Below are 144,179 nucleotides of genomic sequence, written 5' to 3'. Positions count from 1 at the left end.
GTGGTGTTTTCTGAGAATACTTTAATCTTAACTTAGGTTCATATATAACATGTCTGCCTCTCTGTAACCAATATTTTTAGGTATATTTTTGAGTCTTTGTGATTTGTGTTTTTGTGTGTGTGTGCGTGTGTGTGTGTGTGTGTGTGTGTCCTTGTGGCTGTGTGATTTTTCCCTTCTTCACTGGATTGCAAACTTCCCAATAGATTATATCAGATTTTCTATTGTAATACCCCATAGTTTCTATTACTTCTTTCCAAAATCTGGTTGACCTACTCCATAAATGGGGTGGAAACAGAACAGCAGAGTTAGGAACATGGCATGGGGAGGTGTTAAGATAGTGTTGTAGGGGAGAAAGAAAATGTATTTTTCATTTTTTACTACCAAGGTAGGAAAACAAAATGGAGGTCTTAATACTAGAATTTTAGTCAAATACATTTTCTTGCTTGAATATAAATGTTAATCATGCTTTGTGTGTTAGTTCTTTCTTGGTATATTTAGATGTTGACAAGTCCTAATTCATTCTTCATATTCTTTGCTATGACAAGCAACAAGCAAATTCAAGATGGGTGCTTTCTGCTTAATTCATTATAATAAAAGATGATCTGTCCAAGTCCCAAAATTGAAACCCTGGCGACTATATGCAAATAATTTAACAGAGATGTTAAATGAAACTATATAAAAGGAAAAGAAAAGTATATTTCTCTATTTTAACCTCAGGCTGGGACCAACCTGAGGTAGTTAGAATGATTTTCAGAAGAATGATCACAGAAAAATGTAGACAAGGCCATACTTTATTTTTGAGTGTTTATCTAATAAAACTTTAACTAAAGTGTCTGAGATGTAGAATATCTTATCCAAAAGAACTCTCTATTCAGGTTTAATGGGTTTAACATGGAAATATGCTAAGCAGAGACTCTGAATCACTCTTAGGGTAGGAGCCTAAGGAATTTGACTCAAAACTCCCAGAAGGATCGCACAATCAGAATAGGACAAGACTAGAATCAAGATACTCTGACTCTTACTGCCTTTCCCATGATATTGAGTTGCAGTAAATTGATGTTAAATATGAGTAGGTTTCTTACCTTTTGGTTCCACATTAGAAAATTTGGTATAAGTACTGTGCGCTAACCGATTGTGCCACTGGAAAAAATGGGCAGAAAACATGAATAGACACTTCTCTAAAGAAGACATCCAGATGGCCAACAGGCACATGAGAAGATGCTCAACGTCACTCCTCATCAGGGAAATACAAATCAAAACCACAATGAGATACCACCTCATGCCAGTCAGAGTGGCTAAAATGAACAAATCAGGAGACTATAGATGCTGGCAAGGATGTGGAGAAACGGGAACCCTCATGCACTGTTGGTGGGAATGCAAACTGGTGCAGCCACTCTGGAAAACAGTGTGGAGGGTCCTCAAAAAATTAAAAATAGACCTACCCTATGACCCAGTGGTAGCACTGCTAGGAATTTACCCAAGGGATACAGGAGTACTGATGCATAGTACTAATGCACTTGTACTCCAATGTTTATAGTAGCACTCTCAACAATAGCCAAATTATGGAAAGAGCCTAAATGTCCATCAACTGATGAATGGATAAAGAAGTTGTGGTTTATATACACAATGGAATACTACGTGGCAATGAGAAAGAATGAAATATGGCCTTTTGTAGCGACGTGGATGGAACTGGAGAGTGTGATGCTAAGTGAAATAAGTCATACAGAGAAAGACAGATACCATATGTTTTCACTCTTATGTGGATCCTGAGAAACTTAACAGAAGACCATGGGGTAGGGGAAGAAAAAAAAAAGGTTAGGGAGAGAGCCAAAGCATAAGAGACTCTTAAGAACTGAGAACAAACTGAGGGTTGATGGGGAGTGGGAGGGAGGGGAGGGTGGGTGATGGGTATTGAGGAGGGCACCTGTTGGGATGAGCACTGGGTGTTGTATGGAAACCAATTTGATAATAAATTTAATATTAAAAAATAAATTTGACTTACAAGTTAAAAAAGAAAGAAAATTTGGTATATACCCTGAATCACAACTGTATGTTTAATGAAAAGAGGATAATTTAGCTCTTATTACATGTTGTCTACACTCACTGTATGCTATTCCATGGAGCCACTAGGTTACTAGCTGGCATATGAACAATTTTGAATATGACAACTTTATGTCATTTTGTTACCACAAAGGAATAACTTACAGAATGGATTTTAAAACAATTGAACAAACAAGTGAACAAAATTCATACCCATAACCATAGCAATCATTCAGCAAATACTTTTGAATGTAATCTTAAATTCTATAGTTTATACTTCTCACTATGATGATACTCTCAGTTTTGAGATGATTATGTCTTAGAATCTAACCTTGAAAGGGTTACCTGCTCCAATCTTTTCCTCCAAGTATGAAGAATAAGATCAATTTCTTAATCTGAAATAGATCTGTTGCTGGGGATGATGGCAAAGATAGTTCTTATAAACTAGTGGGCAGTAACAATAGTATTCCATTTTGAAACATCTACCATCTGGAGTTCAGCATATTTTGTCTTTTTATTTCTGATCCAATAGGTCCTATTGTTTTAAAAGGTCTCATGATGGATGCCTGGGTGGCTCAATTGGTTGAGCATCTGACTTCGGCTCAGGTCATGATCTCATGGTTTGTGGGTTTGAGCCCCACATAAGCCTTTGTGCTGACAGCTGAGAGCCTGGAGCCTGCTTTGGATTCTGTGTCTCCCACTTTCCACCTCTCTTCCACTTACACTCTGTCTCTCAAAAATCAATTTTTAAAAAAAGGTCCCATGAATCTCCTTCCTGTTGCTGTATTTTTAAAATAATTTAAAATTTTCCTAATGCATGCATTTTAGTTTTCTTTCTCATATTGTTTTTGCACTTATATGGCACATTTATAGCTATTATAAACCAGACCAATGTGACTGGTCAACACTTCATAATAAGGAAACATCTAAATAATCAGAAAATGTAGATATTAGAAATAAAAAGAAAACTGGGCACCATGTTATTCATGTTCTCAAATAAGAAATTTACATATTTTGTCTATATAAATAAATTAAGATATAAAAATAACTTTCAGGCAATTATGAATAAGCCAGGAGGAATTTGTTGCCAGTTATTATCTAAAGAAAATCTATTTCTTTACTACTAAAATGAAGAGAATTTTTTCTAATTCTTTGCAAAAGTTTTATTGACCTAGTAGATTTCATGTATGTTTTATATACTTGGAGAGTCTTATAAGCCACTAGTGTTGTCTGATGATTTGTTGGCAAAACTTCTACTGACTTCAACAGTGCAGCAAGATATGCTACATATTCTTCTTTAGAACATGAGCCACAGAAGGATAAAATAGGGCAGTGTATTATTTCATATTTATTACCCCCATAGGTATGGTGTGTTGCAATGCAGACAGAACACTTGACTACTATTGGACAGATCAGAACACCTGAAGGAGAATTTTACTTCTCAGTTCTCTACCTGTTGATGTTGCAAATAGAAAGTCTCAAATACTGAGTTTGCTTGTGAGTGTGTGTGAATGTGTGTGTGTGTGTGTGTGTATGTGAAGCCTACTATAAAAATATCTCAAATTTATCATTGAAATAAAATTTGTAATTTTAAAGCTTGAAAATTCTATGAAGTGCAAAAAACTATGATTAGAAAAGTAGTTTAAGCTCTTATCAAATTTTATATTTTTAATATATTAAATAAATATTTTCTAATTAAAAAATTAATGTTATTTAAAATATTTTTTGCTATTCAAAAATTTATTTTTTGTTTTCATTTTATTTCCAGTTAGTTAACATACAGTGTTATGTTAGTTTTAAGTGTACAATATAGTGATTTAGCAATTCTACACATCACCCAGTGTGCACCACATGTGTACTCCTCAATCTTTACCAACTACTTAACCCATCCCCTCACCTACCTCCCCTTGATAACCATCAGTTTGTTTGCTATAATTAAGTCAGAATGCAATCAAGATGGCAGAACAGCATGGAGTCCCTCAGCTTTTCTTGTCCCTGAAACACATCTAGATCAGCACCAAACCATTTTGCACACCTAGGAAATTGACCTGAGGATTAACACAACAATATGAATAACTTAAGCCACAGAACTCAGAAGATAGGTACATGGTGTGTAGAGGTGAACTGGGGAAGAGAAAAGTCATGGAGGGTAGGGAGTTGTTTCTCTGGAGAAAGGACAGAAAAGGGGGGAGAATGCCATACATCAGGAGAGCACAGGAAAAATACTCCCCCAAAAGTAGCTGGAGATAGAGAGAGTGAAAACACTGGCAGGGCACTGAACAAGAAATCTGTTCTCCAAAACCACTGACAGGAAAAAAGGAGAGGGTTTCAATACCATCTGGATTCTATAAACAATAGAGTGGAGTCTAAAGTTTTGGAGCTCAGTGCTTTGCAGTGAGGAAGTAGAGCAAATCCCCAGGAGCAGGGAGCATGGTCTGAGAGGTTCATGTGCCACACAGGGAGAAGCAGTTGCCCTGCTTGGAGTGCATTTGGTGGGGGCCATATGGTCTCCTCACAGGCAACGGTCCCAGTGGACCCAGAAGAGCAGCCATGTTTGCTGGTATTAGGACAAAAACGCCACAGTGTGATGAAACCTAGCACTGGCTGTGTGTTGTGATTTGCCATAATCTCTGAACCTCTGCAACTGAAAAATAACATGTATGCTTTCCAGTGCAAGCTGGCACCTGGCCATTGCTCAACAATACCCTCACCCAGAGATTTGGCATGGGTCCAAGCCACAGGGGTCTCTGAAGTACAATGTTTTGAAACACAACCCCATCTGAGATAAAACTCTGGAGGAAGGTACCACCTGGCAGGCAGATGGCTTGGACATGGACAGGGTAGAGGTGGGGAATGAACAGAGTCCTGAGACAAAGGAGGGGTGTTTGAGAGTGTGAACTTCCTGTGCCAGAGACTAGGGAGCTTGGTGAAGCTGTTTCCACCTCTCCCACAAGCATATGCACCCAGACTGCATGCATGCCACAGTGATTCACCCCAGTAAGCTAAGCAACACCACCTAGTGGAGAAGGAGCTGTTACACCAAGTGCCACCCAACTGTGCCTTCAAGCACATCCCCTAGAAGACCAGCAAAAGTCCCTCCACCTGGTAGTGTACAGACTATAGAGTGCATCATAGTTTCAATTCTAGGGGAAACTGGATATAAATTCGTTCAGGTTTCATTCTGGTTGTTGGTTCATTCGTTAGATCTTTTTTTTTTTTTCTTTGTTTTTGGTTTTTTTTTTTTTTGTAATTGTTTTCTTTTTTTTTTTTTACTTTCTTTTCCTTTTCTTGGATGCAGAAAGAAAACAATTATTTTTATTTTCTTTTCTTAATTTTTAATTTTTAAATCTTTTATTATTTTACTTAGTTTTTAATGTTTTTTAAATTTTTATTCTTTTTCTTTTTCTTTATTTCATTCTTTCTATTCTCTTATATCATTTCTTTTTAATTTTCTTCTTAAACTTTTTTATTTTTCTTTTCTTTCCCTGTTTTATCTATTTTATCAAGCTTCTTTCAACAAGCATACCAAAACAGATCTAGATATAGCTTCCTTTATTGAATTTTTGCTTTGTTTTTAATTTTAATTTTTTATTTTATTAATTTCCTCCAAAATGACAAAATGAAGGAATTCACTCCAGAAGAAAGAACAGGGAGAAATGACAGTCTGGGCTTAATCAACACAGATATAAGCAAGATGTCTGAACTAGAATTTAGAACCATGATAATAAGAATACTATCTGGGGTTGAAAAAACCATAGAATCCCTTTCTGCGGAGATAAAAGATTAAAATCTAGTTAGGATGAAATTGAAAATGCTATAACTGAGATGCAGTCTCAAATGGATGCCAAAGCAGCAAGGATGGACAAAGCAGAGCAGCAAACCAGCGATGTAGGAAACAAAATTATGGAGAAAAATGGAGCAGAACAAAAGAAAACAAAGGGAAAAGAGCATGATACAAGACTTAGAGAACTCAGTGACTTATTTAAAAGGAATAACATCTGAATTATAGGAGTTCCAGGAGATGAAGAGAGAGAAAAACAGGCAGAAGGTTTATGGGACCAAATTATAGCAGAAAAAATTCTTAATCTGGGTAAGGACACAGACATCAAATCCGAGAAGCACAGAGAACTCCCATTAGATTCAACAAAAACCGACCATCACAAATGCATATCATGGTCAAATTCACAAAATACACTGACAAGGGAAGAATTATGAAAGCAGCAAGGGAAAAAAGTCCTTAATCTACAAGGGAAGACAGATCAGGTTCACAACAGACCTATCCACAGAAACTTGGCAGGCCGGGAAGGCGTGGCAGGATATATTCAATGTGCCAAATTAGAAAAATATGCAGCCAAGAATTCTTTGTCCAGCAAAGCTGTCATTCAAAATAGAAGGAGAGATAAAGAGTTTCCCAGTCAAACAAAAACTGAAGGAGTTTGTGACCACCAAACCAGCCCTGCAAGAAATTTTAAGGGGACTCCGTGAATAGAGGAACAATGAAACAAAACAAAAAGATCAAAAGCAACAAAGACTAGAAAGGACCAGAGAACACCACCAACTCTTGAGGCATCACAATTACACTAAAAACGAATCTTTCGCTACTCACTCCAAATGTCAATGGACTAAACCATCCAATCAAAAGACATAGGGTATCAGAATAGATAAGAAAACAAGACCTATCTCTATGCTGCTTACAAGAGACTCATTTTAGACCTAAACACACACCTGCAGATTGAAAGTAAGGGGATGGGGACCATCTATCATGCTAATGGTTGCCAAAAGAAAGCTGGAGTAGCCATATTCATATAAGACAAACTATATTTTAAAAAACAAAGACTGTCACAAGAGATGAGAAAGGGCAGTATATCATAATTAAGGGGTCTATCTACCAAAAGACCTAACAATTTTAAACATTTATGCCCCCAACCTGAAAACACTCAAATATACAACACTCAAATATAAAAAGTTAATCACAAAGAAACCCATTGATAATAATACCATAAAAGTAGGGTACATCAACACCTCACAGCAACGGACAGATCATATAAGCAGAAAATCAACAAGGCAACAATGGCTTTGAATGACACACTGGACTGGATGGACCTAACAGATCTATTCAGAACATTTCATCCTAAAGCAACAGAAGACACATTCTTCTCGAGTGCACATGGAACACTATCCATAACAGATCACATTCTGGGACACAAATCAGCCCTCAGCAAGTACAAAACGACTGACATCATACCATGCATATTTTCAGACCACAACACTATGAAACTTGAAATCAACCGCAAGGAAAAATTTGGAAAGACCATGAACACTTGGAGGTTAAGGAACATCATACTAAAGAATGAATGGGTTAACCAAGAAATTAAAGAGGAAATTAAAAAGTACATGGAAGCCAATGAAAATGATAACACGACAGCCCAAAACATGTGGCATGCAGCAAAGGTAGTCATAAGAAGGAAGTAAATAGCAATCTATGCCTTCCTAAAGAAGGAAGAAGGGTCTCAAATACAAGACCCAACCTTATACCTAAAGGAGTTGAAAAACAACAGCAAATAAAGCCCCAAACCAGCAGAAGAAGGGAAATAAGAAAGATTAGAGCAGAAATAAATGACATGGAAATCAAAAAACCAGAAGAGATCAATGAAAGCAGGAGCTGGTTCTTTGAAAGAATTAACAAAATTGATAAATCCCTAGACAGATTGATCAAAAAGAAAAAGGAAAGGACCCAAATAAATAAAATCAAGAATGAAAGAGGAGAGATCACAACCAACACCACAGAAATAAAAACAATAATAAGAGAATATTATGACCAATTATATGCTAACAAATTTTACAGTCTGGAAGAAATGATCAAATTCCTAGAAACATATAAACTACCAAAACTGAAACAGCAAGAATTAAAAAATTTGGACACATAACCAGTAAAGAAATTAAATCAGTGATCAAAAATCTCCCAACAAACAAAAGTCCAGGGCTGGATAGCTTTCCAGGGGAATTCTACCAAACATGCAATGAAGAGTTAACACCTGTTCTTTTGAAGCTGTTCCAAAAAATATAAATGGAAGGAAAACTTCGAAACTCATTCTATGATGCCAGCATTACCTTAATTCAAAAACCAGACAAAGATCCCACTAAAAAGGAGAAGTACAGACCAATTTCTCTGACGAACATGGGTGCAAAAATTCTCAACAGGATACTAGCCAACCAGATCCAACAATATATTAAATAATTATTCACCATAATTAAGTGGGATTTATTCATGGGATGCAGGGCTGGTTCAATATCTGCAAATCAATCAATGTGATACATCACATTAAAAGAAAGGATAAGAACCACATGATCCTCTCAATAGATGCAGAGAAAGTATTTGACAAAATACAGCATCCTTTCTTGGAAAAAACCCTCAAGAAAATAGGTATAGAAGGATCACACCTCAAGATCATAAAGGCCATAAACAAATGAACCACCGCTAACATCATTTTCAATGGGGAAAAACTGAGAACTTTCCCCCTAAGGTCAGGAACACTACAAAGATGTCCCCTCACACCACTATTATTCAACACAATGTTGGTAAATCCTAGCCTCAGCAGTCAAACAACACAAAGAAACAAAAGGCATCCAAATCAGCAAGGAGGAAGTCAAACTTTCACTCTTTGCAGATGACATGATAATGTATGTAGAAAACCCAAACGACTCCACCAAAAAACTTCTAGAACTGATATGTGAATTTAGCAATGTCACAGGATATAAAACCAATGCACATAAATAGGTGACCTTTCTAAACACCAATAATGAAGCAGCAGAAAAAGAAATCAAGAAATACATCCCTATTACAATTGCACCAAAAATCATAAAATACCTAGGAATAAACCTAACCAAAGAGGTTAAAAATGCACTGAGAACTATAGAAAACTTATGAAAGAAACTGAAGAAGACGCACACACACACAAAAAAAAAATGGAAAAACATTCCATGCTCATGGATTGGAAGAACAAATATCTTTAAAATGTTGATACTCAAAGCAATATACATATTCAATGCAATCCCTATCAAAATAACACCAGCATTATTCACAGAGCTAGAAGAAACAATCTTAAATTTTTATGGAACCACAAAAGACCCCGAATAGTCAAAGCAATCCTGAAAAAGAAAAGCAGAGCTGGAGGAATCACAATTCCAGACTTCAAGATGTATTACAAAGCTATAATCATCCAGACAGTGTGGTACTAGCATGAAAACAGACACATAGATCAGTGGAACAGAATAGAGAACCAAGAAATAGACCCACAAATGTATGGCCAACTAATCTTTGTCAAAGCAGAGAGGATATCCAATGGAAAAAAGACAGTCTCTTCAGCAAATGGTGCTGAGAAAACTGCACAGTGACATGCAGAAGAATGAATCTGAACCACTTTCTTATGCTATACACAAAAATAAACTCAAAATGGATGAAAGACCTAAATGTAAGACAGGAAGCCATCAAAATCCTAGAGGAGAAAACAGGCAACAACCTCTTTGACCTTGGCCGCAGCAACTTCTTACTTGACATGTGTCCAGAGGCAAGGGAAACAAAAGCAAAAATGAACTATTGGGACCTCATCAAGATAAAAAGCTTCTGCATAGTGAAGAAAACCATCAGCAAAACTAAAAGGCAACTGACGGAATGGGAGAATATATTTTCAAATGACATATCAGATAAAAGGTTAGTATCCAAAACCTATAAAGAACTTATCAAACTCAATATCCAAAAAACAAATAACCCAGTAAAGAAATGGGCAAAAGACAACACTTCTCCAAAGAAGACATCCAGATGGCTAACAGACACATGAGAAAAATGCTCAACATCACTCACATCAGGGAATTACACATCAAAACCACAATGAGATACCACCTCACACCTGTCAGAATGGCTAAGATGAACAACTCAGGCAACAACAGATGTTGGTGAGGTTGCGGAGAAAGAGGAACCCTTTTGCACTGCTGGTGGGAATGAAATTGGGCAGCCAGTCTGGAAAACAATATGGGGTTCCTCAAAAAATTAAAAATAGAATTACCTTATTTGGTAAATACCAATACCTTTGGTATTTATCCAAAGGATACAGGAGTGTTGTTTCAAAGGAGCACATTCTCCCCAATGTTTATAGCAGCACTATCAACAATAGGCAAAGTATGGAAAGAGCCCAAATGCATAAAGAAGATGTCATGCACACACGCACACACACACACACACACACACACACACAGTGGAATATTACTCTTCAATCAAAATGAATGACAAATGAAATCTTGCCATTTGTAACAACATGGATGGAACTAGAGTGTATTATGCTAAGCAAATTAATCCAGTCAGAGAAAGACAAGTATCATATTATTTCATTCATATTGTGGATTTAGGATACAAAATGATGAACATAAGAGAAGGGAAGCAAAAATAAGATAACAGAGAGGGAGACAAATCATAAGAGACTCTTAAATGTGGAGAACAAACAGAGGGTTGCTTTAGGGGTGTTTGGTCGGGGGATGGACTGAATAGGCAAGGAGCATTAAGGAGGACACTTGTTGGGATGAGCACCAGGTGTTATAAGTAAGTGATGAATCACTAAATTCTATTCCTGAAATTGTTACATCATATGTTAACTAACTTGGATTTAAATAAAACCAATTTTTAAAAATATCTGTTTCTTGGTTTGTCTCTCTCTCTTCCCCCCCCCCCATTGCTCATATGTCTTGTTTCTTAAGAGTGAAGTAATACAGCTTTTGTCTTTCCCTGATTTATTTTGCTTAGCATTATACTCTCCAGTTCCATTCATCTCATTGCAAATGGCAAGATTTCATTCTTTCTTATGGCTAAGTAATATTCCATTGTGCATATATCCCACATCTTATTTATCTGTTTGTCAATCATTTGACAATTGGGCTGCTTCTATACTTTGGCTATCGTAAGAAATGTTGCTATAAACATAGGGGTGCATATCCCTTTGAATTAGTGTTTTTGTATTCTTTGGATAAATACCCAGTAGTGCAAGTGATAGATCATAGGGTAGTTATGTTTTTAACTTCTTGAGGAAACTCCATACTGGTTTCCACATTGACTATAACATTTTCCATTATTAAAATGCATAGAATCTACAAAGTATTATTAAAGCATACCTAGAAAAATAGTTTATTTAAAAATATAAACAGCCAAATAAATAGAAGGCCAAAAGATAATGTTTTGGTCTCCTAATCACAATGGTCTGAATAAGTTAGCTGAACTCTACAACACAGTGCCAAAGTAACCAAAATTCAGCATTTCTTCCCTGTGTGAGCTCATTTGTTTACACTCTAAAAGAAAAAATCCCTGTCTCCGGGTTATAGATTCCACCCTTCATAAAAGCCAGCTCATTCAAAACCAAATGTTAATATTCACAAGTAAGGGCTCAGTATAGGCATATCTCCTTACCTGGAATATAATTCAAAGTGCATGCTTTAGGGAATGGGGATTTAGTGATACCATCCTTATATGTGAAGAAGAGTATATACAACTTGATTAGTAAATGTTACATGTAACTTTCACTGTCTTTAACTTTACTGGTGTCTTTTTCTTATAGTGGAACATGAACTCTTTGCTGCCTACACTGAGGTATCCAGTAGCTCACAGAATAAGAAATAATTGCATTAACTAGGTATATAATGCAACCCACAATATATTCTCACATTTGAGTCTACCAAAAGGGGGAAATGACTCATCTCTTTTCTGTAAAACTCTTAAGGAATTATTATCCAAAGACAGAGCTCTGGATCTTATCACATAAGCACTAAATTGGTTATCACTGGGTTGGAAAAGTACTACAAAACCTTTTACTGTCACAGGAAGGAGACATGTTTACAGTTCTTGAAATGATTTTTTTTATTCTGAGAAGTGCTAGTGTTTCTATACCAGAAGCTACTTATAGAAATTAAAAGTCAACCACTTTTCCTAATTTCAAAGTGGCCACTAATGAGCCTAAATGACCAATATTGATGAACACCTGTTTGGAACACTCTATGATCAATATACATTGGATATATGTACAATTTACCTACACAATAGTCCCCCCCAATATCAACTGGGGATTCATTCTAAGACCCACAGTACTAAATACAGGTAGTAGTGAACCCCATATATCCTATGTTTTTTCCAATATATGCATACATATGATAAGGTTTAATTCATAAATTAGGCACAGGAAGAGATCAACAATAACTAATAATAAAATAGAACAATTATAACAATATACTATAATAAAAGTTATGTGAATATGGTCTCTCTCTCAAAATATCTCATTGTACTATACTCACACTTATTCTTGTGATGGTGTGAGATGATAAAATGTCTACCTAATAAGATGAAGTGAGGAGAATGACATAGGCATTGTCATGTAACCTTAGGCTACTATTGACCTCCGGATGATAGGTCAGAAGGAGGATCATCTGCTCTGGACCTTGCTTGACCATGGGTAACTGAAACTGTGGAAAGAGAAACCATGGATAAATAGGAGCTACTATAGTAAAAATCAGTTTTAGCAGAACTACAAAAATCAGGTCAGGATAGGAGTTGCCCAGGAAAATACCAACATGAAATATTACAATTTCATTAACTCATCAATCTCTTCTTGTTCTACCTATTGAAAAGTAGCATTTCTCTGCACTAAATATCAGAACATACCTAATACCCCTGAAGTGTTCAATACATAAAGAGACTATTGGCTTTTTTCAGAGTGAATTTTTGAGACTTGGTTTGCAAGAATAGCATGGCAGCTATTGAGGTTCTTAGTACAATAATGTGTCTTATTTAAGAGAATAAGTAATATGCTGACAATGGACTAGTAGTGCCTTACCAAATAACAAAACAGTCTTTAGAAGGTGTGGAATGTTTTTTGGGGGGGAGTGTTACCCACTTAGATGGCCCACATTCATATAATTTACTTTCTATTTATATTCAACAAACCCAATCCCATTCCGCTTCAGATTTCTGTAAGTCTTCCTATTGAAATTCAGCACTTTAAGCATTTTGACCTTTTCAAGAAAGCCAGCTTCATAGTGAATTGTGGTGCATTAGAAAGGTAAACACATTCAGTGCTTGTTATTCAATGGGTTTGGATTTAGAAAGTCATTGTCAATAGGTTAATCCTTTTGTACAGACAGGCTCTTTGGCTAAGAGGCATCTTATACAAATAAAGGTTTTACCAAAATGCTAATTTCTGAGTGTTTCTGTCAACTGTTGAAGACTAAATCTCAGCAGAGGCCTTAAAATTGGTTAATTCTAGTTTATATTCATTTCCCATCAGCAGAATTTCAAAAAGAACTTTAGTGTACATAAGTCTAGTCACAGGTTATTTGTAACCCAGCTCAAAAAATCATTAGAACTTTTGACTTTTATTCAGTCATCTACTTTTATGCAATTGTGTTTAATCAATAAAGGAGCTACCAACTTTGGGAGCTTGTTCAGGGATCACCAAAATAAAACGGAATCAGAATCCTGCCATTAATTTGGAATTCACAAGTTGTTCTGTGATACATGAAAATGGAAAATAAAAAACATACATGGACTTAAGTAAGGAAAGATTTTCTTCAAAAGACTGCTGCAATAGAGGCAGAGGGACTATTAAAATCAGGAGAATGTTCTGATCATAAGATCTGCAAACTTCTCAAAACTCAGGTAGTAAAGGACTTTTATTTTACAGGGAGGAGAAAACAAGACTAGAAAGAACCAAGATCCACAGTTGATCGGGGAAGGTTTTTCTATGTGGTCAGCCAATTTTCAGGAGAGGCTCTTAGGAGGGGAGAGTATTTTATGTGTCAACTCAGCTGGGCCATAGTGCCCAGCAATATGTTCAAATATTATTGTGAAGGCCTACTTAGAACAAAGACTGACCTCCAACAAGGAAAGAATTGTATCAGAAGGCCTTCAGTCTTGAACTATAGAAACAGCTCTTCCCTGGGTCTCCAGTCTGTTGGCTCATCCTCCATAATTGCATGAACCAATTCATTAAAATAAATCTCTTTATATGTGTGTGGGTATGTATATATATACACACATATATATATATGTATGTATATACATGTATGTATATATATACATGTATGTGTATATATGTATACATACACACACATATAAAGAGATACACAGGTATGTGTGTATACACACGCACACACACATTCCATTAACACTGTTTTTCTGGAAAACCCTACTACAAGAAGCTATTCCACATTCCAATGCTGGATCAAGCTGAGAGTAAGTCAAAGTTAAGGGTCCTATGGGAATGAGAGAAGATTAAATTTTGGTCAAGTTCACAAGCATGTTGTTCCCATTGATCAGTAAATTCAGCTAATCTTTTAAGAGGTAGAAAATGGGAATTTGGAGGATCTGTGCCAGGCCTTGTCCTAGGTAAACAATGGGGTTATCCAGAAGTCTTATCTAAGTATCTAAGCCACATTGGGAAATGTGGGTCCTTGTAGTAAATTCCTTCCTAGAAGACAAAGAATGAGAGGACTTGACTATCAGTCATTCTAGAGCACAAAGCTCTGGTGAATTCAACATTACTTCGAGCATTTAATATAAGTCTATATAAATAACCATTTTATAACTGATGCATAATTAGGTACTGTAAACCTACCAAGAAATATAGCATTTTCATTCATTTTATGTTATTTATTTAAAATATCATTGTTCTTGGGGTGCCTGGGTGGCTTAGTCGGTTAAGCATCCAACTCTTGGTTTCAGCTCAGGTCATGATCTCACAGTTTCATGAATTCAAGCTCCACACCAGGCTCCAAGCTGACAATGTGGAGCCTGCTTAGAATTCTCTGTCTCCCTCTCTCTGCCCCTCCCCCACTTGTGCTATCTCTGTGTCTCTCAAAATAAATAAATAAACTTAAAAAATCATTGTTCTTTAAAAAAATTCTATTGGATACAGTGTATTCTCATGAATACTGCATGTATTCCAAGAAACCTGGGTTTGAAACTTATATTTATTTACTGTTTAAATTTGAGCATGATTTTATAAAAATGGGGATCACTTAGTTCCTATCTCAGAATTTTTTGGCATTATATATAATCACATGCGAGTCTTGAGAAATAATAGGTGTTAAATAATAATGTTCTTTTCCATTTCATTCCTTACCCTTCCTTCCATGAGATAAGTTTACTGCACGACCAATATATTATGTAGATTAAACAAGAAGTAACATGTTTTAATGGTTTGAGATGAAAATTGACGGGGCTAAAAACCAGACTCTAAGCATTCTAGCTTCAAAGAAACAAACCCATGAAGGAAACTACTGAGACTATAAAATAGATGTGGCCTAAATATTACAATAACAATAATAGGTTTATTATCATTCATCATCATTCTTCAGTACTATAAAATGAATGAACCTTGAAAGCATTATTCTCAGTAAAAGAAGCCAGGTACAAGGCCATATGAAATATTCAGAATAAATTAATCCATAGAGAAAGAAAGTATGTTAGTAGGTTCCCAGGAATAGAGAGAAGGGAAAATGGGTAGGCTATTAATAATGGGGAGTGACTGGTAATAGGTGCAATGTTTCTATTCAGAGTGATGAAAATGCTCTGAAAGTAGATAATGTCTATGGTTGCACCACTTTATTAATATACTAAAACCCACAAAATTGCACTCATTAAAAATGGTGAATTTTATGTTATATTAATTATATCTAGATTAAAGGTGCTATTAAAAATAAAAGAGAGGGGCGCCTGGGTGGCTCAGTTGGTTAAGGGTCTGACTTCAGCTCAGGTCATGATCTCGCGGTCCCTGAGTTCGAGCCCCGCGTCGGGCTCTGTGCTGACAGCTCAGAGCCTGGAGCTTGTTTCAGATTCTGTGTCTCCCTCTCTCTCTGACCCTACCCCGTTCATGCTCTGTCTCTGTCTCAAAAATAAATAAATGTTAAAAAAAATTATAAAAAAAAATAAAAGAGAAATAAATAATTTTTAAAAAATGAGAGAGGGGTACCTGGGTGGTGGTTCAGTCAGTTAAGCATCCAACTTCAGCTCAGGTCACGATCTCACAGTCTGTGAGTTCAAGCCCTGTGTTAGGCTCTGTGCTGACAGCTCAGAGCCTGGAGCCTGCTTCAGATTCTGTGTCTCCCTCTCTCTCTCTTTCCCTCCCCTGCTCACAAATGAGAGAATTCTCTCACAAATGAGAGAATTCATCACCAGTAGACCTGCATTTCAAGGAAGGTTAAAGGGATTTTTTAAGGAAGAAGGATATGATATTAGATTAAAAAACAACAACACTGAACCTACTTAATAAAACAGAGTACCAAAATAGAATGAAGATACAAAAAAATTAATATTTTCTGAATTAATTAGAACATAACTGTTTGTCCAAAGCAAAGGTAGTAGCAATATATTCTGTGTTTGTAGCATAAGTGAAAGTGAAATATATAACAGAAAACAGCACAAAAAATGAGAGTGAGGAATCAGATACACAATTTGAAAGGCTCTTACACTATGTGTGAAAATATGTTACCTAAAAATAGAGTTAAACTAAACATGCATATTGTAAACCCTAAAGTATCACAAAATTATTTTTGATATGTATAATTAATGTCAATAAAGAAGATAAAATAGTCACAAAATGCTAAATTAAATCAAATGCAAGCAGAAGAGTAAGAAAAAATAATAACACATGGAATAGATAAAAATAATAGCTAGCAAGATGGTATATTTTTATTCACTCATGTTAAAAATTACATTAAATGTCAATGGTATAAACACATTAGTTAAAAGACAACGGTTGCCAGGGGTGCCGGGATGGCTCAGTCAGTTAAGTGTCTGACTCTTTTTTTTTTTTTTTTTTTAATTTTTTTTTTTCAACGTTTATTTTTTTATTTTTGGGACAGAGAGAGACAGAGCATGAACGGGGGAGGGACAGAGAGAGAGAGAGAGACACAGAATCGGAAACAGGCCCCAGGCTCCGAGCCATCAGCCCAGAGCCCGACGCGGGGCTCGAACTCACGGACCGTGAAATCGTGACCTGGCTGAAGTCTGAGATCGTGACCTGGCTGAAGTCGGATGCTTAACCGACTGCGCCACCCAGGCGCCCCAAGTGTCTGACTCTTGATTTCAGTTCAGGGCATGAACTCACAGTTCATGAGATTGAGTCCCATGTCAGACTCTGCACTAACAGCATGGAGTCTTCTTGGGATTCTCTCTCTCCTTCTCTCTCTGTCCCTCCCTTCTCTACACTTCTTCTTTCTCTCTCAACATAAACATAATAAATATTTTTTTTAAAAAAAGATAATTGTAGGACTGGATTAAAAAAGATCCAACTAAATGTTATCTAAAAGAAGCCCTCTTTACATATAAAGGCATAGATATGCAAAAATACAAATAGAATTATCCAAAATTAAACTAGAGTGGCTATATTTCTATTAGGCAATGTATGTTCAAAACAAGAAATATGATGAAAGATAAAGACAGGCAACACATAAGGATAAAAAGATCCAATTGTTCTATATAAGTATATGCCTAACAATGGAGATTCAAAATATATGAACTGAATAAAGAAAGAATAGTAATATAGAACTAAAATAAAGAGGAGACAAATCCATAGTCACAGCTGGAGACTTCAACATTCTTTTCTCAGTAGTCAGTTAAACAAAAGTAAATGTATAATCAGTAAGGATATAGAAGAACTAAATAATACCAACTACCAATCTGACTTAATTGATATATATTGAAAATTCAACCAAAAAACCCAGAAAAAATCCACATTATTTTCCTGTCGGATGGAAAACTCATTATGGTAAACCTTATTTGGGGCAATAAAATAAACTTGAACAAATATAAAACAATAGAAATCATGTAATATTTTGTTCTCAGACTATAAGAAAGTTAAACTAAAAATAAATAATAACTATATCTTGGAAATCCTCAAATATTGGAAAACTAAATAACATGTCTAAATAACATACAGGTCAAAAAAATTAATATCAAAAGAAATTTAAAATTTTTCTCAATTAAATGAAAATAAATTACAAAATGCCAAAATTACAGTAATGGAAACCATTAACAAAACAAAAAGGCAACTTACTAAATAGAAGATATTTGCAAATGATATATTCAATAAGGGTTCAATATCTAAAATATATAAAGAACTTATACAACTAAACACCAAATAAACTAATAATTTGATTTAAAAATGGGCAAGAGGACCTGAATAGACATTTTTCCAAAGAATACATACAAATGGCTAATAGACACATGGAAAAATGCTCACCATCACTAATCATCAAAGAAATGCAAATCAAAACCACCCTGATATATCACCTTGTACCTCTCAGAATGGCTAAAACCAAAAACACTAGAAATAACAAATGTTAATGAGGCAAGAAAGAAAGTCTCGTGCACTGTTGGTGGAAATGAAAATTGATGTAGGCACTGTGGAAAGCAGTCTGGAGGTTTTTTAATTAAAAACATTGTTCAAGGTAGTGACATAGGAAGATCTGAAACCACCTCATCCATGAACACACCAAATTACAGCTATTAATAGAACAATTCCTCATGAAAAATAACTGAGGCCTAACTAAACAGCTAGTGAACAACCAAAGATATAGAGAATGGCAAGAGAACAGCAAGACAGATGGAGACACAGTAGCAAAGGGAACCCCAATCTCCAACACTGCAAAGGGCACTGAGGAGGGATAGTACTGAAGGACAAGGAACAGATCCCTCTGTCCTTGGGCACAGAAAAAAATGCCACCATTTAAAAGAGCAACTAGCATATAAAAGAATCAACACTAGAGTTCTGTCAAATAGCAGAGTGGCTAGAAAGCTTTCTAGGTTAGGACAAGAAAATGACACAGTTTACATTACTACCCCACATTAAAAGTGTAGACCAAAGCAGGGTCTGGACACCATAACGGTCCTATCCAGTTGTCTCAGAGAACTTGTGAATACAAGGAACCCAATGTCCACACGCCTAAACCAGCCCTAATCCTACTGAGACACAGAAAAAGAAGCCACAGCTTAAACGGGCCAATGAGCTGTGGAAGTGCTCTCCTCTTCCACCTTAAAAGCAGAGACCAAAGCAGAGTCTGGACATCATAAGGGGCAAATTCAGACACCATAAATGGAGGGTACCAACACTGAAAGGGGTGGGCCCTGATGCTGTAACTAGTTGTTCTAGTCATCAAAGGAAGTTTGCAACCTCAGCAAGTCCAGGGTCCTCAAGCTCACACCGGCCCTAGCCAACACGGGGCATAGAAAAATAGTCATGGTTTGAAAGGGGCAAGGAGCTATGAGAATGTTCTTGCCCCTTCCATCTTAAAAGTTGAGACCAGAGTAGGGTCTGGCTCACAATTACCTGGCAACCTCAGCAAGCCAAGGGTCCATAAGCCCACACCAGCCACCTTGTGGTGCTGGTGCACAGAAAACAAGCTGTGGTTTGTGGGGTTTTTTGGTTTGTTGTATTTTTAATTTTTAATTTTTTTTTTACGTTTGAAAATTTGTTTTGGTTTCTATTTATTTTCCTTTTTGTTCTCTTCTTGTTCTCTCTTTCTTCTTTCTCCATTTTTCTTTTTAAAATTTTCTCTTTTCTTCTTTTATTATTTTCTTTGTTTTTCTTTTTGCTTTATTATTATTGTTTTCTTTATTATTTCCATAAAAAGCCATGGTTTAAAAGAGTAACTAGCATATACAGCCCCAGCTCCAGCCAGCCAGCAAAGTCACCAAGCACACACACTCTGCATAGGGGTCACCATAGAGAGGACCATTCCCTCAACTTTAGAAGAAGTCATTTTCCCTAATCCATAGAAACAAACACAGAAAGTCAAGCAAAATTGGAAGAGGAATTGCTCCAAAATAAAGAACAAGGAAAAAACTCAGAAAAAGAACTAAATAACAAAAAGAACTAAATGAAACAGAAACAAACAATATGCCTGAAAAAGAATTTAAAGTAACGATTATAAAGATATTCACTGGACTGGACAAAAACATGGAAGAACTAAGATATAAACAAAGAGATAGAAAATATTAAAAGTAACTAATCAGAGCTGAATAATACACTAACTGAAACAAAAAACACACTATAAGGGAAAGGAAGTTGATTAGAGAATGCAGAAGAATGTATCAGTGATCTGAAACACACAGTAATGGAAAGCACACAAGCTGAGCATCAAAAAGAAAAGAATTTTAAAAACTGAAGATAAAAAGATGTGTTGAACAACATTGAGCAGACAAACATTCACATTACAGGGGTCCCAGAAGAAGAGAGACAGAGGGGTGTGGAAAACTTACTTGAAGAAATAATAACTGAAAACTTCCCTAAACTAAAGAGGGAAATAGACATCGAAATTCAAGAATCAGAGAGTTCCAAACAAGATGAACCCAAGGAGGTCCACAGCATGGCTCATAATAATGAAAATGCCATTTTTTTGTGTCTTCTTCAATTTGTTTCATAAGCTTTCTATAGTTTTCAGTGTATAGATTTTTCACCTCTTTGGTAAGATTCCACGCTCCTGGATAGGAAGAACAAATATTGTTAAAATGTCGATACTACCCAAAGCAACCTACATATTCAATGCAATCCCTATCAAAGTAACACCAGCATTCTTCACATAGCTAGAACAAAGAATCCTAAAATTTGTATGGAACCAGGAAAGACCCGGAATAGCCAAAGCAATCTTGAAGAAGAAGACTAAAGCAGGAGGCATCACAATCCCAGACTTCAAGCTATACTACAAAACTGTAATCATCAAGACAGTAAGGTACTGGCACAAGAACAGACCTCAGATCAATGGAACAGAATAGAGAACCCAGAAACGGACCCACAAATGTATGGCCAAGTAATCTTTGACAAAGCAGGAAAGAATATCCAATGGAATAAAGACAGTCTCTTCAGCAAGTGGTGCTGGGAAAACTGGACAGCGACATGCAGAAGAATGAACCTGGACCACTTTATTACACCATACACAAAAATAAACTCAAATGGATGAAAGACCTCAATGTAAGACAGGAAGCCATCAAAATCCTCGAGGAGAAAGTAGGCAAAAACCTCTTTGAAGCTGCCGCAGCAGCTTCTTACTTGGCATGTGTCCAGAGGCAAAGGAAACAAAAGCAAAAATGAGCTACTGGGACCTCATCAAAATAAAAAGCTTCTGCACAGTGAAGGAAACAATCAGAAAACTAAAAGGCAACCAATGAAATGGGAGAAGATATTTGCCAACGACATATCAGATAAAAGGTTAGTATCCAAAATCTATAAAGAAGTTATCAAACTCAACACCCAAAAAATAATCCAGTGAAGAAATGGGCAAAAGACATGAAGAGACACTTCTCCAAGGAAGACATCCAGATGGCCAACCAACACATGAAAAAATTCTCTACATCACTCATCATCAGGGAAATACAAATCAAAACCACAATGAGATATCACCTTACACCTGTCAGAATGGCTAACATTAACAACTCAGGCAACAACAGATGTTGGCGAGGATGCAGAGAAAGAGGATCTCTTTTGCATTGTTGGTGGCAATGCAAGCTGGTGCAGCCACTCTGGAAAACAGTATAGAGGTTCCTCGAAAAACTAAAAATAGAACTACACTACGACCCAGTAATTGTACTACTAGGCATTTATCCACAGGATACAGGGGTGCTGTTTTGAAGGGACACACGCATCTCCATGTTTACAGCAGCACTAATCAATAATAGCCAAAGTATGGAAAGAGCCCAAATGTCCATTGATGGATGAATGGATAAAGTAGATGTAGTATATATATACATACAATGGAGTATTTACTCGGCAATCAAAAAGAATGAAATCTTCCCATTTGCAACTATGTGGATGGAACTGGAGGGTATGATGCTAAGTGAAATTGGTCAGTCAGAGAAAGACAAAAATCATATGACTTCACTCATATGAGGACTTCAAGAGACTAAACAGATGAACATAAGGGAAGGGAAACAAAAATAATGTAAAAACAGGGGGACAAAACGGAAGAGACTCATAAATATGGAGAACAAACTGAGGGTTGCTGGAGGGGTTGTTGGAGGGGGTATGGGCTAAATGGGTAAGGGGCATTAAGGAATCTACTCCTGAAATCATTGTTTCACTATACGCTAACTAATTTGGATGTAAATTTTAAAAAAGAAAAAAGAAAATTAAAAAAAAAGAAAATGCCAAAGATTAAAGATAAAGAGAGAATCTTAAAAGCAGCAAGAGAGAAACAAAAAATTACCTACAAGGGAAACTCTAAAAAGCTATTAGTTGAATTTTGAGCAGAAACTTTGCAAGCCTGAAGCGAATGGCATGATATATTCAAAGTGCTGAAAGGAAAAAAAAAACGCCTACAAACAAGAATATTCTACCCAGCAAGGTTATCATTCAGATTTGAAGGAGAGATAAAAAGGTCCCAGAAAGACAAAAAATAAAGGAGTTTATCACTACTAATCTAGCCTTATAAGAAATATTAAAGGGACTTCTTTAAGTGGAAAGAAAGTGCCATAATTAGGCATAAAAGTATAAATGAAAACACATAAAATAAGACAACATTTATCTAAAGTGCAGAGAAGGGAATAAAATGGGAAAAGAAGAGAAAATAAAAAGAAAGAAGAGGTTTATTTTTAAAGAATGTGTTTGAACTTCATTGACCATAAATTAATATGGACTCCTATTTACTTAAGATGTTATATATGAATCCTATGGTAACCACAAACACAAAACCTATGATATCTACAAAAAAATAAAACAAAGAAAGCCAAACACAACACTGCAGATATTCATTGATCACAGAAAAAAAGAGCAAGAGAAGAGGATAGTAACAAAGAACTACAAAAATAGCCAGAAAACAAAATTTTTAAGTGGCAATAAGTACATACTTATGAATAATTACTTTAAATATAAATGGTCTATATCCTTCATTCAAAAGACATAGAGTGGAAGAATGGATAAAAAAAAATCTACATTCTGCCTATAAGACCTCAGACCTAAAGATGCACACAGACTGAAAATGAAGGGATGGAATAACCTTCACCATGTGTATGTAAATGAAAAGAAAGCCTGGGTATCAGTGCTTTTATCAGACAAAATAGCCTTTATTTTTATTTATTTTTTAAAATATAATTTATTTTCAAGTTAGCTAACATACAGTGTATACAGTGTACTCTTGGCTTTGAGAGTAGATTCCCATGATTCATTGCTTACATACAACACCCAGTGCTCATCCCAACAAGTGCCCTCCTCAATGCCCATTACTCATTTCTCCCTCCCTCTAGCCCCTCCCATCAACTGTTTGTTCTCTGTATTTAAGAGTCTCTTACGGTTTGCCTCCCTCTGTTTGAAATTTTTTTCCCCTTCCCTTCCCCCACGGTCTTCTGTTAAGTTTCTCAAATTCCACATACAAGTGAAAATATACGATAACTGTCATCCTCTGACTGACTTATTTCACTTAGCATAATACCCTCCAGTTCCATCCATGTTGTTGCAAATGGCAAAATTTCATTCTTTATTATTGCCAAGTAGTATTCCATTGTATATATATGTATATATATATATATATATATATATATATATATATATATATACCGCATCTTTTTTATTCATTCATCAGTTGATGGACATTTGGGCTCTTAACATAATTTGGCTATTGTTGACAGTGCTACTATAGACATTGGGGTACATGCGCCCCTATGTATCACCACTCCTATATCCTTTGGATAAATTCCTAGTAGTGTTATTGATGGGTCGTGGGGTAGTTCTATTTTTAATTTTTTGAGGCACTTCCACACTGTTCTCCAGAGTGGCTGCACCAGTTTGCATTTCCACCAACAGTGCAAGAGCATTCCAATTTCTCCATATCCTCGCCAACATCTGTTGTTTCCTGAATTGTTAATTTTAGCCACTCTAACTGGTGTGAAGTGGTATCTCAATGTGGTTTTCATTTTTATTTCCCTGATGATGAGCAGTGTTGAGCATCTTTTCACGTGTCTGTTGGCCATCTGGATGTCTTCTTTGGAAAAGTGTCTATTCCTGTCTTCTGCCCATTTCTTCACTGGATTATTTCTTGTTCAGTGTTGAGTTTGGTAAGTTCTTTATAGATTTTGGATACTAAGCCTTTATCCAATATGTCATTTGCAAATATCTTCTCCCATTCTGTTGGTTGTCATTTAGGTTTTTTTCCCATGTTCTTTTAAATTTATATTTGAGATAGAGAGAGAGACAGAATGTGAGCAGGAAGGAGGCAGAGAGAAAGAGACACAGAATCTGAAGCAGGCTCCAGGCTCTGAGCTGTCAGCACAGAGCCTGATGCGGGGCTTGAACCCACAAACTGTGAGATCATGACATGAGCCAAAGTCGGATGCTTAACCAACTGAGCCAAGTAGGCAACCCTAGTTTTGATTGTTTACTTTGCTGTGCAGAAGCTTTTTTATCTTAATGAGGTCCACATGGTTCATTTTTGCTTTTATTTCCCTTGCCTTCGGAGACGTGTTGAGAAAGAAGTTGAGGCGGCTGAGGTCAAAGAGGTTGTTGCTTGTTTTCTCCTCTAGAGTTTTGATGGTTTTTTGTCTCACATTAGGTATTTCAACCATTTTGAGTTTATTTTTGTGTATGGTGTAAGAGTGTGGTCCAGGTTAATTCTTCTGCATGTTGCTGTCCAGTTCTCCCAGCACCACTTGCTACATAGAATTTTTTTTCCCCATTGGATACTCTGTCCTGCTTTGTCAAAGATTAGTTGCCCATATATTTGTGGGTCCAGTTCTGGGTTCTCTATTCTATTCCATTGGTCTATGTGTCCATTTTTGTGCCAATACCATACTGCCTTGATGATTATAGCTTTGTAACACATCTTGAAGTCCGGAATTGTGATGCCTCCAGCTTTGGTTTTCTTTTTCAATATTTCTTTGTCTATTCAGGGTCTTTTGTGGTTCCATACAAATTTTAGGATTGTTTCTTCTAGCTCCGAAGAGAATGCTGGTGCAATTTTGATTGGGACTGCATTGAATGTCTAGATTGCTTTGAGTAGTATCGACATTTTAACAATATGTGTTCTTCCAATCCATGAACATGGAATTTTTTTCCATTTCTTTGTGTCTTCTTCAATTTCTTTCATAATGTTTCTATAGTTTTCAGCATCCAGATCTTTTACTTCTTTGTTTAGGTTTATTCCCAGGTATTTCATGGTTAGTGTATAGAAATGCAACTGATTTCTGTACATTGATTTTATTATATCCTGTGACTTTGCTGAATTCAAGTATCAGTTCTAGCAATTTTTGGGTAGAGTCTTTCAGGTTTTCCATGTAAAGTATAATGTCATCTGAAAAAAGTGAAAGTTCGACTTTTTCTTTGCCAGTCTGGATGCCACTTATTTCCTTTTGTTGTCTGATTGCTGAGGTTAGGACTTCCAACACTATGTTAAACAACAGTGGTGAGAGTGGACATCCCTATCATGTTCCTGATCTCATGGGGAAAGCTCTCAGTTTTTCCCCATTGAGGATGATACTAGCTGTGGGTCTTTCATGTATGGGTTTTGATATTATGTTCCTTCTATCTGGACTTTCTTGAGGGTTTTTATTAAGAAATGGTGCTGGGGCGCCTGGGTGGCTCAGTTGGTTAAGCGGCCGACTTCGGCTCAGGTCACGATCTCGCGGTCCGTGAATTCGAGCCCCACGTCAGGCTCTGTGCTGACAGCTCAGAGCCTGGAGCCTGCTTCAGATTCTGTGTCTCCCTCTCTCTCTGCCCCTCCCCTGTTCATGCTCTGTCTCTCTCTGTCTCAAAAATAAATAAACGTTAAAAAAAAAAAAAGAAATGGTGCTGTATTTTGTCAAATGCTTTTTGTGCATCTATTGAAAGGATCATATGTTTCTTATCCTTTCTTTTATTAATGTGATGTATTACACTGATTGATTTGCAAATACTGAACCAGCCCTGCAGCCCAGGAATGAATCCCACTTGATCATGGTGAATAATTCTTTTATTATACTGCTGAATTTGATTTTCTAGTATGTTGTTAAGAATTTTTGCATCCATGTTCATAAGAGATATTGGTCTGTAATTCTCTTTGTTAGTGGGGGGTCTCTGTCTGGTTTTCAAATCAAGGTAATGCTGGCTTCATAGAATGAGTCCAGAAGCTTTCCTTCCAATTCTATTTTTTGAAACAGCTTGAGAAGAATAGGTATTAACTCTGTTTTAAATATCTGGTAGAATTCCCCTGGGAAGCCATCTGGTCCAGGACTCTAATTTGTTGAGAGAATTTTGATACCTGATTCAATTTCTCCACTGGTTATTTGTCTGTTCAAATTTCCTATTTCTTCCCATTTGAGTTTTGGTAGTGTGTGGGTATCTAGGAATTTGTCCATCTCTTCCAGATTGCCCAGTTTGTTGGCCTATAGTTTTTCATAGTATTCTCTAATAATTGTTCGCATTTCTGTGGTGTTGGTTTGATTTCTCCTCTTTCATTCATGATACTATCTATTTGGGTTCTCTCTCTTTTCTTTTTGAGACATAGTTAAGGGTTTATCAATTTTGTTTATTCTTTCAAAAAACCAGCTGTTTTTCATAAATCTGTTTTACTTTTTTTTGGATTCTATATTCTTTATTTCTGCTCTCATCTTATTATTTCTCTTCTTCTGCTGACTTTGGGGTTTCTTCGCTGCTCTGCCTCTAGTTCCTTTAGTTGTGGGTTAGGTTCTGTATTTGGGATTTTTCTTGTTACTTGAGGTAGGATGGAATTGCAATGTATTTTCTTCTCAGGACCGCCTTTGTTGCATCCCAAAGGGTTTGGACTGCCATGTTTTATTTTCATTTGCTTCCAAATCTATTATCCAGAATAGATCACGTTAGTCCATAAAATAAGCCTCAATAAATTTTAAAATATTGAAATCATACCGTGCATCTTTTCTGACCACAACAGTATGAAACTAAAAATAAATCACAAAAAAATGGGAAAAAATAATCACACAGAGACTAAATAACATGATACTGAACAACCAATGGGTCAATGAAGGGAATAGAAAATAAAAAAATACATGGAGACAAAAGAAAATGAAAACACAATGGTCCAAAATCTTTGGGACACAGCAGAAGTATATCTAAGAGGGAAGTATATTTCAATAGAGGCTTACCAAAGAAACAAAAAAAAAACCCTAGAGTAAACAATCTAACCTTACACCTAAAGGAACTAGAAAAAGAAGAATAAAGAAAACTCAAGGTAAGTAGAAGAAAGGAAACAATAATGATCACAATAGAAATAAATGACATAGAGACTTAAAAAACAATAGAAAAAAATTAAACCAAGAGCTGTTTTTTGAAAAGATAAACAAAATTGATAAACTGTTAGCCAGATCTGTCAAGAAAAAAAAAGAAAAGACCCAATAAATAAAATCAGAAATGACAGAGGAGAAGTAACAACTGACACCACAGTAATACAAAGGATTAAAAGAAAATGTTATGAAAAATTATGTGCCAACAAACTGTACAATCTAAAAGAAATGTATAAATTCCTATAAACATACAATCTTCCAAAACTGAATCAGAAAGAAATAGAAAATCTGAACAGACCAATTACAAGGAACTCAATTGACTCAGTACTCTAAAAACTACCAAACAATAAAAGTCCAAGACCAGATGGATTTACAATTCTACCAGGAATTTAAAGAAGAGTTAATATCATTTCTTTTCAAACTATTCCAAAAGATAGAAGAAGGGAAACTTCCAAATATATTCTACAAGGCAGCATTACCCTGATACCAAAACCAGACAAAGGCAACACAAAAAAGGAAACTACAGGCCAACATCCTTGATGAATATAGATACAAAAATCCTGAACAAAATATTAGCAAGCCACATACAAGAATATATTAAAAACAATATTCACCATGACCAGGTAGGATCTATTTTCAGGATGGAAGGATGGTTCAGTATTCACAAATCAATCAATGTCATACACCACATCAATAAAATGATGGACAAAAATCATATAATCATCTCAATAGATGCAGAAAAAGGATTTGACAAAGTACAACATCCATCCCTGATTAAAAAAAAAACCTTCAACAAAATGTGGCTAGAGGAAACACACCTCAAGATAATAAGGACCATCCATGAAAACCCCACAGCTAACATAATCAACAATATTGAAAAGCTGAAAGCTTTCCCTCTAAGGTCAGGAACAGGAACAGGACTCTTGCCACTTTTATTGAACATAGTTCTAGAAGTCCTAGCCACAAAAATCAGACAAGGAAAAGAAATAAAAGGCATCCATATTGCTAAAGATGTTAATCTGTCACTATTTTCAGATGACATGATACTATACATAGAAATTCCTAAAGATTATACCCAAAAACTACTAGAAGTAATAAAAAAATTCAGTAAAGTGGCAGGATACAAAATTAATACCAAAAATCAGTAGTGTTCTATACATTAACAATGATTTCACATTAGAGAAATTAAAATAATATCATTTATAATTGCATCAAAAATAATAAAGTACCTAGGAATAAATTTAACCAAAGAGGTGAAAAGATCTGTACTCTGAAATGTATAAAACACTGATAAAAGAAATTGAAGATGATACAAACTAATGGAAAGATATTCCATGCTCATGGATTAGAAGAATTAATATTGTCAAAATGCCCATATTACCCAAAGCAATCTACAGATACAATGAAATCCCTTTCAAAACACTAGTAGCACTTTTCACAAAACTAGAATAGTAGTAAAATTTGTGTAGAGCCACAGTATAACCCAAATAACGAAAGCAACCCTGATAAAGAAAACTGGAGGTATCACAATCCCATATTTCAAGATATACTTCAAAGTATATCAAAATAGTATTGTACTGGCACAAAAATACATAGATCAATGGAACAAGATAGAGAACCCAGAAATAAATTAATACCTATATGGTCAATTAATCCATGACAAAAAAGGCAAGAATATGCAGTGGGTAAAAGAGTCTTTCAAATAAATTGTGCTGGGAAAACTGGACAGGGACTGGACATAAAAGAATGAAATGGGACTGCTTTGTAACACTACACAAAAAATAAACTCAAAACGGATTAAAGATCTAAACACAAGACCTAAAACCATATTAATCATAGAAGAGAAAACAGGCAGTAATTCCTCTGACATTAGCCATAGAAACATTTTTCTAGATATGTCTCCTAAGGCAAAAGAAACCAAAGCAAAAATAAACTATTGGACTATGTCAAAATAAAAAGCTTTTGCACAGCAAAGGAAACCATCAAGAAAACAAAAAGACAACCTACTAAATAGGAGAAGGTATTTTCAATAGGAGAGGATATATCTGACAAAGGGTTAATATCAAAAATATATGAAAGGCTTATACAACTCAACACCAAAAAAACAATTGATTAAAATGGGCAGAAGACCTGAAAAAAAAATCTTTTTTTCCCAAAGAATACATACAGATGGCCAAAAGACACATTAAATGATGCTCAACAGCATAATCATCAGGAAAATGCTAATCAAAAGCACAATGAGCTATCACTTTACACCTGCTATAATGGCTGAAATTAAGAACAAAAGAAACCAGGGTTGGCAATGATGAGGAGAAAAAGGAACCCTCGTGAACTGTTGGTGGGAATGTAAATTGGTACAACTGTGGAAAACACTATGGAAGTTCTGCAAAAACTTAAAAATAGAAATACCATACAATTCCACCACTTGGCATTTACCCAGGGAAAACACTAACTCAAAAAGGTATATGCACCCCTATGTTTATTGCAGCATTATTTACAATAGCCAAGACACGGAAGAAATCCAAGTGTCAAAATACATATGGATAAGGAAAATATGGTGTATATATATATATATATATATATATATATATATGCAATGTAATATTATACAGCTGAAAAAAGTATGTAATCATGCCATCTGAGACAACATGGATGGGCCTAGACTAGGGTATTAAGCTAACTGAAATAAGTGAGTCCAAGAAAGACAAACATCATATGATTCTGCTCATAAATGGAGTCTTTTTTAAAAAATTTTTTAACATTTATTCATTTTTTGATAGACACAGAGCGTGAATGGGGAGGGGCAGAGAGAGAGGGAGACACAGAATCCAAAGCAGGCTCCAGGCTCCGAACTGACAGCATAGAGCCTGACGCAGGGCTCAAAGGCGCACGGGCCGTGAGATCATGACCTGAGCTGAAGTCGGACGCCCAACTGACTGAGCCTCCCAGGTGCCCCCATAAATGGAATCTTTAAAAAAATGAATGAACAAAAAGCAGAATCAAAACTATAAATACAGAGAACAAACATGGTTGTCAAAGGGAGGGTAATGGGGGGTTGGGCAAAAAGGGGTAAGGGGAGAGGGAGATACAGGCTTCTAATTATGGAATGAGTAAGTCACAGGAATAAAAGTGGAGCATAAGGAATACAGTTACTGATTTGTAATAGCGATGTAATGGGACAGATGGTATCTATACTTGTGGTGAACATAGCATAATGTATAAACTTGTCAAATCACTAAGTTGTACACCTAAAACTAATGTAACATTGTGTGTCAACTATAGATGTACAAAAAAATTAAAACCAGAATTACCATATGATCCAGTAATTCCACTACTAGGTATTTACCCAAAGAAAATTAAAACACTAATTTGAAAAGTTATATGAGCCATTATTTATTGTGTATTGCAGCATTATTTACAATAGCCAAGGTATGGAACCAACCTATGTCCATCCAAGCATGAGTGTATAAAGAAGATGTGGGGTGTGTGTGTGTGTGTGTGTGTGTGTGTGTGTGTACCTAGAAGGTATAATGCTAAATAAGAGAAAGACAAATACCATATGATTTTATTCATAAATGGAATCTAAAAAATGAATAAACAAAAAGAAGAATCTGAACTATAAATACAGACAACAAACTGATGGTTGCCAGTTGTATTAAAAAAATACAGCAGCCATTCTTTATAAAACACTTGCAGAAAACTAGAAATAGACAAACTTTTAAAATCTGATAAAGAGTAATATGGAAAACACTCACCTGTTTTCTTCAACACTCTACTCATTCCCAATACTTCTGGTACTTCTGGTCACAAAATGTGTGGGATTTTTTTCCAAATCAAGCAATTCTCCAACTCTCCAGCAGACACCAGCTGTGTTATCTACAATTTAACTCAACTCTGATGCTATTTATTTGGAGATAGCATCAGATCTCAGAGGTTAAGGGTTCAGTCTCAAAAGACTGCCTCCACTTCAAATGCCAATTACAAGTGCAGATTATCACCTGTGCTTCTGACCAACTGGCTATAAATCAGAAGTTCCCAGACCCTCCCCATCAGGTTCAATTAATTTGATAGAACAGCTTACAGAACTCAGGAAAACAATTTACTTTTTAGATTACTGGTTTATTACCAAGGATATTAAAGGATACAAATAACCAGCAAGATGAAGAGATACATAGGGTGAGGTCCAGAAGGGTATTGAGCACAGAGCTGCTGTCACCAGGGAGTTTGGGGTGCAGTGGGGTACTCTTGTTCACCTGCCTGGAAGTTCTCCAAATCATGTCCTTTTGGGTTTGTATGAAGGCTTTATTACCTAGAGAGTATTGATTAAATCATTAGTCACTGGTGATTAATATAACCTCTATCTATATCCCCCCTACACACACACACACACACACACACACACACACACACACACTCCACTCTCTGGAGATTTGAAGTTTCCACCCCTCTAACCACATGGTTGGTTTCTGTGGCAACCAGCACCCATTCTGAAGCTATGTAGGGGCTTCCAGCCACGAGTCATCTCATCAACATAAAACTCGGGTATGGTGTATCACACAGACCAAACTGAAAAATGTAAAACAATAACATTTATAAAAGAAATGATAGGAGAAAGTTTTGTGGGCTTAAGCTAAGCAAATATTTTTTGACATGACATGAAAAGCACAGTTCATAACAGAAAAAGATAAATTATAATTTAAATGTTTTTTAATGTTTATTTATTTTTGAGACAATGTGAGAGACAGAGTGCAAGCAGCGTAGGGGCAGACAGAGGTAGACACAGTGTCTGAAGCAGGCTCCAGTCTTTGAGCTGTCAGCCCAGAGCCCAACGTGGGTTTCGAACTCAGGAACCGCGAGATCATGACCTGAGCGAAAGTCGGATGCTTAACCGCCTGAGCCACTCAGGCGCCCCTAAATTATAATTTAAAAATGAAAAACGTTTGTTATATAAAATACATTGATAAGAAAATGAGGGGCACCTGGGTGGCTCAGTCGGTTGAGCATACAACTTCAGGTCGGGTCATGATCTCAAGGTTTGCGGGTTCAAGCCCCACATAGGGCTTTGCATTGACACGTGGAGCCTGCTTCGGATCCTCTGCCTTCTGTCTCTGCTCCTCCCCCACTTGCTCTCTCTTTCTCTCTCTCTCAAGAATAGACATTTAAAATGAATAAACAGACAAAATAAAACAAAAAAAGAAAATGAGAAAACAAGTCACAGACTGAGAGAAAATATTTGCAAATCACACATTTGACAAGTGACTTTTATCCAAAATATTTTTTAAAAACTTTCAAAACTCCACAATATAAAAGGAAGCTTAAAGACATGCACAATTTTTTTTAATTCTCAAATCCTCATAAACTTGCCCTGTTTTCCAAGGAGAAAGAGTGCCCTAGGGGTGATAGTATTTGTTGCCATTTTTGTCCACCATTTGAGACTTTTGTTCTGTAGGGGAAAGGATCTTGATGGTCTTCCCCCCTTTCCCACAGTGGTTATACTTTTGCTCCCCCTGGCATTTATAATGAGGAATGCTTTTTCAGAACTCTTGCTATTCTAAAACAGTTAGTTTCATGGAAATCAGTCTTGAAATGAGTGCATATTCCCCTGAACTGTGTGACATTATAGGGTTCCATATTCTGTTGCTAACCCAGACTTGGCCTTTACCAGTTTGATAACAATTTTAGTTGAAATCTTACTGGTGTCTGATTACGTATGCACCAGGTAAGAAAGTACTTGTGTCCTATCTTCTCTTGAAAATGCCTGAGTATTCTTAGATTTGGGGTTAATGAATTTCCAGTTTATCCAGTTTTTTGTTGGTGTTATAACAGTGTAAGTGGTATTCCTCCCATGTTTTTCCATTTTAAATACACACTAGACGTTCTAGATAGATATTAAATATATTTTTGTACATAATATCCTTAATTTTTTCAGTGCCAGATACTTTAAGTTTTTTTTTAATTACCCAGTGCTCATCATGACAAGTGATGTAGAGTGCCAGATACTTTACACATGTTATACCACTTTATCCACATAGCAAATCTGTAAGTTAGGACCTATCCCCGTTTTACAAGTGAGTTTATGAAGCTGAGAAAACAGATATGATTTGTTGGTACTGGTAGATACAGTAAATAGAAAAGACTAAAACAAGCCTAGTTCTGCTTGGTTCATGTCTGCTTTTTATTTTTCCTCCTCACTGTATTATATCACTTCTTTTCAGAAGTTCAGAGAATGTAATATCCAATATGCTCTATTCCTACTGGTAAAAAATCTAACATTTCTTAGAAATGACAGGAGGGATAAGAGGGATGCAGAGAACTAAGTAAGGACTCATCTGTGCTGGCAGTGCTGACTCGGGATGGGGGGATCGGAGTAGGAGTTTGACTTTTGACAGCTTTCTCTAGGTGTGCTGGCAGAAATAGGTCTTTGCAAATGAGAACTTTGCAACATAAAATTGATATGACCAATCACTTCACAGATGACTGCTTTCCCCCAAGAACAGGAGGCAGTTTGGATTAGTCACAAATTGGAGAGTGACAGAGCAATCATTACAGTGTCTAAGTCCAGCTGCTAAACCTGGAGAGGTTAAGGCCACATCAACATCTGCCAAGTACAGCTCCCTGTTTATAAATCTGTGTGATGATCTAGTCTTTTCCTTTCCCTTTAAATGAGGGACAGATTTACCATGGCCAAAATTGAAAACATATTGGCACATATGATTTAGAAACCTGGCAAAAAACCTGCTGCCCTTAAAGTAAATGCAAGTGTGTGTGTATTTTAAATAATTTGGGTGGCTCATGTCTTCCATTTATTAGCCTTGGCTTTACTATTGGACACTTCCATTAAAACAGCCTTTCAGTGGGACCTGCATTTACTCTTAATGAATTAAGGTCAATGAGATGATACGGGGAACAAATGTGGGTAAGTGGTTAAAGTAATAAGCAGAAGAGTTTGATAAATTCAGGAAACCTTACTTATTATCTGTGAAACTTTAGCAAATTACTTAAGCACTCTGTTTCTCTGGTTTCTGTAAATTGAAAATAATAATAGTAACCTACTTTATGGATTTAGAAAGTTAAAGAAATCAATACATGTAAAGAACTTTAAAGAGGCTGTAGAATATCAAGTACTATGCCAGTGTTAGCTTTTGTTGTTGTTGTTGTTGTTGTTGTTGTTATTAAATTTTATTTCAAAATAATGGGAACAGAGAGCGATCTCATAAAAATTTCATTTTCCAAAGATACTTTTAACAATTATATAGCAAACACTGGAGTAAAGATATGCTAGAAATGACCCTGTTGCTATAATCTAAAGATTGGATGATAAGGACAAGAGAGGTGGCACAAATGTTGAATGAAAGGGCAGAAACCAAAATAGATTTCATGGTGGGAAATGTACAGATCTTGATAGTGTGAAAGATGAGGGATAGTAGAATTGGGGAGGCTGGGAGATTGGTGGAGCCAATTGTTGTAGTGAGAAAATTAGTAAGGGGCTGACTGTTGGCAGGAGGTTGGGGGCATATTAAATTCGAGGTATCATTTAGATTCCAAAGAGAAATGTCATGTGGATGATTGAGAATGTGGGACAAAATAGAGGAAGAGAGATTAGCATTGGAGCTGTAGATCTAATAATTATATTTAGGTAGTTCCTGAAATCATGTATGTATCTCAATTTTTTTTATTTGATCACAATATCTTTTTCTCAACTTTTTTAAAAAAGCTTCCAAAACTGTACTTGTTCCAAAATACAGACTTGGACTTGAAAATGAGAATTTGAGGATGAATAAAGAATGCTGATTTACATAAAATTATTCAAACAACTGAGGAGAAAATGAGATGCATAACATAGGCATAATAAAATCAACAAGAACTGCCTGATAGTGTATTCTGATCTCTGAAACAATTGCCCAAATTATACTCCAATCTAGATATTGCCTGCACTTGAAAAAAGTAAACAATAATAAAGTACTCATTTTGAAATATTGTGTCATTCAACTAAAGTAAAACTATATTTGAAAAGTTAGAGTTGCAATATAGTATAAAATAATATTTTCTCATTCCTTAGAAAACTGGTCATTAATGCCAATCTCTGTAAATCTATAAAGATGTACTTTGTTTTGTGAAATAGATGAATTCCTGAAAAATTGTATGCAAATACATTATATCTTAAATGTATTGGAATGGTTAATATTTTATAAGAAAACTTTTATCTGATTAATTATAACCTAGTTTATCTGTGTAGCTAATTTGGAAATCTATTTGATTTAAAACATAGATTATTTTGTCTAAAATGAAGATAATTAATAATAGTGGGCTACTGGGTAATGTACAGAATTGTTGAGACATTATATTGTACACCTGAAACTAATATAACACTGTGTGTTAATTACACTTCAATAAAAATAAAGAAAAGGGAGATAATGGCATTAACTCTCCTAGGGTTCTTAAAATTAAAGGAAATGATGCCTACAAAGTCAGAGCATAGTGCCTGGAACACACAGAATATGTCTAATAAATGTTTAATACAGTGTTTAAACCATGATAGTTATTGTTTTTAAGTTAATCAAGCATTATTAAATGGAGTATATTTTCAAAAGCAAGAAAAAAAAGAATAGTGGGCTATTATATGTCTACTTTTGTCTGGGAAATATTTGTTTCTATGCCCACTACTAATACATAGGTGTGGGCTCCCAGAAGCCATTTATTGTACTTTGTGATTGCACACTCCTTATTATGTCTGAGCTAGATGTGGAAGCCTGATCACAGTTATTCAGATAAGAATATTTCCCCTAGAAATTTGGAATTAGGACTTAGTATTAGACTGTAGTGGGAAATGTATCATGTACATTAAGAGCTGAAGGGTTGCCATAGTTTACTGAATGGAAGGAAAAACCAAATCTCAACTGAATAAAGAAAAGAGAAAAAGAAAGAAAGAAAGAAAGAGAGAGAAAGAAAGAAAGAAAGAAAGAAGGAAAGAAAGAAAAGAAAGAGAGAAAGAGAGAGAGAAAGAGAGAAAGAAAGAGAGGGAGGGAGTGAGAGAAGGAGGAAGGAAGGAAGGGAGGAAGGGAGGAAGGGAGAAAGAAGTACAAAACAAATAAGTAGATGTAAACAGAGATGAGAGATGAAGAGATGAAGCCTTTTCAGTCTTTGTTTGGCTCCAGTCACCCTCTGGGGCCTGGTAAATATCTGCCCTTCAGCTCTGTGAGACAATTCCTTATCCTTAAACTTTATTCCTCTTTCTTTCCTTCCTTCCTTTCTTTCTTTCTTTCTTTCTTTCTTTCTTTCTTTCTTTCTTTTCTTTCCCTTTCTTTCTTTCTTTCTTTCTTCCTTTTTTCCTTCCTTCCTTTCTTTCTTTCTTTTCTTCTTTCCTTTTTTTTTTTTTTATTTGGTTTTTTTTTGCCTAATCTGCTTTGGTTTGGTTTTGCTACTTGCAACCAAAAGGTCTTACTGGAGTAACTGGTATTAAGATGCAACTGCCAAAACATGGAATTAGTTGAGCCAAAATTAGGTGAATCATAGTGAGGATTTATGCTCCTCATGATTCTCTAGATGGGGAGTTGGCCATCCATATAAAAAAACTAGGAAAACAGCTTTTTAGAATATTGTCTCTTCCCTCTTGGCATAAGACTAATTGTACCCCATGGGTAATATTCACTAGAAAATGGCTACAGATTTGAAGATAAGAAAATGTATTGGTTACTCCATGTAGTGTTCAATAAACTATAATGAGAAAGAGGACAGTCAAATCTAAGGTTGTGAAGTTAGAAACAGATGGTTGAAAGTGAGATTGTCTAACTTGAATCTCTGAAGTCTACGCTATAGAATATTTCACATGTAAATTACTATACTAAAATAGCCAATTTTTTAAATGTTTCCTCTTTTCTAAGAATAAGGTTGATGTATCACTTGGGAAATAGTGGTATTTTGGCAATTTCAATGGGCAAATCTAAGAGGAGCCAGAGATTTTAGAAAACTCAATTCCAACAGGTTTCTCCAGTACACTTTTCTTTGCACTCTTCAGAACTGATTCATTCTACCCAATGTTAGGTATGTTCCACTACTTAAGTTAAAATACAACATGGAGGCAAGATCACAATTCTGAGACAATTTAGAGTACAAAACCAATTAACTAAATCACTTATTCATTGCTTCATTTTAATTGAGGTGAAGAGCACTACCACTCAAGCTAAATTACTTGGATTCTTGGGGCGCCTGGGTGGCTCAGTCGGTTAAGCGTCTGACTTCAGCTCAGGTCATGATCTCACGGTCTGTGGGTTCTGTGCTGACAGCTCAGAGCCTGGAGCCTGCTTCAGATTCTGTGTCTCCCTCTCTCTCTGACCCTCCCCCATTCATGCTCTGTCTCTCTCTGTCTCAAAAATAAATAAACATTTAAAAAATTAAAAAAAAAATTACTTGGATTCTTTTCATGCATTCACTTCTTAGTTGTCTGATTTAAGGCAAATTGTTGACCGTATTTCTTAGTTTCATTGCCTTTAAAATTGAGCTAAAAACTGTATCAATCTCATTGTATTTTTGAGGAATAATACAGATACAAGGCTCCATGCAATGCATGGTATGTGGTAAGAACTCAACAAGTAATTATCATCACCATTCTCATCCAATAATTATTTCTATGTTCCTTCTTTTTGCTAGTCACTATCCTAGGTGCTAGGGACAAAATAATAAAAAGGCAGACAAGGTTCATATATTTAGAGAGTTTACATTGTAGTGGAAACAGGACAAGACCAAAAATAAATGAATAAAAATAAAAAATAATTCCAAATAGCATTAAATGTCATGAAGAAAATAAAAACAGGATACTGGGATAGAGAGTGGTGAGAGCGGGGTGAAAAGGTTCGATACAATGATCAGGGAAGTCCTCTCTGAGCTAAGATATGAATATGAAATAAGTTATGAAACAAGTTAGGGAAGTTTTTTGAGAGAAGATAGCAAATGAAAAACTCTGATTGGAGTTGGAAATAGTAAGGACTCAGTGTTTGAGATAAAGAAAAAAAAAAGGTCTTTACAGCTATAATGTTGTGAGTAAAAGGAAAAAGAGGGACCAGATGAATTTGGATATCATACAAGGACTTTAAGGCCATGCTGAAAGTGTGAATTTTTTTCTAAGTGCAATGGAAAATTATTTGAAGGGGTTTTAAAAGCAAAAAATTATTTTAGAGGAACTAACTTATATCTTGAGAAAAACATAAATGAGGTAATTCTGGATACCTAGCATAACACATCACTCATAATCAAGTTTTGATAGACTCTTGTTTCTGGAAAGATATGTAATGCAACAGACAGTTATCTTTGTCACTTATTATCAGTGTAGCCTTGGGAAAGTTACTTAACTTCTGCAATATAGTGTCTTCACTGATTCTGAAGCATTAGGAATAATCACACTGACATCAAACAGTGTTTGAGGATCAAATTTGATACTTTATTTACTCATTCAACAAATACTTACTGAGCCCTTACTATGTGGCAGGTACTACTCCAAGAGCTGAGGATATAGCACTGACTATAATGAATGGTTGGCTTTCATGGAGCTGACATTCAAATAGATGAAATAGATAATAAATACAAATAAATGTTTATAATACTATGAGCCATAAAGAGGAAAAAAGGGTGAGAGAGTAGAGAGGGATCAAGAAGAGTTTTTCTGAGAAGTTGACAGATCTCCTAGGCAGAGATCTGAATGAAAAGAGACTTTGAACAATGCAAATATCTGGGGGAGGGATTTCCATAAAGAACTACAATTTCAAAACTTTCAGATAGGACCCTGATTGGTATACTTAAAAGACATCAAAATCTGCATATTTTGAGGTCAAAGAATAAAAGGAAGAGTGGTACAGAAAAGCTCAGAGAGATAACATGAGGCCAAGATTATTTATATATGCGAATATAAGAACTTTGGAGAATGACATGATCAGAATTACTTTTTCACAATAACACTGGCTACTGGGTAGAGAATAGATTTTTTATACCTTAGGGTGATTTAGATGTCTAAACTCAATATTTAGACCCTTTGCTGTATAAAGTTATAACCATAAAAAGATGGCACAGAACTCAACTTCTGTGAATTAACAGAAACTGAAGCCTCTCCGTGCTGACTCGGGTATTTGGAAATGAGGTATCTGTAGCACAGCCTCCTCCACCTCCTCACAACATGGCTAAAAATTCTGGGGTCGCTTCCAAAGGCTGTAGTTAGTGTCAATCTGTTGCCAGAAGAGTCAAGAGGTAGCAAGACACCTTCTGCTCTAGAACAAGCTCTGAAATTTTCCTCTAGGAAGAGAGATCTCCAGCCAGAAAGCTGAGGCCTGGTTTTAATCTGAGAAGTCTGATTGGTTTGGTGGAGGGAAATGTAAAATCTTTAGACATGCAGAGATAAGAAAAGGGAGAAAAAACACACATCAAAAAAATATCAGAGAACTGAAGAAAGACCCACTAAAGATGAGCCTGTAAACTGAAAGTTCACAGCAGAGAGGAAAAACGTGTTATGAAAAATACTTAATAAGTGGGTGAATTCACTTATAAGGGTTTTCACAGTATAGAACAATTTTCCATAATGAATATTTAAATGAATATGTTTTAAAAGGAATAGAAGGGGTTTTCCTAACTGACAAACCACATAGACCAAAATTCTACATTTAACATCATGCCTAATAGTGAAGCTTGGAAGAGAATGCCCATGGATATCAGAAAATGACAAGAATTCCTGCTAACATCATTATTAAATATTTTAGTGGATAGTCTGGCTCACACATGGGAAAATAAAGAAGACATAATAATTGTAAGAATTAGAAAAACCTAATTGTTATTTGTAGTTGATCATTTTTTTACATTGTAAATCTAAGGGAATCTACAAATTTTTATAACTAATAAAAGGCTTAATCAAATTTGCTGAATACAAATCAACAAACAATAATCAACAGTACTATATATCAGTAATGACCAATTACACAATGTAATAGTAAAAAATAACCTATTTTATAATAACAGAAAAAAAAAACCAACCCAGAACTATGATATACTTAGACATGAATTTGGAAAGATTCTATATCATAAAGGTGTTAATTTCCCCAAATTGTTTTGTAAGTCTAATGCAGTTCCACTCAATATCCTAACAGGGCTTTTCATGTAGCTTTTGCCAAAGGCTGTAAATTTAAAAGAAGCCATTTTTATTAAAAAATGACTGAATGTAACCACAATAAGGATTCATGAAGCAGAGAATCAAATAGATGATATAGAAAATAAATTTATGGAAAATAAGGAGGCTGAAAAAGAGAGAGAAACAAAGCTATTAGATCACAAATATATCACAAATATAGGGAAATCTGTTATTCCATAAAGCACAATAATATCTGTATCATAGGAGTACCAGAACAAGAGTGTGGGAAAGGGAGAGAAGGTTATTTGAACAAATTATAGCTGAAAAATTCCCTAATCTGGGGAAGGAAACAGTTATTCAAATCCAAGATCCAAGAACTCTACTCAAAATCAACAAAAACAGGTCAATACCAAGGTGTATAATAGTGAAACTTAAAAAATACAAAGATAAATAGAGAATTCTGAAAGCAGCTAGGGACAAAAGGTCCTTAACCTACAAGGGTAGACACATAAGGTTAGTAGCAAATCTGTCCACTAAAACTCTGCAGGCCAGAAGGGAATGGCAGGAAATATTCAATGTACTGAATGGGAAAAATATGCATCCAAGAATTCTTTATCCAGAAAACCTGTCATTCAGAACAGAAGGAGAGATAGTTTCCAACACCAGCAAAAACTAAAGGAGTTCATGAACACTAAACCAGCTCTTCAAGAATTATTGATGGGGACACTTTGAGCAGGACAGAGTCCAAAAGCAATAAAGACTAGAAAGTAACTGACAAAATACAGGAACGGCAACTCTACAGGCGATAAAATGGCACTAAATTCATATCAATCAATAATGATTCTGGATGTAAATGGACTAAATGCTCCAATCAAAAGACACAGGGTATCAGAATGGATAAACAAACAAGAACAGTTGATATGCTGCTTACAAAAGACTCATTTTAGACACAAAGACATCTCCAGATCATAAGTAAAGGGGTGGATCACCATTTATTATGCTAATGGACATCAAGAGAAAGCTGGAATAGCCATACTGATATCAGACAAACTAGATTTTAAAACAAAGATGGTTGCTTGTTCTAGCTTCGAGAAGAATGCTGGTGCAATTTTGATTTGGATTGCATTGAATGTGTAGATCGCTTTGGGTAGTATTGACATTTTAACAATATTTATTCTTCCAATCCATGAGTACGGAATGTTTTCCCATTTCTTTGTATCCTCTTCAATTTCCTTCATAAGCTTTCCATAGTTTTCAGCATACAGATCTTTTACATCTTTGGTTAGGTTTATTCCTAGGTATTTTATGATTCTTGGTGCAATTGTGAATGGGATCAGTTTCTTTATTTGTCTTTCTGTTGCTTCATTATTAGTGTACAAGAGTGCAACTGAGTTCTGTACATTAATTCAAAAGACCCCGAATACCCAAAGTAATTTTGAAGAAGAAGACCAAAGCGGGAGGCATCACAATCACAGACTTTAGCCTCTATTACAAAGCTGTAATCATCAAGACAGTATGGTATTCGCACAAAAACAGACACATAGACCAATGGAATAGAATAAATACTCCAGAATTGGACCCACAAAAGTGTGGCCAACTAATCTTTGACAAAGCAGGAAAGAATATCCAATGGAAAAAAGACAGTCTTTGTAACAAAGGGTGCTGGGCGGCAACATGCAGAAGGATGAAACTAGACCACTTTCTTACACCATTCACAAAAGTAAACTCAAAATGGATAAAGGACTTGAACGTGAGATGGGAAACCATCAAAACCCTAGAGGAGAAAGCAGGAAAAAACCTCTCTGACCTCAGCCTCAGCAATTTCTTATTTGACACATCTCCAAAGGCAAGGGAATTAAAAGCAAAAATGAACTATTGGGACCTCATGAAGATAAAAAGCTTCTGCACTGCAAAAGAAACAATCCATAAAACTAAAAGGCAACCGACAGAATGGGAAAAGATATTTGCAAATGACATATCAGACAAAGGGCTAGTATCCAAAATCTATAAAGAACTCACCAAACTCCACACCCGAAAAACAAATAATCCAGTGAAGAAATGGGCAGAAGATATGAATAGACACTTCTCTAAAGAAGACATCCAGATGGCCAACAGGCACATGAAAAGATGCTCAAAGTCGCTCCTCATCATGGAAATACAAATCAAAACCACACTCAGATACCACCTCACGCCAGTCAGAGTGGCTAAAATGAACAAATCAGGAGCCTATAGATGCTGGCAAGGATGTGGAGAAACGGGAACCCTCTTGCACTGTTGGTGGGAATGCAAACTGGTGCAGCTGCTCTGGAAAACAGTGTGGAGGTTCCTCAAAAAATTAAAAATAGATCCACACTATGACCCAGGAATAGCACTGCTAGGCATTTACCCAAGGTATAAAGGAGTGCTGATGCATAGGGGCACTTATACCCCAATGTTAATAGCAGCACCTTCAACAATAGCCAAATTATGGAAAGAGCCTAAATGTCCATCAACTGATGAATGGATAAAGAAGTTGTGGTTTTTATATACAATGGAATACTACTTGGCAATGAGAAAGAATGAAATCTGGCCTTTTGTAGCAACATGGATGGAACTGGAGAGTGTTAGGCTAAGTGAAATAAGTCTTATAGAGTAAGACAGATACCGTATGTTTTCACTCTTATGTGGATTCTGAGAAACTTAACAGAAGACCATGGAGGAGGGGAAGGAAAAAAAAAGAGAGGTTGGGAGCCAAACCATAAGAGACTCTTAAAAACTGAGAATAAACTGAGGGTTGATGGGGGGTGGGAGGAAGGGAAAAGTTGGTGATGGGCATTGAGGAGGGCACCTGTTGGGATGAGCATTGGGTGTTGTATGGAAACGAATTTGACAATAAATTTCATATTAAAAATATATAAAAATATAAATAAATAAATAAATAAAAGAAAAGTCTCAAATACACAACCTAACCTTGGAAAAAGAATAGCAAATAAAGCCCCAAACCAGCATAAAATGGGGAATAATAAAGATTAAAGCAGAAACAAATGATATAGAAATAAAAAAAAACAGCAGAAAAGACCAACAAAACTCGGAAGCTGGTTCTTTGAAGGAATTAACAAAATTGATGCACCCCTAGCCAGACTTATCAAAAAGAAAAGACAAGGGACCCAAATAAATAAAATCATGCCTGAAAGAGGAGAAATCCCAACCAACACCACAGAAATACAAACAATTTTAAGAGAATATTATGAGCAATAATATACCAACAAATTGGGCAATTTGGAAGAAATGGATAAACTCCTGGAAACATAAAAACTACCAAAACTTAAAGAGGAAAAAGTAGAAAATTTGAACAGTCCCATAACCAAAAAAGAAATTGAATCAGTAGTCAAAAATCTCCCGAAACAACAGCCCGGGGCTAGATGGCTTCCCAAGGGAATTACACCAAACATTTATAGAAGAGTTAATACCTTTTCTTCTCAAAACTGTCCCAAAAAATAGAAATGGAAAGAAAACTTCAAAACTCATTCTATGAGGCCAGCATTACCTTGATTCCAAAACCAAAGACCCCACTACAGACCAGTAGCCGTGATGATCATGGATGCAAAACTTCTCAACAAGACACTAGGAAATTGAATCCAACAGTACATTAAAAGAATTATTCACCATGTTTAAGTGAGACTTATTCCTGGGCTGCAAGTCTGGCTCAATATCCACAAATCAATCTACATGATATACCACATTAATAAAAGAAAGGATAAAAATCATATGATTCTCTGAAGAGTTGCGAGAAAGCATTTGTCAAAATATAGCATCTTCTTGAAAACAAAAACCCTCAACAAAGTAGGGATAGCAAGGACATACCTCAACATCCTAAAGGCCATATATGAAAGACCCACAGCTAATATCATCCTCAATGAGGAAAAACTAAGAGCTTTTCCCTAAGGTCAGGAACATGACAGGGATGTCCACTGTCACCACTGTTGTTCAACATAGTACTAGAAGTCCTACCTCAGCAATCATACAACAAAAAAGAAATAAAAGGCATACAAATTGGCAAGGAAGAAGCCAAACTTTCAGTATTCACAAATGACATGAGACTTTATATGGAAAACCCAAAAGACTCCACAAAAAATTGCTAGAACTAATATAAGAATTCAACAAAGCCATGATATAAAATCAATGTACAGAAATCCATTGTTTCTATACATCAATAATGAAACAGCAGAAAGAGAAATCAAGGAATTGATCCCATTTATAACTGCACCAAAAACCATAAGATACCTAAAGAATAAACCTAACCAATGAGATAAAAGATCTGTACTCTCAAAAGTATAGAATACTTATGAAAGAATTTCAAGAAGACACAAAGAAATGGTAAAACACTCCATACTAAGGGATTGGAAGAACAAACATTATAAAAATGTCTATATTACCCAATACAATCTATACATTCAATGCAATCCCTAGCAAAAAACACCAGCATTTTTCACAGAGCTAGAAAAAACTATCCTAAAATTTGTATGGAACCAGAAAAGACCCTGAATAGCCAAAGTAATGTTGGAAAATAAAAGCAAGCTGGGAGGCATCACAATTTCAGACTTCACATTATATTACAAAACTGCAATCATCAAGATAGTGTGGTACCGGCACAAAAACAGACACACAGAACAGTGGAACAGAATAGAAAACCCAGAAATGGATCTACAACTATATGGTCAACTAATCTTCAACAAAGCAGGAAAAATATCCAATGTAAAAAGGACTGGCACGGGGCGCCTGGGTGGCACAGTCGGTTAAGCGTCCGACTTCAGCCAGGTCACGATCCCGCGGTCCGTGAGTTCGAGCCCCGCGTCAGGCTCTGGGCTGATGGCTCGGAGCCTGTTTCCGATTCTGTGTCTCCCTCTCTCTCTGCCCCTCCCCCATTCATGCGCTGTCTCTCTCTGTCCCAAAAATAAATAAAAAACGTTGAAAAAAAATTAAAAAAAAAAAAAAAAAAGGACTGGCTCTTGAACAAATGGGGTTGGGAAAAGTGGACAGGGACATGCTGAAGGATGAAACTGGATCGCTTTCTTACACCACACAAAAATAAATTCAAAATGGATGAAATACCTAAATATGAAACAGGAAGCTATTAAAGTCATAGAGAAGAACATACAGGCAGCAACCTCTATTAAAGTCATAGAGAACATAGGCAGCAACCTCTTGGCCTCAGCCAGAGCAACTTCTTACTGGACACATCTCCAGAGGCAAGGAAAACAAAAGCAACAATGAACTATTGGTACTTCATCAAGATAAAAACTTCTGCACAGCAAAGGAAACAATCAAGAAAACGAAAAGGCAACCTATGGAATTGGAGAAGATACTTTCTGATGACATATTGGATAAAGGGCTAGTATCCAAAATATAAAGAATTTATCAAACTCAACACTCAAAAAATAAATAATCCAGCTAGGAAATGGGCAGAAGCATGAACAGACACTTCTCCAAAGATGTCCAGATGGCGAACAGACACATGAAAAAATGGTCAACATAACTCATCATCAGGGAAATATAAATCAAAACCACAATGAGATACCACTTCACACCTGTCAGAATGGCTAAAATGAACTCAGGAAATAACAAATGTTGGTATGGATGCACAGAAAGGGGAACCCTCTTACACTGTTTGTGGGAATGCAAACTGGTGCAGCCACTCTGGAAAACAGTTTGCAGCTTCCTCAGAAAGTTAAAGACAAATCTACCCTATGACCCAGCAATTGCACTACTAGGTATTTACCCAAAGGATACAAAAATACTGATTTGAATGGGTACATGCACCCCAATGTTTATAGCAGCATTATCAACAATGGTCAAATCATGGAAGGAGCTCAAATGTCCATTGACTGATGAATGGAGGAAGAAGATGTGGCATATATATAATGGAGCATTACTCAGCTATGAAAAATAATCTTGCCTTTTGCAATGACATGGATGGAACTAGGGTGTATTATGCAAAGCAAAATAAATCAGAGGAAGAAAAATACCATATTATTTCACTCATATGTGGAATTTAAGAAACAAAACAGATGAACATAGGGAAATGGAAGGAAAAATAAGATAAAAACAGAGAAGATGGCAAACCATAAGAGACTTGTAAGTATAGAGAACAAACAAAGGGTTGCTGGACGGGAGGTGGCTGGGGGGATGGGCTAAATGGGTGATGGGCATTAAGGAGGGCATTTTTTGGGATGAGCACTGGATGTTATATGTAAGTGATGAATCACTAAATTGTACTCCTGAAACTAATAGTACACTATATGTTAACTAAGTTGAACATAAATAAAATCTTGCAAGAAAAAAACAAGTCATTTGTGAGGTGTGATTCAGTTAGCTCAGCCTTTGAAAAAAGGACATAGCCCTACAACTAGTACAGGGTATTAATTATACCTCATGGTATTTTTTCCATATGTACTTTTTGATATGTTAATTAAAGTCCTTGAATTTTAATATACTAATATTCCAATATTAAGAAAAACTCTCTTAGAAACATTAATTGAATTATGGGAAAAGCAAAATACCTATGGAACAAAAAAAGTTGTTATCTGTCAAAAAATGTTGGAAAAGATGCTTACCAAATAGATGTTCTAAGCAATAGAAAAACCTTAAGCAGATTTTTAAAATATAATCTACAGTATGTTGTTCTGGATGTTGAAGACTCTCACCTGCCTGAAGGCAGGGGGCTGGATATGATGAATTCTGGAGATTATTTACTAGTTCTAATCCTATCTTCCTAATCTCATGTTAATGTTAATATTCGGTCAGAAACGTCAAAAGTAAACTTCCCTGCTCATTTCTGCTTGCTGTCCTTTCACATAACTCTGTCCTGCTCTTGACTGGGGTCACCCTAAGCAACATGCCTGGATGAGTTTAGTGTATCACCTTTACCAATCTTGTCATTTTTAAATTTTCTGATGACTAAAAATTTTTATTTCTTCTCTCTGAATCAGGTCATGTAATAACAGGTATTTGTGGCTCTTATATTAATCAGTGCTATGCTATGTTATTAAAAGATAATGAAATGACATATTTTTATACCCAATGTAACCAATTTTTGCAATAGTTTCTACTTGGTGAGGTATAAATGTGAAACCACTTTATGCTTTTTCTCCATTCTCTGCCTGCACCTGAGCTATTTTGCATCTCCTTGTCCTGTCCTTTAATGACACCTTGAGTAGATTACACAACTCCCAGTCATGTGTGGTTATTAAAAGCTTAGTTTAGACTATAACTAATTCAAATTTTCCTCTCTCCTATTGCTAGCCAGGATTGTGTATATACAAATGAACCTGAAATTGGGAGGAATGTGTAGTCTGATGCTTTTCCTTTGTTATCTTGCTATCTTTTTCACCTTAAAGTGGTCAGCCTCCAGAAAACCTATTCCCACCTCCTCCCCTAGGTTCTGGCTCTTTAAATGTGTTGAAGGGTAGGATCAAGATAGATGATAGATTAGATAGATAGATAGATAGATAGATGATAGATAGATAGATAGATAAAGGAAGAACAGGCAGGTGTCTCTTATTTAAGTGGTCATTGATTACAGTCTTCTACATGTTGTTGCTGCTTCTCTGGCAAAAACTATATAGTCATTAGAGCTAGGATTATAGTGATACAAGGAGACATTCTACTGGGTGCAAAATTTAAAGAAAAACAAAATACTTAGTAATCAAAAATAAATAATGTTTTAATACAATTTTTCCTGAAAGTCAAAGTTAATGCAAAAATCTATGATGGAGAATGTATCACACAGGAAGGTTGGTCATCCTGATGAAGAGTTCAGTGAAACTGTGAAAACAGAGTGGCAATGACCATGTAGGGTAATTCTCAATGATATTGGTGAGGGAATTTTATTTCCAAAGAATGTGGGAGAATTCAAATATGTTCATTTACATATTAAAGGAAAGGATGACCCACAAATCCTGGAACATGTGGAGATATTTAGGTTGTATACATAATGCTCCAATGAACAACTTTTAGCTTCAGATAAATTATTTATTAAGAATTACTTCTTATCAGTGGAATTTCTGGGTTAAATGCTAGGAATGTTTTATGATTTGTTTTTAGAGGCATAATCTAGTGGAAAGAACTTGGCTGTTGGATTCAGATAGACTGGGTTTCAACTCCTGCTCCATCTTTGTTATCTTTGTGATTCTTGACAACTTACTAACCTCTTTTAGAATCAGTTTCTTTGTCGATAAAATAAATATAATTATTTCTACTTTATCCAATACTAGATAAATTTTGGAGAACCTGCCCCATGATTCCTTCACAGAGAATCTACTCTCTCCACAGTTTTTAGCTAAGCAGTTGGTGTGCCACATGGCCAAGCCTTATGACCATCCTTTTATTGAACCAAGAGTAAACATGGTTTATCCATAAGGTGGCTAATGTGTGCCTGATGGGGACTGCCTCAAGAAGAAATAAGTTTATCAGGATATCATGTTTAAGAAACTTGAATTAAGAGTAGAAATAAGCAATTAGTCATATAAAATTGACCTTTTTGGTATTTCTGTTAGCAAAAGAAGTAACAATTTGGGGAGCATTTTACAAATAAGCAAGGGAATATATAGAGACAGATACAGAGAGATATGTGTTGTGTGCATATACAAATATGTGTATATGTACATAGAGAGACAGAGATAGAGAGATACAACCACACAGACAGAGATTCAGAGAAATACTCATGTACAGACAGCCAGAGAGACATTTGGAGAAAAACAGACTCAGTGATCATATACAAAGAGATGACAGAGAAACAGACAGTCAGAGATGATTCATACATACAGAGTAACAGAAAGAGATACACAGACTCAAAGTGACACACAGAGAGAGAAACTAAAGGAGAGAAATAAATAAAAGACCCAGAGCAAAGAGCAACAGAAGGAGACAAAGGGAGAGGCAAACAGAGTGAAATATATAATAGAGACCTAAAGAGAAAGAGAGCGAAAACACATTCTCACCTAAAAACATAATGAGAGTGACGACATAGACAGAAAATGACAGACACAGAAAAAGAGAGAGAGACAAAAAAAAGAGATACAGACACAGAGAGATAGACACAGATACAGGACACAGAGACACTGACATAGATAGGCAAAAAGAACTGATGCTGACTCAGAGAGATGAGACATCCTGAAAAATCTAGAGATGGAAATGGGAAGAACATGAGTTCTGGTACTCACTTGATTCCTAGTCTCCCTGTCACTGGGTCAGTTCTCTTTTACTCAGTTACCATGGAGCTTTCATTGGTATTCCTCTTGATTTGCATTAGGTTGAGTTTTCTCTTCCTAGAATCCAAAGAGCCCTTGATAGCATGATAGACACAAAGCCTGATTTCATGCCAGTGCCCACTAGTACTGTGTTAACATTAGTCCCCATACTTCATGTGACTATGTTGCTTCATGAAATGCCCAACGAATTGACAGAGCAATCAGCAGTTAAGGAATATTGCAAAAATTATTTGAACTAGGACTGAAGAATGGTCACTTTCTCAAAAACCACCGAATACTAAAATTAATCAAACAGAAAGAAACAATACTATTTTTATCTGAAAGTGAGTAACCAAGCAAACAAGTATTAAGCGTTCTCATTCTCTTTTAAATCAGTTTAATCTCAATATCCAATTCCTACATGAGAATACACTTCTAAAGCAACCCTTCACTTCTTTTGCCTGCACTTCTCCCTTTCTCAGAATCCTTCCGCCCCTACATTTTTTCCCATCTTTACCCCTGACCTGTATCTGAGTGACAATTTACCAGTGGTGGTAAGGGTTCAGGATCAAAAACAGTAAAAGGGACACACACACACACACACACACACACACACACACACACACATTGCTCTTGCACTGTTGAAACTCAATGCCCTTATTGAAGTCTACTGCTTCAGAGAAGTCTTTTTTGACTTTAAGATTCCCTCACTCCCAGTCTGAGTTAAGCATGCCTTCATCTGTGCTACAACTATTGATGAACTTTTTACTAAATGGCACAAAATCTTTACGTGCCTATTTTCTCTACTAAACATATGAGTTTCCCAGGGGATCTGACAGTATCCTATTCTCCAATTTATCCATTATTATATGGCACAATGTTTGAAACACTATAGAAACGCAGTAAGTGCTTGAAAAATAAATAAGATGTTGGGGCCCCTGGGTGGCTCAGACGGTTAAGTGTCTGGCTTGGGCTCAGGTCATGGTCTCAGGGCCCATGAGTTCAAGCCCCCTGTCAGGCTCTGTGCTATTAGCACAGAGCCTGGAGCCTGCTTTGGATTCTGTCTCCCTCTCTCTTTGCCTGTCCCCTGCTCATGCTTTGTCTCTCTGTCTCTGTCTCTCTTTCTCAAAAATAAATAAACATTAAAAATTTTAAAAACAAAGTCTTCTCCAAATAAACTTGTACCCCTTTAAACTCCAAAAAATTTTAATTTTAAAATATTTATAAAATGAAAAGCTTGTAAAAATGTATTATATTCCTTTTTAATAAAGAAAATACTAAACACAAGGGACAATACATCACACTGCTCATACTGGATAAAGAGCGTGTGTTGTAGAAACAGCGAAATTGAGTTTAATTCCTTATTCTGATCACTTACTATCCATATGATCTTGATCAAGTTACTTAATAGCTCTAAAGTTCATTTTCCTCACCTGTAAAAAATGGAAATAAAAGGACTACACATATAATTAAAAAGTACTGTGAAATCAAAATGAGTCAATAAATTTAAAAAGCTTAGAAAAGTACTTGGAATATAGTAAGTGCTCAAAAAATATTAGCTATTATTATCTTCACCTTTTCCTTAAGATATCAGGAACTGACATAAGTATCTGTTTTATGCAATGCTTTAATAAAGTGATGCATTTAGAAGCTATTGGGATATGTAAGGATGTTTGCCCTTGTATTAAATTGATTCAGATTGCTGAGGTTTTAAAATCCTTATGTCTATCATTTTCCTGTTTTCTTTCTTGCTATCAGCTGCTACTTCTTGCTAATACCAATGTCTCGCCATAGCATTCCCACTACAATTTTTATATAAGATATTTAACATTCTATGGACTAGGAAAACACATTACTAAGCTTCTTAGAATAGTGTTTGAAGTAAGAAATAAGGGACTGTAAACAAAGTCTTAATCAAAGGAATTTTCATGTGAAAAAAAAGTATGTTATTGCATGGACATATTGATTTCTCAGATGCATTTTGTGCTTTCTTCCTGAATGTCAACAGGAAATACTCTAAGTTTGTGCATAATAGACTTCTGGGATAATCAAAGTAGTATCTCACTAATATGCCATCTGTAAAAAGATAATATGGCATAGTGGAAACAGCAAAGATAACACAGGTCTAGAACTAAATTTTTATTTTATTTTCCCACGTTAACTTGATCAATTTGTTTAGAATTACTGAGCCTCCCTTTCTTCACATTAAGAAAAAAACAGCCTTGAAAAAAAGAAGAAAAAAACAGTCCTAGAATAATAAGACCTATAGGATTAGAAATTGTCTGTGTAAATGTGGCAATAAACAATAGGGCTCAATACACAATAATTATTAAAGTTATCTTCTGTCCACCCATAATTTTCTTTAGATCGTCATCCAAATATTTAAATATTTTAACTTTTTATAACTTTATATTGAACTCCCTGAAATATTTCTATTTTGGTTTATAACAAATCTAAATATTTTACTGGATCAGTAATGCCTTGATAAAATGAATTATCTCAGTCTGCTTTTATTTTTTAATCTCCATTTTTAAAACAATGTTTAATATTAAAATTTTAAACCAGTATGTTTAAATTATTTACAGGTAGTTTCAGTAAAAGAATGAAAACTTTCATTTCTTTTGTTGTCTGCCTTGATTTGAATAATTTGAATGGTTCTGGCTTGTTAGCTAATACTCATCCACTATGTATTCTGCTGATGGCTTTCTTTGAACAGTTCTGTCTCCATCTGTCTCCAAATCTGTCTTGCATTTTTCAAATAAATATTAATAAATTATAGATGTTTTTGTTAAACAGACTGAATCTTAATAATGAAAGGAAATAAGATAGGAGAAAAGGAGAAGTATATAAAATGAATTCATCCCATGCTAATTAATATGACATCAATGGTTTATCTAATTTTTAGGAAAGCAGCAAGCATACAGTTTATGTAAGGAACATTTTTTTATTGCTTGATCTAGCTATTTTTCAATATTCATGTACAAATAGTGATATCTAATGTATATAGCAGGTTATAAATTCTAATTTAGATCACAACTTCCCATTCTTGGAGCGATAAACTACAATATTTATCATCATGTCATGTACAAGACACATTGGGCCATCTTTTTTTGATTCACTTCCAAATATAGTCTAAACTAAGGCAGAATTGTCACTTTTATTCCTCTTGAAGATATCTGAAAATTTAGAGGTGGGCAAGGGAGGGAATTGATATATTGTGACAGGATGGTTATCTCTGTCTGATTTATTACTCCTTAGTTTTGAGATGTCTACATTTTAAACTTCTCATTATTTGTCCTCTCAAATGAAATATATCTTTCAGATCTCCAGAACATATTTAAAATTAAATTTTATTATTTTAACATTTGAAAGTAGAATTTCTACTAGCTCAGATTCATGACTGATTTTGCTGTGTCACCTAAAATTTAATTATAAAGATGACACTTTAATCTAGTGAAACTGTTTTGGTTTATTATAAGTGAGGAACAAAAATGTCAACAGTCATATCAGAGCTCCAGAAATATTTTTGATTTTTTCCAACAGAATTAGTTCTATTAAATTGTAAATGTATGCAACAATAAACAATTGGTATTCGTGTAGCTATAAACATTCATAAGGTCAATGATACCTGACATTGTGGTTCCTTTTAAGGCACTTAATGACTTGTTGGATCATTAAACATCGTTTGCTCCCTGCTTTTCATGGCCCCTAGAGCTAGTCATTAACTCCATAGTAAGGAATGTGAACAATAGAATTATTGCCTAATTGTAGTTACAATCCATTCTCATCTGTTTAACTTGTATCTATATCACTAATACCAGAAAGTTTGTGATTTCTACTACTGTAGTGACTGATAGTTTCACTAAATGATTTTTAAATCATTGTTTTATAAGAGAAAATTGTTACATATATAAATTGGATACACAGAATTTCATTTTTCAATTTTCTGGAAGATAACCAAAATAGAATAATCCATATAAAAAATGACAATTTAAAACTGACACTTGAACAGTACTGAGAAAAATTAAAGTGGAAATCTATATTTGAAATAAATTTTGCTTTCTGATTATTAATTAGCTTAGTTTATATATACTCACTTTTTAAACTGAACTATGATTTACATATATCATATTAGTTTCAGGTGAATAACATAGTGAATCAATAATCCCATACATTAGGCAATGCTCACCACAATAAGTATAGTCACCATCTGTCACCATACAATATTATTACAATATTATTGACTATATTCCCTATGCAATACTTTTCATCCCTGTGACTTATTTATTTTATAACTGAGCTTGTACCTCTTAATCTGCTTCACCTATGTTGCCCATTCGCATAGCCCCCCCACCCTTCTGGGAACCACCAGTAATGGTTTCACTTACATGTGGACTCCAAAAAACAAAAGAAATAAACAAACAAAAATTACTGATTTTTTCTTCTTACCCAATGAATAAATATGTGATATATGAGTATATATTCTATCATTTTAATGGTGAAATATTTTAATGTGTATTTTTAAAGTAAAAATGTATACTATTTTAATTTAATATATTTTTTAGATGCAGAAGTCCTACACAAAATATTAGCAAACTGAACCCAACAACACATTAAAAAAATCATTCACCACGATTAAGTGGAATTTACTTCAGGGATACAAAGGAGGTTCAATGTTTTCAAATCAATCAACATGATATATCACATTAACAAGAGAAAGGATAGGAGTTCAGATGGCAGAGCAGCACGGAGAATTTGAACTTGTCTCCTCCCAGAAATGTAGCCAGATCATCACCAAACCAATTTGAACACCTATGATACTGATTTGAGGATTAACACAACAATCTGCATAACATGAGCCACAGTATTCAGCAGGAATTCATTCCAAAAGAGAGTAGGAAGAAATGACAGTCAGGGGCTTAATCAAAACAGATATAAGCAAGATGTCTGAACTAGAATTTAGAATGACGATAACAAGACTACTAGTCAGGGTTGAAAAGAGCATAGAATCCCTTTCTGCAGAGATAAAAGAAATAAAATCTAATCAGGATGAAATTAAGAAAGCTATAACTGAGATGCAATCTTGAATGGATACCACAGAGGCAAGGATGGATGAAGCAGAGCAGTAAATCAGTGATTTGAAGATAAAATTATGGAGAATAATGAAGCAGAATAAAAGAGGCAAAAGAGCATGATACAAGACTTAGAAACACAGTGACTTATTAAAAATGAATAACATCTAAATCATAGGAGTCCCAGAAGATGGAGAGAGAAAAATGGGCAGAAGGTTTATGGGAGCAAATTATAGTGGAAAAGTTTCCTAATCTGGGGAAGGACACAGACACCAAAATCCAAGAAGCACAGATAAATCCCATTGGATTCAACAAAAGCCGACCATAAAGCAGGCATATCATAGTAAAATTCACAAAATACACTGACAAGGTAAGAATTATGAATGCAGCAAGGGGAAAAAGTCCTTAACCTACAAGGGAAGACAGATTGGGTTCACAGTAGACCTATACAAAGAAATGGGGAAGGCCAGAGAGGAGTGGCAGGATACATTCAATGTGCTGAATTGTAAAAGTATGCAGCCAAGAATTCTTTATCCAGCAAGGCTGTAATTCAAAGTAGAAGGAGAGATAAAGAATTTCCCAGACAAACAGAAACTAAAGGAGTTCGTGACCAATAAACCAGCCCTGCAAGAAATTTTAAGGGAAAACCTTTGAGCAGAGAAAAGACAAAACAAACAAACAAACAAAAAAATACCAAAAGCAACAAACACTATAAATCACCAGAAACACCAACTCTACAGGCAAAACAATGGTGCTAAATTCATATTTTGCAGTACTCACTCTAAATGTCAATGGACTAAAAGCTCCAATGAAAAGACACAGGGTATCAGAATGGATAAGAAAACAAAACCTCTCTATATGCTACCTACAAGAGACTCATCTAAGACCTAAAGACACCTGCAGATTGAAAGTAAGGGGATAGAAAACCATATAGCATGTTAATGGTCATAAAAGAAAGCTGGAGCATCCATACTTATATCAGTGAAACTAGATTTTAAAACAAAGACTGTAACAAGAGATGAAAAAAGGCAGTATATCATAATTAAGGGGTCTATCCACCAAGATATCTACAATGGTAAATATTTCTGTCCCCATAGAGAAGCACCCAAATATATAAATCAATTAATCACAAACATAAAGAAAAGCATTGATAATACCATAATAGTAGGGGAATTCAACACCCCACTTACAACAATGGACAGATCATCTAAGTAGAAAAATAACAAGGCAACGATGGCTTTGAATGACACTGTACCAGATGGACTTAACAGATATATTCAGAACCTTTCATGCTTTAGCAGCATAATACACATTCTCGAGGTACATGGAACATTCTCCAGAATAGATCACATACTGGGACACAAATCAGCTCTCAACAAGTACAAAAAGATTGAGATCATACCTTGCATATTTTCAGAACACAACACAATGGAACTTGAAATCAACCACAAGAAAAAAATTTGGAAAGACCATGAATATTGGAGATTAAAGAACATCCTACTAAAGAATGAATGGGTTAACCAAGAAATGAAAGAGGAAATTAAAAAGTACATGAAAGCCCATGAAAATGAATACAATACTGCCCAAAACCTCTGGGATGTAGCAAAGGCAGGCATAAGAAGGAAGTATCTAGGAATACAGGCCTTCCTAAAGGAGGCCTACCCTTACACATAAAAGACCTGGAAAAAAAAACAGCAAATAAAGCCCCAAACCAGCAGAAGAAGTGAAATAATAAAGATTAGACCAGATATCAGTGATACAGAAATCGAAAAAACAGTACAACAAATCAATGAAACCAGTAGCTGGTTCTTAGAATTAACAAAATTGATAAACCCCTAGCCAGTATGATCAAAAGAAAAAAGGTAAGGACCCAAATAAATAAAATAATGAATGAAAGAGAAGCGATCACAACCAACACCACTGAAATACAAACAATAATAATAAGACAATATTATGAGCAATTACATGCCAACAAGTTATGCAATCTGGAAGAAATGACAAAATCCCTAAAAATATATAAACTACCAAAACTGAAACAAAAAGAAATAGAAAATTTGAACAGATACATAACCAATAAATAAACCAAATCAATAATCAAAAATCTCCCAACAAACAAAAGTCCAGGGTCAGATGGCTTTCCAGGGGAATTCTACCAAACATGTAGAGAAGAGTTAACACCCATTCTTTTGAAGCTGTCAAAAATATACAAATGGAAGGAGAACTTCAAAACTCATTCTATGAGGCCAGCATTACCTTGATTCCAAAACCAGACAAAGACCCCACTAAAAAGGAGAACTACAGACCAATTTCCCTGATAAACATGGTGCAAAATCTCAACAGGATACTAGCAAACCAGATCCAACAATACATTAAAAGAACTATTCACCACAATCAAGTGGGATTTATTTCTGGGATGCAGTGCTGGTTCAAAATCAGCAAATCAATCAATGGGATGCATTGCATTAATAAAAGAAAGGATAAGAACCACATGATCCTCTCAATAGATGCAGAGAAAGCATTTGAGAAAATATAGCATCATTTCTTGATAAAAACCCTCAAGAAGTTAAGGATAGAAGGATCATACTTCAAGATTATAAATGCCATATATGAAAGTCCCACCACTAATATCATTGTCAATGGGGAAAATCTGAGAGCTTTTCCACTAAGGTCAGGAACACGACAAGGATGTCCACTCTCACCACTGTTATTCAACACTGTTGGAAGTCCTGGCCTCAGCTCAGAAAACAGAAAATAATATAAGGCATCCAAAACAGCAAGCAAGGAGGAAGTCAAACTTTCACTCTTTGCAGACGACATGATAATATATGTGGAAAATCCAAAAGACTCCAAAAAATTTCTACAACTGATATGTGAATTCAGCAACATTGTAGGATGTAAACTCAATGTTCAGAAATCAGCTGCTTTCCTGTACACCAATAATAAAGTACCAGAAAGAGAAATCAAGGAATTGATCCTATTTACAACTGCACCAAAAAACATAAAATACAGAGGAATAAACCTAACCAAAGAGGTGAAAAATCTTTACACTGAAAACTATAGAAGCTTATGAAAGAAATTAAGAAGACACAAAAAAATGGAAAAACATTCCACGCTCATGGATTGGAAGAACAAATATTGTTAAAATGTCAATACTATCCAAAGCAATCTACACATTCAATGCAATCTGTATCAAAATAACACCAACCTTTCCACAGATCTAGAAAAAGCTATCCTATAATTTGTATGGAACCAGAGAAAACACCAAATAGCTAAAGTGGTCCTGAAAAAAAAAACCCAAAGCTGGAGGCATCACAATTCCAGACTTCAAGCTGTATTACAAAGTTGTAATCACCAAGACAGTATGGTACTGGCACAAAAACAGACACACAGATCGATGGAACAGAATAGAGAACCCAGGAATGGACCCACAAATGTATGGCCAACTAACCTTTCACAAAGCAAGAAAGAATATCCAATGGGGAAAAAAAAGTCTCTTCAGCAAATGGTGTTGGGAAAACTGGATAGGGACATACAAAAGAATTAAACTGGACCACTTTCTTATACCATACACAAAAATAAACTCAAAATGAATGAAAGACCTAGATGTAAGACAGGAAGCCATCAAAATCCTACAGGAGAAAACAGGCAACAACCTCTTTGACCTTGGCGACAGCAACTTCTTACTTGACATGTTTCCATAGGCAAAGGAAACAAAAGCAAATATGAACTATTGTGACCTCATCAAGATAAAAAGCTTCTGCACAGGAAGGAAACAACCAGCAAAGCTTAAGGCAACCAACGGAATGGGAGAAGATATTTGCAAATGACATATCAGATAAAGGGTAGTATCTAAAATATATAAAGAACTTATCAAACTCAACACCCAAAAAACAATAAACCAGTGAAGAAATGGGCAAAAGACATGAAGAGACAATTCTCTGAAAAAGACATGCAGATGGCTAACAGACACATGAAAAAATGCTCAACATCACTCATCATCAGGGAAATGTACATCAAAACCACAATGAAATACTACCTCACATCTGCCAAAATTGCTAAAATGAACAACTCAAGGAACAACAGATGTTGGCAAGGATGCAGAGAAAGAGGAAATTTTTGCACTGGTGGTTGTCATGTAAACTGGTGCAGCCACTCTGGAAAACAGTTGGAGGTTCCTCAAAAATTTAAAAATAGAACTACTCTATGACCCAGCAATTGCACTGGTAGTTATTTATCTAAAGGATACAGGAGTGCTGATTCTAAGGGGCACATGCACCCAATGTTTATAGCAGCAGTATCAACAATAGCCAAAGTATGGAGAGTCCAAATGTCCATCAACTTATGAATGGATAACAAAGATATATGTGTGTGTGTATAACACACACACACAATGGAATATTACTTGGTGATCAAAAAGAATGAAATCTTGCCATTTGCAACAATGTGGATGGAACTAGAGTGTATTATGCTAAGTGACATAGGTCAATCAGAGGGGTGCCTGGGTGGCTCAGTCAGCTAAGCATCTGACTTCAGCTCAGGTCATAATCTCATTGCTCATGAGTTCGAGCCCCACATCGGGCTCTTTGCTGTCAGCGCAGAGCCCGCTTTGGTTCCTGTCTCCCTCTCTCTCTGCTCCTCCCCAGTTTATGCTTTCTCTCTGTCTCAAAAATAAATACAAAACATCCAAAAAAATTTTTAAAGAAACAAGGCAGTCAGAGAAAGACAAATATCACATAATTTCACTTGTGAAATTTAAGATACAAAACATGAACATAAGGGAAGGGAAGAAAAAATAAGATAAAACAGAGAGGGAGACAACCTATAAGAGACTCTCACATGCAGAGAACAAACAGGGTTGCTGGTAGGGTGCTGGGTGGGGGGAAGGGCTTAAGGGATGAGGTGCATTAAGGAGGACACTTGATGGGATGAGCACTGGGTGTTATATGTAAGTGATGAATCATTAAATTCTATTCCTGAAATTAAAATAATTTTAAATAAATAAAATTTATTTTTTTTAATTTTTTTTAACCTTTATTTATTTTTGAGACAGAGAGAGACAGAGCATGAACGGGAGAGGGTCAGAGAGAGGGAGACACAGAATCCGAAACAGGCTCCAGGCTCTGAGCTGTCAGCACAGAGCTCGACGCGGGGCTCGAACTCACGGACCGCGAGATCATGACCTGAGCCGAAGTCGGACGCTTAACCGACTGAGCCACCCAGGCGCCCCTTAAATAAATAAAATTTTAAAAAAACAAGAGAAAGGATAAAAACCTGATGATCATCTCAAGATATGCAGAAAAGCATTTGACAAAGTACAACACCCATTCATGATAAAAAGTCTCAACAAAGCCTTTGACAAAGTGCAATATCCATTTATGGCAAAATCTCTCAAAGTAGTTTTAGAGGGAACACACCTCAACATAATAAAGGCCATATGTGATAAAACCACAGCTAACATCATACTCAATGGTGAAAAACTGAGAGCTTTTCCTCTAAGGTGAGGAACAAGACAAAAGAGTTCCACTCTCACCAGTTTTATTCCACATAGTCCTAGAAGCAGCAATCAGACAAGGAAAAGAAATAAAAAGCATCCAAATTGGTAAGAAAGAAGTAAAATTTTCACTATCTGCAGTTGACATGATACTATATACATAAAACCCTAAAGACTCCATCAAAAAACTATTAGAACTGATTAATTCAGTAAAGTCACAGGATACAAAACTAATATACAGAAGTCTGTTGCATTTCTATACATTCATAATGTATTAGCAGAAAGAGAAATTAAGAAAATAATCTCATTTACAATTGTACCAAACAGAATAAAATACCAAGAAATAAACAAGGAAATGAAAGGCCTGTACTCCAAAAACTATAAAATATTGATTAAAAAATAGAAGATGACACAAACAAATGGAACTCATATTCATGGATTGGAAGAATCAATATTGTTTAAATGTCTATGCTACCCAAAACAATCTATAGACTCAGTGCAATCCCTATCAAAATACCAACAGCATTTTTTCACAGAACTAGAACAAATAATCCTAAAACTTGTATGGAACTACAAATGACCCCAAATAGCGAAAGCAATCTTGAAACAGAAGACAAAACTGGGGGTTATCAAAAACACAGATTTCAAGATATACTTCTGAGCTATAGTAACCAAAACTTTGTATGGTACTGGCACAAAAACAGACACATAGATCAATAGAACAGAATAGATAGTTCAGAAATAAGGCCATGCTTACAGGGCCAATTAATCTATGACAAAGAAGGACAAAGTACACAGTGTAGAAATGACAGTCTCCTGAACAAATGGTACTGGGAAAACTGGATAGCTATATGGAAAAGGATGAAACTGAACCACTTCCTTTCACTATACTCAAAAATAAACTCAAATTAATTAAAGGTCTAAATATGAGATCTGAAACCTTAAAACTCCTAGAAGAAAACATAGGCTGTAATCTCTTTGAAATCAGCCATAAAAGCATTTTTCTAGATATGCCTCCTCAGGTAAGGGAAACAAAAACAAAACTAAACTATTGGGACTACACCAAAATAAAGAGTTTTTGCACAATGAAGTAAACCATCAACAAAACAAAAAGCAACCTACTGAATGAGAGAAGATATTTGCAAATAATATATTGGATAAAAGGTTAATATATGAAATACATAAAGGCCTTATACATATCACTGAAAACATCCCATTAAAAAATGAGCAAAAGACCTTAATAGGAATTTTTTCAAAGAAGACATACAGATGGTCAACAGACACTTGAAAAGATGCTCAACATCACTAATCACCAGGGAAAAGCAACTTAAAACCACAATGAGATACCACTTTACACCTGTTAAAATAGCTGAGGTCAAAAACACAAGAAATAACAAGTGTTGGTAAGGATGCAGAGAAAAAGGAACCCTCATGCACCATTGGTAGGAATGCAAATTGATGCAGCCACCGTGGAAAACAGTATGGAGGTTCCTCAAAAAATTAAAAATAGAATATCCATATGATCCAGTAATTCCACTAATGGGTATTTACCCAAAGGAATTGAAAGAATATATATATATATGTATATGTATATATATATGTATATGTATATATATATATGTATATGTATATGTACATATACATATATATGTATATGCATATATATGTACATATACACATATATATAGATATATATACATATATACATAAATATAGATATATATTGAAAGAATATATATATGTATATATACATATAGATTGAAAGAATTTATATATATTGAAAGAATATATATATGTATATATACATACACACACACACACACACACACACACAAACACACAGACAATGGAATATTATTCAGCCAAAAAAAGAATGAAATGTTGCCATTTGAGACAACATGGATGGACATAGAGGGTATAATGCTAAGTGAAATAAACAGACACAGATAAATGCCATATCATTTCACTCATATGTGGAATTTAAGAAAGAAAACAAATGAACAAAGAAAAAGGAAACAAAGAAACAAATAAAAAACAGACCCTTAAATACTGGTGGTTGCCAGTGTTGACAGTATAACACTATCAATTATACTTTAATAAAAACTTAAAAATTTAAAAATATTTAATTAAAAAAAAACTAATTTGAAGTTCAGATAAATAACCTGGGACATACATGAAAATTAAAAAAAAACAATGAGTATGCCATTGGGAATAAAGCAAACACAAATCCTCAAATTTGTAGAACTTACATTCTGGAAGTGGGAAACAGATAATTAGAGCATAAATATGCAAAATGTATAGGAATTCAGATGTTGATGTGTGCTATAGAGAATAATAAAGCAAACAGTTGACAGAGTCCACGGTGGAGAATTGAAATGAAAACCAACATAGATAAGGAAAGCTTTAATAAGAAGACACATTTGAACAAACACCTGAAGGAGATGAGGTAGCTACATATACATTTTGCTGTATTGCAGAAAGAGGGAAAGGGAAGGGCAAAGGCCTTGTGACAGGAGTATACCAGGTATGTTCAAGGAGCAAGACATTGGCTGGTATGCCTGAATTAGAGTGAATGAGAGAAAGAATAATAGGAGATGATGTCAGAAAGTTAAAAAGAGTCAGATGGGGCATGGCTTTGTTTTCCATTATTATGGAAACCATTAAAGTGTTCTCAGAACAGAAATGACATGATCAGGCTACTAAGACTATGAATGGGAAACGTAGTAGTAGCAAGGCTAAGATACTATTATAATAATTAAGATGAGGAATAATGAGGGGTTGGATAAGTTTTGGCAAAGTAGATATAGAGAGATGTTGTTCAATTATGATATATTTGGAAGAAAAATTAAGAGGATGTCCAAATATTTGTAAAATACGGGATAAAAAAGGAGACCAGTCAAAGATGACTATAAGGTTTTCTACTTAAGCAATTATAGAAGTGAAGTTATTATTTACTAAGGAGAAGCAGATTTGGGGATGAGGAATATTTAGAGTTGGGTTTTAAATAAATTACATTTGCAATGCCTAATAGATATCAAATTGGATATTTGCCTCCTCAGGGAGGCAGTTGTGTATATGATTTTGGAGATCAAGTTTAGAAATACAGAAAGGACTTATATCCTGAGACTGGATGAGATTACTGAGAGAGTGAGTATAAATGGAAATAGTATAAATAGTATAAATAGAAAAGTGAAATATTCCAAGAACTAAACTCAAAACCACTCCAAAGTTTAGAGGCCAGAGAGTAGAGAAGGAACCAGCAAAGTAAATTAGAAGGAACAATAGCTAAGGTAGGAAGAAAACCAAAAGAATATTTCCCCAGAAGCCAAGTGAAGAATGTGTTTCAAGGGGAAGGGAATTAATAATAAATTGTGTCAAATAGATATGTCAAGACAGATGAGGACTGAGAATCAAGAAATGGATTCAATACAATGGAGGTTATAGGTGACTTTGGTAAGAGGCATATCAGTGGAATGATAGGGGATTCATTGGAGTGGGATCCAGAATGAAATGAGAGGAATTGAAGACAGTAAGTGACATTCTCTTTTTTTTAAAGAGTTTTGTTGTCAAGAGGAAGAACAAAATGCCATGGCAGCTGAAGGGTATCAAAGGATGTGGTGCATAAAAAAAAGTTTTAGTTTTTGTTTTTTCCCAAGATAAAAGGATATCTCTGAGTTTGACAGAGATAATACTTTACAAAGGAGAAATTTATAATGTGGGAGCAACTTTGCAAAAATTGCTGAAAACTTGTCTTTGAACTTGCTAGAGGGAACAGGATATAACGAACAAATAGTTTAGTTTTTTTTTTCTAGAAACATAATTCATCTATAGAAGGGAAGACATCTGGGTACAGATGCTGGTACAGGCAGATGGGCAGATATGGTGATGGGAGCTTCTGGAAAGTCATTTCTGATTGTTTCTACTTTCTCGGTGAAATTGGAAGAAAGATTGTCACCTGATAATGAGGAAGAAGTGATAGAGACCTGTGAATAGAGGGCAGGTGTGAAATAGTCATTTTGGTGAGTAAGAAGGTGAATGAATGCAACCTGTCCTGACAAATAAAAAAAAAATGGAGAATCTTGGCCCACATTTCCATGTCACAATATGACTTTCAATTGCACACTCATGTGTGGGAAGGGGGGGCTGAACAAACATTCACAAGAAGTAACTAAATTTCAAGTGATGGCAATGATGACAAGGCATGCTGCTATTATTGAGCATCTACTATATACAAAACATTTTACATACATAAACTCTAATTCCCACAACAACCCTGCCAAGTTCATAAGTATTAATATCCTACGTTCACAGAAAAAGACCCCAACTTTAGAGAAGGTAATTTAGTTGAGATTCCACAACTAAGAGCATCACATTATCACTTAAACTCTGATCTGTTTCTTTTGAAAGAGTATTTGAAAGTGATCACCCTAGTTCAGTGGCTTTTAGCCTTTTTTTCTGTTCCAAGACATCTGAGAAATAGATATTCTCATAAGTAACAGTGGAACTGTGTGTTTCCATCAGTAATAAGGAAGAACTTTGAGCAAGACTGTCCAAGGGAAGCATAGTTTGAAAAAAGAAATGATAATTTCGAAATGGTTAGAGATCTCTCAGTACAAAAGAAATATGTCTCTCACCTTCAGTCTCTTTTGTTCAAACTCATTCTCCTTAACTGGCAAATTTAATGTAAATCTACTTCTCTGAATATATTTTCAACTTGTAAAGCCTTCTCATTTAATTGTGCCACTATTTTTTGTTAGAGTTTTCAAGTACTTATATAAATATGTCATGTTTGATATAAAATATTAAAATAAGCTCAATAATAAATGTAAATCTCCTTGCCTAAGTGAATGCATACCAAAGTATGATGAGAAAGTGCAGAAATTGAACAGTCCTTAATCAGTGACAATTGAGGACTGTGGAAAATGGGACAGATGCTTAAAGACTAGGAATGACACTTTACCAAAACTCCAAGAATGTCTCATGACATTGACATTGATCGTCAACAATATTCTGTATTATTAATATAAGGAAGCAAAATCACTTAGAAAAATAAATGGAGACTCTTGAAGCCAACACTATTTACTAAAACTGTCATACTAGATTATTATTTCCTGACTGGTTGCTCAAAGAAACAGAGTACATTTCTTCAAAATAAATTTCACGAGACTCTTCAGGTTATCTTTATGAAAAGATTGAGAAGTATACACTTTATGGTAGTACAAATAGGTGAAAAATAAATGTTTACATAACTGCTACTCAAAGGGTATAGGTTGATTTGGGCAACTGGCCAGGGATAGGGGGCTTATGCTTTACCTTATGGAGTAAGGAACATCTATATATGTGATTTGGAATTCTTCCCTGAGGAAAATTTGTCATTTCATCCCTGCTTATTTATTTATTTATTTATTTATTTATTAAATAATTTATTTTATTAGTGCCAACCTGAATTATAAATGGCAGCTCAGAAGTATAGTTGTTTTTAGATGCAGAAGAGGAGTTAGAAGTAAGAATGTTGCTATAGTCAGTTTTTTCCTGCATTGTAAGTAATAAATCATGTTGCTATCACCACAATCCCTACATCAGGATGCAAGTTGACTTCTACCTTATATATTTATTTCTACTGTGGAAATATTATTATGCATCTGATAAAGATTATAACTTAACATTCTATTTTATTTTAAATAAACATTTATAAAGCAAAAAGTAAAATACTGCCATCCAATAAGAGAATAAACATTACCAGGGTGCCTGGGTGGCTCAGTCGGTTAAGTGTCCGTCTTTGGCTCGGGTCATGATCTCACACTGTGGGTTCGAGCCCTGCATTGGGCTCTGTGCTGACAGCTCTGCCTTTCAAAAATGAATAAACATTAAAAAAAATTTAAAGAAAGAGAATAAACATTACCTAAAAATAGGTACAGAACATTAATCAAAACAATTTGTTAGATCAACACATCTCAATAATTTTAAATACAAGTTATACAGTATATGTTTGCTGATCACAGAAACATTAAATTAGGAATTAATACATGGAAGATATCTGGAAATTTATAAAATATTTATAAATTAAACAACACATTTGAAGTAAACCATAGGTCAAAAAGGAATTCATAAAGGAAATTAGAAAAAGTTTCAAACTGAATTAAAATGAAAATAAAACATATCAAAATTTATAGATATGCAGATAATACAATAGAATGCAGATAATACAATACTTAGCAAGAAACTCATAGCTTTATTTTTTTATATATGAAGTTTATTGTCAAATTGGTTTCCATACAACACCCAGTGCTCATCCCAAAAGGTGCCCTCCTCAATACCCATCACCCACCCTCCCCTCCCTCCCACCCCCCCATCAACCCTCAGTTAGAAGAAACTCATAGCTTTAAATGCTCATATATTTTTAAAAGTCTAAAAGCAGTGATCTAAATTATCATCTCAGAAAGACAAATATAATTAAAACAGCAAGCTACCCTAAGTAAGGAGAAGGAGGGAAATAAATTTAAGAATGGTAACCAGTGAAAGAGAAAAGAGAGAAACAATAGAGAAAAATTAATAAAACCAAAACCTGGTTCTTTGAAAATATAAACAAACTAATAAGCTTCCAACTAATTGATTAAGACTCAAATTAGAAATATGAGAAACAAAAGAGAGATCATTATTATTAATCATACACAATTTAAAAGAAAAGACATAAGAATTTATGAAAATAAATTTGTAAACTTAGATGAAAGGAACACACTTCTTGAAAGAGTTAAATCACTAAAATTGACACAAAAATTAGAACATGAATAACCTTATATTCATCAAAGAAACTGAATTTGTAATTTATAACATTCTTAATAACAAAATTCAATGCCCCTGGGAATGCAAGCTGGTGCAGCCACTCTGGAAAACAGTATGGAAGTTCCTCAAAAAAGTAAAAATAGAACTACCCTATGACCCAGCAATTGCACTACTAGGCATTTATCCAAGGGATACAGTGTGCTGTTTCAAAGGGACACAGGCATCCATCCCCATGTTTATAGCAGCACTAATCAACAATAGCCAAAGTGTGGAAAAAGCCCAAATGTCCATCAATGGATGAACGGATAAAGAAGATGTGGTATATATATACAATGGAGTATTACTCGGCAATCAAAAAGAATGAAATCTTGCCATTTGCAACTACATGGATGGAACTGGAGGGTATTATGCTAAGTGAAATTAGTCAGAGAAAGACAAAAATAATATGACTTCACTCATATGAGGACTTTAAGAGACAAAACAGATGAACATAAGGGAAGGGAAACAAAAAGCATATAAAAACAGGGAGGGGGACAAAACAGAAGAGACTCCTAAATATGGAGAACAAACTGAGGGTTACGGAAGGGATTGTGGGAGGGGGGATGGGCTAAATCGGTAAGGGGCACTAAGGAATGTACTCCTGAAATCATTGTTGCACTATATGCTAACTAAATTGGATGTAAATTTTAAAAAGTAAAAAATAAAATTTAAATAAATAAATAAATAAATATTCAATGCCCAGACTGTTTCACAGGTATTCTTTCAAATAATTAAAGAAGAAATAATACAAAGCCCACAGTTTTTTCTCAAAAAGTATAAGATAAAAGAACTCTTCTCAACTCACTTTCAGAGTTCAATATTGTCTTTATGCCAAAGCCAGACAACATTATAAGAAAATTACACAGCAGGGGCGCCTGGGTGGCTCAGTCAGTTAACTGTCAGACTTCGGCTAAGGTCATGATCTCACAGTTCATGAGTTCAAGCTCCTCGTCGAGCTCTGTGCTGACAGCTCAGAGCCTGGAGCCTGCTTCAGATTTTGTAACTTCATCTGCCCTTCCCCAACTCATGCTCTGTCTGTCTGTCTTTCTCTCAAAAATAAACATTAACAAAAATTAAATAATAAAGAAAATTACAGACCAATACTCCTGATGAGCACATACGCAAAAATCATTAACAAAATATTAGCAAATCAAACACAAAAAAGATATTAGACAATACATTCTGACCAAGTGGATTTATCCTAGAGATGCAAGTTTGACTAACACTCAAAAATATATCAGTATTGTTCTCCATACTAATATAATAAAGGGAAAACACCCCAGAGAATCATTACAACTTAACAAAAGATGTGCAAGATAAAGATTATTGTTACACTGAAAACTGAGATATTGCTGGATAAATGAAAGAAAACCTAAATAAATTTACAGATACACCATGCTCATGGATTGGAAGACTCAGCATTAAGATAGATGTCAATTCCCCCTAAGCTTATATGTAGATTTGATGCAATTCTAACTAATATCTCAGTAGTCTTTTTCATAGAAACTGACAAGTTGATTCTAAAATTTATATGGAAATGCAAAGGATGTTAAAACAATTGTGAAAATAAAGAAAAAAAATGAAGGAATTGTTCTACCTCTTTCTTAGTATTTTTCTATCACAATCAAAAGAGTGATATATTGGGGCGCCTGGGTGGCGCAGTCGGTTAAGCGTCCGACTTCAGCCAGGTCACGATCTCGCGGTCCGTGAGTTCGAGCCCCGCGTCAGGCTCTGGGCTGATGGCTCGGAGCCTGGAGCCTGTTTCCGATTCTGTGTCTCCCTCTCTCTCTGCCCCTCCCCCGTTCATGCTCTGTCTCTCTCTGTCCCAAAAATAAATTAAAAACGTTGAAAAAAAAAATTTAAAAGAGTGATATATTGCTGCAAAAACAGATCTACAGATCAATTAATCAGAATAAACAGTCCAGAAATAGACCTTCACATTTATGGCCAATTGGTTTTCAACAAAAATGTCAAGATAATTCAATAGGGAAAGCTTTTCAAAAACTGGTGTTAGAACAACTGGATATCCATGTGGGAAAAAAATGAACTTGATCATTACCTTATATACCCAAAAAGAAATTTGAAATGGATCATAAACCCAAATGTATAAGTAAATCTATAAAAACATTTGGAGGGACGCCTGGGTGGCTCAGTCGCTGAGCATCCGACTTGGACTCAGATAATGATCTCATGGCTTGTGGGTTAGAGTCCACGTCAGGCTTTGTGCTGACAGCTCAGAGCCTGGAGCCTGCTTCGGATTCTGTGTCTATCTGTCCCTCTCGCACTTGCACTCTGTCTCTCTCTCTCTCTCTCAAAGTAAATAAACATAATAACAATTTTTTTTTTAATTTGGAGAAATGAGAAGAAAATTTTTGTGAATTCAAGTCAGGCAAAGGTTTATGAGATAGGGCACAAATGTCACAAATTATAAAAGAAAAACAAAATTTGATTTCAACAAAATTTAAAACGAAATTTGATTTCAACAAAATTTAAAATGTCTGCTTTTAGAAAGACACAATTAGGAAAATGAAAAGCAGGTTAGAACTTAGAAAAATATTCCCAATGCATATATCAGATAAAGAGTTTGTATCAAGAGTATATAATTATAACTCACCCAATATGACAAATAGATGAAAAACAACTCCCATTAAAAACAGGTAAATGATTTGAACAGACACCGCACAACAAAAGATGAGCATCTTATAGGTATGCAAATTTTGAAATGTTCAATATCATTAGTCATCAAAGAAATGCAAATTAAAATCACAATGTAATATCATTACATACTCACTAAAATGTGTAAAATTAAAAGGCTGACAGGTATTCATGATGATGTGGAGCACCTTCAGCTTTCCTACTCCTCATAGGAATGTAAAATACTTCCATTTTGGCAGTTTATTGTCATATGAAAAATACATTTGCCTATTTTGGCAGTGTATTGTCATCTGAAACATACATTTGCACTTATTATATGACCTAGCAATTCCACTACTAGCTACTAGCTTCAAAGAAATAAAATACATTCAAAGACTTGTACAATAATGTTCCTAGCAGCCTAGTTTATAATATCCCCAAATCTAGAAATAACCTAAATATACATCAACAGGTGAATAAGTAAACCAATTGCAGCATTTCCATAAATGGAATATTATTCAGAAGCAACAACGGAATACAACTGAAACAAACAAAAACATGGATGAATCTATAAAGCATTATGCTAGTTAATGGACTCAATGTTTGTGTCCCTCTAACATTCATATGTTGAGACCCTAACATCCAGTGTGGCTGTATCTGGAGGTAAGACCTTTAAGGAAGCAATTAAAATTACATAAGGTATTAAAGATGGGACTTTAATCCAATAGGATTAGTATCCTTATAAGAAGAGACACCACAACACTCTCTTGCTCTCTCTCACTCTGTGTTTCTCACTTTCTCATTCATGCTTTTATGCTCTCTCTGAATAACACACTGAGGAAAAGCCATGTTCGAGAATATAGCAAGAAGGTGGCTGTCTGAAAGCCAGGAATAGAGCACTCATTGGAAACTGACCCTGCTAACACCTTGATCTTGGACTTCCCTGGAATTGTGAGAAAATAAATTTCCATTATTTAAGGTACCCAGTCTGTGGCATTTTATTACAGCAGACTGAACAGACTAGCATTGTCAATGCTTGTAAAAATCCATATACAAGAGAATACATAATGTATGATACCATTTATATGAAGTTACAGAATAGGGAAAAAACTAGTGACACAAATCAGATCAAGGATTGCCTGAACCTAGGAGTGGTGCGAAGACTGAATAGGATAGGGTAGGGAAACTTTTGAGGTGATGGACATGTGCTAAATCTTTATTATGGTGGTAGTTACACAGGTTTGTAAATTTGTCAAAACTCATAGAGAGTACTCTTAAAGTGTGGATGTTTTGCTATGTGTCAATCATGCTTCAAAAAAAAAACAAAGCTTGTTTGGAAAAAATGTAATTCAAGCAAAAAAAAAGCCAGATTATATAGAATAAAGTGAAATAATCATATCAAAATTTCTAACTTCTATACCACATCTAGGGTACTGTAACATTTTTGGGAAAAATACTACAAAATATCCAGAGGAATGCATTGAAGATTCTTAATAGCTTGAAAAACATATCCTGTGATGAACAATTGAGAGAAACTGCATTGCTCAGCCTGGAAGAGGAATAACATGAGAGTGAGATAAGGCAAAGATAGCTATCTTCAAATATTTGGTAACTGCTATATGGGAAGTTAAGTGACTTAGAGTCTGTGTAACTGCACAAAGCAGATATGGATTATGATTAGATAAAAGTTGCAATGAAAACTTTAAGACTCAATATGATGAAGTACTTTCAAATAATTAGAGCTGTCCAACAAAATCCTTGGACCCTAGAAACCAGTGATTTGGTCAGGGGAAAGTAATGCCAATTACTGTCATTTTCCACAATATTTTTGAATAATTACCATGCAACACATTAATAATTTTGCATACTATTACACATATGTCAATTTAAATTTGTTGTGAGTTTTATTACTATACTAAACCCTGTCCTTGCATTCTGTTTTTAATAATCTTACTACTTATCCTCAACTCATATGATAAAACAATTAGAATATTGCTCACCAATACTATGTATGCTTGCTAAATGTTGTAGAAGAAGTGAAAAATTCACTTCATGTTTCTACGTTGGGCTAATTTTTGGTACATTTATATCAAACAGATATAACTTCCAATATAAATACTTGAAAAAGCCATCTTTATGTGCTGACAGTGTTATAGTGTTATCACAATGAGAAGAAATGGTGGCACAGCTGAGAAGTTATTTATTGTGATACTTTGTGTTCCATTTTAAAATGTAAGTATACTCAATTTAGATGTCAGGAAAAAGAAAAGAATTATTTTTTATCATTATTGGCAATAAATCATGAATCAATTGTACAATTAAGTTCTTTGTTACTCTTGTTTTGAAACCTGAGAAAATTATCTAACACATGTACGTGAATCATAAATATGCAACTGTATAAATCACAAATAGAACTTCCGACGCATGTAGGTTTCTATCTTACTTTTTTTAAAACCATCTTAACCATGTTTAGGTGTAAATTTTGGTGGTATTAAATACATTCATAATGTTGTGGCACCATGGCCATCATCCATCTCTAAAACTCTCTTTACTTGTAAAACTGAAGCTCTATATCCACTAAACAATGACTTCCTATTCTCCTCTCTCCCCAGCCTCTAACAACTACCACTTAACTGTCTCTAGAAGTCTGATTACTCTAAGTATCTCATACAAGTGGAATCATATACTACTGGTCTTTTTGTGACTGGTTTATTATGCTTAGCATAATGTCCTCAAGGTCCATCCCTATTGTAGCCTATGTCAGAATTTCCTTTAAGGGTGAAAAAAATTCCATTGTATGATTACACCACATTTTGCTTTGCCATTTATCTGTGAATGGACACTTGGGTGGCTTCCATATTTAAACTATTGTGAATAATGCTGCTATAAACATGAGTGTACAAATATCTCTTTGAGACTCTGCTTTCAATTCTTTAGCTATATACCCAGAAGTGGAATTTCTGAATCATTTGGTAGTTCTATTAGTAATTTTTTGAAGAGCTGCCGTACTGTTTTTTATAGTGGATGAACTATTTTACATTTCCACCAATAGTGCACAAAAGTTGCAATTTCTCAATATCCTCTTTAACACTTACTTTGTTTTTTTCATAGCAGTCATCCTAATGGGTCTGAATTGGTATCTCATTGTAGTTTTCATTTGCATTTCCCTAATAATTAGTGATATTAAACATTTTTTCATGTGCTTATTGTACATTTGCATATCTTCTTTGGAGAAATGCCTATATAAGACCAGTTATTTATTAATCAATTTGTTTGTATTTATGATGTTGAATTTGTGATGTTCTCTGTATACTTTGGATATTAACCCCTTATCAAATTCATGATTTAGAAATATTTTCTCCCAATATGTCAGTTTTTTACTCTATTGTCTTCTGACATAAAAATATTTTTAATTTTATAAATTCAATTTCTCTATTTTTTCTTCAGTTGCCTGGGCCTTTGGTGTCATATTCAAGAAATCATTGTCAAATCCAATGTGATGAAGCCTTTGCCCTCTGGTTTTTCTAAGAGTTTTATAGTTTTGGGTCTCATCTTTAGGTCTTTGGTCCATTTTGAGTTAATTTTTGGATGTGGCATTAGATAAAGGTGAAACTCCATTCTTTTGCTTGTGAATATCCAGTTTTCCCAGAATTACTTGTTGAAAGACTCTCCTTTCCCCCATTGAATGGTCCTTGGCAACCCTGTCAAAAATCATTTGAATATGTAAGTAAGGGCTTATTTCTGGGCTCTCCATTCTATTCCATTGATCTGGATGTATGTCTTTATGTCAATATCACACTGTTTTGATTGCTGTAACTTTGTAGTAGTAACTTTTGAAATCAGGAAGTGTTAGTCCTACAGCTTTATTCTGCGTTTTCAAGACTGTTACGGTGATTCGGGGTCCCCTAAAATTACATATGAATTTTAGGATGGATTTTCATACTACTACAAAAACATCATTGAGAATTTGAGAGATTGCACTGAACCTCTTTGAGGTGTATAGACATCTTAAGAATAGTATGTCTTCCAACTGATAAACATGGGATGCTTTTCCATTTATTTATGTCTTCTTTAATTTCTTTCAGCAATATTTCATGGTTTTCATATTACAAGTGTTTCATCTCCTCGGTTAAGTTTATTCCTAAGTATTTTATTATTTTCATTCTATTGTAAATGGAATTGTTTTCTTCATTTTCTATTCATATTTTTCATTGTTAGTGTATAGAGATGCAACTGATTTTTGTATGTTGATTTTGTATTCTGAAATGTAACTGATTATGTTTATTAGTTCTATGAGTTTTTGGCAGAGTTTTTAGAATATGCTATATATAAGAAAATGTCATCCACAAACAATTTAATATCTTCCTTTCCAATTTGGATGCCTTCTTCTCTTTTTCTTTCCTAATCGCTCTGCCTTGGATTTCTAGTACTGTGTTGAACAGAAGTGGTGTGAGTGGACATCCTTGCTTTGCTTCATATCTTAGAAGAAAACTTTCCAGTTTTCATTGTTGAGTATGATGTTAGCTGTGGGGTTTTCCTATATGGTCTTTATTTTATTGAGGTGAGATCTTTCCATACTTAATTTGTCAAGAGTTTTTATCATGGAAGAGTGTTGAATTTTCTCAAATGCTTTTTATGCATGTATTGAGATAATCATATAATTTTCTCTTTTATTCTATTAATATGATGTATCACATTTAATGATTTGTATATGCTAAACCATCTTTGTATCCCAGGGATAAATCCCATTTAATCGTGGTATATAATCCTTTTAATGTGCTGTTGAATTTAATTTGTTAATATCTTGTTAAGGATTTTTGCATCCTTGTTCTTCAGGGATAGTAGCCTGTAGATTTCTTTTCTTGCCCTTTTTTTGCCTTTGTTAACAGGGTGACGCTGGCCTCCTAATATAAGTTTGGAAGGGTTCTCTCTTCCTCTATTTTTTGAAGAGTTTAAGAAGGGTTATTGTTAATTCTTCTTTAAATGTTTGGTAAAATTTACCTGTGAAATCATCTGTTCTTGGGTTTTTTCTCTATTAGGAGATTTTTTATTATTAATTCAATTTCCTTATTTGTTACTGGTTCAGATTCAGTCTTGGTGGGTTGTATGTTTCTAAGAATTTATCCATTTCTTCTGCATTGTCAAATATGTTGGTATACAATTGTTCATAATCATCCTTTATGATCTTTTTCATTTCTGTGGGATCAGTTGTGATATCTTCTCTATTATTTCTGATTTGAGTCTTCTTTTTTCTTAATCTAACTAAAAGTTGGTGAATTTTGTTTCTTGTCAAGAAACCAACTTAGTTTTGTAAAAAATTTTAAAGAGTATTTCTATTTCTTATTTCATTTATTTCTGTTCTAATCTTTATTTCCTTTCTTCTGCTGACTTTAGACTTAGCTTGTTCTTCTTGTTCCTTGACATAAAATTAACGTGTTTGAGATCTTTCTTCCTCACTTAACATAAACATTTATCAATGTAAACTTCCCTCAAAGTACTGATTTTTCTATATCCCATAAGCTTTGGTATGCTATGTTTTCATTAAAATTTTTTTAATGTTTATTTATTTTTTGAGAGAGAAAGAGAGACAGAGTGCGAGTGGCAGAGGGGCAGAGAGAGAGGGAGACACAGAATGCAAAGCAGGATCCAGGCTTCAAGCTGTCAGCACAGAGCCTGACACAGGGCTCGAATTCATGAACTGCAACATCATGACCTGAGCCAAAGTCAGACGCTTACCTAACTGACTGAGCCACCCAGCTGTTTTCATTTTTGTTTCAAGAAATTTTCTAATTTCAGGGTGCTCATTCAGTCACGCGTCTGCCTCTTGATTTCAGCTCAGGTCATGATCTCACGGTTGGTGAGTTTGAGCCACGTGTCATAGAGCCAGGCCATATGTGCTGACAGTGAGCAGCCTGCTTGTGATTCTCTGTCTCCCTCTCTCTCTGCCCCTGCCCTGCTCAGCTCTTTCTCCAAAACTAAATAAATAAACATTTAAAAAAAATAAATTTTCTAATTTCACTTTTGATTTCTTCTTTGACCCAATGGTTGCTGAAACATGTCTTTAAGGGGATCCTGGGTGGCTCAGTCAGTTAAGCATCTGACTCAATTTCAGCACAGGTCATGATGCCAGGGCCTGGGATCAAGCCCTGGTTTGGGCTCTACACTGAGTATGGAGTCTGCTTAAGATTCTCTCTCTCTCCCCGCCCCTGCCCCTCTCCCTGTTTCACTATCTCTCTCTAAAAAAAATTTTTTAATTAAAAAAATGCATTTGCATTTTAAGTTTTCCCAATTTTTTTGTTATTTATCTCTAATTTTATTCCATGTGGGACCAAACCAAATGTCTAAAAACAGAAGACTGAATAAATTTAAATATATATATATATATACACACATATATATATATATATATGTATATCCATATAATGGTTTACTACAATACAGTGAAACTGAATAAGTAATAATTATGTACAATGATATGGATAAATATTTCAAACATAACGTTGAATGAAAAAACAAACCACAACAGATTTAAGTCATATAACAGCTCAGAAAAAATATATGATTTTAGAAGTAAGGACAGTGGTTGCTTTGGGGGAATAGGTTGAGGTAGTGATTGGGAGGTCGACAAGAGTGACTGGCGTGCTGGCAATGCTCTATTTCATGATCTGGGGAGTAGTTACATGGATTTATTAATTTTTTAAAGTTTATTTACTTATTTTGAGAAAGATAGAGAGAGGAATAGAGAGATATCATGGGAGGGGCAGGGAAAGAGAGAGCGAGAGCGAGAGCGAGAGCGAGAGAGAGAGAGAGAGAGAGAGAGAATCCCAAGTAGGCTCCATGCTTGGCACACAGCTCAATGGGGAGCTCGATCCCATGACTGTGAGATCATGACCCCGGCCAAAATCAAGAGTCAGACACTTAACTGACTGAGCCACACAGGCACCCCTGGATGTATTAACATTTTAATAATTAATTGAGTTATGATATGTGTACTTCTTTGAATAATTCAATAAAAAATTAAATATAAAAAATATTAAATATATATAAAGACAGATAGTAGATAAGTATTAGCAGGTTTACTGGAAATGAATCATTTTCTGAATTTCAGATTTAGATATAGAATTGTACAATTGCCTTTCCATAAGTGATACAGTTCTTTGGAATTTTTCTATAATGGGCCAAAAAGAGAGTGAGAGGGAGAGAAAGAGGGAGAAACCTAGAGTTTCTTGAAGTTTAGACTTGGAAGGTGCCTCTCTTAGTGCCACTAGGATTTCTGAAACAGGAATGTTTAGAGTAGTCTATAGCAATAATGGTTAAAGTTCTTGATAGAAAACATCTTGTAACTCTGAATCTAAAGCACATTTGGGCTGCCAGTGACACTTCTTAAAATCAGACACTTTAAAGATAGCAATCTGTGTTTTATTAATTCAATTTTTATATGCAGGTAGTCAGATTCAGTGCTGCATACCTTCTATTGTAGAGCAATCATCCATAACTTTGAAATAGGAAGCATATGCTACCCATTTTTCAATATGAATATTCAGGATATAGAGTCAGATTTTTTCCAATAAAAATAACAAATCAACCTGATGTTTTGGACATTATTTTTATTTGCAAATGCTTTTATTCTGTTCTTCCATGTTTCAGCACCTTTCCCATAGACAGCAGAGGGTTTCAAGAAATGTCCCATTGTCATTCTTTCTTGTTTTTCTTGTTTTGAGAAATAGTGTTCTTTTTATCAAATATAATGCTCATATTACAAGTATGTTATATACATATTGATGAAACTTTATATCTAATATCACAATTACTATGGTATCTTTCATGAGTTTTAATTTCAATATGTTAATGTTTTATGAAGATGATTTAGGTTAATTCTGCTGTGTTGGGGGTACAGGAGATCCTGCTATGCTGATCAATCTATGATCTTCAACACTGGCAGAAAAAAAAAATCATGATTAAATATGCATTGTAAAGGAAAGGGGAAGCAGCAGATAATTTAAAAAATCAATTGAGAGGGATCATTAGTGTGTAATATTATTGCAAAGCCTAAGCTAATTTGAGTTCTTGTAAAATCTGAGTCAGAATTTTCTAAAGTACATTCTGTGATATTCTGTTACCTATGTTGTTTTCCAGAACACTGAATGTAAAATGTTGATCCAAGTAAATAACTAAAAATATGACAGTATGACCTCAAAACTGGAAAGGCTCTTAAAGCAGTGTTCCTCAAAATCTCGAGATACATGCTAAAAATGCAGACAAGACTCCATCCTCAGAGTTGCCGAAGAAGGACTCTGTATTTTAACAGGTTTCGCTAAGAATTCTTATGTGTATTAAATCGTGACAACTACTGTCTTAGAGGACCACAGCCTATTGTGGTTTCTCATTTTCTAGATGGAGGAATGATACCCCACACAGCTAGTTAGAACAGAGACAGGATGTTAACAGAGCTTTTCCAGGCTTTTAGTCTTTTCACATTGCCATGATGTTCCCTATGGCAATTTATCATTCACAAGTACCTTTACAAATACTATTGTAACTTATTCCTTCAACATCCTAACAGGTAGGAAGGTCAGGTTATTATTTAACCCATTGCACAGATAATATATGTATATATGGATGGATGGATGGATGGATGGATGGATATTCATTCAATCAGTATCTTGAATTAGCTGGACTCTGTAGAGTAAGCTTTTGGATAGTTTTTGTTTTCATGTCCCCTTGTGAAGGATGTTGTGTTGTGCTATTTCTCCCCTCTGAGTGGAAGTACTCATTCCTTCAGCAGACAAGAGTATAGGGTGCTGATGGCTCACAGCTGAGCCTCAGACAAGGCCTCACCTTGAACAAGGCACCACCCTCTTCCCAGAGGTAACCTGATTGCAATGACTGTTGATGTCTGGGTCACAAAGGCTCAGCTGTATTGCTTCAATTTTGGAACTGTTACAGAACGAGGCTGGAATGCTGGCGGAAAAACCAAGCAGCACTCAGAGATCTTGGTGGATCGGAGATTTATTTAACACCGGCGGGCTCAGAGGAGACCGTTTCTCCAAAGATCTGAGCGCTGAATGCAAGTGGGAAGGGTAATTTATAGTCATCAGCTTCCATATCTGTGGGGGGTTTTGTGCGCACAGCAAACAAAGGAAGAACCCGGAGGAGGGGTCTCTATGCTAGAGACCAGAGCTTGTTTTAGCCTCATTGGCCATCTTTGGTGCTGTACTTTATTCACTTCTCCAACAGAACCATCTGGAAAGGCCATGCCAGTTCCAGAACTTTCGGTCAGAATGGTGAAGGCCTTTGTTGCTACTGTTTGACTGCAATCTCTACCCAGTCTTTCATTCTTCACCCCTCACACCTGTTCCCCCAAGCACTTTTAAATAAATCTCCTGTATGTGATTTTTTTTTTAATTTCAAGTTTTTATTTAAACTCCAGTTAGTTAACATACTGTGTATATTAGTTACAGGAGTAGAATTTAGTGATTCATCACTCACATACAACACCCAGTGCTCATCACAAGTGCCCTCCTTAATACCCATTACTCATTTAATCCATCCCCCTGCTCACTTCCCCTGTAGCATCTCAGTTTGCTCCCTATATTTAAGAGTCTGTTTTATGGCTTGCCTCTCTCTTTCCCCCCGCCATGTTCATTTGTTTTGTTTCTTAAATTCCACATATGTGTGAATTCATAAGGTATCTGTTTCTCTTTGACTTATTTTGCTTCACATAATACTCTCTAGCTCCATTCATGTCATTGCAAATGGCAAGATTTCATTCTTTTTCATGGCTGAGTGATATTCTTTTATATATATATTTACTACAACATGCTTATCCATTTATCAGTCTATGGACACTTGGGCTATTTCCATAATTTGGCTATTATAGATAATGCTGCTATAAACATCAGGGTACATGTATCCCTTCAAATCAGTATTTTTGTATCCTTTGGGTAAATACCTAGTAGTGCAATTGCTGGGTCATAGGGTAGTTCTATTTTTAACTCTTTGCGGAACCTCCATACTGTTTTCCAGAGTATCTGCACCAGTTTGTATTCCCACCAACAGTGAAAAAGAATTACCCTTTCTCCCATCCTCACCAACACCTGTTATTTCCTGTGCTGTTAATTTTAGCCATTCTTACAGGTGTGAGGTGATATCTCATTGTAGTTTTGATTTGTACTTCTGATAAGTGATGTTGAGCATCTTTTCACATGTGTATTAGCCATCTGGATGTCTTCTTTGGAAAAATGTCTATTTCATGTCTTCTGTCCACTTTTTAACTGGATTACTTGTTTCTTGGGTGTTGAGTTTGATAGTTCTTTATAGATTTTGGATACTAACCCTTTACCAGATATGTCATTTACAAATATATTCTCCCATTCCAAAGGTTGTCTTTTAATTTTATTGATTGTTTCCTTTGCTGTGCAGAAGCTTTTCATCTTGATGAAGTCCCAATAGTTTATTTTTGCTTTTGTTTCCTTTGCCTCAGGAGACATATCTAGTAATAAGTTGCTGTGGCCAATGTCAAGGAGGTTCCTGCCTGTGTTCTCCTCTGGGAATTTTATGGTTTCCCGTCTCACATTTGTTTTTTCATTCATTTTTAATTTATTTTTGTATATGGTGTAAGAAAGTGATCCAGTTTCTTTTGTACGTCGCTGTCCAGTTTTCCCAACACCATTTGTTGAAGAGACTGTCTTTTTTCCATTGGATATTCTTTCTTGCGTGGTCAAAGATTAGTTGACCATGTAGTTGTGGGTCCATTTCTGGGTTTTCTATTCTGTTCCATTGATCTATGTGTCTGTTTTTGTGCCAGTTAAATCTCCTATATATGAATTTATGCTTAAGAGTCAGCTTCCCAGAGAAGTTTACCTAGGACACCTCTGAATAAAATCTTGGGCAATCCCTCAGCCTTTTCAGCCATTCTCATTCAGAACAAGAAGACTGATTTCGATAATTAAATTTTCTAGTGGAGAATACTTCCTATTTCACATAAGTTTAAACTTTCTTCTTTCCCTAGCTTGAACCTGTTTCAGACTTAGAATCTGACTATGGGAGACAAGGTCGTGTGGTTGCTCTCTTTTTCTCAGTCCAGCCTTTCCCTTCATTCTCACAGTTTCTTACCCCTCCAAAAAAGGGGCCTGAAGAGAGGGTGAAATTTGGATAAAAAAATAATAGTCTTACATGGTAACAACTTAAGTGCCCATTGAATGAATGGACAGATAAAGTGTGGTATATATATCTTTAATGAAACATTTTCAACTATATAAAAGAAGGAAATCCTGCCATTTGAGACACCATGAATGGACACTGAAGATATTATGCTAAATGAAATAAGTCAAAGGCAAATACTGTATGATTTCACTTATATGTAATGTACCAAAAAAAAAAAAAAAAAAAACACCCTCAACAGAATTCAGTGATACAGAGAACAGATTGGTGGTTGCCAGAGGTGGGTGTGGAGAGATGGAAGATGAGTAGGGAGAGGGCAAAACAGGTCAAGGCGGTCAGATGATACAAACTTCCAGTTATAAGACAAATAAGTTCTGGGATGTAATGTACAACATGGTGACTACACTGAATGGTACTGTATCGTATATTTGAGAGTTGCTAAGACAGTAAATCTTAAAAGTTCTCATCATAGAAAAATATTGTAACTATGTGGAAACTGATATTAACTTACTAAGGTGGTTGTTTTGTGATATGTACATGTATTTAATCATTATGTTGTACACCTGAACCTAATATAGTATAATATATCAATTATATTTCAATAATAAATAATGTAGAAAAAAAGGAATAGTCTTAAATAGTTGGAATGGTTCCTACCTAGCATCTGCATCCTATGGGTGACAAAAGTATTGCCGACTCCTCTTATAGGACATTTAAAAGGTATTGTTTATTTTTTTAAAAATTTTAATATAAATTACTGTCAAGTTAGCTAACATATAGTGTATACAGTGTGCTCTTGGCTTTGGGAGTAGATTCCCATGATTCATCACTTACATACAACACCCAGGGCTCATCCCAACAAGTGCCTTCCTCAATGCCCATCACCCATTTTCCCCTCTCCCCCACCCCCATGAACCCTCAGTTTGTTCTCTGTATTTAAGAGTTTCTTATGGTTTGCCTCCCTCTCTATTTGAAACTATTTTTCCCCTTCCCCTCCCCCATGGTCTTCTGTTAAGTTTCTCAAATTCCACATATGAGTGAAAACATATGATATCTGTCCTTCTCTGATTTATTTCACTTATCATAATACCCTCCAGTTCCATCCACATTGTTGCAAATGGCAAGATTTCATTCTTGCTCATTGCCAAGTAGGATTCCATCATATGTGTAAGCTACATCTTCTTTATCCATTCATCAATTGATGGACATTTGGGCACTTTCCACAATTTGGCTATAGTTGATAGTGCTGCCATAAACATTGGGGTACACGTGCCCCTATGAATCAGCACTCCTGTATCCTTTGGATAAATTCCTAGTAGTGCTGTGTCATAGGGTATTTCTATTTTTAATTTTTGAGGGACCTCCACAGTTTTCCAGAGTGGTTGCACCAGTATGCATTCCCACCAACAATGCAAGAGGGTTCCCATTTCTCTACATCCTCACCAACATTTGTTGTTTCCTTAGTTGTTAATTTTAGCAACTTGACCAGTGGGAGGTGGTATCTCAATGTGCTTTTGGTTTTCATTTCCCTGATGATGAGTGATGTTGAGCATCTTTTCATGTGTCTGTTGGCCATCTGGATGTCTTCTGTGGAAATATTAAAACAAAACCTCATGTACTTTTTCTGCTTTGACAGTTATCAACATTTTGCCAATATTGTTTCATCTATATCCTCTGTTACTATTTATTTGTTTGTTTTGTTTGCTTGTTTGCTCTCTTCTTGGTTTCTAGTGTGTTTTTAAGCAATCCCTGACTAATAAATGCCTGATTTCACTCTTGAACACTTAAGTATTTATTTTTTTTACAATATGCTATCTGTTGGCAAACTATAATACCATTATAACATCTAAGAAAAGTAATTGTCCTTTCTTGACATCATCTAATAGTGGGTCATATTCACAATCGATCAAAGATTTTTAATTTTTCAAGAATAGGATCTAAACAAGTTTTGCATTCAGTTGATATGCCTCTTGTCTCATTTCCTCCAATCTTTTATTTTCTCATGGCATCTATTTGTTGAGGAAATAGGGTCATTTGTCCTATAGGGTTTCAACTTGCTGGATTTTATTGAGTACAAATGTGAACTTTATAGTTTTTCTCTGTCTTCTATTTCTTCCTATAAAATAGGAGGTAGATATAAAGATGAATTAGATTTAGTTTCAGGTTGTTGGTAAGAATATATCATAGGGGGTACTACATATTTCTTATTCCATCACCTCATGAAGCACATATGTGTAGTTGTCCGAATTTTAGAGATGTTAAGTTTGATCAATGAGTCCAGGTATTATCAGCAAGGTACTATCAGTTTCCATCCAGTATAAAGATTCCCCCATCAAATTTTTACAAAATGATTTCAGCATCCATTGATAATCCATTTCCTAGGCTCATTATCTTATTAGAGGATACAAATATGACATATTTAAATTCTATGAATCCTACATTAATTACCTAGGATTCTTCTATAAAGAGGAAATTTCCCTTATTAACTATTAATAACTTGGAAATATAATTCATACATTAAAAGTATAAAAATGATTATTATTTTTGTTTACTTATTTTTAGGATAATGAGTTGGTGGTCTAGCAACCTATAAAGATGACTGTATTACTTTCCTAGGGATGCCATAACAAATTAGCACAAACTGGGTGGCTTAAAATAACAAACACTTATTCTGTCAGAGTTCTGGAGGCTAGAAGTAGAACATCAACGTTGGAAGAGACATCCTCCTCCTGAAGGATCTAGAAAAGTATATTCCCTTGCCTTTTCCTAGCCTATGTTGCGGGCTGACAATTCTTGGTATTCCCTGGCTTGCAGTTGCATTGCTCAAACTTCTGCATCTGTCTTCACAATACTGTCTTCCCTCTATGTGTATATGTGTGTCTCTGTGTCTCTCGCTCCTTACAAGGACAACAGCCATTGGATTTATGGCCCACCCTAATCAGGTATGACATTATCTCAACTTGATTCCATCTCTAAAGACCCTATTTTCCAAGTAAGGTCATATTCACAGGTATGGGGTGGGGGGGTCAGGACTTCAACATATCTTTTTTTTGGGGGGGGGACACAATAAACCCACAACAATGACCAGTGAGGTTTTTGTTGTCATTATTTTTACATATTATTATGACTTCAAAATATATATAATTTGGTATGGTTCAATGCATTCCAATTATTACTAATGATGCTAAAATTGACCCATCTTTGGTCAGTGAGAGGCTTTCAGATTGCCTCCTCTATCTTGTCTGTTGACATGACCTCAGTCGTCTTCCATAACTTCCTTCCTGTCTAGTATGATGAGATTTCCCGTGCTCATCCTATACATTTCCTGTTCCAGACCTGGATTCAGCCATTTCTTCAAGGAAATCATATTTTGAGACCTGTGTTTAGGCTACATTGTTGATGTAGTTTTAGACTCCTTCCGTGGAAATTTGGAAACACATACATATGCATCTTTGAAAATGAAAAATAAATTATTTTATTTCCAATCACATTTAGGATTACAAGTCCTAATTTAAGTCCTCTGAGTTTAATTTATTTCTATCTTACTCTAAAAATCTTGGTAATTAAAGACATTTTTGTACTTAATTGTTTTACCTGATATATATGTTAGTGTTAAAATAACTTTGTTATCACTACTAATACAAGAATACCCAATTTAGTTTTTGGATTTCTTCACAGTTCTTTTTGTCGTTACTACATATCCCAGTAAAAATATATAGCCAAAATATTGTGTTTTAAAGTCTTTAAAAATATTTCTCATTTCTCCAACTTGAGGTATATATAAGTTCATTTACTTTCATGTTTTTTTGGTTTAATTTTGTCATTTTAATTATATGAAACATTGACATGTGCTATAGGAAAAACTTTCTCTACTCATAACACTCCTGACATCAAATGTGTGGGTTCTGCAAACCAAGCAGACACCAACTGGGTGTCCTACAACTGAATTCAATTCTGGCACTATCTACCTGGAGTTAGTATCATATTCCACAGATCAAGGGCTCAGTCCCACAAGACCACCTCCTACTTCAGACATCAATTGCAAGTATTGGGTCCCCAAGTTACCTATACTTCTGTATGATTTGTCTACAGATCAGGAATTCCTACACCCCATCTTCAGTTTTAATAATTTTCTATAATGTTTCACAAAACTTAATAGTAAGTAAAGTGCTTCCCTGTTTATTATAAACAGTATTATGAAGAATACAAAAAAATAGTTGGATGAAAAGTTACACAGGACAAGGTTGACAAGGGTCTCAATTACAGTAGCTGTTCTCCCCACGGAGTTTAGTATGCAACACCCTTCTGACACATGAATCTATTCACAACCCTGGAAGCTCTCCAAACCCCTTCATTTAGGGTTTTAATGAAGGTTTCATCATGTAGGCATGATTAATTAAATCACTAATCATAATGATAAACTCAACCTGAAGCTCCTCTTCATTCCTTGGAGGTTGAGGTAGAAGTGTGGATGGAGTAAGAGGCTGAAAATTCCTACCCTCTCATCACATGGCTGGCTCCTGTGTCAACCAGCTCCCATCCTGAAGCTATCTAGGGGCTTCCAGTCACCAGTCATCTCATTAACATAAACTCAGGTATGGTTGAGAGAGGCTTGTTTTATATAACAAAAGATGCTTCTATCACCCCTATCACTCAGGAAATTCCAAGGGTTTTAGAAGCTCTGTGCCAAGGATTGGGGACAAAGATCAAACATATATTTCCTATTATATCACAACATCACATGTACCAAAATATAAAAAAATAAACAATAAGTAACTTCAGAAAAGTATACTTCCTGGCCCTTACCTATATTTATCTACATGTGTGTGTATAGCCACTTATATCTATTATCATGTTACCCTACTTCTCTCCATAAAAGGTAGTATAATAATAAAAATATTGCTCTGTATTTGGTCTTTTCCATTTTTCAATATATTCTAGAGCTCATTCCATGGCATTATTTAGAGAACTCCCTCATTCATTTTTACACCTGCATTGTACTCCATAGTGAGGCACGTATAAATATTCCTTGGAGATTCTCAATTAAAGACCCACCTCTGAGGTTCCCCTAGCATAGGCAATGCTTCTGATCTCTTTTTAGTCTATCTGATGGGAGCTCTTCAATCGTGTAAATTGTCCTTTTTACTAGAGAAAATGCCATGTTGGAGAAAGTATAGTTTGCTCCAGATGCATCTGTCATTTGGTTTCATCATTTCTGACTGACCGAGGCTCAGTCTCTTAACATGTTTTCCTCTTTTAAGTGTGATTCCAAAACCAGGCCCTGCATTCTCCTCATACCAAGAGACCACCTTTCTGAGTGGTTCTCTTGAAGCTCCCTCTCAGTTGGCTTAAAGTGAGGATAAACACTGATTTCCATCCTTTCCTAAAATGTTGACAACCCACTCCAAATGTTTTCTCTTGTTATCTCTGTTCCCCCAACCTTAACCATTTATGTAGCATTTCAGCATGTCCTGCAAATATACAAGGTCCAACACCGTGCTTTGGGAGGTGGAGATATTTCTTGCTTCTCCTTGTATTGGTCTCAGCTTTTGGGGTCTCTGATAAATATCTGAGACAATAGGATAAAGATTCTCATTTATTTTTCTCATCCATTGCTAAGAATAAGAAGCTGTGTTGGGTAGTCTGAAATGAGTAAATAGTAATCCTTTAAAAGTAGTATATAGTGATTAAGGGCACCGGTTCTAGAGTGAGATTTAAATCCAAGCTCTTTGACTTATTGGGTATATGAAATTTGGCAATTTTCTTATAAAATCGGTGCCTATAGAGGGTAATACCTATATCATGAGGTTATTATGAAGACTAACTGGATTAATATTTGTAAAGCAATTAAAATAGTGCCTGGCATATGATAAATGTTCTATATGGAATAAATTTAAAATATTAAATAAATGAAGAAGTATATTACTTGGCCTTTGAATTTTGGCTGCTCCAAAGACCTGAATATTAATTACTCACTTGTTTTGAGATGTGAAAACATGAACTTTTGACTGTTTACTAATTTGAATCTCTAATAGTTTTATGACACTTAGCTACTAGTCCAGCTAGTGCCCTACTTATGACACATGCCAGCAAATGCTTCCATCTCTTCAAATTTCCTTGGCATGTTATGTCATATTTTTTCAAATTTTTAATTATTTGTTTCCTTTGCCTTAGATCAAGACCATATTTAGCACCATACTCCTAAATAGGTGCAATGTTTTCAAAATTAGGTTATTGGGAATATGTCAAATTTTGATTCAAGATTATTTATTAAAGATATGCAGGAAATGGAAGATATAAAGTGGGCCAGAGACATAAAGTAAGGAAATAATGAGACAACCTATTGTATGCTATGCTTTCTCTTTTTAGAGTTTTTTCAAATTTTTTATTTTTATTTTTTTACATTTATTTATTTTTGATAGTTGGAGAGAGACAGAGCACAAGTTGGGGAGGGGCAGAGAGAGAAGGAGACACAGAATCCGAAGCAGGCTCCAGGCTCTGAGCTATCAGCACAGAGCCTGATGCAGGGCTCAAACTCACAAACCGCAAGATCATGACCTCAGCCAAAGTCAGATGCCTAACTGACTGAGCCACCCAGGCACCCCATGTTTTTTTTTTCAAAATTTTTAAAGATTTATTTTTGAGAGAGAGACAGAGTGCAAGCCAGGGAGGGGCAGAGAGAGAGGGAGACACAGAATCCTAAGCAGGCTCCAGGCTCTGAGCTGTCAGCACAGAGCTCAACGCAGGACTTGAACTCAGGAACCATGAGATCATGACCTGAGTGGAAGTCGGGTGCTTAACCGACTGAGCCACCCAGGTGCCCCTCTCTTTTTAGATTTTTAAAATCTGTATGTATGAATCTATTATAATTGGAATATAAAATCTACTCTGACTACACTTAACTGTAGATACACAATAAACTTTAAATATCATTAAATCCAATATAACCCAAGAACTTCTAAAGTGCAAATACATCTCTAGAATCAGTTACTGAGCATATCTTTTCTACATATTAATACTTAGATATAATTTTGTTTTAATGTTAAACTAGCTAATGTTGACAGGCAATGTTAGAACTTTGGCTTCAATATATAAGTGAAGTTACATCATTCTGTTTCTGAAGTGACATTGCATCTGACCATCAGCTATATGCATATGCGGTTGCACAAAAGATAAAAAAATATAAAGGCAGTGAATGTAAATTAGGAAACTCATAAAGAAATTAACAGAATAACAATAACCTTCATAATCTCAAAATGTATACTCTGTGAAAGCAAAAGTATTAGAACATTGTGTCATTGGAGTGGACCATGATGACCAGTCTGTACCAAAGAAGATCTTTGTGATGAGACACAATAACTTCTCTAAGAACATTTGCAGGTTGAATTTAAGAGTACTACACCAAATTCTCTAGCTGCCATGAATTCACAACTAGAGCCAACCTGGCTAATCACATTTTTTGTCAAATAAATTTTCTTTCTGCAGCTATTCCACACCCTTGTGGCAGTATGAATATACTTGCCTCAAATGCTCTGAAAGCAGAAGGATATCTAATTTCTATCCTCATTCCTCAGCAGACTGTGACAATAAATAGGAAACTAGGTAATTTTGTAATTAGATTACTCCATTTTATCTTAAATCCTGCATGTCAGAACACACGGCTATCTTTATTTTAAAATATAAGAAAATTCTCAAGGTTGAATTGGTAGCAAAAAGAGCACCTTCTAAAAAGGCACTAGTAATTTCACTGATCATGTAGAGCTCACACACAAAAAAATGTAATTACACATTTCTGTTAATCTCAGTAATTTATTTAAATTTGCTCCTGAACCAATTTCCTGGTATTCATGAAAATTGCTGTTTGACTTTGTTTTCCTAGGTCTTTGACCTGGCACTAAGGAGTATCAGGTTTCTGTCTGATATTTTAGTTAACCTGGCTTTTCTGTTTTTGACAAATCAAAGAACAAATTAAGTCCAAAACTTGTGCTTAAAAGTTTTATACTATACCATGAGGGATATGGAAGAAATCAAAAGCTAAAGAGTTTAGTTGTAAAGATTTTTAGATGTGAGGCACAATTGCTGTCAAGTGGAGGGAAGACTTGATAACTCACATCAAGTTCATGGATCACTTAATTCATGCACCCATATCACTTAGTACAGGGCTCAGCCCATAGATTAATACAGATTTGTTGAACTAATGAATTACTATCAAAATGTAAAGGAAAGGTGCAGTTAACATTATACAAGATATAATGTTAGACATAACATCAACTAATTATCCATTGTAATTAATTTTATCTTTCAAAATTTTCATGCAAGATGTGCCAGATTATCTAAAAATGAAGGTAGAATGATATAAAACAGTATTCTTCAATGTTTTGAAAGCCTCTTGGCTCTTTTAATAAATACAAAATTTCATGTCTCTGCTTGAAAATTCTGAAATCCATCCCTCTTATGTATACATAGACAATTCTTGCTATTTTTTACATATTCTCAGCACCCACGGAAATTTTGCAAAGCTTTGTTTTCTATAGCATTTATGAAAACAATGTTTTTTGTTCATTCTCCAAAGATAAAATTGTATCAGTTCTGAATATGTATTTTGAAACCTTACTCCAAGAGCTCATATATTACACACCTGTCCACCACATATCTTGAGAACTCTAGTAATTGGATCTGTAATCAAGCAAGGTATATAACTTAAAGGCCACCAAACCCAAACTCTGACATCTCCCTTCAAAAATAACAAAAGTTCAATTGCAGGCAGTTAGTTGTAGGTAAAAGCACTAGACTAGAGTCAGCCCTGAGTTTAAGGTTTATTTATTTTTGAGACAGAGAGTCAGAGAGAGAGAGAGAGGCAGCATGAGTAGGGGAAGGGCAGAGAAAGACACACAGAATCTGAAGCAGGCTCCAGGCTCTGAGCTGTCAGCATAGAGCCTGATGTGGGGCTTGAACTCAAGAACCATGAGATCATGACCTGAGCCAGTCAGACACTTAACTGACTGAGCCACCCAAGTGCCCCAGACAGCCCTGAGTTTAAATACCAGCTCTATGACTTACAGATTGATTTTGATCACTAGTTGTTTGGTCTATCACTTATTAGTTGTTTGATTAAATTGATTAATCTTTTCAAGTCTTTCTTTATCTATAAAATATGGATAATCACATTAATTTTCTGTATAAATTACCAAGAATTTAGAGGGCAATCATTAATCATTATTTGAAATTAAATAAGACAACAGTAGTTCTACATTGGCTCTTACATTAGCTCAGCTCTGTAGCAGATCATGTAATTTTGAACATATAAGTTCACTTCTCAATGTTTAGATTATAAAAACATTACATTTCCCTATTGCCTCCCTAATGCCTTATAGGAACTACATGAAATAATTATTAAGTAATGTATTAGCTTTTCTCTCTTATATTTACCATTTTTTTAAGTTTTATTTATTTTTGAGAGAAAATTTGGGGATAAGAGAAATAGTAAACTGAGATATACCAGGAAATACTAACCAAAAGAAAGCTGGGGTAGCTATATTAATATCAAAAAGTACAAAGTTCAAAGACAATATCATTAGGGAAAAAGATTAATATTAAATAGTTTAATATTAAACTATTAAGGTTTAATATTAAAAAGTTTTATTCACTAGGGAGATATATTTTGTCAAGCTTGTAATGCCTAATAATATAGCCTTGATTGTGTAAATCAATAATTGACAAAATTTTAAAAAACGACAATTCTATCATAGTAGGAAATATCAGCATACCTCTTTCCAATATTGATGGGTCAAGAGACAAAGTTAAAATAGTAAAGATATAGAAGATTTGAATAACAAAATTAGTGCACTTAAAGAACACACACATACACACACACACACACACACACACACACACACACCTGCCTCCAACAGTTCTAAAACACACAATCCTCTAAAATACACACGAAATATTTGGAAAATTGATTGCACACAGCACATCTCGAAACATTTTTAAAAATTTGTATCATGCAGGGGCACCTGGGTGGTGCAGTCAGTTAAGGGTCTGACTATTAATCTCGGCTCAGGTAATGATCACCAGTTCGTGAGTTGGAGCCCCACATAGTGCTCTGCACTGATGGTGCGGAGCCTGCTTTGGATTCTGTCTCTCTTTCTCTCTGCCCCTCCCCCGCTCATTCTCTCTCTCTCTCTCTCTCTCTCTCTTTCTCTCACTCACTCAATAAATAAACTTAAAAAAATAGTATCATGTAGACCATGTTCTAGAACCACAATGAAATGGTTGAAACCCTGTACATTTGGACATTAAAAAACACATTGCTAAAGTTCTACTAGTCAATCCTTATAAGAATTTTAAAGTAATTAAAACTGTACGATAAAATTCTTTACATGAAAACTTGCAAAATAAATGTAAATTGATATTTAAAAAACTATTTAGGTATGATTGACATACAAAAAGCTGTACATAATTAGTGTATACAATTTGATGGGTTTGGAGACAAGTATACACCTGTGAAACCATCACCATAATCAAGACCGTAAATCTATCCATCACCTCCAAAAGTTTCCTCCTATTCCCTTTAACGTTTTTTCTTTTGTGCTAAGAGTACTTAAGATAAGATCTACCTTCTTAGCAAAATTTTAGGTAAACAATACGGTATTGTTAACTAGGTACTTTTCTTTAAAGGGTAACAGAAAGCAGGTCTTTCAGGGTTATTAGGTACTATTTCACTGATAAGGAACTGAAGCTTAGAGAGAAGAAAGAATAATCAAGGTCAAACTGCAAAACATGCAGCTAAGAAAAGCGAAACCTTTTTCATGGAATTTGTGAAATATTAGTGAGAAACTGACTTGCCCAAGGTCAAATAATTATTAAAGAGAATAGCACTTGGACTGCACAGTGTGGCTTTAGATCTATACCGTTAATGAGTATACCATGCTGCTTTCTCTCTTTTTCCTTGTCTCCTCCATTCTTCCTTCTCTGAAAGAGACTTACATGGAAACTACCTCTTGTAACTGTCTACCAACATCTTTATTAGCAGCAAAAATTGTTGAGGACAGTTGAGCTTGTGAGGCTGAGACTAGGGGGCACAGAACTATGTCAGAGCTGTCATCAATGTCATATATCAAGAACTGCAATTGGGCTACTTTTGTTGTTGTTCTACTTAAAAATTATGGAAAATAATGTATTTAATAGTGTTAAAAGTGTCAATCAATTGAATGGTCTATTTTAGAACATATTTCTAAATATTAAAGAAGCCTTCTTTTAGATAGACAATAATATGTTACAAATCATATGGCTTGCAATCAGGTGTTTATATGTGTGCCATTCAGTATTTCTGATTCTTTACACATACTAATTAAATTCTCAATATTTTTACCTAGCTAAAAATCAATATTCCAAAGAGAAAAATGAAGACTACTTTGTACCTTTAAAACAAACTATATACTGTAAGTTGCAACTTCCTTGTTAAACTGTTGACAAAATCAACAGGTAATGATCATACAATTGTTTTCCACTCAAGTCATGACAATGATGTTTTCATTAATTCCACCAAAGTAAACAAAATGTTGAGGCACTAAATTGAAGATAATGAAAAATATTTTCAATAATGTTCAGATATAGTTTTCCACCATATATTTTCACTGAGATACTTCTAATGTTTATTGGCTAGTGACTTGCATCAGGAAAGATATGTAAGAGAATATACTATCCTTCTGTTTACTGCAGTATTACAAAAACCTAAATATTGGCTATTCATAGTTTTGTATCTTGATCAGAGATGATAATATATATAGCTGCATACTAAGCACAACTCCTAAGTGTGAAATTCAGGATGATAAATATTTGTTAAATCCACATCTGCACTTTTATATTTTTATTGTCCTCTACGTGATATCCTCTCTTTACTTAATAATGTCTCATATATTTCCCATGTTGTTACATATTTACAATTATAATTTAATACTTTCTAAACTGCAATTTACTTATTTAACTACTTTTATACATATTATCTGACTTCCAATTCTTTGCTATTATAGATAATCCTCTAACAAATATTTCCTGAGGTTCAATTCTCAAGAATAAAATAAGTGGTCAAAATTTTATGGGTCTTGATATACATGGCCAAATTGCTTTACATGTTATACTAGTTTACATTGCCATCAATAATGCTAGATGGCACTAATTTAATCACAGGCTTGGCTGATTTAAGTGGACCCAATTTTTCTCATTTAATAGGTGCAAAATTATTGTTTCAAATTGTATTGCTTTACTTACTAGTGAGTCTGAGCATTTTCCTTATGTTCCTTCGCTTTTTTTTTTTTTTCTTTTCTATTTTACTGACTGTTCCTTCCCTTACTCTTTGGCATCTTAATTATATGCTTATGAATTAGAACTCTCTTTTTGTTCATTATTGATGTTAATTCTTCATCTGTCATACCCAATACCAGTGTATAGTTTTCTTTTTTATTTTCATTGCATGTTCTGTTGAATAGGTGTTTCACATTTTATATAATTGAATCTGTCAATCTTCCCTTTTAAAACTTTTTTTACTTCAATGTGAAAAGTTATCATCCATCCAAAGATCTTATTCTATTTTCTGCTAGTTTTTCTATGGCATGGTATAATGTGTGATCCTTAATTCTTCTGGAGTTTATTGGAAGTTGATATAAAATATATATCTAAACAGATTTTTTAATCAAAATTTTCTCCCAAATACTATCCAGTTATCCTAGCACTTATTATTCAATAATTCTTCATTTTTTGTGTTATTTTGGGATGCTTGATTTTATTATATATTAAAACTTCCTATATAATTAGGTTGATTTTTAGGATGACATGATAGGTGTGTTTCACTGAGAATAATATAATAACCACAGTCCAACATCCTCTACAGTAGATTACCTTTGTTGCTCTAGTATTTTCTGATTTTTAAAATCTTACATGCTTATTTTAAAAATTAATTTCAAGAAGAATGTTATAGTTTTTTAGAACAAATTTTGTTGGTATTTTATTGGTATTGTATGGGTATATAAATTAACACAAGACAGAGTGACATGATTTTGTAGATAATTCTTTTAGATAATCTAACATTTATTGAAGCTATCAACAAATAAGAACACATTAATTTATTCAATTATGATACTTTTCCATGTATTTATTTTTCAAATATCACTGCATTGGTCAGAATCCTAAAAAACCAAATTAAAAATGCCCATCTAGAGAAAAGTAACCTGGAAACATCACAATAACTTTTGAAATCTTTTGAACTTTTGAATAATTTTAGAAGAATTAGGATAAAGTATCTCAATAACACCATCATTAACATTACTCAATCACTGACTTAATATTTGAATTCCATGATTCCTATGTATGGTTATTTATATAGAGAATAACATGGCTTTTTTTTTATATAGAGGTTATATATAGGTTATTTATATATAGGTTATATATAACTTATATACAGAGAATAACATGGCTTTTTTTATATAGAGGTTATATATAGGTTATTTATATAGAGAATAACATGGCTTTTTTTATATAGAGGTTATATATAGGTTTTTTATATAGAGAATAACAAGGTAACAACATAGCATTATGAGTTTTTTTAATGGCAATATTTTCTCCCTTTTTTCCATTAGGCATGTCTCTAGGGTTTATATAGTAAATAAGCAAGTATATCACTACTCTTTGAAAACAGTTCCTCCTTGCCATTTTAAGGAAGTTTCCTGTATTGTTAATGTATTTTTTATTTGTTTAGGTTGCAAGTGTTAAACTTTATCTGATGCTTTTAGTATCTATTATGATTATATATTGCTTTTCTTATTTAAATAAATAATATGGGTTATTAATAGATTTCCCGGTGCTAATAACAATAGCTACTATTGATTATATGCTCACTCTATAAGTACTTTACATACATTATCTCATTTAATTCTCACAACAAACCCCTAGTTAGATATTTTATTAGTGTCCTAGGATCAACATAACAAATTATCACAAACTAGGTGGCTTAAAACAAGAGAAAATTATTCTCTTATAGTTCTGGAGGCTAGAAGTGCAAAATCAATGTATTGGAAGGGCTACACTCCCTCTGAAGGTTCTAAGAGATGATCTTTCCTTGCCTCTTTCAGCTTTTGGTGTCTACAGACAATCCTTAGTGTTCTTGGGATTATAGATGCATCATTCCAGTGTCTACTTCTATCTTCACATGGTCTTCCCCTACATGTCTCTCAGTGTCTTTTCCATCTCTTATAGGGACACTGTCGGTGCATGTAGGGCCCATCCTAAATCCAGGATAATTTCACTTTGAGATTCTTAATTTAATCACATCTACAAGGTCCCTATTTCCATATAAGGTAACTGTCACAGGTACTAGGGGGTCAGGATTTGAACATATATTTCAGGGCCATTATTCAACCCACTAAAGTCCACCCTCTGGCCCCAAAACTCATATTCATTCCATATGAAAAATGCATTCTCTCCATCCCAACATCCCCCAAAGTCTCAAATCATGACAGCTTCAACTTTAAGTCTAAACTCTACTCTAAATATAATCAGCTCAAAAAGTTCCACATCTCATCTTCTAAAATCATCTAAATCATGTAGGAGTGAGATTGTGGATATGGGTGGGGGGGGGGGGAATTCCCCTGCATCTGTGGACTTGTCAACCTAGAAAACACGTTATCTACTTCCAAAATACAATTGCAGGGTAGGCACAAGATAGATATTCCCATCGAAGAGAGAGAAAATGGGAAAAATAAAGGTAAATTACATAAGGTTTCAAGGTTTGAGAATAATTCTCTGTGGCTTTGTGTCTGCCCTCTGGACCTATGGTGACTCCACCCTATAGGTCTGTGATGGATCTATTCTCTGGACCAGTGGCAGCTCCACTTTTGTCCTTGGCCTATGGGCTTACAGAGTGGCTCTACTGGCTTTTGCATCTGGGGTGGTGGTTTGGTTGTCCTCTGCCTCTGCTTTAAAAAAAAATTAACATTTATTCATTTTTGAGAGACAGAGTGTGAGTGAGAGAGGGGCAGAGAGAGAGGGAGACACAGAATCTGAAGCAGGCTCCAGGCTCTGAGCTGTGAGCACAGAGCCAGACGTGGAGCCCAAACTCACAGAGCACGAGATCATGACCTGAGCTGAAGTCAGATGCTTAACTGACTGATTCACCTAGGCGCCCCACTGCCTCTGCTTTTAAAGCACTTGCCTCTCTAGCCTCTGCTTCTGCATCTGTGACTCTGCCCTGAGAGTCATTATTTCTTTTTTTGAAGGAACATGTTTTCTGTCAACTAGCTATAGAAGCTCATTTCATGCATGAGGAATTTTGGAAGTCCTACTGCTCTCTTTCACTTAGTTCTGTCTCTATCCCCTTCAGTACAAACTGGCAATGCTTTTGCTAAATCAACATTGTGAAAAACCTTATCAGTCTCCTGTGTATGTGAAGGGGGTCCACTCTATTAAACAGAAGGGTTCTCATAGATCCTCCCTGGATAACCCCTTCTGTATTCCTGGCCTCTGCTGAGATTGCTGACTAGATCCATGTGTCATACCCCTAATCTCTTCAGTCAGCAAAAGTTTTCCAGCCTCTCTCTTGGCCTTCTTTCCAAAGCATATTTTCTGAACAATGAAATCTGCCAACATTGGCATCTTTTGCAGTCTGGAGAGCCTGAGAATTTCCCAAATCATCAAGTGCTGGTTTCCTTTTTCTTAACAGTTCCTTCCTCAATATATTTGTTTCCTCTTGCATTTTACTAGAAGCAGCAATGAGAAACACTTTGCTTGGAAATCTCAGCTAAATATCTAGGTTCATTACTTAAATTTTCTGTTCCCTACCCAAAAGTAAAACACAATTCAGTCAAATTTTCTGTCACTTTAGGATAAAGATCATCTTTCCGACAGTTTCCAATATGTTCCTCATATTTATCTGAGCCTTAACCAGAATCTCCCTTAACATTCATATTTCTATCAACATTCGGTTCTTGATGACATATATATTCTTTAAGATGATAGAAGCTTTCTCCACAGTGCTTCTCACTTCCTTTTAAGCCCTCACCAAAATAACCCTTAATATCCATATTTCTACCAACAATCTCTTCAAAGCAATGTAAGCATTTTTTATCATGTGCCTCAAAATTCCTTCAGCCTCCGCCCATGATCCAATTCCAAAGCCACTTCCATGTTTTTAGGTACTTGTTAGAGAAGCACCCCACATGCTACTACCAAAATATATATTATTTTCCTAGAGTTGCTGTAACAAAATACCTCAAACTGGGTGGCTTACAACAACAGAAATTTATTTTATCTTAGTTGTGGAGGCTAAAAGTCTGAAATCAAGATGTTGGTAGAACTACACTCTTTTTGAAGGCTCTAGGCCAATTCATACATTGCCTCTTCCAGCTTTTGGTGGATGCAGACAATTCTTGACATTCCTTGCTTTGTAGATGCATCACTCCAATCTCTGCCTCTGTCTCTACATGAACTTTCCCCACTGTGTTTTCACTGTGTTTTCCCCTTTTCTGTTTCACATAAGGGATTCTGTCATTGGATGTAGGACTCACCTTAACTCCAGGATTATCTCATCTTGAAATCCTTAATTACTCCATATTTATTTTTTTAATGTTTATTTATTTATTTTGAGCGAGACAGACTGGGGGAGGGGCAGAAGGAGTGAGAGAGAGAGACAGTCCCAAGCAGGCTCCATGGTGTCAGTGCAGAGCCCCACATGAGGCTTGAACTCATGAACTGTGTGATGATGACCTGAGCTGAAATCAAGAGTGGGACGCTTAACCAACTGAGCCACCCAGGTGGCCCAAGACCATATTTCTAAATAAGATCATATTCACAGGTACTAGGGGTTAGGACCTGAACATATCTTTTTGGGGCCATTATTCAACCAACCATAGATACCCACATATTACTTCTACCATCTTAACAATATTTTTAACATTCTTCACTTATTTCTTTTAGATAGTAGAGTAGTTATGCCAATTTCTTAAACCACATCCACTTTTGCTTGTATTTGTTTTTTACTGTGGCTGTTATTTGGCAAGTATATATTAATACTATGTATTATCACTATCCTCCCTTTTGTCGTTATGAATATTTACTTTTTATCTCCTCATGGGTTTTTGCTTAAAAATATGCTCTTTGTCTGATTAATATATATATTTATTGAGTAATTTTCTTTTCTTGGGACTTTATTATAAAAGTAACTCTTAAAAGTCTATATATTCCTGTGTTTTCCTAATAATTATGAGGAATTTTACCTTTACATTTTAAAGGAGTGGAAGTGGGATTTAGCATTATACAAATGCAATTTTATAGTTTGCATATGATTTTCCTCTGTCTTCCTATTTTATACTTATATGCTGTCTCTTTTCTATCGTGTCTCTTTTTGTAAGTAATATGTTATAACTGTTTCTTTTTGTGCTTTTTATTTTGTTACAATGTTTTGCTGTGGTTTCTTTTTACATAATCTTCATTGAGATACAAATCACATACTATAAAATTTATCCTTTTAAAGTTTACAGTTCAGGATTTTAACATATTCACAGAGTTTTGCTTCCACCACCACAATCTAAGATTAAAGATTTTCATAACGCCAAAAAGAAACTTTATACCCACTGCCACTCCCAATATCCAACTCTGGAGATCTAATGTACGGCATTATGATTATAGTCAATAACACTGTACTATATATTTCAAAGTTTCTAAGAACCTAGATCTTAAATGTTCTCTACATAAAATGGAACGATACTTACATGATGCAATGGAGTTGTTAGCTAACACCACAATGGTAATCATATTGAAATATATAAATGTATCAAATTAACATGCCGTACACCTTGAACTTGCACAGTTATATGTTATATCTCAAAAAAAAGTAATCAAACAATATATGTCCTTTGTGGCTGGCTTCTTTTACTTACATTAGTATTTTCAAGATCTACCCATATTGTTGCATGCGTCAGTACTTTATTCCTGTATATAGCCAAATAATATTGCAATGTAGGATATACCATATTTTAGTTATCCATTCATCAGTTGATGGATATTTAAGTTGTTTCTAGATTTTGGCTATTATGAATAACACTGCAACAAACATTTGTATACAAGTTTTATGTGGAAATTTGTTTTCACTACTCATGGATATATAATTAGTAAAATTTCTGGGTCATAGAAACTCTATGTTTAAATTTTGAGAAGTTGCCAGATGGTTTTCCAAATAGGAAACACCATTCTACATTTCCAGCAACTGTGTAGGGAAGTTCCGATTTCTCCATATCCTCCCCAACACTTGTTATTACCTATTTATTATACACACCCTAGTAGATATGAGGTTATATCTCATACAGGTGCTGATTTCCATTACCCTGATAACTAATAATGATGAGCATCTTTTCATATACATATTTCATTTGTATATCTTCTTCAAAGAAATATCTAAGCAGATCATTTGACCGTATTTTAACATTTGTTTATTTTGAGAGAGAGAGTAAGAGAGTGAGAGCGAGCTCATGCGTGTGTGGACAAGGGCGGGGGAAGGACAGAGAAAGAGTGAATCTCAAGCAGGCTCTGCACTTTAAGCACAGAGCCCAAAGTGGGGCTCAAACCACAAACCATGAGATCATGATCTGAGCTGAAATTGAGTTGGACGCTTAACCAACTAAGCCACCCAGCTGCCCCAGCCCATTTTTAATTAAGTTGCCTTTTGTTGAATTATTAAGAGTTCTTGAAATAGTCTGCATACAGGTCTATTACCAGATATATTATTTGAAAACATATTCTCCCATTCTGTGTGCCATCTTCTCACTTTTTGATGGTATCACTTGCAGCACAATTTTTTAAAATTTTGATGCAGTAAAATTTATTTGCTTTTGCTGCTTTTGATTTTGGTGTATCAAATATATCATTGCCAAATCCAAAATAACAAAGATTTACTCCTAAGTTTCCTTCTAATAATTTTATATTTTTACCTATAACAATTGAATCTATTATCTATTTTGAGTTAATTTTTAATATGGTTTGAGGTAAGGGTCCAGTTTCATTATTTTGCATGTGGATATCCACTTGTCCAAGCACCATTTATTGAAAGGTTATTTTTCCCATTTAATTTTCCTGAGATCATGTTGAAAATCAACTGATCATAAATGTAAATCTTTATTTCTGAATTCTCAATCTCTTACATTAACTTATATGTCTACCTTATGCCAGCACCACACTGTCTTGATTACTCTTGTTTTGTATTAAATTTTGAAATCAGAAAGTGTGAGTCCCTCAACTTTGTTGTATTTTTCAAAATTTTTTTTAGCTATTATGTGTCCCTACATTTAAATATGGATGTTAGGAATAGCTTGTCCCTAAATTCTGCACTGGGACCAGCTCAAATTTTGATAGGGATCACACCAAATCTGTATTATTTTGGGGAGTACTGACATCACATCTATGTTTAATCTACCAATCCAAACCATGGGTATGTCTTTCCATTTACTTATGTGTTCTTTAATTTCTTACAATGATATTTTGTAGTTTCTGGTATACAAATCTTACATTTTTTGTTAAGTTTACATCCAGTTATTTTATTTTTGATACTATTTTAACTAAAATTATTTTCTTAATTTCACCTTGGAACTAGCTAGCATGTACGAATATAATTGATTTTATATGTTGATATTAGATCTTACAACCTTGCTGAACTTATTGGTTTTAATAGTGTTTTTTATAGTTAATGATATTGTAATGATGTATGGTGACAGATGATGACTACACTTGTGAGCACTGAGTAATTTATAGAATTGTCAAATCAATATATTGTACACCTGAAACTAATGTAACATTGTATGTCAATTATACTCCAATAGTACAGTTTTAATAGTGGTTTTGATGGATTTTTTCTACATAAAGAATATTTTCCCAGGTGCCTGGCTGGCTCAATCAGAAGAACATGTAACTCTTGATCTCAGGGTCTTGAGTTTGAGCCCCATATTGGATGTAGAGGTTACTAAAAATATCTATATGGTTTTTTTTTTCCTTTGTGAATATGGATACTTCTTTTCAATCTAGATGGTTTTAGTTTCATTTTCTTGTCTAGTTGACCTCACTAAAACTTTTAGGGCATGTTGAATAAATGTACTGAAAAAAGGCATCTTCACCTTGTTTCTGCCCTTAACATAAGGCATTCAGTAATTCACCATTAAATACTATGCTACCTGTGAGGTTTTTTTAATAGACATCCTTATTCAGGTTGAGGAGGTTCCCTTCCATTGTTATTTTGTTGATTTTTTTATCATTAAGTGTTGGACCTTTGTCAGATAATTTGTCACCATCTGCTAAAGTGATCATGTGCTTTTTTGTCCTTTATTCTATTAAAATTGTATATTCTTGGCACCCTTGTCAAAAATCAGTTCACTGTACATGTGTGAATTTATTTCTGGGCTCTTTGTTCTATTCTATTAGTCTGTACATCTTACTGTTTCATTTGATGATTTCCTATACTTCATGTAGGCTTTCTTCACTCTTTTTCATTCCTTCTTTTTTTTCCTCTGACTGGATAATTTCAAATAACCTATCTTCAAGTTTACAGCTTTTTTCTTCTTATATATCAAGCCTGCTGTTAGTGCTTTATATTGCATTTTTCATTTCACTTATTGCATTCTTCAGCTCCATAATTTGTTTGGTTCAGAATTTCTATTTATAATTTCTAATTTATGATTCATTTTGTTTGAACACAGTTTTCATGATTTTTTTTAATTTTATTTTTTTATTTTTTAAAATTTACATCCAAATTAGTTAGCATATAGTGAAACAATGATTTCAGGAGTAGATTCCTTAGTGCCCCTTACCCATTTAGCCCATTCCCCCTCCCACAACCCCTCCTGTAACCCTCAGTTTGTTCTCCATATTTAGGAGTCTCTTCTGTTTTGTCCCCCTCCCTGTTTTTATATTATTTTTGTTTCCCTTTCCTTATGTTCATCTGTTTTGTCTCTTAAAGTCCTCATACGAGTGAAGTCATATGATTTTTGTCTCTCTCTGACTAATTTCACCTAGCATAATACCCTCCAGTTCCATCCACGTAGTTGTAAATGGCAAGATTTCATTCTTTCTGATTGCCGAGTAATACTCCATTGTGTGTGTGTGTGTGTGTGTGTGTGTATATATATATCACATCTTCTTTATCCAGTCATCCATCAATGGACATTTGGGCTCTTCCCATACTTTGGCTATTGTTGATAGTTGCTGCTATAAACATGGAGGTATATGTGTCCCTTTAAAACAGCACACCTGTATCCCTTGGATAAATGCCTAGTAGTACAATTTCCGGGTTGTAGGGTAGTTCTATTTTTACTTTTTTGAGGAACCTCCATACTGTTTTCCAGAGTGGCTGCACCAGCTTACATTGCCACCAACAATGCAAAAGAGACCCTCTTTCTCCACATCCTCACCAACATCTGTTGTTGCCTGAGTTGTTAATGTTAGCCATTCTGACAGGTGTAAGGTAGTATCTCATTGTGGTTTTGATTTGTATTTCCCTGATGATGAGTGATGTGGAGCATTTTTTCATGTGTCGGTTGGCCATCTGGATGTCTTCTGTGAAGAAGTGTCTATTCATGTCTTTCACCCATTTCTTCGCTGGATTATTTGGTTTTTTTTGGTGTTGAGTTTGATAAGTTCTTTATAGATTTTGGATACTAACCCTTTATCTGATATGTCATTGGGAAATATCTTCTCCCATTCTGTCAGTTGCCTTTTAGTTTTCTGATTGTTTCCTTCGCTGTGCAGAAGGTTTTTATTTTGATGAGGTCCCAGGAGTTCATTTTTGCTTTTGTTTCCCTGTTTTCATGATTTTGTCGAATTGTCTATTTGTGTTATCTTGTAGCTAGTGAGATTTTTTAAATATTTATTTTGTGAGAGAGAAAGGGGAGATAGAAAAGGGAGAGCAATGGGGAGATATTGGTTAAAGAGTACAAACATCCAGTCAGAAGATAAATTTTGTAGGTCTAAGGCACAGCATTGTGATTATAGGTAACAATACTTTATTAAGTACTTGAAAGTTGTTAAGAGGGTAGATTTTAAATGTTCTAACCGCACCAAAAAAGGTAATTATGTCATATGATGGAGGTGTTAGATAATGCTAGTGGTAATCATATTGCAATATATAAGAGTATAAAATCAATACATTGTACACTTTAAACTTACACATGTTGTATGTCAATTATATCTTAATAAATCTGGAAAAAAACCAAAAACAAACCCAAAATAAAGTGGGTGTTATAAAAATCCTTAAGCAAGAAATTTTGAATGCATGTTTATTTATTTTTTGTTTTTTTAAAGTTTATTTATTTATTTTGAGAGAGAAAGACACAGCACGAGTATGGGAGGGACAAAGAGAGAGGGAGACAGAGAATCCCAAACAGGCTCCATGCTTCCAATGCAGAGCCCAATGCAAGTCTTAAACTCATAAAACTGTGAGATCACGATCTGAGCTGAAACCAAGAATCACTTAACCAACTGATCCACCCAGACACCCCTGAGTGCATTTTTTAAAAAATGCTTATTTATTTATTTATTTATTTGGGGAGGGGGGAGGGGGAGCAGGGGAGGGGGAGAGAGAAAGAGAGAGAGAGAGAGAGAGAGAGAGAGAATGAGAGAGTGAGAGAGGGAGATGGAGGGAGAAAGAGAATCCCAAGCAGGTTTCTACCTGTCAACACAGAGCCCAATGCAGGGCTTGACCCATGAACCATGAGATCATGACTTGAGCTGAAATCAAGAGTCGGACACTTAACCGACTAAGCCACCAGGTGCCCCAAATTTTGAGTACTTTTACAACTGTTGAAATAGAAACTCAGAAACTCTCATCAAAGAAACAGAAGATATAATGTAGAAAAAATGAAAATTTTAGAGCTGAAAGGTTCATTGACAGAAATGTGTAAGACATTCAACAGATAGGCTCAATAACAGAATAGACATCACAGGAAAGTGTCAGTGAACATGAAAATAGATCTATATAAATAATCAAATTTGAGCAACAGGAACAAAATTATTGAGAATTAAAATGAGCGGAACCCCAGATACCAGTGGAGCTATAACAAAATATCTAGAATTCACATCATCAGAATCAAAAAGTAGAGGAGAAAACACATGGTGCTGAAAAATATTTGAAGAAATAATAGTGAAGAAATTCCCAAGTTTGAGTAAATAACTAAACCTACAGATTTAAGAAGCTTAATAAAATGCCAAGTAGGATAAACCCAAAGAAATTCAGGCTCAAACACTGTCAGTGCAGAGCCTGATGCAGGGCTTGGTCTCACAAACTGCAAGATCATGACCTGAGCAAAAATCAAGAGTCCAGGGCTTAACTGACTGAGCTACCCAAGCACCCAACTCATGAGATTCTCTAAAACAATTATTTTTAATTCTTTGCCAGGCAATGTGTATATCTCCATATCTTTAGGGTCATTTACTAGAAAATTATTGTATTCTTTTAGTGTTATCATGTTACTTTGATTTTCTGTGTTTCTTGAACTTTTGTCTTCACATTTGAAGAAGCACTCACTTCCTCCAGTCTTTACTGACTGACTTCAGGCAAGACCTTCACCAATTAGCTGTTATAGGGATTCTGAAGCTTTCTCTGAACTTTTCTGTGCATGTTCCACTCCACATTTTTTGTTTCTTCTTGAATGACAATTCTTAAGATTATTTACCTTCTCTTGATCCTGCGAAACTAATCCAGGTGCTGAGAGACCCTCACTTGCTTTCCCTAGGATGGTATCCTGAAATGCTCAAGTTTTTGTGCTTTCTTCTAATCCTGAAGAGTTAAGCTGGCTTTCTGCATATGCTCACTAACTATATATAAAGGCTTGCACCTGATGCCCATATGGCCACATATAGAGCAGTGGCTATGAGGCCATGTATGGGTAAAATGTGTGCAGCACTGGGGGATGTCTGTGGACCAGTTGGAAGGTCCATAGGTAAGGTGTTCCCATTGGCTTCTGGACAGACTTCTTGATGAAGTCCATGAAGCCATAGTAGGATCCATGCCTCTTTGATGAGTTCCGAACACTGGCTGCTGTGATTCCAGTCTCCCTTATCTCCTCAATTGTACAGATAACTTCAGTATACTGGGTGGACTGGATGAGAAGTGGGCCTCTTTGGCAGCATCCCACAAAGCTGGGGAAGCAGGCATTCATTCACTATGCTCTCACTCTCCTGGAAGAAATCACAAGCTTAGGGCTTCTCTCTTGGCATTAAGTAATGCCACCTTGGGGGAGAGGTAACATGGGTAAAATGAAACTGTTCTTATCTTCTTCAATGCATCATTCAGATTTTTTGCTCCAAAGGTGTGTTGAAACTTCTGTGTTGTACTCCTAGATTCCTACAAAGGTGGATACCATTGGTGAATATCAAAATTGACATCCTTTGGTGGAATAACAGTAGAAAACTATTCTGTCATCTTGCTGATGTCACTCTTCTTATATTTAAACTTATTTATCATTTATAATTTCTTCATTTATTTGCAAGGATTTGAGTTACCATTCAGTTTCATATCCTTACTCTAATACTGCTTTTCTCCCATCTGTTGCCTTTGTACTGCAATTGTCAAATGGATTACATTTATATATGTTACAAGCCCAAAATACAACAATTTGCTATTGTTTTATTCAATTACTTTTTAAATCATTTGAGAGATGATAAAGTAATAAATATGCATTTATACTATTATATTTCCCTAAGTGGTTAACATTACTGGCACTAATTATTCCTTCTTTTGGATTGAGTTGCTGTTTAGTTTCTTTTTATTTTGGCCTGAAAGATTCTCTTTAGTATTTCTTGCGGTGAAGATTTTCTAGTGACTGATTCTATCCGTTTTTGTTTACCTGAAAATGCCTTAATTACTCCTTCATTTGTGGAAGATAACTTTGCTGAATATAGTAATCTGACAGGTTTTTCAGCAGTTTGAATGTGTCACCCTACTGCCTTCTAGCCCCCATTGTTTCTAATGAAAGCTCAATTGTTAATCTTATTGGTGTTTCTTCTTATGTGATAAACTGCTTTTCTCTTTCTTTTGTTCTTTCTCTTTCAACATTTTGACTGTGATGTGTCTAGGTGTGGATCTCTTTGTGTTTATTCTAGTTGGAGGTTTTATGCACTACTTGGATATATACATGAATATTTTCATCAACTTTGGCAATTTTTCAGTCATTATTTCTTCAAATATTCTTTCTGCCTCTTTCTCATTCTTTCCTCTCTTCTGGTATTCCCATTATATATATATGTGTTCCACATTTCTCTGAGGCCATGTTTTTTTCCATTCTTTACTATTCTTCTGATTGCATAATCTCTATTTGTCTATCTTCCAGTCTTTGATTCTTTCTTCAGCTAGCTCAAATGCTACAAAGTTTCATTGTTTTTACCAGGATTCAGTGGATTTCCTTGACTATTTCCTCATTTGTTGTATACCCTCAGGACAATTTTTTTTTTAATTTTTTTTTTCAACGTTTTTTATTTATTTTTGGGACAGAGAAAGACAGAGCATGAACGGGGGAGGGGCAGAGAGAGAGGGAGACACAGAATCGGAAACAGGCTCCAGGCTCCGAGCCATCAGCCCAGAGCCTGACGCGGGGCTCGAACTCACGGACCGCGAGATCGTGACCTGGCTGAAGTCGGACGCTTAACCCACTGCGCCACCCAGGCGCCCCTACCCTCAGGACAATTTATAGAAATGCTCAATGATTGTTGTTGTATAATATACATAAATTTATAATATGTGTTATTCATAACTAGCTGTTTATATATATGTGTATATATATGTGTGTGTAAATATATATTTGTATTTATTTACATTTACATTATTTATATATATGTGTATATATATATGTGTGTAAATATATATTTGTATGTATTTATTAATGTGCACATTATTTATATATATGTATATATATTTGTATGTATTTACATACAAATATATATACATATATATACACATATATATACATATATTTGTATGTATTTACATACAAATATATATACATATATATACACATATATATATATATACACAAATGTAATACATATGTAAATTTTCTTTATTTAAATGGTTGTTTCTTGAACAAAAGAGATTCCTCTGTGCTTACCCATAAGTAACCCCTACTTGGGATTTCTAATTACCTTTGTCTTAAATGTAGGTTTTAAATTGATTGTGATAGGCAGAAAAGTGTCTCCCCAAAGATACCATGTCCTAATACCCAGAACCAGTAGATATGTTAGTTTTAGGGAAAAAGAAATTTGAGTTCACAGATAGAATGAAGGTTACTAATCTGCACACCTTGAGATGGGAAGTTATTCTGGATTATCCATTGGATACAATGTAATCAAAAGGGTCCTTAAAAGTGGAAGTATAAGGCAGAGGAAGAGTCAATGTCAGATTGAGGCAATGTGAGAAAGATCCAACCACCCATTGCTGGCTTTGGAAATGGGGGGACAAATTATGATACAAAGAATGTGGACAGCCTCTACCAGCTAGAAAAAGCAAGGAAATGGACTTTTTCTTAGAGCTTCCAAAAAAAGAATACAGCCCTGTTGACATTTGATTTTAGCCCAGTCGCATCCACACCAGACTTCTCAACTAAAGAACTGTAATATACTAGATTTATGTCATTTTAACCCATTAAAATTGTAATATTTCAAAGCAGCAATAGGAAACTTAATGCACTCACCAACATTTAACCCTCTTTGCCTTCCAGAGTTGTTCCATGCTTTGCTGGTGGCACTCTAGGTCAGCTGCACATCTACACAGATATCACCTAAAGAAGTAGAAGATTCAAATCATTATTTTTTAAATCTCATGTTGTATTAAGTTATGTATGTCACCTTAAGTTTTTAATTGTTGTGAGGGTAATAGGATTCACACTGTTTATATTCATAAAATAGCTTCATAACAGGCAAAGGATGTGATTCAGCATTATCATAAGACGACTATGCATTGAAAAAATGCCCAAAGGTCTCAGGTGCTGGCTTTCTTTTTTTCCAACTGTTGGAACATGAAAAGATCCACTTTGTCTCCAGATCTCAAATGATTACCAGCATGGATGCAAAGTGTTTTGATACCAGGAAGCCCAAAGCCTATTCATTGCAGGGGTCTTTTATAGCAAGCTGGTCATGTAAGCATGTACTAGCTATGTGTCTAGGTTACCCATCACAATTCCCCAAGCCTCACTAAAACCGACTGCAAATCATCAATCCAGTAATTATGAAACAATGCTGACAGAATTTAAGAACATCATTTATCTTTATTTAATATATTTAACAGTACTGACCAAGGATCAATACTTACAGATAAGCAAAAAAAAAACCTTGGACTAGATGAGATTAATCCATGCAATACAATGTGTTTCTCTTCCTTGTACCATTTGCTTTGCTAAATTATAGAGTCAAGAACTATCATAAGAAAGAAATTGTAGGAAGACTGATTTTTGTGTCCTTATATGTGCAAATATTTTTAACAGGAAAAGCAGATAAAATTTATGTTATAATTTAATAATTTTACATGTACATGGGAATTTTCAAAAGGAAAATGAAGACCCCCAAATTCTTGAAGCTTAAAAGCTTATATACCATTTTAATTTAATTTACTTATTTAAATTCAAGTTAGTTAACATACAGTGTGGCATTGGTTTCAGAAGTAGAATTTAGTGATTTATCACTTACATATAATACCCAGTGTTCATTCCAACAAGTGCCCTCCTTAATGCCCATCACCCATTTAGCCCTTCCACCCACCTGCCTCTCCTCCAGAAACCCTCAGTTTGTTCTCTGTATTTAAGAGTCTCTTATGGTTTGCCTCCCTCTCTATTTATATCTTATTTTTCTCCTTCCCTACCCCTATGTTCATATGTTGTGTTTCTTAAATTCCACATGAGTGAAATCATATGATATTTGTCTTTCTCTGACTGACTGATTTCACTTAACATAATACACTCAAATTCCATCCACGTTGTTGCAAGTGGCAAGATTCATTCTTTTTGGTCACCAAGTAGTATTCCATTGTATACATATACCACATCTTCTTTATCCACTGATGAATTGATGGACATTTGGGTTCTTTCCATAATTTGGCTACTGTTGATAGCACTGCTCTGTGTCCTACCATTGTCTTAATAGTTTGGTTTGATGAAGAATTATAAATTAAAAACATTGTACATCAGAACATGGAAGATACTTTTATCCAGTGTTGATTAAAAGTCTGATGCTAGTTTGAGTACTGCTTTTTTATAAATGATCTGTTTGCTTTTTTGTCTTGTATAATTTTCTCCAGAAATTCCTTTTTATCCTTGGGGTTCCAAAATTTCAGAGGGATGAAGTTAGGTTTAGATGTTTTTTCTGTTATTGTTTTTCCAAGTATTTATTTCTTTCATTTATTATGCTGGGTATATAATGAGCCTTTAAAATCTGAAGACTCATGTTCTTTAGTTTTAGAAAATTTTGTTATTACTTTCATAGTTTCCTCTCTTCTATGTTGTCTATTCTCTGTTTGGGGATTCTCATCAGATATTGGGCCACCTGAACTGATAATCTGGTCCTCTTAATGTTTTTCTCTAATATTTTCTTCTTGAGTTTGTTTCCTTCTAGAAATTTGTTCATACATAATAACTGATTTTTGACATATAATTATTCATATTATTATCTTATACTCCTTTTTTATTTCTGTTAAGTCATAATTCAATTGTAGTCAGATAACATGTTTTATATGATTTAAATCATTTTAAATTTATTGGGCTTATTTTATGGCTTAACACATCATCTATTCTAGAAAATATTCCATCTTCACTTGAATAGAATGTTTATTCTGCAGTTAAGGGAGGGAGTGTTTTTTACAGATATCTAGTAGGTCTAGTTGGTTCATAGTGTTGTTCAAGCCTCCCATTTCCTTGTTTCTAACTGTCTTATCCACTTATAAAAGTGAGGTATTTATGCTTATTTCTCTCTTAAACTATTTGTTTCTACCTCTTATATTTTGGATTTACATATTTAGGTAAATTTATGTTTATAATTGTTATATTCGTTAGAAGAACTGTCCTTCTCAACATTATAAAATTGACTTTTTTGACTTCAAGCCTATTTTATCTAACATTAGTGTACCCACTCCAGCTTTCTTTCGGATAACCTTTGCATGATATTTCTAATTACATTCTTTTAGAAGGAAGCAATAGGTATCTTTAAATCTAAAATGTTGTATACCACTCTTGTATACCACATACATTTGGAACATTCTTTTATCCATTGATGCAAAAATTCTAAACAAAACATTAGCAAATTGAATCCTGATATACGCAAAAATCTAATACAACATAATCAAGAGAAGTTTGTCCTGGGGGTGCAATGTTGGTTTAGTAATCAAAAATAAATAATAATTCAATGAAAAAATCAGTAATCATAGTTTCTTTTATTAACAGAAAAAGGAGAAAATAACACTATGATGAACAAATATTTGATAAAATTCAGCTTGTATTCATGACAAAGATTACCCTGATAGGAATTAAAGAAAACTTTCTTAAATCTAAAAAAAATCTACAATAAATTCTGCAGTAAACATTCAATTTGGGGATGGATGTGGGCCAACATGGCAGAGAAGGAGGGGGCCCGAAGTTCCCTTGTCCCTCAAATACAGCAGTATTGAGGCCAGAAGACTTGGAATTCCAGGAATACAAGCTATAACGTGACAGAAACCACTCCAGGGGCCCATGGAGATGGCTTGGTGGGACAGAGGTGCATGCTTGCGAATTGGGAGAGTTAAAGCAGGCAGAATGGGCATGGATCAAGGAATCCCTTTGGTGGAGAGACAAAAGGAAGAGAAAGAGAGGCTGTGGAAGTGTGGGATTATATTTGGACAAGAGAAAAACCTCTCCAGACTACCACGGACTGGGAAGTGGAAAAAACGAGGCCAGTCTAACTTGCAAACAGTCTTAGGAGTGACAATCCAGGGTTGGCATGACTTTCTCCAGACCACAGCTGCCCTGAGGGGAGGAGGAGCCAGCCATGGGCTTCATAGCTCACAAGTGCATTGGGAGAGCAGTCTCCTCCCTTGAGTGGTGTGGAAAGATTGTGCTCCTAGGACAAAGGACCCTGCAGGCACCAGCCAGAAGTCCTTTGTTGGTTGTGCAGAGTGGCACTACCCCTGAACCAGGGTACATGGAGCAGGATTTTTTAAGACCTAGAGGTTTGAATCCCATCCTAGCACCTGGGAGGCACAGGAGGCTATGGAGCAGAGACAAAGTGACCCCTTCATGCCCGTGTGGTGCTGAGGACTGCCTAAACCATATGGTTTGGAACACCTGGTCAGGGGAGGAGAGACCGGGGTGTTGCCATTTTTCTCCCCATCATCAACACAGTGGGGCTTCAGGGACTAGGACAGTTGGCCCCCAGTGGACCACTGCCCCTCCATGCCCCTCCATGCCTGGCAACCAAGCAAAATTGACACTGACCAACCAGAGGGCCCCTCCTCCAGAACAGCACAGCCACCGGTTCCAAGGCACCATCATACAATGGTCCCATGGTTTTGCATTTTCTGATTTGATTTTTAGTCAATTCTTATTATATATATCTATATATACATATATATCTATATATATGTATATATAGATATATATATATTCTTATTATATACCTATATATCTATATGTAGATATACAGATATATTTGTTTTTCTTTTCTTCTTCTTTGTTCCCTTCTCTATTCTGGTTGTTGGTTTGTTTAAGCAGGCATTTTTAATCTATTATTTTTACTCCTCTTGTGTATCTTTTCTTTATTTTCCTCTGTCTCTGGATTAAGGTGTATAGTTTCCCCAATTCTCTGCCTGGTCATTTTTCCCCCCACCCCTGTCATTTCTCTCTTTGTATGGGATGAGGCTTTTCCACCACCTCCCACTTTTAATTTTTCCCAGGGTTACTTCAATGAACAAATCAAAGCACACCTGGTGGATGGTCCAAGACAACACTATGAGTAGTGAGATAAAGCAACCAGAGTCATAAAAACAGAGTACACAACACACTCCAAAAACACCTCCTGAAGGGACAGGCCCAGGACAGTGTGTGACCCCTTTTAACATAGTAGTACTTGCAGGTGCAGGACACATAACAAGCCATTCAAACATGTAAAAGACAGAAAACTAGCCAAAGAGATGAAACAAGAATTCTCCTCAAAAGCAATTCCAGGAAGAAATGATAGCCAGAGAATTGCTCCAAACAGATATAAACAATATATCTGAACATGAATTTAGAATAATAGTCATGAGACTATTGGGCTGGGCTTGAAAGAAGTGTAGAAGACAGCAGAGAATCTATTGTTGCAGAGATCAAGGACCTAAAAAATAGTCACGAGAAATTATGAAATGTTGTAAATGAGATGCAAAATAAGCTAGATGCAGTGACAGCAAGGATGGTGGAAGCAGAGGGAAGAATAAATGAAATAGAAAACAAAAGTATGGAAAATCATGACCCGAAAAAAAGAGATAGAAAAATACTAGACCATGAGGGGAGAATTAGAGACCTAAGTGATTCAATGAAACATAACAATACCCATATAATAGGAGTTCCAGAAGAAGAAGAGAGAGAGAAAGGGGCAGAAGGTTTATTTGAACAAATTATAGCTGAGAACTTTCCTAATATGGGAAAGGAAGCAGACATCCAAATCCAGGAGGCACAGAGAATTCCCTTTAGAGTCAACAAAAACAGGTTAACTCCATGGCACATCATAGTGAAACTGGCCAAATATAAAGATAAAGAGAGAATTCTGAAAGCAGCTATGGACAGAAAGGCCTTAACCTACAAGGGTAGACGCATAAGGGTAATAGCAGATCTGTCCACTGAAACTTGGCAGGCCAGAAGCAAGTGTAGGAAATATTTACTGTGCTGAATAGGAAAACTATGTAGCCAAGGAACCTTCATCCAGGAAGGTTGTCATTCAGAATAGAAGGAGAGATAAAAGGTTTCCCAGACAAACAAAAACTGAAGGAGTTCATGACCACTAAACCAGCCCAGCAAGAGATAATCAGATTTATCAAAAAAGAAATGAAGAAGGGTCCAAATAGATAAAATCATGAATGAAAGAGAAGAGTCACAACCAACACCACAGAAGGGAGTAGTATGAAATATTATATGCCAACAAACTGGACAATCTGGAAGAAATGGACAAATTCCTAGACACCCACACACTACCAAAACTCAAATGGAAAGAAGTAGAAAAGTTAAACAGATCCATAAGCAGCAAAGAAATTGAATAAGTTATCAAAAACCTCCCAACCAATAAGATTCCTGGGCAAGATGGATTCCCAATGGAATTCTACCAGACATTTAAAGCAGACACCTATTTTTCTCAAGGTGTTCCAAAAAAACAGAAATGGAAGGAAAGCTTCAGACTCATTCTGTGAAACTAGCATTACCTTGATTCCCAAACCAGACAGACCGCACTAAAGAATGAGAATTATAGGCTAATATCCCTGATTAATATGGATGCAAAAATTCGCAACAAGATACAAGCAAGTCGAATTAAACAGTATATTAAAAAAAAATTATTCACCATGATCAAGTGGGATTCATTCCTGGGCTTCAGGGCTGGTTCAATATTAAACATCATAAAATCAATATATAAAGGCCCACAGCTACTATCATCCTCACTGGAGAAAAACTGAGAGCCTTCCCCCTGAGATCATGAACACTACAGGGGTATCCACTCTCACCACTGTTGTTTAACATAGTGTTGAAAGTCCTAGCTCCTAGCCTCAGCAATCAGACAACAAAACGAAATAAAAGGCACCGAAATTGGCAAAGATGTCAAACTTCCACTTTTAGCAGATGACATGATACTCTACATGGAAAACATGAAAGACTACACAAAAAATTGCTAGAACTGATACATGAATTCAGCAAACTCACAGGATATAAAATCAATGTACAGAAATCGGTTGTATTTCTATACACCAACAATGAAGCAATAGGAAGAGAAATCAAGAAATAGATCCATCTGCAATTGCACCAAGAACCATAAAATACCTAGGAATAAACCTCACTAAAGAGGTAAAAGATCTCTATCTGAAAACTATAGAAAACTTATGAAAGAATTTGAAGAAGAAACAAAGAAATGGAAAAACATTCCATGTTCATGGATTGGAAGAACAAATATTGCTAAAATGTTGGTACTACCGCAATCTACATATTCAATGCAATCCCAATCAAAACTGCACCAACATTCTTCTCAGAGCTAGAACAAACAATCCTAAAATTTTTACGGAACCACAAAAGACCCAAATAGCCAAAGTCACGTTGAAAAAGAAAACCAAAGCAGGAGGCATCACAATCCCAGACTTTAGCCTGTACTACAAAGCTGTAATCATCACGAAAGTATGGTATTGGCACAAAAACAGACACATAGACCAATGGAATAGAATAGAGACTCCAGAACCGGATCCACAAATGTATGGGCAACTAACCTTTGACAAAGCAGGAAAGAGTATCCAATGGAAAAAAGACAGTCTCTTTAGCAAATGATGCTGGGAGAACTGGACAGCAACATGCAAAAGAATGAAACGGGATAGCTTTCTTACACCATATACAAAAATAAATTCAAAATGGATGAAGTACCTAACTGTGAGACAAGAAACCATCAAAACCCTAGATAAGAAAATAAGCAACAACCTCTTTGACCTCAGCTGAAGCAAATTCTTACTCAAGATGTCTCTGAAGACAAGGGAAACAAAAGCAAAAATGAACTCTTGGGACCTCATTAATATAAAAAAACTTCTGTACAGTGAAGGACATAATAAAAAAAAACTAAAAAGCAACCGATGCAATGGGAGAAGATATTTGCAAATGACATATCAGATAAAGGATTAGTACCCAAAATCTATAAAGGACTTACCAAACTCAACACCTGAAAAGAAATAATCCATTGAAGAAATGGGCAGAAGACATGAATAGACACTTCTCCAAAGAAGACATCCAGATGGCCAACAGACACGTGAAAAGATGATCAACATTGCTCATCATCAGGGAAATAAAAATCAAAACCACACTGAGATACTGCCTCACACCAGTGACAGTGGCGAAAATTAACAATTCAGGAAACAAAAGATGTTGGCGAGGATGTGGAGAAATGGGAACCCTCTTGCACTGTTGGTGGGAATGCAAGCTGATGCAGCCCCTCTGGAAAACAGTGTGGAGGTCCTCAAAAAAAATAAAAAATAGAACTACCCCACAATGCAGCAATAGCACTAGTAGGAATTTATCCAAAGGATACAGAAGTTCTGATTCATAGGGGCACATGTACTCCAATGTTTATAGCAGTGCTATCAACAATAGCCAAATTATGGAAAGAGCTTAAATGTCTATCAACTGATGAATAAATAAAGAAGATGTGGTATATATAAACAATGGAACACTACTCTGTAGTGAGAAAGAATTACATCTTGCCATTTGCAACAATGTGGATGGAACTGGAGGTTATTATGCTAAGTGAAATAAGTCAGTCAGAGAAAGACAGATATAATATGTTTTCATTCATATCTGGAATTTGAGAAATGTAACAGAAGACCATGGGGGAAGGGAAGGGGAAAAATAGTTTCAAACACAGAGGGAGGCAAACCATAAGAGACTTTTAAATACAGAGAACAAACTGAGGGTTGATGGGGTGGTGTGTGTGGGGGAAATGGGTGATAGGCATTGAGGAGGGCACTTGTTGAGATGAGCACTGGGTGTTGTATGTAAGTGATGAATCATGGGAATCTACTCTGAAAGCCAATAGCACACTGTATACACTGTATGTTAGCTAACCTGACAATAGATTATATTTAAAAACAATTTAGGGACATATAATTGAACTCAATTCTCCTAAAAACAGACACATTGCATGCATGGATGCCAACTCTTACCACTTCTATTAAATATTGTACTGGAGATCCTGGTCGGTGCTATTAAGCAAGAATAAAATATAGAAGACGCAGGAATTGGAAGGGAAGAAATAAAGTTTCCCTTATTTGTAGAGTTAATTTTACATGATTATGTATGTAGACAATCCAAAATGATTTCCAATTTGTATTAATGAGTTAACTGAGCAAGGTTGCTTGATATAAGTTCAGTATTTTATGCACTGTATTTATTTATATAACAACTACAAATAGAAAATGAAGTTTAAAATAAACAAACCATTTTTAGTAATACCAGAAATATCAAATCCCCAGAGTAAATATAATAAAACATGTGCAAGGCCTGTAAAATGAAAATAAAAAACTTGTTAGAGAAATTAAAGACCCAAATAAGTAGAGAAATTCAACATGTTCATATATAAGAAGATGCAATATTGTAATAATGTCACTTTGCCGACAAATTGATCTATTCAATAAATCCTAATAGTAATCCCAGAAGTTTTTTCGTGGAAATTGACAATCTGAATATAAATCTACATGGAAATGCAAAGGGACAAAAATAGGCAATGCAATATTAAAGAACAGGAACAAGGCTGGAGGACTTACATTACTAGATAAAAAAACATTATTATAAAGCTATAATAAGACAGTATGCTATTAGTAATATAGAACAGTGGATCACTATAGTGAGTCCAGAAGTAGAACCATATGTATATGGATACCTACTGTAAAATGTGAAAAAAATAAAATTTTTGACAAATGACTTAATTACTCATATGGGAAAAAAACACCCTAATCTTGCCTCCAGCCTGTCATACACAAAAATAAATTACATATGGATTGTGTTACTAAACGTGAAATATAAATAGAATTAGATAATTTCTTCAAGAGAACACTAGAAGCACTAAACAAAAAAAAATTTAAATTTCTATTTATCAAAAGAGAACTTTAAGAGAGTACAAAGTCAAGGAACAGTGGAAAACACTTTTGTAATCCATATATCTGAGAAAGGACTTGCATCCAAAATATGTAAGTAATCCTTACAAATCAATAAGAAACGAAAACAGTCCTACCCCCTAAAATGGACAAAATAGGTGAACAAGCACTTCAGAGAAGAGCATATGTTCAATTAACATGAAAAGATGCTCTTCATTAGTCATCAGAGAAAGAAGACCAATGCCATGGTGCAATATCATTATATATTCACCAAAATGCTTAAAATGAAAAAAATGAAAAATAAATTCTTGCATGAATGTGGAGCAACTAGAACTTTCAGGTATTGACAGTAGTAGTGTACAATGGTAAAATCACTTTGTAAAACTAATAGGATCCAATAAAGCTGGATACGTTAGATGTTTTAAAAAATCAAGCCACAAAGACTAAGGGGTGAAAAACCTTCACTGTGTGGAGCCACCAACATAGTCAATATTTAAAATGTTGAATTAAGTCAATATTTTAAAGTATCTAGAATCCGACCATTTCTCTTCACCATTTCTCTCCTCCTCCACTCATAATGCTCTGTTGCCAGCATTACCTCTCTTCTGGATCACTGCTAAAGCTCTGCTTCCACATTTGTCCTCTTGTATTCTGCTAAATGTAATCCAGCCCATATCACTTCTCAAATTATTTAAAATACAAAGTCCTTAAAAGGGCTTGCAGAGCTCTATATAATATGGACCCCTTTATCTTCTAATCTCATCTTATACTACTGTTCCCCAAATGAATTTCATTCTTGTTAAAATGGCATCTTTGTTCTCCTCCAGCACTCAGGCATAGTTCTGCTTCACAGTTATTGCATTTGCTGTTTACTTTGGCTGGAGCACACTTCTGTAATATATCCATATAGCTCTCTCACTTGCTCCCTTCAGATATTTGTAGCCTTTTCAGTGAGGCCTTCTCTGATTATCTACTGAAAGTTGGACCAATTATTTTACTTCTCAACAGCCTTTACTATTTTCTAACTTACTTTCCTCGGTAGCACTAATCATTCTTTAATGTATTTGTCTGTTACATGTCCCCTTGCATTAAAACGTATGCCAAGAACATAGATTTGTGAAGATCTTTTGTTCACCACTGTATGTAACTATAAAGAAATGTGTTTGAATGAATTAATGTATAAGATTATTTTACATTAATTTAAATTAAATTAAGGTTTACACTAATGCCTAATACATTCAGTGCTTTTTCACATCTACTGTCTCATTCAATTCTCTCTGCAACTCCATCAGAGAGTATATGTCAACTATCCTACTTTATGAATGAGGAATTAGATTCAGAACACATAAGTAATATGTCCAAGATCACAATGTCAGTGTATGATTAAAGAATTTGATTCTGATTCTCAGCTTTGTACACTTCTCACTACATTACTGCACGTATATATCTAGAATTTTAAAATACAAGATATAATGATTTTTTCAGGTATCTGTTAAAGAAATCACTGGCAAAATTAGAAGCATCCTCTTTTTGTTTGTTTCAAGTTTTATTTAAATTCAAGTTAGTTAACATATGGTGTAATACTGGTTTCAAGAATAGAATTAGTGATTCATCACTTACACATAACACCCAGTGCTCATCACAAGTGCCTTCCTTAATCCCCATCACCCAATTAGCCCATCCTCTGCCCACCTCCCATCCATCAACCTCAGTTTGTTCTCTTTAGGATGGAGCTAGAGGGGCGCCTGGGTGGCTCAGTCGGTTAAGCGGCCGACTTCGGCTCAGGTCATGATCTCGTGGTCCGTGAGTTCGAGCCCCGCGTCGGGCTCTGTGCTGACAGCTCAGAGCCTGGAGCCTATTTCGGATTCTGTGTCTCCCTCCCTCTGACCCTCCCCCGTTCATGCTCTGTCTCTCTCTGTCTCAAAAATAAATAAACGTTAAAAAAAAAAATTAAAAAAAAATAGGATGGAGCTAGAGTCTATTATGCTATGTGGAACAAGTCAGTCAGAGAAAGACAAATAACATATGATTTCACTCATATGTGGAATTTAATAAACAAAACAGATGAATATAGAGAAAGGGGAGAAAAAAAAAGAGAGAGAGGAAAACCATAGAAGCATCCTTTATTCTCTCAGCTTCCTTTGTTTAATGTCCTAGCAGGCCACCTTGTTTTTGTCATTCAAGAGAGAAAAATGGTAGCTTAGATTATGTCTTGAAATAACTAATAATTCTTAAGTGACTATCATTTAAATATTTTCATATTCTCTCTAATATAGTTTCTTTTCAAAGACATTACAAGCATTAGTCAAAAGAACACCTAGTCTTGATTCAGTGGAAACATGGCCTTTGCATAGATAGAATGACAAACAGATAGGTAGATGACTGATAGATAGATAGATAGGTAGATGATAGATAGATAGATAGATAGATAGAGACATAAATAGCAGGTGTCAGAGGTTTAATTATACATTTTTAAAAATTTTTATAAATCCAAGCTATTGAATCCTATTATGACAAATCCCTCATAGTGGCTCAACTGAAAATTTAATTTTCTATGTGGCAAAATACAAAAATATTTGAAGACTGTCATTTAAAAAAATTATTTCATATATAAAAAAATTTTAAAAAGTAATAAAAATTAAAAAATAAAATAAATAAATAAAAAATAAATAAAAATTATGAAAGGCCCAATTTGGGGGCAGATGGAGAGAAAATTTTTGTGTGGCTCTGAAATACTCTATTTACTGCATTTCACAGAGAGGAAATACTGAATGTTTCTAGAGAGTCAGGGGTTTCAGAATTGCATATATGTACCCCTCACTCAAATATGTCAAGTAAGTGTGTACATGTGCACGTGTATAGATTTCTATATTTTTATTTCTTTGAATATTTCCTCTTCTCCTTCCTCTGCTTGGGAATTTATTTTACAAAGTATTCCATGTCAGAACATTTCACTCACACTTTTCATCTCTTTACCCTTTTGTACTACCATTTTGAAAAATCCCATTTTGAAATCCCCCATTTTGAAAAATGACCTTGGCTGTCCTTGGTCGTTAAACCAATATTTAGTTATATTAATCTGATTTTTAAGCACTTTATCATTTCCAAGAACTCTGATTTATTTTGTTGGGGGGTGGTGAAGAAGTGTATCTACAAGTTGTCCTTTCTTAGGCAACCACTATTCTGATTCTGTCATATTACTCTGCATTCCTTAGAACTTCATACAAATGCTAGGAATTTACCCAAGGGATAAAGAAGTACTGATGTATAGGGGCACTTGTACCCCAATGTTTATAGCAGCACTCTCAACAATAGCCAAATTATGGAAAGAGCCTAAATGTCCATCAACTGATGAATGGATAAAGAAATTGTGGTTTATATACACAATGGAATACTACGTGGCAATGAGAAAAAATGAAATATGGCCTTTCGTAGCAACGTGGATGGAACTGGAGAGTGTGATGCTAAGTGAAATAAGCCATACAGAGAAAGACAGATACCATATGTTTTCACTCTTATGTGGATCCTGAGAAACTTAACAGAAACCCATGGGGGAGGGGAAGGAAAAAAAAAAAAAGAGGTTAGAGTGGGAGAGAGCCAAAGCATAAGAGACTGTTAAAAACTGAGAACAAACTGAGGGTTGATGGGGGGTGGGAGGGAGGGCAGGGTGGGTGATGGGTATTGAGGAGGGCACCTTTTGGGATGAGCACTGGGTGTTGTATGGAAACCAATTTGACAGTAAATTTCATATATTAAAAAATAAAAAATAAAAAAAATAAGCAATAATAACAATAAAAAAAAAGAACTTCATACAAATGGAATCATGAAGTATTTAGTCTTTTGTGCCTACTTATAATCAGCATGTTTATTTTGAGATTCATCTCTTTTTAAGAATACCAATAATTCATTTCTTTTTATCACTGAGTAGTATTCCATTGTATGAATATACTATTTATCCACTCAACTATTGATGGAAGTTGTGTTGTTTCCAGTTTGTTATCCATATTATGAATAAACCTTCTATCAATGCTAGTGTACAAGGTTTTGTATGGATATATAGTTTTATTTATATTCAATATTTAGAAGTGGAATAACTGGGTCACATGCTAATTGTATGTTTAACTGTAAAGTGTACATTTTTAAAGTTACAATTTGACAAGTTTGACATGTGTCTGCACCCTTGAAATCATCACCACTATCAAGACAATGAACATATCCATCACCTTCAAAAGCATTTTTATATACCTTTGTAATCTCTCCCTTCTGTTTCTACCCATATTCCCATCTGGAATAATTTTTCTTTTGCCTGAAAACCTTCCTTTAATTTTCCTATAGTTCAGGTTTGCCAGTGACAAATTATTTCAGCTTATGTATGAGGTTTTTTTCCTTTTAATATTTTAAAGCTGTTATTCCACTGACTTTTCACTTGTATTGTTTTTTATGAGCAATCTGATGTCATCCTTATGTTTGGTCCTTTGTATATAAGGATCTCCCCCTCTCCCTGGTTACTTTTAAGATTTTTCTCTTTATTGCTGATTTTGAGTAATTAATTTTGATATGTGTTGATGTAGTTACCTTCATGTTTCTTGTTTCTGAACTACTTGGGTATTTGGGGTTATGATTTTCATCAAATTTGGAAATACTTCAGCCATTTTTCTTCAAATTCTTTTCTGTTCCTTCCTATGCTTTTGAAGACTCTAAATATACATACATGAGGCCACTTGAAGTTGTCCCGTAGTTCATTAATACTTGGTATACTTTTAACAAAATTAATTATTTTTTTCTGAATTCCTTTTGGAAGTTTCTACTGCAATTTCCTCAGGTTCACGAATCTATGTTTAATCTGCTGTTAAGCCCATTCAATGTATTTTCATCTCAGATATTATAGCATTATTGCTATAATTTCAATCTGGTGTTTTTGTATCTTCAATGGAGTGGGTTAACCATTCTGGCATTCTTTTTAAATAAACTTTTATTTTAGAATAATTTTAGATTCACAGAAAAATAAAAATAGTAGCTAAAAATAGTACAGCTTTTCCCTATGCTCCATAGCCAGTTTCCAGTAGTAACCAACATTTATATTAGTATGGTACATCTGTCACAATAAGAACCAATATTAATTATTATTACTAACAGAAGTACACACTTTATTAAGATTTCCTTACTTTTTACCAAATATCCTTTTTATATTCTCAGACTCCATCCAAGATATCAAATACATTTAGCTGCATGTCTCTTTAGTTTCTTACGGGCTGTGATAATTTTTCAGACTTTCCTAGTTTTTTATGACCTTGACAATTTCAAGGAGTGTGGGTCAAATATTTTGTAGACTCAATTGGAATTTGTTCAATGTTTCTTCATTTGTCTGATGATTAAACTGGGGTTATAGGTTTTTGGTGGGAAGATCACAGAGGTAAAGTGCTATTCTCATTTCATTTCATCAAGGTTACATGGCTTATCACTGTAGATGTTAATTTTATTCACCAAGCTGAGGCAGTGTTTGTTAGGTGTCCTTCTTTCCTGAGCAACGTACTCTGTGAAGGGAAGTCACTATGTGTATCCCAAAAATCCTAAGGGGAATTATGCTTCACCTCACTGTGGATGGAATATCTACCTAAATTATTTGGAATTCTTCGGAATGTGAGATTTGTCTCTTCTCTCCCATTTATTTGTTATATCATTTATTTTCATCTTTATGGACACGTGGATGTCTATTTTATACTTCAGTATATAATTTAACCTACTTTATTTATTTTTATTGTTCAAACTATTCTATTTGGCCATTGGGAGCTCTTTCAGTTGGTCCTTATGTCCTTTTGACACACTCCCATTATTTTTTTTTCCTCTTAGCCCTTATTTTCTGGAACTAACAGACCTTCCAGGCTTACATATTTCCAGTCCCTGTTCTAGAATCAGCTGTTTCTCCAAAGAGCCCTGATTCTTTTTGTGATACAATACTAATAAAAACCAAGATCTGGGTGTTAAAGGTTCTTTTATTATTGGGATGCCATTGTTTCTAGGTCCTCTCAGCTAAAACAGCAAAGAAATATACGTGTGTGTACTAACCCGTGTATAAACACACATACACACACACACACACACACACACGCACACAATCTTCATCTGTATCTATAGTGAGCTAAACATGTGTTCATACTGATGTGTTCAATTCTAATTCATCATCACGAGTCACAGCCTCCTTCCACTGCTTACCTATAATCTCAAACTCCAACTGTAAGATATCAGGCTTCCAACACCCATCATCAACTAACTCAGTGATTCAATTCTTATATACTTATATAATAGTTTTAGAATTATTGACTCATACTCCCATAAGAAAAAAATTTATCAAGTTTAGTACATTGCTTATGTACATTTCCCTTTAACTTTAGTCTTATAGATTCCACTCATTTCCAAAGTTACTCAAATCAGTATCATTCTCCCATCCTCTTCAGTAAGGTTATTTCATACATTTGTGCTACAATTAGATTCTTTTCTTACAATCTGCATTCTTCCCTGAGATGCCTCAATTGTTATAATTATTAAAAAATATATTAATACATTAAAGTTCACTCTCTTTGTTATAAAGGTCTATGGGTTTTGACAAACACATAATGTCACGTATCCACCATTACAGTATCATATAGAGCAGTTTCACTGCCCTAACACGTAACTTTTTTGAGAATATAGAATACAATATACATTGCTTATATTTCTCCTAAATAATGTTTGTGAAATAATATTTCATATTTCCTTATAATATTCATATACTGTTGCTTAATTATATCGTTCTAATATCAATAACAACATTAATCCATTAAAATGTTTCAAATTTCTCATAATTTTTTTCAAGTTTTCCTTGGAATGACTTTCTGCATTTTTAAGCATGTTTATTTTATCTGGGGGCTGTATTTTATGTGAATATATCTCACAGTTTGCTATGCATGTTGGTGTGGAAATGGCTTAAAGTATAGGGATTTTCTTTATATTTAAATTGTATAATATATCTTGAATACAGTGATACAATCAAATCATCACCTTTGTCTTTTAAAGGCATCAATTTTCCTCAAAATGTTGATATACAACATTATGGCGGGGATAATCAAGCAGAGTATGGGTTTGAGCAGTAAGCCCAAATAAATAGGCAATGCGCTTAAAAAAAGCTGATTAAATACTTCAGGCAATCAGATATAGATGATTAGACAGAACACACTAAAATGACATGATAAAAAAGGATTGGAACATTACTAGAAAAATAAATATTTTTGGCAGTCTATCTTCTGCTGTCCTGCCCACCACTCTCTTGCAGTGTATTCAATATACTTCTATCTCCTAAATAAATAAATAAATAAATAAATAAATAAATAAATAAATATTTTTAAATAAAATTTAGAAAACACATCTGCTCACTTTGTAATCACACAATGTGGAATCATCATGCTGCTACACTGAATTAGGAGACAAACTATTGCCCATAATATGATGCAATTCTAATTTTTTCAAGCAATGGGTATGTTTAGAATATTATATTTGTTTTTAAATATATATCCACTATCATTCTTTTTTTTTTTAATTTTTTTTTCAACGTTTTTTATTTTTGGGACAGAGAGAGACAGAGCATGAACGGGGGAGGAGCAGAGAGAGAGGGAGACACAGAATCGGAAACAGGCTCCAGGCTCCGAGCCATCAGCCCAGAGCCTGACGCGGGGCTCGAACTCACGGACCGCGAGATCGTGACCTGGCTGAAGTCGGACGCTTAACCGACTGCGCCACCCAGGCGCCCCTCCACTATCATTCTTTAAACACATCTGATAGTCACTTATATCACTGCTCTAATTCTTTTAAGGCAATGGATTCTTTTGATAGTTCATCAAAAATAATATGAATTATCCAAATGATTTTTTGTATGCATTGAAATAAATTGTTAGTATCTACACATAACCTTTCTAATATGGTTTCAATAGAAAATAGTCATGTCTCATAGAGAATACAGCGTGTATTGGACTTGGAAATGTACACTGAAAAGTGTTTTCTTTGTAAATCCACCTGTTACCTATAGTAAATTTCAATCTGTTTTTCACAGAGTACTTTTTAAAAAAAGGCTAATATTGGTGTACACTGTATTAAAAAGAAGCAGAAAGAAAACAAAACAATAACAATAATTATTAATGGATCAGACGAAGTATTTATATACCAAATGAATATAACTGGCAAAGAGATATAAAGTGACAGAAATAATAATCCATAAGAACAAGTAAAATAGAAAGTTCAATTTATTTATGAAGGCCATTATATTGGCTTTATGAGTGAAAGAGTATAAGGATGACAGATTCCAGGTAAGCTGGTCACATAATCAGAAGTGTTAACTTTCCTCCCTCCCACACTCCTATAGAAATTAATTGAAAAATATAAATATAGGTAAAAACTTGCAATGGTGCTTAAATGCAGAAAAGGCACGTCAACAAATATAAGAAGATGCCCAGAGTGTTTTCTCTTATGAAAGAACAACAAGTTTGGGAAGCAAATGGAGGACCTTGACATATCCCTCCTGAGACCTTCTAAACCACTGACAGCAAGTGAAGAATAACATGGACACTACCCTTCCTGACAAGTCATATTCCCTTCAAGAATAGAGTGTAGTCGGGAAAGGAGGATAAGTAGACACAAGCAAAAGCTGATATACCTAAATATTTCTATAAAGTGAGAAAATTTAAAAGGTGGCTGGATTTACAAAGAGATACTATAGATCAGAAGAAGGGGAACGCTTCAAGAATCAAACTCAACATGTTTTATCTAGTCTTATGATAACATAGGAAAAAAGCTAATTTGGTTTTTTGAAGTGATTAGAAAGAATCCTGCATTTATGAAGCCAAAGCAATTGTAAATAAAGAGTAATCTGAAATCAGAAAAGATAGCAAATAAAAGATTGCTGAAGAAAAACAATAGAAAATTAACTGCAAATTGGCCTTCTTAACTATAAAACCTATTTTTAAATAGGAGCAAAATATTTCACCCATTACATAATATAACTGTTTATTTCAAAACAACAAACAATTTCATGTTTAATGGTGAGAAACAAAAACAGTGGTTTTCTAACATGGTTGTACATTAGAATCACACAGAGAGATTTAAAAAGAATTTTTTTTATTCCCAGGTCCCACCAGAGATCAATTAATTCAGAATCCCTGGAGGCGGGATTCAGACACCAATATTTTTTTTAAAGCTCCACGTTGATTTTATGTGCAATGAAGACTGAGAACCACCACACTCTAGCACCATTTTTTCAAAGTGTTCCTTTAACATGCTAATATAAATTGTGACTCTACTAGAGAAGGATATGTATGTAGCACTTACACAAAAACTATTTAATGTCAAGCATCTGGTTGGACCACTGTTCTGTGAAACATAATTTTGGAAATGCTGAACCAAGGGTATTGCCATTCAAAACAGAAATGAGACTACAATGTTTTTAGTCATCATCATTATTAAACCTTCTGGACACTCTGGCCACTATAGTCAGATAAGAAATAAAATGAGATTCAAATATTTGAGAGAATGGGGTATATTATAGTTAAAATATATACATGAGGAATCCAAGATAATCAAAAAGAAAAAATAGAGTAAGAAAGTTCAATAAACTTGCAGTTACAAAATTAACATATTTAAAAAGAAAATAATAGCTTTATCTCATACTAGGGTTTTTCAATCTTAACACAAATGGCAATTTGAGTCAGATAATTTTTGTTGTGCAGGGCTACCCTGTGCACTATAAAATATTTAGCAGAATCCCTGATTTCTACCAATTTGTTGACCGTAGTACCACCCTACTCCCATAATTATGACAACAAAAATGCCTCCAGACATTGCCAATATCCTCCATGGCAAAAAAAAAAAAAAAAATCAAACTTGATTGAGAACCACTCCATTAAAGCAATAATACCCAATCTATACAACAGGAAAAAAAATAACCTCCTCAATAAAAGAATAAAAAAATGCAAAGTGGTTATGAATAAATTTGGCAAGAAATGTTGAAGAACATATAAAGAAAACTATAAGCTTAATTAAAGAAGTAAATGCATGGAAAGATACATTATATGCTTAGATAGAAAATCTTTTTTCTGTATTTATTTATTTTTTTATTCTCATGTTAGTCAACACACAGTGTAGTCTTGGTTTCAGGAGTAGAATCCAGTGATTCATCACTTACATAGAACACCCAGAGCTCATCCTAACAAGTGCTCTCCTTAATGCCCATCACCCAATCACCCATTTAGCCCATCCCCCCACCCACCTCTCCTCCAGCAACCCTCCAGTTTGTTCTCTATATTTAAGAGTCTCATGGTTTACCTCTCTGTTTTTTTTTCTTATTTTTTCCTTCCCTTCCCCTATGTTCATCTCTTGTGTTTCTTAAATCCCACATATGAGTGAAACCATACAGTATTTGTCTTTCTCTGACTTATTTCACTTAGCATAATACCCTCCAGTTCTATCCACGTTGATAAAAATGGCAAGATTTCATTGTTTTGCATCGCTGAGTAGTATTCCATTATGTATATGTGTGTGTGTGTATATGTATATATATATATACATATATATACATATATATACATAAACACAAACATATACATGTATATGTGTGTATATGTACATGTATACATGTACATATATATGTATATATACATGCATACATATATGTATATATATATATGTACATATACACCACATCTTCTTAATCCATTCACAAGTTGATGACATTTGGGCTCTTTCCATTATTTGGCTATTGTTGATAGTGCTGCTATAAACATTGGGGTGCATGTGTCCCTTCTAGTCAGCATTTTTGTATCCTTTGGGTAACTTCTTAGCGTAATTGTTGGGTCATAGGGTATTTCTATTTTTAACTTTTTGAGAACTTTCCATACTGTTTTCCAGAGTGGCCGCACCAATTTGCATTCTCATCATGAGTGAAAAAGGGTTCCCCTTTCTCCACATCCTCACCAACATCTCTTGTTTCCTGAATTGTTAATTTAGGCACTCTGACAAGTGGGAGGTGGTATCTCATTGCAGCTTTGATTTGTATTTCCCTGATGATGAGTGATATTGAGCATCTTTTTGTATGTCTGTTGGCCATCTGGATGTCTTCTTTGGAGAAGTGTCTATTCATGTCTTCTGCCCATTTCTTCACTGGATTATTTGTTTTTTTGGGTGTTGAGTTTGATAAGTTTTTTTATAGATTTTGGATATTAATCCTTTATCCAATATGTCATTTGAAAATATCTTCTCCCATTCCATCAGTTGCCTTTTAGTTTTGTTGATTGTTTCTTTTGCTGTGCAGAAAGAAGCTTTTTATCTTAATGAGGTCCCAATAGTTCATTTTTGCTTTTATTTCCCTTGCCTTCAGAGACATGTCATGTAAGAAGTTTCTTTGGCTGAGGTCAAAGAGGTCACTGCCTCTTTTCTCTTGTAAAAATGGAAAATCCTAATACTATATACATGTGAACTCTCCCCAAATTAATTTATACATTTAATGAAATTTAAATCAATATCTCAGTGGGCTTTATTGTGTATCTATATAAAATTATTCTTTAATTTACATGTAAGACTGAGTAGACCAAAATAGCCAGATACATGTTGAAAAAGATTACTAATAAAAATAGAATGTACTATCAGATGAAAAGAACTGTTTTATTTTTAATTTTTTACAGCTTTATTGAGATATATTTGACATATACAATTATGTAAATTTAAGTTAAACGACATAATGATTTGATATACATATGTACTGTGAAATGATTTCCACAGTCAGATTAATTAACACATCCATCAATTTACATAGCTACCATTTTTTTGTGTGTGTTTCTGGGGAGAACTTTAAAGATTTGTTCTTAGCAACACTCAAGTATACAACACACTATTGTTAACTATAGTCACCATGTTGTACATTATATCCCCAGAATTTATTCATCTTTTATCTGGAAGTTTGTACCCTCTGACCACCTTTGCCCACATCCATACCCCCAGTAACCACCAATATACTCTGTTTCTGTGAGTGTTTTTTTAAGATTCCACATATAAGTGTGATCATATAGTATTTGTCTTTCTCTTATCTGACTTACTTCACTTAGCATAATACCCTCAAGTTTCATCCATGTTGCTGGCTTTATTACACAGTCAGGTGGGACCATTAGCAGGGCTCTGCAATCACCTTTGATCAGTAGGTGTCACAGGCTTTGGACCATGTTCTGCAATCACTCCTGGTGATCACTCCAGGTTGTGCTCCCTGACCAGATGATGCTATTGGCTGGACTCCACATTCAGGTGGGGCCAGGTTTCATGGCTGAATGGGGCTTCCCACTGTGCTCTGTGATCAGGCAGGGCAGCAGGCTGTGCCAAAAAGTTGGGTAAAGCCTCAGGCTGGACTTTGTGATTGGGTAGGCCATTGGCTGTGCTCTGTTGGGTCAGGTTACTGGCCCCACTCTCTAGTCATGCAGGGCTTCTAGCTATACCCAATGTTTGTGTGGGGATGGAGACTGTGCTCTGAAGTTGGGCAGAGTTGCTCTGGTCAGGTGGAACCACAATGCTCTACAATTGGATGGGATCAAGGATTGTGTTCCCTCCTTGGGTGAGACACCCAAGGCTGTGTTCACCAATAAGGTAGGCTGTATGCTGGGTTCAGCTGTTGGATGAGTTGGTAGGTTGAGCTCTGCAGCCAGATGATAGTATAGACTGGGCTCCAAGGTTGCTCAGTGTCACTGTCCGGGCTCCCTGGTTGTCTGGGGTCAAAGTCTACAGTCAGTAGCTGGGCAGAGCTGCTGGCTTAGCCCCATATCCAGGTGGACCACAGATTGTGCTCTGCTTCAGCTGGTGGTCTGCAGGCATGCTTCCTGGAGGGGTAGGATTAGAGGCTATGTTCAGAAGTTGGGTGAGTGAATAAAAACTATTTTCAAACTATTATTGTCAGAATAACACTGGCCAGAAAAAGAATATACAATGAAACTAGTAAAACAAAATGTACAGTCTAACATCAGGCTTACTTTAAATGTCAAAAATATGAATAATAAAAAAAACTTTGAAGTGTGTTTTTCACATATGACAGATTATTTGTAAAGAGTTATTTAAATCAGTAAAGAGTAGACACAGGGGCACCTGGCTGACTCAGTCAATAGAGCATTTGAGTCTTCATCTCTCTGTGTCATGAGTTTGAGCCCCACATTGGGTGTAAAGATTACTTAAAAAATAAAATTAAAAAAAAGTCAAGAGTAGACACACACCCCAATTAAAATCAGCCGAATGACATGATCAGCAACTGAAAAAAGTGAAATAAAATCTAACATTACTTTCGCAGCTTAAACTCTCCTTTCTTAAAGAAGGAAATACAAGGTTGCTTGATGGTTGTTTTGACACTAATATGTGTGTATTTTACATTTATATATATGTATGTATACATATATAATAATTTACATATAGTGTACATATAAACATATATAAAATAGTATTTAGAATAGTGCCTGGCAGAGAGTGTTATGTTATATAAAATATTATATTTATTAAATGGATTTTGAATGAACCTCACTTCAATTTATTAGCCATTGATGCTAATTTATAGCTCAGAAATTTCACAAACCAAAACCTATATATTAGATAACATATGTGTATATATATTTATGTATGTTATATATAGATAAAAATAATCAGAGAATATATATAATAACCAAAATATAGTAACCACTATAATACTATACTTATATAGTAATTACTAAAATTACTTTCTATATAATTATATATAATTGCTTGAATCAGCTCAGGTCATGATCCCTGGGTTGTGGGGTCAAGGCCTGCATCAGGCTCTGTACTGAGCGTGGAGCCTGATTAAGATTCTCTCTCTGTCTCTGTCTCTGTCTCTGTCTCTGTCTCTCTCTCTCCCTCTGTCCCTCTCCCCTACTCGTGTGCTCTCTTTCTGTCAAAAATAGAAATAAAACCTTTTTAAAAAAACTACAATTCTCCATTTCCCCCTTCCACTAGCATACATCCAAATTCATCAAAATGTATAAATTAAATATGTGCAAATTTATATATCAATTATACCTCAACAAAACTTTAAAAACAGAAAAAGAAAAGCTACCAAACAAAACTCCCTTTACTTATTCACTTTAATCTAGGATCCCAAGTTATTCATCTTGATAATCAAGTGTCAGAATAAAGAAAATGAATTCTGGACACAATTCAAATGGCTTAGAAAACTCATATGTGTATCAGAATATTAGATGTCACCCATATCTTGCACAAAATATACTGATATATTACTATTTAATTAATATGTTTAATATATCAAATATCTAAAGATGTTATATTAGTTTTATTCATTTTATTTTCCATACATATCAGTTATTATGTAAAAAGTTTTGTTTTATTTAGATTTAATTTCTTTTCATCATGACTAGTGTACTCTTTAATCCCCATCACTTTTTTCACCTATCCTCCCCATACACACCTCCTCTGATTACCATCAGTTTGTCCTCTATAGGTAAGAGTCTGCTTCTTGCTCTCTCTCTTTTTCCCTTTCCCCATTTGTTTTGTTTCTTAAATTCCACATATAAGTGAGATTATATGGTATTTGTCTTTCTCCGACTGACTGATTTCACTTAGCATTTACTCTCTAGCTCTAACCATGTTGTTGCAAATGACAAGATTTCATTCCTTTTTATGGCTGAATAATATTTGATTATACATATAAATAACATTTTATTATATATATGTATATATGTATGTGTATGTGTATACACACACACACACACACACACACACACACACACACCACATCTTTATCTATTCATCTGTCAATGGACATTTGGGTTGCTTTCATACTTTGGCTATTGTAAATAAGGCTGCTATAAACGTAGGGGTGCATATATCTCTTTGGATTAGTGTTTTGAATATTTTGGGTAAATACTAATGAATCATAGTGTAATTCTATTTTTAACTTTTTGAGGAACCTCCATATGTTTTCCACAGTGGCTGCACCAGTTTGCATTTCCACCAACAGTGCACGAATGTTCCTTTTTCTCCACATCCTCCCAACACCTGTTATGTTTTGTGTTGTTGATTTTAGCCATTCTGATAGGTGTGAGGTGATATCTCTTGTAGTTTTGATTTTCATTTCCCTGATGATAAATGATGTTGAACATCTTTCATACGTCTGTCGGCCATCTGGATGTCTTCTGCCCATTTTCTAATTCAATTATTTGGTTTTGCGGTGCTGATTTGTATAAGTTCCTATATATTTTGGATACTAACCTTTTATGAGATATGTCATTAGCAAATATCATCTCCCATTCCGGAGGTTGCCTTCAAGTCTTGCTTACCATTTCCTTCACTGTGCAAAACCTTTTTATATTGATGTAGTCTCTATAGTTCATTTTTGCTTTTGTTTCCCTTGACTCAGGACATATCTAGAAAAATGTTGCTGTGGCTGATGTCAGAGAAATTACTGTCCATGCTCTCTTCAAGGATTTTTATGGTTTCAGGTCTCACGCTCAGGTCTTTAATCCAGTTTGAGTTTATTTTGTATATGGTGTAAGAAAGTGGTCCACAGCTGTCCACTTTTCCCAAAACCATTTGTTGAAGAGATTGTCTTTTTCCCACTGTATATTCATTCTTCTTTTGTTGAAGGTTAATTGACCATATAATTGTGGGTTTATTTCTGGATTTTCTACTCTGTCTCATTCTATTGGTCTATGTGTCTATTTTTATGCCAGTACCATACTGTTTTAATTAACACTTTATAATATGACTTGAAGTCTGGAATTGTGATACCTCCAGTTTAGTTTTTTCTTTTTCAAGATTTCTTTGGCTATTTGGAGTTTTTCGTGGTTACCCACGAATTTTAGGATTGGTTATTCGAGTTCTGTGAAAAATGCTGTTGGTATTTAGATAGTAATTGCATTATATCTATAGATTGCTTTGGGTAGTACAGTTTTAACAATATTTGTTCTTCCAACCCATGAGCATGGAATGTCTTTCCATTTTTTTTTTTGCATCACCTTTAATTTCTTTCATCAGTGTTTTATAGTTTTCAGAGTACAAGGCTTTCACCTCTTTGTTAAAGTTATTCCTAGATATTTTATTGCTTTGGTGCAATTGTAAATGGGATTCTTTTCTTAATTTCACTTTCTGCTACTTCATTATTGGTGTATAGAAATGCAACAGATTTCTGTACATTGATTTTGTATCATATAACTTTACTAAATTCATTTATCAGTTCTAGTAGTTTTTTGATGGAGTCTTTGGGGTTTCCTATATATAGTATTATGTCATCTACAAACAGGAGAGTTTTATTTCTTCCTTACCAAATGCCTAATGCATTTGGATATCTTTTATTTCTTTATGTTGTTTAATTGCTATGGCTAGAACTTCCAGCACTATGTTGAATAAAAATGGTGAGATGGACATCCATGCCTCATTCCTGACTTTAGGGGACTCTAAGATCACCTCATCCCATGGATACAAATAAATAACATGTCAGAAGAAATAACCCAGAAAACAATCTGAAGACTGATGCAACAAACTCCACTAAAAGTAGAGAAGAGGCCACATCAAAGAAGGTATGAAGGGTGAAGGCATGGTCTGGGAACAAAAGAGACATGGCACTCCTAGGTGGGGAAGGAGCCAGTGGTGTGGAGAAGGGCAAAGAACAGACTTTCATACCAGGGGCCCACAAACAGGGAGGTTGAATCCCCATAAAGTTTGTCCTTGAAAACAAGAGAGTCTGAATTTTGTGTGTTTTAACCAGAGGGACTTAAAGCCTGGAGCTTTGAAAATCAGCAGTCTCTGCTTTGGTAGAGTCCCAAGGGCCTTAGGAAGTGGAGTACTCACTCTCACAGTGACAGCATAACAAGCAGCCCCTGCAGATACAATGCAGAACCACCAGTTTGAAAAAAATGTCAGGAGAAGACAGGAGGGAGAGTGATTTGCTCATCTCCCTGCCCAGCGAGACAAGAATTGTGGGGAGACCACTCCAGGAACAAAGGAGCTGGCAGGCACCGTTTCCCTCCCTCACTCCCCAGCATAAACAATAGCCACCTGCAAGAACCAGCACAACACTGACACTCATTACCTAACTTGCTTACACCAAGCCTCCCTCCACCACACTTCAGTGGAACCATCCTTCCCAGTCACATTTGCTGTAGTCTTGACACTGCAAGCTGCCTCCCTGGAAGACTTGTGCAAACCCTACCAACACCAATATCTCCCAACCCACATGTTTTGCAAGACCTCAGTTCCTGCAGTGGCAGAGGCAGGTCTCATTTTGCAAGGACACCATTGCACACATTGTTAAAAACATGCCCCACCCCTGCTGGGGACCAAATACTGCCCACAATAGGCAAAGAGAGCCTCTGCAGACTGCAGACCCAAAAGCAGAGCACATGGAACACACATAGGAGACACTCCCTGAAGCACCAGGCCCTGCAGAACGAGGGATATTGTACTGCAGGGCACTATAGGACCTATTCTTCATCAGATTATTATCGTTAGGAACAAGAGAAGTAGCTGACTTTCCTAACACACAGAAACAGACACAGAGAGTTAGACAAAATTAAGAGACAGAGGAATATGTCCCAAATTAAAGAAGAGGACTAAACCACAGCAAAAGACCTAAGCAAAATGGATATAAGTAATATGCTTGATAGAGAATTGAGTATTATAAATGTATAATAATTATAATTTATAATTAAATTACAAATTAAATGATCATAAAAATAATCACTAGACTGGAAAAATGGTGGAGGATATCAGTGAGACCCTTAACAGAGAGATAAAAAAAGAACCAATCAGAGATCAAGAACACAATAAATGAAGTTAAAAATAAACTTGATGGAATAAACAGCAGGCTAGATGAAGCAAAGGAACATATTAATGACCTGGAAGACAGAGTAATGGAAAGTAACCAAGCTGAGCAAGGGACAGGGAAAAATACGCAAATTTAGAATAGTCTTAGGGAACTCAATGACTCCATAAAGCATAAAAACATTCACATTATAGAATGAGAGAGAAAAAGGGGGGTAGAAAATTTATTTGAAGAAATAATAGCTGAAAACTTCCCTAATCTGGGGAAGGAAACATATATCTTGATCCATGAGGCACAGAGATCTCCCCCAAAATTCAATTCAATCAGGTCCACACCAAAAGATACAGTAATTAAATGACAAAAGTAGTGATAAAGAAAAAAAAAATTAAAGCAGCATTAGAGAAGTAGACAGTTACATATGAGAGAAATCCTGTAAGTCTATCATTGGGTTTTTCAGCAGAAACTTTGCAGGCAAGAAAGAAGTGGCATGATATATTTAAGTACTGAATAGGAAAAATCTGCAGCCAAGAATATTCCAGACAGCAAGACCATCATTCAGAATATATGGAGAGATAAAGAGTTTCTCAGACCAACAAAAATTAAAGGAGTTCATGACCACTAAAGCAGTCCTATAAGAAATATTAAAGGGGACTCTGAGTGGGAAGGAAAGACCTTAAGTGAGAGTATGAAAAGGAAAAAAACACAAAAGCAGTAAAAACAATTATTACTGTAAAAATCAGTCAAGGGATTCATAAAATAGGAGGATATAAAATATGACTATATACCTAAAACCTGGGAGACAGAGGAGTAAAGAATGGGTTCAAACTTAAGCGACCATCAACTTAATATAGACTGCTATATGCAGAAGATGTTATGTACAAACTCAACAGAAACCACAAATCAAAAACTACTAATAAATCTTCAAAGAATAAAGAAAAAGAAATTCAAATATATCACTGAAGAAAACTACAAAGCAGGAAAGAGAAGATATGAAAAGATCAGAGAAAGTCTTCAGAAACAATCACAAAACAATAAAATGGCAATAAATAGATATATATCAACAATTATTTTAAAAGTTAATGGAGTAAATGGTCCAATCAAAAGACATACGGTGACAGAATAGATTTAAAAAAAGACCCATCTATATGCTGGCTACAAGAGACTCATTTCAGACCTAAAGACACCCGTAGATTGAAAGTGAGGAAACGGAGAAAGAGTTATGATGCAAATGGATGTAAAAAAAAAATATGTAGTAGCAATACTTATTTCAGACAAACTAGACTTTAAACCAAAGACTGTAACAACAAAGAAGGGCACTATAATAATAAAAGGACAATCCAACAAGACGATATGACAATTGTAAATATTTATGCACCCAATAGAAAGCATCCAAATACATAAAACAATTACTAACAAACAACAACAGTAGGGGACTTTAACATCCCATTTACATCAATGGACACATCATCCAAACAGAGAATCATTAAGGAAACAATGGCTTTGAATGACACACTGGATCAGACGGATTTAGCAAACATATTTAAGAACATTCCTTTCTAAAACAGCAGAATACATGTTCTTTTCAAGTGCACATGGAACATTCTCCAGAAGAGATCACATTAGGCCACAAAACAAGTCTCAACAAACTGAAAAAAATCAAGTCACACCATGCATACATCTTTTCTGACTATAATGCTATGAAACTAGAAATCAACCACAAAAAAAAAATCTGGAAAGACAACAAATACATGGAGGTTAAATAACATGCTACTTAACAATGAATGGGTCCATGAAGAAATCAAGGGGGAAATCAAAAATGACATGTAAATGAATGAAAATGAAAACATAATGGTCCAAAATCTTTGCAATGCAGCAAAAGCAGTTCTAAAAGGGAAGTTTATGGCAATACAGGCTTACCTCAAGAAGCAGGAAAAATTTCAAATTCACAACCTAACTTTACACCTAATGAGCTAGAAAAAGAACAACAAACAAAATCTAAAACCAGCAGAAGGAAGAAAATAATAAAGATTAGAGCAGAAATGATATACAAAATAAAAAAATTAAAAAAAAATAGAACAGATCAATGAAACCAGGATATGTTTCTTTTAAAAAATCAACAAAATTGATAAACCTCTGGACAATCTTATGAAAGAGAGAGAGAGAGAGAGAGAGAGAGAGAACACCTAAATAAACAAAATTACAAATCAGAAAAGAAAAATAACAACCAACAACACAAAAATACAATTGTAACAGAATGTTATGGAAACCTATGTACTAACAAATTGGACAACCTTGAAAAAATAGATAAATTCCTAGAAACATATAATCTAACAAAACTAAAGCAGGAAGAAATAGAAAATCTGAACAGACCAATTACCAGCAAAGACATATAACCAGTAATGCAAAAACTGCCAAAAAAAATAAAAGTCCAGGATCAGACAGCTTCACAGGCAAATTCTACCAAACATTTAAAGAAGAGTTATTGTGGGGCACCTGGGTGGCTCAGTCGGTTAAGCATGCAACTTTGGTTCGGGTCATGAACTCATTGTTTGTGGGTTTGAGCCCCACGTTGGGCTCTATGCTGACAGCTCAGAGCCTAGAGCCTGCTTCAGATTCTGTGTCTCCCTCTCTCTGTCCTTCCCCTGCTCATACTGTCTCTGTCTCTCAAAAATTAATACATGTTAAAAAAATTTTAGAGAAGAGTTATTGTTCTTTATTCTTCTCAAACTTACTCTTCTTTATTCTTCTCAAACTATTACAAAAAATAAAGAAGAAAGGAAAACTTCCAAATTGAAACCAGATATCACTTGGATACCACCAGATAAAGACAAAACTAAAAAAGAGAACTACAGGTCAGTATCTCTCATGAGTATAGATACAAAACTCCTCAAAATATTAGCAAACTGAATTCAACAATACACTAAAAAAATCATATACCACAATCAAGTGGGATTTATTCCTGGAATTCAAGGATGTTTCATTATTCTCAAAACAATCAACGTGATATGTCACATCAATAAGAAAAAGGGTAAATACTTATTGTTTCAATAGAAGCAAAAAAAAAAGCATTTGACAAAGTACAACATCAATTTATGATAAAAATCCATGAAAATCAGGTTTAGAGGGAACATACCTCAGCATAATAAAGGCCTTTTATGACAAACCCACAGACAACATCATACTCAATGCAGAAAAACTGAGATCCCTTCCCTTAAGATTTTTTTTTCTATTTCAGCTTCTGATTGTTAGAGAATTTTGGTCTTGCATTGTTGCATCTGCCATTCATTTTATCTTCAGATACAGACTGTTTAACCTAATGTTATCAACCACATATATCACTTCTATGGAATATCTTTTCTTTTTTGTAACCTTAAACATCCATTGTAATCCCTCTCTTGCTGTCATACCATGTGACCAGTAAAAATCTCATATTCCAGGTATTTAGGGAAGCCATCTCTTCTGGTGATTCCAATTAACAATCATTCTCCCTAGTTTTATTATTTGAAACAGTATTCTAATGATTAACTTTTATTCATTGACTGATTTATTTAGAAAATAATTAACAGGGGCACCTGAATGGCTCAGTTGGCTCAGCATCCGACTCTTGATCTTGGCTTAGGTCACGATCTCATGGTTTGTGAGTCTGAGCCCCATGTCAGGCTCTGCGCTGACAGTGTGGTGCCTGCATAGAATTCTTGCTCTCCCTCTCTCTCTGCCCCTCTCCCACTCATGTGCACTCTCTCTCAAATAAAATTTAAAAAATAATAACATTGACATAGTACTATACCATACAACAGTTAATGGTGAGAGTGTTATAATTCTTCATTCTTGAAAAAAATTATAAAAAGGAAACTTTATATTAAATTTCCAAAGTAAGAGAAAATTAAACTAAATTAGATATAATTCATTAATAGTGGTAGTTGCCATGGCTTTTAAGAAACCATTTGTGATACTTAAATGAATACAATTAAAACAATGGGGTTAGATTTGAGGGGCTGAAGAAAAGGGGTCAAAATATATTTTCATCATTTCTAGGGAAGAGCTTAGGCAATAGCATACACTCATCATCAACAGCAGCAGCATTATTCATACTAGCAGAAATACACCCAATAAATACATTTGTTGGCATGAGCCACACCTCTGAATATAAAAGGCATTGTTATTTTTCTGGAAGGAAAAATTAGAAAAGGAAAAAAAGTCCAAAAAAGTAGCTACTATAATGTATACAGAAGAAATACAGTTTCATATTTAGAAATCCAAACTTATAAAGAAATTGTTGTAACATATTTGCCTTTCCAAATATGTAACAGACTTGGCTATATCTCCATTTTCCATTTTCATTTCCATGTACCACCCTTAGAGTTCCTTTCTATTAGGAAAATTTTGGGGAGTGTATACTTCCTAACTCTAAGAATATTTAGTAGCTCATTTCCTCAAGAATATTCTAAGAATTGCATTTCATATTTGAGTCATTTTTGGCAGTTCAAACATATGCATTTCTCAAAAAATTAAAAATAGAACTACCATATGATACAGCAATCCCACTTCTGTATATATATACAAAAGAAGTGAAAGTAGGGTCTCAAAGAGACACTTGCACACCTACGTTCATAGCAGCGTTATTCACAATAGCCAAGATGTAGAAGCAACCCAAATGTTCATTGACTGAGGAATGGATGAACAAATTCTGGTATATACACACTATAGAATTTTTTAAGTTTATTTATATTTTTATTTTGAGACAGAGAGAGCAAAAACTATGGGGGGCAGAAAGGGAGAGAGAGAGAGAGAGAGAGAGAGAGAGCAAGAATCCCAAGGAGACTGTGCTGTCAGCGTGCAGCTCAATGAAGGACTCAATCCCAGGAACCATGAGATCATGACCTGAGCTGAAATCAAGAGTTGGTCGCTCAACCAACTGAGCCACCCTCATGCCCCACACTCTATAGAATAGTATTCAATCTTAAAAAGGAAGAAAATCCCCCTAAAACACTATATAGAATAAATCTTTTTTTTTCTGATAGTCAATGATCACAGGGTTAATGATGACAGACATTCTGAAATCTGAAGATGACTCTAAAGAAAAAGCAACATGAATATTAAAAGATAGATTATTCTTCCAAGAAGGAATTTAACTTTCCAAAGCTTCCACTCTGTGTCTTAACTGAATTAAAAAATGTCCATGAAAAAATTTTTTACCATGTACAAATTTTCAGAGAAAAAATTCTATACAAAAATCATTTTTCTGTGACATTAACCACAAAGAATAATATGTCTTAAAGTAGAACACACTAACAAGAAGAAAGAGGAGAAAAAGGAGGAGGAGAAGGAGGAGAAGGAGGATGGGGAGGAGGAGGAGGAGGAATTCTTGTCTACAATGTAGATGAACACTGATGACATTATCCTAAGTTAAATAAGCCAGTAACAAGGTCAAATGCTGTATATATACATTTATATGCATTTATATAAAGTATCTAAAGTACTCAAATTAATAGAAACAGAATATAAAATGGTGGTTACCTGAGGCTGAGATAAGGGGAAAATGCGAAGCTGTTTAATAGGCATAAATTTCAGTTTTACAACATGGAGAAGTTTTGGAGATCTATTGCACAATGATGTGAATATGTTTAAGACTACTGAACTATAAACTTTTAAACAAATGGTTATGATGGTAAATTTTATGTTATGTGTTTTTATCACAATTTTAAAAATTAAAATTAATTAAATGTGTGTGTATCTCCAATTGTGGAGAGTTGTCCTATTTTATGGTAGACTAAGATGATATCTACCCAAAGGGGCGACTGGACTCAGGAAAAAAAGGAAATGTTAGGTGGATTATTACTTGACATTTCTTGGCCAAAATTAACTAGTTTGGCTATCATAAGTTCTGGGTAAAATAATTCATATCTATTGGTTGGAGTTTTGGGGAAATGTTTTCCTTAAAATATATCCAGTATATGAATATAAGAGTACATATAACCATAATAAGTAAGACAAATATATAGATAATATTACGAGAATAATAGTTAATTTATATATGGCACACTAGTCTTAGAAGTAATTTAACAGCTAAATGCTTATCATTTACACTAGCAGAAAATATATCACAGATATTATAGTCTAGCATAGTTTATGACAATAAACCAGAAAAGTTATAGATTGATTTTAAAATAAAAGTGCAGCACTGGCTCCTATAAATAAAGCCTCCAGTTCTTTGAATGCATTTTTTAAAGATTTTATTCCTGGAGGGGATGTGGGCAGGGGGGTGGGTCAAATAGGTGATGGGTATTAAGGAGGACACTTGCTGTGATGAGCACTGGGTGTTGTATGTAAGTGATCAATCACTAAATTCTACACCTGAAAGTAATATTACACTGTTAACTAACTGGAATTTAAATAAAAGCTTGGAGAAAAATAAAGATTTTATTTTTAAGTAATCTCTACACCCAACATGGGACTCAAACATACAACCCCAAGATTAAGAGTCACATGCTCTACCAACTGAGACAGCTAGGCGCCTTGAATGCATTTTTGAAGTAAATTTCCTTTTAGAAGAATACCATTAGTTGCACTGAGAATCAATATATTCATTTCATTTTGGCAGATCATGTTTGATTTTTATTTTGTATTATATTTAATTTGTTGTCCTAGGGGAGAGAGATACATATGACCCCTTTCATCAAATCTATTTTCTCCATATAAGTAATACCATTGCAACAAGTATGTAAGAAACTGAGGAAGTTTTCAAAATGGTCTTTGCCAGTCATTTATTGAACTGAAATCCAAACACAGGTATGGCCTCACTTTAAGCAAACTTAATAAACAGAAATATCGGTTTATAAGACAGATCAGTTAATAAGTAACTGCTTACTTCAAAAAAGGATTCATCTGAAATTATATACTTCCTCAGCAAATTTTAACTAGAATTAAATTTTGTTTTATACAAGTTCTCAGTAAGAGGTTTACTATGTTGCTAATGCATTTCAGCCAAGGACCACCAGGAACATACCTATAGGTGAACAAGTTAGGTTTATTACTCATTTCAGTGTCTTCAGTAAGAAGGTGTTAGGAAGAATTTATGATAAGGTTTTGGTTGGGTGATACTGTGGAGGGTCTAAGGAAGCAAGGGCTTGCTTTGTACTGCATGCTGTCAGAGAGTTGGAGCAATTCTTTGACTAGGCATCTTAATTTTATTTATAGGAAGGACAGACTACATAAAGAATAAAGTTGTAATTCGTTAATAAGTAGCAGCAATTCATTATAATTTACTTTAGATCACAAAACCCTCATATAGAACGTCAAAACTTTTATGTTTCATACTATTAAAATTTTTTAACGTCTATTCATTTTTGAGAGACAGAAAGAGACAGAGCATGAGTAGGGGAGGGGCAGAGAGAGAGGGAGACAGAGAATACAAAGCAGGCTCAGGGCTGTGAGCTGTAAGTACAATGAGATCATGACCTGAACCGAAGTCGGACGCTTAACCAACTGAGCCACCCAGGTGCCCTTATATTTCATACTATTAAATATGAAGAGTAATTGAAGAATTTTAAGTAAAGAATAGCATAATCAGATTTGAATTTAAGAATGATAATAAAAATTAGCAAAAGCAAATATTAGAAACAATGATTCAGGTTTTGTGGGCTCAAAATGACCATAAAGATATACAGAAACAGACTGAGAATGATCTGAAAGGTAAAATCTACACTTGATGACTAATTGTGATTTAGCCAGGGAGAGAAGGTCAAGGATGACTCTAAGATTTCTTGATCATTACCTGAGAATGAAAATATGAGAAAAAGTTCAGGTTTTGAGGGGAGACTGGCTGGGAAAAAGGAAGGAGACACTGAAGTCACTTTTCAACATAATTTGTGCTCCTAGAAGACATCCAAATGGAGATATCCAGATAGAAATTAAAATGTGAGACTCAAGTGAAAGGGTCTGCCCTGAAGGTAATAATTCAAAGTCCTCTCCTTGTATAATGTGAATGTTTCTTTTATGTGTCAATTTGGCTGACCCATGGGATGCCCAGATACTTGGTCAGGCATTATTCTGGATGTGTCTGTGAGGGTACTTTTGGGTAAGATTAATATTTAGATCAGTGGACTTTGAGTAAAGCAGATTGCCCTCTATAATATGGGTTGGCCTCATGCCATCAGTTGAAGATCAGAATAGAACAAGAACACCAGCCTCCTCTGACCAAGAGAGAATTTTCCAGCAGATTACCTTCCAACCTCATTTGCAACATCAGCTCATCCTGGTTCTATAGAAAATCATCTTCAGATCAGAACTGTAGTGTTGACTTTCCCAAGGTCCAGGCTGTCAGCCCACCATACAGATTTTAGATTTGCTAGCCTCCAGAATTATGTGAGTCAATTTCTTATTATATATATGTATAATTTCTTGTTATACATATGTATAATATATATGTATAACATGTATATTATATATGTATATTTTAAGACATTTGCTTCTTTTTTTAAGTTTATTTATTTTTGAGAGACAGAGAGCATGCACACACACTCGCACATGTGAGCAGGAAAGGGGAAGAGAGAAAGGGAGAGACAATTCCAAGCAGGCTCCATTCTGTCAGCCCAGAGTCCAATGTGGGGCCCAAACTCACAAACTGTGAGATCATGACCTGAGTCGAAATCAAGAGTCAGATGCTTGACTGACTGAACCACCCAGGTGCCCCTAATATATATTTTATATATGTATATTATACATATGTATGTATACACACATACACTCACATATGCGCACACACACACACACACACACACACACACACATTCTATTTGTTCTGCTTCCCTGAAGAACCCTGAACTAATGCATACATATAAGTAGGAATCATTTGCCATCACCTAGGGACAAAGTATAAAATACCCCAAAAATGTAAAAATATTTAGAGGGTGAGTGGAGCAAGAGGGCTGATGGAAATGGAATGAGAAGAGATATTAAGAAATACAGGACGAGAAGCAGTAAAACACAAACAAATAAAAAAAACTAGTGTCCCAGAAGTGACATGAGAGTTTCAAAAGTGAATGGTGAAAAGGGTCAAGTGATCCAAGGAAGTACAGTAAGATAAGGACTAAAAAGTGCCCACATAGATTGGGTGTATAAGAGACAGAAATTAGATCAGCCAGAGCATCATCCTATCTTTTATGAGATGCCATGACAGCAGAATATACGAATAATGCCTTCATTATTCACTTCACCATCTACACAGTACTTCACCATCTACACAGCTCTTTCATGTATTTATTTATTTGATTTAATCTTCACAACAATACACTGTGAGAGAGGAAGCTACACTTACTCTCATTTTGAATTTGAGGACCTGAAAACCTGAACAAGATTCCCAAAGGTTTAACTTTTAAATGTCAAAATCAGTACAAAAATCTAGGCCTGCTGACTCCTAATATAATTCAATTACACTATATAACAAGGAACTTCTATTAAGCTACATAAAGTTCTAAAGAACCTAGATAGATACTGGCAAGAAACTTAGTTATCCTTGACATCAACATCAGAAGTCACTTCCCAAATATTCTTGGCTTGAGTTATAAAAGTTTCTCTTTAATATAAACCCTGTGGAACTATTCATATTTTTGTTCTCTACCATTTTGTAGGGTAATTACATTCCATATGTGGATTACTATTTTTCATTCACTCACACTTTCTTT

The 144,179-nt window shown here is 35.0% G+C and overlaps 1 long non-coding RNA gene across 1 annotated transcript; it reads right to left on the bottom strand.

Moving 5' to 3' along the window:
* Nucleotides 1-31,469: 31,469 nt before the first annotated feature.
* Nucleotides 31,470-107,605, bottom strand: LOC125931949 (uncharacterized). The gene is made up of 3 exons (XR_007460512.1): nt 107,521-107,605; nt 65,928-66,034; nt 31,470-31,601 (listed from the first exon to the last, which is right to left on the bottom strand). It is a non-coding gene; the product is annotated as an uncharacterized LOC125931949 (long non-coding RNA).
* Between the last annotated feature and the right edge of the window lie 36,574 nt (nt 107,606-144,179).

The sequence above is a fragment of the Panthera uncia genome, chromosome X (assembly GCF_023721935.1).
Source record: "Panthera uncia isolate 11264 chromosome X, Puncia_PCG_1.0, whole genome shotgun sequence".
In the NCBI taxonomy this organism is placed as follows: Eukaryota; Metazoa; Chordata; class Mammalia; order Carnivora; family Felidae; genus Panthera; species Panthera uncia.
The sequence above is the reverse complement of the archived record's forward strand: the minus strand, read 5'-3'. Positions and strand labels throughout refer to the sequence as shown.